Below are 132,848 nucleotides of genomic sequence, written 5' to 3'. Positions count from 1 at the left end.
TAGTCATCAGCAGGTTACAACAAAGAAAAAGTAAGAATTACAGAAAGGCAGAAAAGTGGGCGTACTTAGAAAATTAAAACAAAGTAAATGTAACTTGCGCTCCTGGTAGCAGAAAAGGCAAGCTATGCAAAAAAATAACTGAAATATCGAACATTTTTAGATGCATATTTGGAAATAAGTTACGTTCACCTGCAAAGGTGCATTTAAGTTTTTGAAATTAGCGCATGTCCCAAATTCATGAAATTCGTGATAGTAATATATAACACAACGGTGAAGTAATACATGGTGTAAAAACCTGAATGTTAGTTGACCGTTACAAATGTTGTGTGCCAGCCTTAGCACCACGTGAAATTCACCAAAGTTCTCGCTGCACAGGCTCCTGCAGAATTATTGTAGGAGTTGTTTAATTGCTTCGATGACCACTTGATGGCAGTAGCGCACTGAGAAGACTGCTTCTCTCTTTCTCTCTCTCTCTCTCGCCCCCCCCCTCCCCCACCTCCCTCCAACCCCGCCCAGTGCCTTGCGTGTGGAGGGTTATTGAGGTCGTGGTGCTCTGGCTTCTGATTGGCGTGTGTGGGAGGACAGTATTAAGCCTCCTCAAAAACTAAGACTATTGTAAAAAATATATATATATACATGTCAAAGTGAATTTGTTAGTGTGATATGTATGCAGCCCCCAGGACTCAAGCCGCTGCTTCACAACATGCCAAACCCAAGTGGGCAGAAAATGACTTTTCTAAACCCCCTGGGCACCCCCCCCCCCCCCCCACACACACACACACACACACACAAAGAATTGAAAATGATATTTTATTTATTGATTTAAATAAATGAAAAGAGCCAAATTAAAAAAATGTATCTTTGACCACCTGCTAGCCAGTAACAGCTAGTAAGCAGATTTCTGACATTTTGCGGCAGTTGTTTTGTCATCGATGCGGCCCCCTTCATCTGGGGGCCCTAGTTTCAGGGGCAGAGCTAGGGGTGGCCCTGGCTAGCAGAGAGTGAATGGCAGCTATGCCCTAATGTGTGGGCAATCAACATAGAAAAAAATTCTGCGCACATTACAAACAGACCCTTAGTTGACCATAGCCATTTAAGAGGCAAAATGTTTAATCGGGACCCCCACCCCAGCAAAATTTGGGATCACAGCCACAAAATTCTTGGCTCCGGCCCTGCCCGGGTTGCCTGCCGTTTTGCCGAGTCTCTGGTTACTTGGTCAGTATTTGAGGCTCAGCTCGTGGCCTACCATCATCAGACGTTAATTGATAAAACTCATTGAATCAATGATTTCAAATCACAGGATCCTCAGTGGTCTTTTGGTGTGAGGCGTTACCCTCTGGATGATTAATGGCGCTTTCATATTTGTCAGCATGTTACATGTTGTATTTCATCTTAAATCTTAATCACATTACAAGCGTCTTTGCAGCCATTCTGTTAACATAATCACATTTGGAAATTACATGCATGAAACATGATCACAAGAAAATTCTACATTTTCATCAACCAGCAACAAAGCTTGATGGCTTCGTCCCAGAATGTTAAATTATCTTTTTTTTTTTTAACATCGTTTTACGTTCATGGTACTGAAATATTTTTAATAGTGGTACACAGCAATTTTAAACATCCTTTACTATTTTTAAAATGGGAGGGAGACAACTTTAAGATTCCTATATATATGCTATATATCAATTTATGTAGGTTTTTAAAAAAGTTGGAATAATTTTTCCCTGCTCATGCATGATGTCCTCAATAGTAAGCCATCCCTCCGACAGATGTGAACTGCAAGTCTAAAGTTGACCCACCCCAGAGAAGAGTGTTCTTAACAAGCCTGCCAGATTTTAGTGATGAAAAAAAAATTGCTTAGCATATAATGAAGCTTCAAAATCTTGAGAAAAAATCCAAGCCATTCTCTCCTCTCTCGGGAATTGTGGACATATCTGTTGAATGCTTGTAACCATGCCCTGCTGAAAAAAAGGATGCTACTTTGTGTTGAAATTCTAACATCCCCACTCGTGTGAGTTGTGAAAATATAATTCTTAAAGGTCAAGTGTCATCCCTATAAACATTCTAAAATAGATATTGAAATGAAAAATACATATAACATTATTCAATGTTCAATGGTCAATGTTGACATGAAAAAATAAATATGAGTGGAGAGCGCGTCATCCATGCGCAAAGTTGCGGATGTGTCATTCGACATCAAAGTAGTCGCCATATTGGCTGCATCTTTTGTCGGTGACATCACTCTGGGACATTTGCCATTGAAAAGACGCTGTGGCCCCTACTATGGGACACGCCCCTTCAGACACGGAAGCACTTTTTGAAGAAGAGAACATCTCACAATCGAGTGTAGTGTCCGGGGCCATATTACACTATTGTTTCGAGACGTATTTAGATGATATGCGGATTACTTCTAACTAACAGCAGACTCCCAGAGTATGAGCCAGCCCGGCCAAAGCCGTGCTCGTCCGCGAGGCACAACGTGGAATCCTTCACCGGCGAGCTCGACGCGGAAGCCGTCCGATGCGCACATCAACACATTAAGCACCCGTCATACACACGCGGATCATTTGTTTATTATGTCAAAATCATATTTTCTGGTGAAAAAACAGGTAGGTCCATACCAGCTGCTGTTTTTTCATGGATAGCATACTAAAAATCATCCATTTCATGACACTGGACCTTTAAAGCCTCCAGTTGCCGGAATATATCTGACTGAGTCATTGTACAGCTTTCATGGCCACCAAAAAGCGGTGCTAGCCACTAGCTAGCTCATGAGCTAACAGGCTTCTCGGCCAGTGGCCTCAATACCTCGCTAAGGAATTTCATTTTCCACCATTTACATCTGTAAATTGAGTATAGGGTTAGCTAGCTAGTAATAATAACTAAGTAATTGCGCAGGATAACCACTGCTGCAAACAAAGACGGTCAAGTTCTTAAATAGTAGGGGTGGGGGGGCTCATGTGTGTCAGGCTGTTTTAGCCACACAACCACAAAAAAAATAAGAAAAAAATCACCAACCAATTTTAGCATAGTAAGAATAAATATCTTTTTTTTCCCTATTTATTTTTACAGTAAACAGACAGAACTGGGTCCACATCCTCCTTGGCCACCACAGAGAACCTTTTTGTCTCGGCTGGATCAATCACGCCATAGATGACGCCCACCCTGTCAGGCTCTCCGTGGGCAGCCCGTAGCCCAGCAGGCAGGCCAGTTGGGCCCCGCCTGCCATGGCGTGGCGTCCCTCTGGGCCCCCTCAGGCCCCCGCAGCCTGCTGGGTCAGCACAGTGGAAGCGCTGACGTTCAAATTAACCTGAGGAGAGAATCTACAGTGGTTATTAGTTACAGTCGGTAATTAGACCTTCAGTTTTGATTTGAATCTTTTTAGATGAAGCTGCAATAAACTTGATAAATTCATGAAAAATTACAGCTTTGTGGAGTGGTGAGAAGTACTGCGCTGAAGTAGATGTTCAGGCATCTGCACTTCATTTGGGTATTTCATTTTGACATTATTTTTTTTACTTTGACTCCGATCTATTCCGATGATCGGAAACAGATATCTGTACTTTCAAATCCTTAATGAAAAATAGATTGATGGACAAGTTCATGCATTCTAAATTAAGATGTTTTTTTTAATCAATCTTGTTCTACTGTCCATAGCTACCTTACACGGTGACTTTGTCAGTTACTCAAAGTATAATTCTCTAAAGTTTTAACACCAATCGATAAAGTTTAGCTCGGATGTTCCCTGCTGATTTTGTTTGATTATTGCATAAAGTTGTTCTTCTTGAATAAAACTTCTTATTGTTTATGAATTTTCCCTATACAAGTTAAGGAAATCCTGTTGTTTTGATTACATGTGTGTTGGATTGCCATGAAATTAGTGTACTGTACATGGCTGCATTAGCTCATTACAGATATTTTAATCAACATCCCTCACCTGTTACCTCAAAAATAGAAAAAAAGTATCCATAGCAAACTAGCCAACACTTGGGTTTTATTTACTACTTGCTATTTTATCAGACTTCTGGAGCATTTACAAGACTTCTAACGCAATTCAGCAAGGCCTTTACAGCTGCAGAGCCGATTAGCAGCACGAGCCAAGCAAGGACCAAGCGCAGCAAGAAGCTGACAAAGATTTGGAATTATTCATCACTTTTGGAAAATAGCATGAGAGACATTTATCCATATAAACCCATGGCAGCATGGAAACATGCTAAATTCTAATTTAAAGCATCTAAGTTTTTTGTCGTTAGAATGATTTCCCATGTTGACTTGCAAGCAATGATATGAGATACAAGTGCTGTGCGGTGGCAGTGAACTCAACTCTCTTCACAGCAAACATTTATTCAGAAGATTTTGAACAATCCTTTAAAAAAAAATAAACGTTTATTGGAGTTGAAGATTACTATCACACTAAACTAAAAAAAATAGAGACAACTCCACGTTGTGTGGTATAGTTAATATTACATTGTGGATATAGTTCTGTGAAAAAGTATTAATTGTGCGCAAGCAAGTAAGTCCCAGCACGACCTAGTTTATGTTCTTATTTTGACTTTATAAAGGCTGTGAGGGCTGGGCACAAACTCTGGATTGACCAGATGAAGCCCACGGGCTGTATTTTGGCCAGGTTTGGTGCTAATCTTTCAGTTCAGTTCATGAGCTTGGCTTCTTTGACACCGAGACCAAAATTGCAATGTGCAATCCTGAATACAACTACTGGTACTCGCGGGCAGATATACTTTAACAAGGGTTAGGCCTGCGGAATCTCCTCTGTCTCCATGCATGTTTGGATGCAGTTTTTGTGTGTCTGTATAGTATTGCCCCTTGGTTGGCAAGATCCACACACCAGGAGCAGCACAATGTCCATTGAACTGAAACAAAAATTATTGAATTTCTTTACATTTGACTCAATCATATCATTACCCTTTGATTTTTATGAAATACAATATTAGAAAGTGATATTTTTCATATGAGAAAAGACTACAAACGTTTTTTTAAGAGTCTGGAACAGATAAATGGTAATTTCATTCATTTCAGTGATACAGGATGATTTCAGAGCATTTTGATATACAAGCATCATCACAGAATGAATTCAAGTCATATCTCAAAGCAACACTGTATTTGAGAGTGAGAAAAAAAACATCTTGACTTCCAACTTGTGGCTGTATGTGGTGGAAGCGAGCTAAAGGCTGGAGCGGAGAAGAATTGTTGCGAACGAACTGTTGCTTCCATCGTGTTTGCGTTCGTGTGCGTGCACCATGTCAAGGTGCAGTGGGTACTCCCGCCTCCTCATGAGACGTGATCTGTAATTAAAAGTGTTTGTGCGACGACTGCGCTTCTTTGCATGAATGTCACTGAGTGCGCTCGCTGTACTGGTGGTGTTGCGAGGTGGGTGGGGCAGCATGTGGGTACTTGTGTGCCAGGAAGTTGCAGAGGTTTATTTCTAATTGAGTCAGGGACTTGTGCTGGCGAGGTGGGCGAGTGCGTGGGGAGGGGGGGGGGGGTCTAATCCCAAGATGCTGCCGCTGCTGCTGTTGTTGTTGCTGGCTGCACATCAAAAAGTTCACAGCAGTAATCATGTAAATGATGCTCATGCCCGCATTGTTTGAAAATAGGCGTTGTTCTGTCTTCATCATCTTAGTCTGATAGCTGGCGTGACTTTTATAAAGAGTAACAAACGTAGGGTTTACAAACTACGGCCTGGAGAGGGGGGGAGATTGCGGCCCGCCGTCTGTTTTTCTGGAACCCATGGCAGCATATACTAAAATTAACAATTGAAACACGTGTTGTTGGCCTAACTGTCTACTACTACCACTCGTAGTACTACTAATACGACTCCTATTCCTATAAATAGCTTGTCATTTGGGGACCAAAGGGAAGTTCAGTCATTGGGCCTTCCACATCCATGATTTTGAATATTCATGTTTATTATTGGCACATATGTGTGCGTTCATCTGAGATGACACGCTGTGGCGACCCCGAAAGGGACAAGCCGAAAGAATGTTTATTATTGGAGGCACGGTGGCTCAGCTGGTAAAGCGATGGCCTCACAGTTCTGAGGACCCGGGTTCGATCCCGGCCCTGCCTGTGTGGAGTTTGCATGTTCTCCCCGTACCTGTGTGGGTTTCCTCCGGGCACTGCGGTTTCCTCCCACAAAACATGCAACATTAATTGGACACTCTGAATTACCCCTAGGTGTGATTGTGACTGCAGCTGTTTGTTTCTATGTGCCCTACGATTGGGTAGCAACCTGTTCAGGGTGTACCCTGCCTCCTGCCCGTTGACAGATAGGATAGGCTCCAGCACACCCCGCGACCCACGTGAGGATAAGCGGTGAAGAAAATGGATGGATGTTTATTATCAACTAAAAGTGTCAATTATAGAAATTTCTGATGGATGATCTAATCGCTACCGACATATACCTATTTAGTCTTTTGCTTTGATTGCTAATGTCATGGCCGCAGTTTTTCGTGGGAGTGTCAACCATCTCTTCAGCCCTCGGCGACTGGCTGGGTGTGACTCATCTCCACGCCGTGGTCATTTGCACTTTCCACTTTGAGTCAAGGCGGATTTTCACACTGCAGACGCCTATTGAAAGTCACACACACACGCTGCCGCTTCTGTCTGCATGTCGTATAACCTCCGTCTGCACATGCTACGCCCACACACATCCTTGCCCAAAATGCCCGCGCATGCAGTTAATGTCCCCCAACACACACACACACGCATATCTACATCACTCCTATGTACACACACCCCGCCCACACAAGCACACTCGTGTTCAGTCAGACATAAGCTGCTCATGCATCCCACACTCAACAGACACAAAGTAGGAGCATTACGTGCACACATGCACACACGTACACACAAGAAATGGGTCTGATAAAAAAAAAAAATGCTGCTACTTTAAGACTAGATTTCTTTTCCTTTTTCCCAGCGGCATCCACGCCCGTCGACAAACTTGAGAAACCAAGTAGGCTCCAAATGAGGAGGGACGTTTGTGCCTCTCAGTTGTTGTGTCTTCTCCCTCCTCTCTTTACACCACCCCCCCCCCCTCCATGATTTCTCTCTCCTCCGTAGGGGGAAGTTGGATTAAAAGAGCTGCCGGAGTGCTGAGCTGGGGATGTGGGCTGTCTGGGAGCAGAGAAGGGGAGCAGCGTGGGTGCTCTGACAGGGCGAGGGGCTGACAGGCCCAGGCGTGGGCGTGTCATTGAAATGGCGTTCTCCTCCGGGGAGGGGGGAGGTGGGGGGTGCAAACAGAAGAAGAAGAAAAAGCCTAAGAAGTAGGGAGCGGCGAAAAGTGAGATATGACAAGGCTTCCTGCCAAATGAGGCACATGCCCTATCAGCAGGTGGGAGGGCGGACGCCAACAGACACAAAAAAATTAAAAGTCACACCTACGCTTCTGAAATGATTGACAGGACTTCAGGAGTGAGAAAACCTCGGTAGCGGGTATTTTTGTGCTTTGCAAATTCACATGATTTTCAATTTCCTTTCGTTCAAAGCAGCTCAGCGAAACGCTCACCTCCGAACCGAATGTCGACAGAACCATGTAGAAAAAAAACTGAATTTGAGAAAGGGAAAGCAAACCAAGCGCTAGCATCACTAGCCACCGCTGCTACTTTGGTAACAGCCAATGGTTTTGGTTTGAAGTTTTATTATTTGAAAATCACAGTCAATTAAAAATCAAAAATAGGTGATAAACCGACCTCGAGAGCAAAAATTCCCTGTCACTTCTGTATCCTTTTGGCTGTCTGTTGCCTCATCGCCTTTGGAAGGCGACTCCCATGATCACCATTGAGCCTTATTTAAAAAACAAAAAAATAATTTGGGGATAATGCCTTTTCTTGTGGGAGCACGGTGGAGCAACTAGTTAGAGCGTTGGCCTCACACTTCTGAGGAACTGGGTTCAAATCCACTTTTGTGGAGTTTTCATGTTCTCCTTGTGCCTGTACTCTGTTTTTCTTCTACGTCCCAAAAACATGTCTGTAAACATTTAAACATAGAACATAAATTGCCCCTAGTGTGATTGTAAGTGCGTCTGTTTTTCTGTGTCTATGTCTCCTGCAATTGGCTGGGAATCAGTTCAGGGTGTACCCCGCCTCCTGCCTGATGACAGCTGGGATTGGCTACGGCACTCCCGCAACCCTTGTGAGGATAAGTGACTCAGATAATGGTGGATGGATGGATCATTAGCTACGTTTTCTTTTCTTTTTTTTCGTCTTTTTAGGCCATTCACGGTGTTAGGCAAAGGTAGGGGGGCATGTTCAAACTGACAGGATTTATTCAATTCAAATTTGCTGTGTGCTCAGATTGGAAGCAGACATCCCGGTAACTTACCAAGATTGTCCATGAGACAGTTGATTTAGTCGGAAGAAGCTCCATACAAGACACCAGGATGTTTGGGAAACAAGGACTTGTGGGAACAGGCAGGCCCAATGTTGACCCACCTCGTTGCGTGGGTGTGTGGACATCTTATTTGCTGCTGGCACTCTAATTTGTTTCCTCTTAACTCTGTACTATTCTGTACTGCATGTGTGTGCTTGTGTGTGAGTGAGTGTGGGTGTGTGTGCGTGTGTATGTGTGTGTGTGTGTGAAGTGGGTAAAGAAGGAGGTCAAAACAAGTTGACACTCCTTTGTCGTCTCCTGTAGTATCGGATTTGATCCTGTCTGATGCACTCATCTACAGCAACACAATGTGGCAACGTCATATCAAGAGTAAGAATACACATGCATAAACGCATATACAGTACTGTAGGTGGAAGAATTCTGACAAGGATTTGGGGGAAAGGTGGGTGGGTAAAAATCCTACCTGCCTCACGTGTGCATTGTTAAAGTTGTCTTGTACATTTGCTGTTACCATAGATAGATAGATAGATAGATAGATAGATAGATAGATAGATAGATAGATAGATAGATAGATAGATAGATAGATAGATAGATAGATAGATAGATAGATAGATAGATAGATAGATAGATAGATAGATAGATAGATAGATAGATAGATAGATAGATAGATAGATAGATAGATAGATAGGCGGCCAGACAGACCGTTGGATTTAGCAGTGTGAGCGAAAAATTGAGTAGGCGAGTGTTTAAGCAGTGCACCTGAGAGCATTTCAGTAGTGTGTGTGACAGCTTTTCAGTTGTGTGTGAGAGAGAGTTTGAGCAAATAGTAGCGTGTGTGTGTGTGTGTGTGTGTGTGTGTGTGTGGTGTGTGTGTGTGTGTGTGTTTAGTCGCGTGTGAAAGCATGTCAGTAATGAATATCAGCGAAACCAAAATTTTGCACGGCAGATCATCATGTGTATGGGCGTGTTTCAATCGTGCCTATGAGCAAAATAAATATCAGTGGTATGTGTTGAGGTAATCCTGAATGATGTTTTTTCTGGACTCTTTTTGAACACTGGAGTTTGCTTCGACCTCGACCCGTTCACCTTTTTCTCTTCCTGAGCATCAATGATTCATGACTACCTTTGCACTTTTTCAAGCCGCGTTTAAAAGATGTGCCATTTAAATTAAAAAAAAAAAAGAGTGCAGCAGATATATGAACAAAGCCATCGAAATATGTTGAGACTAACTTTGTGCGTGTCGGCTTGCAAAAGTCCTTTTGTGTCCGTGGGCGTGTAACCTGCTCGTGTTTGGTATTCCGTGCAGAAAGCCTCCCACGCCCGGTGTGTCCACCCACGCGCGGATTTGCGTCACACGGGGAGCTGCGTGGGCGCGAGGCACACAGAAGACGTGAAGACGTGGAGAGAGAGAGAGAGAAAGAGAGAGAGAGAGAGAGAGAGAGAGAGAGAGAGAGAGAGAGAGAGACAGAGAGAGAGAGAGAGAGAGAGAGAGAGAGAGAGAGGGGCAACGGAATATCACAACAAGTCAAGCTGCTGAAAAACGAAAGAGGAAGTGCTGAGAAAAATAAAAGCTTTGCTTTACTCGCTGGGGTTGCCTTGTTTACATAGGGCAGAATTCAGTCGCATAGATCAGACATTTTTACAAAGAGCCCCTCATAATCCTAAAACCAATTTTCTCAGTCACTTTGGTACATTTCTCAGATCACGATGGAAATTCTCAAAAAAACTTCTTTAATATTCACACCATTGCGTCAGTTGTGCACATAAAGGAAAAACTGATTGTCATTTCTTTTAACAAGTTGCAAATGCTTTGATACTTAAGTGCAAATGATTATTTGCACTTTTTTATTGTTTCCTACATAACCACCCCCCTTGACCAACACCCCCCCCCCGCCGCCACACAAGAGCTATGCACTACTTCATTCCATTTAAAAGTTCATCATAATACAGTACGTCAAACTTGCTGCATTCATGCCCAATTTCATTAGACTTTGCATCAGACTTTTTTTCCCGAAGTGAATTTTGTTATGATCTTGCTATATGCGAGAAGTACTATAGCTCACTCTAAGAATAACGGGATGATACTTGCTCTTGAGTTTCACATGTGGGTTCTTTCTTTCTTCCCCACTCCAGCACAAGTGGACCTTCAAGATCAAAGTTCAAACGATAACCGTAGCCAAAACATTACAAATCTAAAAAAAAAAAAAAGAGAATTGTGTGACGCATGAAATCAACCACTGATGGAACAGTTTTCTGAACTAGCTCAAAGGTCCAGCTCATGAACCATCACTTGTCACTGGAGCACAGCACAATGTTGCAGTGTTTGACAATGGAAGAACAAAAATAGCGAGGTCACCAGCAAAAGAAAGGAACAAGAAAAGGAGCAGTTATGCTGCATGGCGAGGGAGAGGGGAGGGAAAACAGACAATAGAAGTAGAAGCAGACGAGGCCGAGGACAAATCCACGTTCCTGATGAAATGGTGTTGGCCCAGATTCAATCTCCTGCTCTCTGAACTGTGAGGCAGATGTGCTAACCAGATGGTTATTGTGCCACCACAGTTCAAACAATAAAGACTGACTTTAGCAGGTAATCCAAAGTGTTTTCGATTCAAGATACAGTTCTTACCAAGGTGATAGAGACAAATTATAACATAACCACCATGTGTACGGATAAAAGCCATAGGAATTAAAAAGTTGCTCACGCTATTTTTTTTTTAAAATGTTATGTCATATATTTTGGGAGTAAAAAATGCAATTTTTAGAGATTTTTTAAAAATTAAAGTCAGTATTAAATAACATCCATCCATTTTCCTAACCGCTTATCCTCACAAGGGTCGCGGGAGTGCTGGAGCCTATATTAAATAACAGTTCAAAAAATATTTCAACAACAATTCCATAAAATCATTGTTTTTAAATTTTACAATAAAACTAAATAAACTTTATTTTCCGGTGGTTTATATCCAATGTTGAAAAAATAGATCCTTCACTGTCAAAAAATCGGGTTCTAATCCTGTAATCATATCCTTTTTTTTATATATAGAAATTTTATGTAAAGATAAATGCAACCATATCAGAGTTTTTAGTGAGCACAGCGCTAAGGTAACGAACAATAATTGGTTATACGTGTTTGAGCCGACACAGTGGCACCAGCACTCCCGCAACCCTTGTCAGGATAAGTGGCTCAGAGATTGGATGTATGGATGTTTATCCTATTGATCACGAAATGCGTTATTTTACATAATATTTGGAATATTTTGTCAAATTTGAAAACCATTGACTTAATAAAGATCTTAAAATTTTCAGCTCTTATAGTATTGAATAATAATATCTATACTGTATACTCTAAATACATAAACACTTACCTGTAATTTGTTTTATATTGATATTATAATGATACACAATTATACAGTTGGTCACAGTTTGAGTCCACTGAGGTGGTTGCATCTCTAAATCAAATATATTTCTTGTATCCAACCAGTCTACCCACCTGTGGCTATTCATACACAACAGATGCAGTGAAATTCTTGCTTGGATGCTTCCCTTCACAAGAATAGTCAAGATAGTTAGAATGGGGTTTTAAAATAAAGAATACATAAAAGAGAGTATAGGAGACATCAGAATAAAAACAGTACGAAACTAAGTTAGGGTCCATGAATTCATATTACAACCAGCATATTACAACTCCCACCACCCCAAAAAATGTTGAAGGTTCATTGTTCTAGCTCCCCTAAACAAAAAAATGGTTTACCACATTCAACTCAATTATATAACTGCAGTGCATAATAAATATTAAACATAAAACATGAAGCTGCTGAAAAGCCCATGCACTTGTGAGAGTGTGGCATATATGCATAAATACAGCACAGAATATATTTTGTAAAGCAAAGCCGGGACAGGCCAGTTTGATTAAATAGAGAAACAATTTGTAGCTCTTTGCTTTTCAATGTGAACGGCAGCTACGAGCGCTGCTATTTTTTGCTTAGTTAAACGAGCACTATATCTAATAATAAGCTAAACTTTTATTTTCTTAAACAGGCGGAAATGCTCGTGTTTCAGTAAGTGCCATTTTGCTTTTTGTGCTCAAACTGTACTGGGAGTGGAGAGACCCGAGAGGTCTCAAACACTTCAACGCGCAACACACACACTCAGAGAAAAAGGACGCACGGAAGTCTTTGTTTTTAAAACTTATTTACTTACTTGTATATCTTTTCTCGATTAAAAAAAAAAGTTTACAGCGGAGTCTCATATACCCGATCTTGGCTCCTCCTGAACCAACAAATAAATCGCTTTCTGATTTATTTATTTTTTTTCCTCACTGCAAATTATCAATAGATTCTTTACATTGGCGTTTTTCCGCGGAGGTCTACGCTGCGGGGCCGCTTGTGTGCGCTTTCCTCCTGCAGACTGGCAGCCGGCCTGCGTGCTGAGGACGAGTGAGCGAGAAGAAGAGTGGAGCGCCACACGAACGCACTAAAGGGCCCCAAAACACAAGGTACGGCGCAACTCCTGTGCACGGGATCGCGTGCTGGACTTCTGTTTTGCGCACTGTACATTGTGCAAAACGGGACGTCGCAAACATACATGTTGTTGCACATGAGGCTGCAACGTCAAACTGAATCGACGATCATTATTTATGCGGTTGTCAGACTTTTAATGAATTAATGCAGCCTTTCTTCAGCATCTTTTGAGCCAGCGTGAGACAAATCTCAACACACAACACTAAACTAATAATGCATCCAAAATTATCGATAATCAAAGAATGACCTTGTCCCAATTTACTCACTTATGCTCACTTTGAAATTTGGGCTGTTGAACACAAAAGTTGGTATTTTGCTTTCTGAATGGCAACAGGTGGACGCACAGCTCGTTTCAACCTGTGGAAGAGCATATAATTGTTCTGCCCTGATGCATTTACAATTCATTGTTGGCGTAGATAGATACATACTTTGCAGTAAATGAAGAAGAATTATGAAAAATGTTACTAAAAACACCTCCTATCTAATCCCACACCAATGCGGCACCAGACAAATTGAGAATCCCTGAATGCACGTGTGGCAAATAGATCGCAAAGTGCTCCACAAAGTCTCCTTACCGTGCTTCTTGTTGTAGTGTAGTAAGATACTGCAAAATTGACAAATGTTTGTAGAAGCTTACAAAAACAAAAGACAAAAAATAAAACCACCAGTGTTAGCAGTCACCATGGCGATGAGATTGCCGGGAATTCCTCATGAATCAGTTGATTCAAAGTGTCTCGACATGTGCCAGCACTGAAAATAAAAGAGGAAACTTGTGAATCAGGAATGTCGTACACACATGCACTGCCACAAGAGTTCAGACATGTAGTGATGGCCTGTCACAGCTTATGTGTATTTGTAAGACGCTGATGATCTCATGACAACGTGTACATTTTCTTCTCTGCACGTGGTTTGAACACAAAAAAAAAACAAAAAAAAAAAACAAGATGAAAAGAATATCCATATTTGGTCTTGCCGAATACAAGATTTAATATTGTGCTCGTGAGTGTGGTGACCTAATATTGTTGTCTTTCAAAAACAGAAAAATAAAAACTGAGGACTTTTATTTGTCTCTTAAAAGCTAAAACCTCACTTCTCGCTCAGAAAGGAAGCGATGCAACATGCATATACAAGATTGTGAAGCAACCTAAAACAATAAAGACAGGCAAAAACATACAGGCATAAATTTACACAGCATCCTGATGAGTACTACCCTTCCATCTGAAACCCATAGGTCCTCACATCGATACGTAGAGCGGCTATGGGTGCAAACACCGATGCAACATATGATTCTAAGATCAACGTGGAGATGTGGTGCCTTGAGGTATTAGTTTTCCGTGTAGAGGATAAAGAATATATGCATGTCTACTGCTATATTTTCTATCAATGTGATGCTCCACATTTGATTAAAGGGTTGTAAAACCGCAATACCAATGCTATTCATTCACCCATCTATGGCGTTTTCCTATGTTTGTTAGTATTAATCAAAATAGTCTATCTAAAGCAAATCTATGTGGTTGTAAATACACAATGTGCAATTGTCGTTATTTTTGTCTATTTTTACAGTAGACTTCAGTGACAATAAACATCTTAAAGCCTTTTTAAATGAATTGCTCATTATCAGCTAAACTGCTGCTTGATGTGAAGTCCGTGGAGTTCACTGCTGACACACAGCGCTCATAACTCAAATGCTTGCGATCAAGTCAAAGCAAAAAAAAAAAAAAAAAAAATGATGGCTTGTATCTCAATAAACCCGTAACTCGGGTTGCTCGTGTGTCAAGACAAACGCTGTATCTAACGTTTGATGCGACAAATAGCCAAGTCTGGCACTGGGGGATACGTCTACGTAGCAGCTGGTCCTGGTCTCTTAGAACTGCTTCATGACCTCATCCTAGTACTAGTGTCTTGGTTCAGACAGCTTTTGTGTGTTTCCCACCCGGGGCCCCTGCTCGTGGCTATTCTCAGCGAGGCGAGCCCACCACCTACACATCCTGCAGGGGTGGAGAGAGGCATGTGGTCTTCCCAGCAATTGTGCCTAATGCCAATCTCTCCTCTGCTCAAATGACAAACAAGGTTTCCTCAGGATTGGACTATTCCTCAATGTAAGCGTGAACAATGTCAAGATCGGATGTAGTGTCACCTCTTTGCATGCCTCTGGCTTGTGCTAACAGGAAAACTTGACATGACCTGTGTTGTTTGCCTATATTGTAATACTTATTTTATGTCAGAGGTTGCAAACCTGTAAACCTGATTTTCTCTGAGCTACTTTTACAGGCTGAAAGTGCCTCAGAGCGACTCATGTTTAGTCACATTTATTAACATTGCTAATGTCCAGAGCACAAGGGAATAGGCTTGTTGTCCACATAATGTAGCATACAACAATAGGCAGAAACTGGTAAGCATGTTTGCCTCGCAGTTCTGAGGACGGGGGTTCAAATCCCGGCCTTGCATGTGTGGAGTTTGCATGTTGTCCAAATGCCTGTCTGGGTTTTCTCTGGGTACCTCGGTTTCCTCCCACAATCCGAAAACACGCACGTTAGGTTGACCGAAGACTCTAAATTGTGAACAGGTATGAATGTGATTGTGAATAGTTGTTTGTTTCTCTGCGATTGGCTGGTGACCAGTTTAGGGTGTACACCACTTCTCAAGCAAAGTCAGTTCGGATAGGTTCTTGTTTTGGTTCTGAATGTGAATGGGATGGAATGTTGCTGCTGAGGTGGGATACAGGGCTGCTTATCCTTATTTGTGAACGGCGTTAACAGCCTTTCCTCCCATCTCTTCAGTCATGGCGGCGGTGTTGCCGAGGACGCTGGGTGAGCTGCAGCTCTACCGGATCCTACAGCGAGCCAACCTCCTCTACTACTACGAAGCTTTCATCCAGCAGGGTGGTGATGACGTGCAGCAGCTGTGCGAGGCCGGTGAGGAGGAGTTCCTTGAGATCATGGCGCTGGTGGGCATGGCCAGCAAGCCGCTTCACGTGCGCCGTCTGCAGAAGGCGCTGCGCGACTGGGTCACCAACCCGGCCATCTTCAACCAGCCACTCACTTCACTGCCGGTCTGCAGTATTCCTGTGTACAAGCTTCCTGAAGGCTCACCCACATTGGTGGGTGCCCAGGACCGGGCCAACACATCCAGCGTCAAGCTGCCCAAGGCAATCGCCACCTGCTCTGATACGGGAAAACTGGATGTGATTCGGGACAAAGTATCTGTAGGATCGCCCCTTGCGGGCAATGCCGAAACGCGGTTCTGGTCGGGACACAGCAATGATAGCGAGCACAGCCTGTCGCCATCTGACGTGGGCTCCCCGTCCTCTCCCAGAGATGTGATGGAGTCCCTGGATGCGGCTGCCGTGCAGTCGGTCTTAGAGTGCGTGGACAGGATGACGCCGGGACTCACCAAAGCGGACCTCAGTGAGGTCAAAGAGCAGCTCAAAGGGAACAAGAAACTGGCAAAGATGATCGGACACATCTTTGAGCTCAGTGATGATGACCCACGGAGGGAGGAGGAGATTCGAAAGTACAGCGCCATTTATGGACGCTTCGACTCCAAAAGGAGAGACGGAAAGCATCTTACACTCCATGAGGTGGGATTGTAGTATTTTTCAAGTGTAGAAACACATGAAGTAATCCATTTTGGCCTCATGATTGTCATTTTGATCATGCAGTTGACAGTAAACGAGGCAGCGGCACAGCTCTGCATGAGGGACATGGCCCTGCTCACCCGCAGAGACGAGCTGTTTGGACTCGCCCGGCAGATCTCCAGAGAAGTCACGTACAAATACACCTACCGCACCAGCAAGTAGGTTTTGCCCTACGTCATCAAGTTCTGGCATCACAACAACACTTCTTAAGTTAGTTGTTTGTCCTCAGGTCTCGCTATGGGGACCGAGACGAGCCATCTCCCAAAAGAATTAAAACTGAGGTGAATTCTTCTCTTTGCTTGCCACCAATGAAACAGAGTAATTTAAAATAAAAATTAAAAAATAGAGATCTTCAGCAGCACCAGAAGCACAATATTTTGAAATGATGGAATGGAAGTGAAGGAGAAAGAAGTAAACAATCATATGAATTAGCCACAGAATCGAAGTCTGCTGATATGACCTGTGCAGATGCAAGGAAGTGCAGCGTTAGTGCTGGGTTTTGTCATAAATGATCTTGTGGGAGTCCTTCTTGCGATTGGTAAATAAATCAGTCCTTACTCATCCAACTGCTCCAAAAATTAATTGCTGAATACAACATATGTAGTTTCTGGCATTTATAAAATGTTCACAGGAGCAAAAAAGATCCATTCTTCTTGTTGCCTCCCATTTTGTTTACGCATCTATGTCACCATAGAAATCACAGTTGTGGTTACGCGATGCAATGCCGGTTTGCACGTGCCTTTCACACAGGCAAAAGCCATCCATCCATTTTCTGAGCCGCTTATCCTTACAAGGGCTACGGGAGTGCTACAGCTAATCCCAGCTATTCTGAACTGGTTGTTAGCCAATCGCAGGGCACATGGAGACAAACAGTCGAAGACACAGTCAGACTTAGGAGAAATTTAGAGTCTCCAATGAATGCATGTTTTTGGGATGTGGGAGGAAACCAGAGAAAACCCATGCACGCACACCGGAGAACATGCAAACTCCACACAGGTGGGGCCGGGATTTGAACCCCAACCTCAGAACTGTAAAGCCAAGGCTCTCAACCAGTTGCGCCACCCTCCACAACTGCGTGTCTATTTTTGTATGTGCAGCTCCAAAGTCTTGAAAGAATATGACAAGAAGAGCTGCACCTTCTTAATGACTTAATCTCTGTTTTGCTTCCTCAGGAGAACTTTTTTGACATCCAGGAGGCACTGCAGGCCATCCACATGAGGCAGGAAATGCTGAGGGAGCAGCTGGCCTGCGCCAAGTCCAAAGGAGACGAAAGCATCGGACGCAATCTGCAGGTATAATCACAAAGGTCACAAACCCCGCCCCAAAGTCTTTGATTTGGCTTCAGGCCCGGTTATTGATGTTCCAGCTGTGGCCTCGTTGACGTAGATGTCAGAAGGTGTTTGTGGTAACTCATGTTGGTTATTGATGAACTTGTTCCTCATCGCAGCACGATGTCCATTCATCGCTATGTGGAAAGATGTCTCTATTCGTGCGACTTCCTGTGTCAGTGTGTAATGTGCATGTCTGAGCTAATGCGATTTTCCAAAACGTTATTCAGTGAGGGAAGAGATTTCATGGCTCATTCTCATGACGATCCCTGCGGAGGACGGGACACCTTGACATTGTAATTTAAAGTGACAGTGACATGGTGAGCATTTCATTTCCAACGAGATGTTTGCGTTGATGGTCACTGATGGGCAGGGATAGCAAGTCACAAAATGCAAATACTTCGTTACTGTACTTAACTTGATTTTACAGGTATCTGCTATCAAAATTCTACTTTTCTTCTGTTTTTATACATAACATATTGTAGCTTGTGCAGTTTGTTGATTGACTGCATAAGGCGATAAACGACATAAACCACGCAAAACGCTTGGCTTAAAATTGCTGTCTTTGTGAAGTTATTTCGTCAATTAATGTTCAAGTATCTGGGTACCCACTTAGTGGTTGATACCCGCCCCCTCAACTCAGCTAAACAGCAACACATTATTTTTTTACAGTGGATCCTGAATTTAATGGATATCAGCAGTAATGGACCCTCCGGATAGTATATGTGTCCTAAAATCATTTCAACTCGTCACTTAAACCAGAATTGAAAGAATATCTTCATTCCAGAATTAGCCACTATTGCTTGCTGAGCATCGTTGCATATTATAGGCAGTGACTTTCACACACATAGTGTATTTCCGAGTCACAGATAATACAGTATGACTACAACCTAGCAACAGTGTCTAGTTAGTGGCTATGAACAATGTGGCGCGTTCAACATTACATTGATGCGGTGGGCATTATGGCAGGAGTTTTAGCTATTTTGCATGGAGTTCTGGGCGGAGATTAGTGATTGTGGTGGGTTTTTTTTCCTTTAAGATATGTTTGTTCCAGTTTGGAACATGCAATGTTTTTGTAGTGTAACTTTTTTTTTATTTTATTTTTTTTTGTCAAGCCATTTCTCTACGGGATCTAATTAAGGGATTCGGAACTTGGAAACACACTAACTTCTCGCAGCTCATGAAAAAGACTCACCTCGGCTTGTTACTTCTGACTAAAACAACGACCACACCAGCGTATCAAGTTTGGATAAAACAGAAAATGTATCAGACATATTCACATTTTTTTACATTCATTTACAATAACTTTGCACTGTACTTTGTGTTTTAGGCAATGAATACATTGCACTGTAGACCAATATGGGTACATATGGCCACAAAAAATTAATGGACAGTCACCTGTAATGAACATCCAACTCGCCTGGAAGTGTATTAAATCGAGGTTCCACTGTAGTAAACAATATTTCTAATTTACTTTACTTTTATTCGCTATTTTTTAAAACTTTAACGGAAGTGGGTCTTTACTTTCTCAACGTCCATTGATGCCGACATGGCAGAAGAAGGACGTAATGTACATTGAGAGAGGGGAAAGTCAAATGTTTTGAGGTCTTGGTTGAGATCTTGGAGAGTCTAATGTGACTGCCAGCGTGCAGGCAAGGGCTTCGCGCTGGCCTGGCTACTTTAGAGAGCCTCATTATCACGGCGTGGAAAAGCCAAACGATTACCCAGTAGGATAGACGGGATTTCACCCACCGTTGGCTTTAAGTGGATTTTTTCGTGGCTCAAACGTGTATTCATGTGTAGGTATAAGAAAGATGCTAGATGAAGAACCATCCCATTTTCCTAAGACTAAAAGTGGTGTTTGATTGATAGCTGAGCGGCCTCATTATATGTTTTTGATTTTTTTTTTTCAAGCATTTGGCAAGCTAGTTATCACCACTCTTCCCTGTGCTGTGCCAAATGTAGAAAATATTTATTTCACTTTACAAGGACTTAAAAAAAAGACAAGATGCCTTTTTGTCAGCGGTTATCATCAGCAAATGTACAATTTTTGCAGACTTAGCTAATTTCAGCCACTGTAAAAGTGACACCATTATAAAAAATATATATTAGTGTGGGATAACAGGGGTCATATTTGGATCCTCAGATGCAGTTGGAGCGTCTGTTGGCAAGACAGATGGAAATCCTCCAGGACGCCGCGGTCCAGGAGCGACTGCAGGCTCTGGACTGGAGGATCCCCCCCGCTGCCTTAAAGTACCTCACCCACGCCCAGAAATCCAATGGGGCTACCAGTGACTCCAGCAAGGAGAATCAAGGTAAACTGGTGTAGGGCTAATATTAAAAAGATCTTTTTGTTTGTTTATGTATTTTGGGGGGCATGTATACTCCTGACTTTGAATCAGTTTCTTCTTCTGTAAAATAAATTGTGAGGATTCCAGTTTTTTTTCTTCAGGGCTCATCTCCTCTTCCTACATCACCCACTCTGACAGCTTCTATTATCGCTCTTCCCACAAATCCCACAATGCACCTGTAATTAAGCCGCCTACGCATGTTTACCTCCAGCCAGTTGCCCACAGGGGGCGTCTCTCTCTCTCTCTCTCTCTCTCTCTCTCTCAGTGTGCGTGTGTCTCTCCCATTTTCTGTCTCTGTCTGTGTCTGTGTCTATCTTTGTCTCCTTCCCGGCGTAACAACATTGTTGGCATTGATGTTAAATGGTATCTTTGTGTGGCCTCTGGTTTAATGTTACCGCTAGAATGAGCTGCGCATCATTGTCTGTTCTCCAGATGAGCGACCCATAAACTTACGGGTCGTGAGCCAAACCATGCAGGAAGGTGACCTCCCGTTAGGCAAACAACTGGCCAATGAACTGAAACGTCACCACAACCACAACAGCAGCACGGATGAGACCAAAACACCAGCAACAGGTCGGTGCTTGGTGACTCGATTGACCGTTGTTCGTTTTTGGTTCTGTACGCTGACCCTGTCAATCAAAATGTTTATGTTCTCAGAAAATGGGATGTCGCTACGGGCAACAGGCAACATAGAAAAAAAGACCATCAAATCAGAACCCGAGGACTCCACATAGTGCCTCCCGCTTGGTCTCACTCATGGTAGTATGCAGTTATCAGCCGTCACTAGAAACTAAGCAAGCACAGCCACAGTAGAGCCTTAACAACCAATGTTGCCTCATGAAGAGCATTTATTTTCCTTGGTTTCATCTTTATGTCAGTGCCAAAGCATCAAGAGAGCATTAAAACATGCCCCTCCATGCTTGGTGGGTCTTTTCTGTCCTAGAAGTATGTTTGCTTTCTTACCTCTGAACAATTGTTTTTGTTGCTTCTGTTGGCGACATTTATGCTAGGCCTAAATCTGAACTCTGCCTCCCTCATTCTCCCAAATCAACGTTGGTGTTGGAATCAAACGGGTCATTGGTAACGTCAGGAGAGCGAGTTTGGGTCCAGTCCCAGCATCGGGTTCCTTTTCCTTATTTTTAAAATGACTCCACCGCTCCTCTCAGTTGTCACGTGTATATTCATGGGAGATCATTTGAGAAGAAGCATTTCCGAGCAACAGCAGGGGACCCGTGTGACAGTCAGGCTCGCCAAGTACAGTCATTCCATCATATTCACGCTGCTGGTTGAATCCAGAACCACACATCTGCAGACAGAATAGTCCAGGACTGAAGATGTGACATTGCACTGGGAGCTCCCTTTTAGGTGTGTGTCCTTGCAGAGTGTAAATAGTTCTGTGATAGCAAATTGTGTTAACCTAATCTCAACCAGGGTTCTGCCATGTCAAGTGTAACTTTGGTGTACTTGTTTGTGTCAATAGTGTTTGTGTGCATAAAAAAATATCTTTCAGTGTCACAAAGGAAAAAAAAATTCAAGTGTGGAAGTTTGGTGTACAAAACCGACTTTGCACAACATCGATGATGATGTTGACTAGGTATCTCTTCTTGCATATTTCTGTATGTCTGTTGCTGTCTAGCCGTAGAAACATTGCAAGATTCTGTACATCCTGACAAATTGGTCCAATCCCCCCCCTCTCCCCCTGCAGGTACTTCACTCAGTGGCAGACCAATGCAATATACAATATATGTGACTAACACGTAGGAATTGTTTTGTGACTGTATGTCTGTCCTCCAAAGCTGATAATGTTGTCTTAACGTGCGGCACACTGTATTTGTATTTAAAGACTTTTCACAGAAGCCATCGTTTCGTGTCAAGAAACTAGCGAGGACTCCCCGATGACATTGTGATTTTTTTTTTCCAGTGGAGCTCCTCAGCTTGAAGCCTTGTCAGCCTCTCCTCACTGTCTGCTCGTAATGGTATATTAGGCTCCACCACCCAGTTATGCACCCGTTTTTTTAAACACTAATATATTTTATTTGTTATACAGTACATAACATTAAACTTTTATTTTTTGAACCCTATTGTGATGGCTGCTCTTTGTCAGTGACTGCTCGCGTCAGTTCTCATATTCTAGAACAGGTCTGGCAAAAATCAGGTCCGTGGGTAAAAAACAGTACTGTAGGGGAGTAAATCCAGCCTGCACGGTGAATTTGAAAGTAAAAAAAAATACTGTAACAACCCGGCGGTTTTGTGGTTCTATTATTTAGGGAGTATATTTAGGCTTTAAGAATTATTACCATGCTTGGCGTAAAAATTATGTCTCGATGTGCGCTGCGATTGGCTGGCATCCAGTTCTGGGTTACTCCACCTCCTGCTCGTTGACAGCTCGGATAGGCTCCAGCATTCCCCGCGACACTTGTGAGGACAACCGGCTAAGAAAATGGATGGATGGATGGATGGATAGATGAATGGAGTAAAAATGATTCCTATGATGTCCGTAAATTGATTTCATTTTAAAGTGAAACACTGGTGACTCAAAGTTATGCACTTTTAAATCACTGATCAGTTCCAAGAGCGCGCAGTTGAACAACTAAAGCAAAATACATGTATTTCATGTGAAATCAGAGTTCTATAAGAATGTTTTGTTAAAGGTTCACAAAGTATTTTTTTCTTGATTTACTTCTACAACTTTGCATTACAAAATGGAAAAAAAAAATAAGGCTGCTCTTTGACACCAATTCTGTTCACAAGGTGTCGAGGGGGTCCGGTTTGGTGTCCTCAGTATTGCATCTCTGCTTTTTGCAGATGATGTGGTTCTGTTGGCTTCATCAAGCTGTGACCTCCAATTCTCACTGGAGCAGTTTCTTGGTGAGTGTGAGGCATTTGGGATGAAAATTAGGACCTCCAAAGATGAGGCCCTGAGTGGGGAAAGGTTGGTGTGGCTTCTCCAGATCACGTTTGTGATCCTGCCACAAGTGGAGGGGCTGAAATATCTCTGGGTCTTGTTCATGAGTGAGGGAAGAATGGAACAGGGACCAATAAGATCGTCTGCAGTGTTTTGGACTCTGTACTTGTCTGTTGCGGTTGAGAAGGAGCTAAATCAAAAGGTGGAGCTCTCGCTTTACCGGTTGATCTGTGTTCCTACCCTCACCTATGGTGAGGTGCTGCAGGTTGTGACCAAAAACACAAGATCCCAGATACAAGCGACTGGAATGAGTTTTCTCTGCAGGGTGTCCAGGCTCACCCTGAGAGATACGCTGAGAAGCTCGTTCATCCAGGAGGGGCTCAGAGTAGAACCGCTGCTCCTCTGCATTGAGAGGAGCCAGACGAGGTGGTTTGGGCATTGGGTTATCGTGGACACATTCCAGGTGAGGTATTCTGGGCAGATCCCACCAGGAGGAGACCCCTCGGATAACCGAGGACATGCTGGAAGGCTATGTCCCCCGGCCGGCCTGGAAATCCCTCAGGGTCCCCTCGGAAGCACCGGATGTAGTGGTTGGGGTGAGGGAAGTTTGGGATGTATTGCCGAAGCTGCAGCACCCAAAACCTGAACTCATTTAAGCGGAGGAAAACGGACGGCTGGAAAAACACTGACCTTGTGTTATTCATGTTATGCTGTGATAACAGCAGTCCAGGCCACTTGATGTCCAACTAGGGCATATGTGGTCCCTGAACTACAACGCATTTGACACCCCTGTTGAACCATGAATGTGCAGGGTCTGCAGAAGTCCATCCAGGTTACAATTCCACCTCTACCCCACTGAATATGAGGATTTTCGGTTGGTCATGGGTGAATGCCCGCATTGGCTATTTGCATCCACGTCACATCAAGACATTGTGAAACCAGTTGATGACTCACTCTGACGCAGGTTCTGTTCACATACTTCCTATCTTTTTCCTCACACGCACGCGTATACACTCTCGCGCATGCACACACGCACACACTCACAGACTTTCTCTGTAGAATCGCTCAGCTCATGAACTCCCACGCTCGCTGCTGTTCAGTGGCAGCCCTGTTCTGCACGGCCACCCCTCCCCTTCCTGTCCTCCTCCAGTTTAAGTCACTGATGATGATGAGGATGAGGAGAAGGAGGAGGACGATGATGGGTTGCCGTGGCAATGGTTGGAGGTGGGTGGCTCCACGGGCCTGGTGGTGGGCGGCAGCCAGCCACTAAGCAACGTGGGCGGGATCTGCAGAGCGCACCCATCACCCTCACTGTGAAAGCTTTGCAGAATGTGTGGGTGTAAAAATGATGTGATTTCATGGGAGGGAATTTTTTACACAATAACGGACTTTAGGGGGTGAGAAAAGTGGCACTTTTCTTGACAATTTTCACATGATACATTTCACATTCAGGGTAACAATATTAGCAACACCACTTGCAAGTTTTCTTTTAATTTAATGTCTATGAACAAATTTTTGGTAGGGATCTTGTTATCTGCCGAGAAACCTATTCCGTGTTTTAAAGCGGGAGGATAATAATAATTTTGAAGCAAGTCGACCAAATGTTGTGCAGAAGCAATATTACATGATTCAAGTTGTTGTGGGAACCCACGCTTGACAGAAACAATTTTAATTACCACTTCAAATGTGTCTGAATAATGTATTATCAGAGGGTGGTCCTGTGATCTGTGATACAATACTAAAGTAGGACCTTTCTGTGGAGCATCGACCATGTGCACTACCGGGGTAGGTCGCATGGTGTCGTAGCAACTCAATAATCTATGGCTACTGTGCACCATGGACCTCCATTTTTTTTTTTTTTTTTTTTAAAGGATGTAATTCTGCCTCCCAATCGCCGTGACCAGCATCTACACGAACTAACCTCATGAAATAACCCCACCCTAAATAGTCACCCTTTACTATCCATTCTTAGTTCGTTTGCGTATGTCCTTCTCTTCTCTTTTTTTTTAAATTAATTGAAAGATTGAAATATGTTGCCCAGCCTCAGAAAAACGGCTGTTATTTGGAGATTGACGGCTTTCTGACCAATCAGATTGAGGATGTAACATTTTTCGAGAACCAATCAAAATCCCCGCATTTGATGCTGCTACTGCTGCTGATCGTTGTCCATTCACCGGGGCTTGCCACTCAGTTTGTCCTTTACTTTTAATCCACCGAGAAACGTACTCCACTCGTGCCCGGGATCATCCAGTTTGTTGCTGGATTCTCTCCCCTTTCGCTTTACGCTCCGTCGACGGGATTGAAATGTTCCATTTAAGGCCAACGGCGCTGCTCAAGGAGATATTTCAGAGGCAGCTCAAGCGGCATTTGGCAGGCACAGTCCACGCGCCACCTGCAGCTGGCCCCTGGAGCCGCTCTCCGGCCTCGGGGACGGCTGAGCAGTACAACGCCAGACGCTTTTGTTCCAAAGCAGACGGACATAATGAGGCCACCAAAGATTCTTCAACGGAGAAGTGAGTAAAAGCTATCAGCGCCGCATGTTAGCGACCCATAGCCGAGTTCATCAAGGGGAAAGACGCGATTTCATGTAATTTTGCGATCCTTGAATCATGTATATGCAAAGGAGAGGGTTCGTTAGCTGACATATTTGTGTTGGACAATCAATAATATTTTAGTAGGTCCCCTTGAAATGTTGAAGAAGCTAGTAGTTGTTAGCTAGTAGTACAGTACAGTAGCTTGAGACTCTACTGCTAGAGAAGTGGTTGGAAAAAAAACAGGTATAAATACATTATTTTACTTGAGTCATTTTTGGGGGGTATTTCTGCTTTAGTTGAGTACAGTGGTGCCTCGAGAGAATCGTTTTTCTTCATTCTGCTACCACGCAAAACAGTTCAAATCATCTCTCCCTATTGCAATGAATGGAAATGCCATTAATCCATCCCAGCCTCGCCTCAAAACAACTCATCCAAAAATTTTGAAATGACTTTTTCAGTTAGAAAAAATATCACTCTGTAATATTATACCTACATGAACATACAGTAACAACCTGCAGTGCATTGGAACCTCAACTGAACAGAATAATTGCAAAGGAGTGATTTGTCAAAGCTGTTCATTTTGCTTTAAGCTCTTTTCTTTGTCAGAATAAGCTTTATTGGCCAAGTAACACACGAGGAATCTGTCTCTGGTATTTGGTGCTGTCCTAGTATGAAGAACAGTAGACAGTCACTTGACAAGGAACTTTTTTTTTTCTTATAAGAACTCACAGTTGTGCAGGGATGCAGCATTTACAACAGTTAGGGTGCCCATTAGAGTGATAGTGCCCTAAAAACACCCAGTACTGAAAAAAATTATTGTGAATACATGTTCAAAAAAAGCTTCAAAACTTTTGAAAAGTTCATCCCAACTTAGCTTTAAAAAATTTGTTGTGATGATGAAATACTGCTGTGAATGTGCGGTTGCAGATTGGTACCAGTACCTGTAAACAGCTTTCTCCAGGTCCCTACCTTAACGCACGTTCATGAGCTTAGGTTTATGCGCAACGTATCTTTGTTCAGGTCCACCCAAAAAACGAATAGTTGGATACAACATAAATATTGTGAAAATTGGTTGAGAAACGTTAGGACTTCATTTCAATATCAGTGTTTTGCCTTTGATGGGAACACAGACCTCCCCAACATGGCCGCCACATTGCCAGAGTTGATTAGCTTTGGTGCTGTAGCATGATAACAGTGGCTTTTCTGTGAATGGTAGGTTACTTGGAGACTCTTAATTGCCCATAAGTGTGAATGTGTGTGTGAATGGTTGTTTGTTTCTAAATGCCCTGTGATAGGCTGACACTCAGTTCAGGCTGTAGAACCCCCCCCCCCTCTCCCACTGGATATAGCTGGGATAGACTCCAGCAATTTCTTGATCCTTTCCTGATTCCTGTGAGGATAGGCGGCTCAGAAAATGGTTGGATATTTTTTTAGAGGGTGTGCGCTGTAAACTGATTAGCACGTCCTCCTTACTTCTCAGAGGTTGTGGGTTCAAATCTGGGCTTGCAGCCTTTCTGTATGGAGTTTTCTTGCGCTCTCCATGGTTGCATGGCTTTTTGCCAGATATGCTGGTTTCCGCCCACATTCTAAAAATATGCATGGTAGGTTAATTGTGTCTTACTATTGTGAAGATGAGCGTGAATGGTTGTTTGTCAATCTGTTCCCTTCGACTGGCTGGTGATTAGTTCAGGGTGTACGCTGCCTTTTGTCCAAAGTCAGGTAGGATTGATTACAGCAATCAATTTAATGGTTGGATGATGGGTAAACGTGTAAATGAGTCACAATATTTCTTATGTAATTTTTATTTTTTTTTTCATTTCCTGTAACAGTCAATGGCATTTTCAACGGGCAAAATGCATTTGGGAAAAAAAATTAGTAAATTGAGTTTGGTAACAAAACATACTGAACTCCTAAGGCATGGTATCACTACCCCAGAGGGTGGCAAATTCGCAAGTGGGCTTTAACCTCTGCTGGGCATCCTGGCAATTTCATACTGTGACCTCCATCAACTCAGTCTGTTTTCAGGAGTCACCAAATGCAACAATCAATTATCTGAACGCCAGTACGGTGTCTTTACTTGGATTTAGATTTGAGGTAACTGAGGTGTAAAACAGAGGCAAGCTCTATTGAATCTGACTGCTCCAGATTTTGCAGATGGTCTTTCTTTAACCTTATCACCAACCTCATTAAGGAAAGATGTTCTTTTTTGTCTTTTTGGACAGAAACAAACAGATGTTTTGTCCATGTTATGTTTGTATTTGTGTATTTTTAGGTACAAGACTACACATATCTTGTAAGTCTGGTGACAATAGATGAATGCAGCCCAAATACAGGATTGCACAAAGTCTTAAATACATCCCTTTTGCAATACTAGTAGTTTTAATGACTATTACTGGCATGTCTCTCAAGGAAGAGCATGGTAAACTGTTAAAAGACACACAAAAAAAGTTTATTTGCCCATTAGATCGTTAGTTTGCAGGCCAGTTTCCAGTTTGTTAGGGAAGACTGACAGACCTTTGGTGCTGTCTGGTGCCATAATGGAGAAAGATGATTTGATATACGGGTTTTTTCTGTTTCAAGGATTGTTAGGGAGCAATTTAAATTCATATGTCAAGACATTACTGTAAATGGATTGTTATATTTGCAGATTCTCACAAAATCAAAAGTCCCTGTTTTACTATACACACACACAGCACTCCTACAAAAATTTTGTATCAGTCTAAAGTCATTTTATTGTCAGTTGTTTTGTGACTGGTGTGAAAAAGATACTTTACAAGTAAGTAGATGGCCTAAAATATTCACACTCCTGTACACTGCATACATTTCTGTACCTGTTGTATGGTCCATTGTCACGAATTCATGAATATTTTCTCTGCACATTTTCTTCTGTCTGTTGATCTGCTTGCTTTGCTTTGTAAGTATCTCTCTCCTTTAATTTGACTTTTCGTGTGTTTTCCATCAGTAGAAGTAGCCTGCACCCTCACCTTGGCTTTCTTTTAAATAAAACAATATTCTTTCAGCAGCTGCTTTGCTCCGCCGCCTCGTCCACCTTAACCATCCACTCCTTTCAGTCTCCTATCCTCTCCATTCCCTTTTCATCATCTCCTGCCTTGAGAGAGGATAAATGTCTCAAAGTGTCAAAAGTCCGACCAGCTTTGGTTCTCCCAGCACGCTGGCCTGTCTCCCACATTGCACTCCAGCAGACAGCTTTGTGCAAATCCAATCAAATGTTGATTTTTTTTTTTTTTTTTTTTTTTTTCCCCCCCTTTTCCCCATAGCTGGGTGTCCCCCATATGCTCCTACCCTAACTTACTCTCTTTGATGCTCCGAGTACCACCCAGGTCCAGACCTCAGTGCGTTCTTTCATTTCACATTCACTCTGACATTCACTATTTTGTGTTGCTTCGATTTGATCTTCAAGTATCACCCCCCCAACTGCAACTGCTGCACTGATACAGATTGTACTTGCGCTTGATTGGAAAACTGTGTAACACGATGAGAATCACTGACACTCCCTGGCTGGTATTCTGTCAAGGACACATTAGTGCAAATTTAACAAGTTACCCAACTCAACTGAGCTTGTGATATACAGTATCAGCGCAGTGAGTTTAGGATGTTCTTATTACTGAAGTCTCATCTCACCCATGTGTCTCTTTGTCTCATCCAGGAGAAGGAAGGCAGGTATTCTACCCAGCCTGGAGGACCTGCTCTTCTACACCATAGCTGAAGGCCAAGAAAAGATCCCAGCACACAAATTCACCACAGTGAGTTCTTATTAGATTGCAAATTTCTGTGCATTTCCAGCGTTGGAAAGTATCAATGGCAATTCATGGAAATAAACTAGGAATTTACAAAATTGATGGGTGGCTCTTAGTAGGGAACCTAAATATAGTTGAGGGAACATTTAGCATTTGCTTGACTGAAACAAGCAGATTTCATGCAAGTACAGTGAAATGGAAGAAACCTATTACCTGAAGTTTAGGGAAAAAAATGCAGCTGCCTGGGCTTGAGAAGACTGAAGAATACTGATTTTTTTTTTTTTTTTTTAATCTATCTGCATGTTGAATGGAAGGAAAAGTGCTTTTGATTTTACATTCAGTGGATTTTAAAAAATATAATATACTTCAAACTTGGGCCGCCACAGTGGATTAGCTGGAAAGGGTTGGCCCCACAGTTCTGAGGTTCCGGGTTCAATTCCAGATTCACCTGTGTGGAGTTGGGGTGTTCTACCCGTGCCTGCGTGGGTTTTCTACGGGCACTTCGGCTTCCTCCCACATCCCCAAAAACATGCAACATTAATTGGACACTCGAAATTGCCTGTATGTGTGATTGTGTGTGCGCGATTGTTGTCTGTCTCTGTGTGCCCTGCAATTGGCTGGCAACCAGTTGAGGGTGTACCCCGCCTTCTGCCCAATGACAGCTGGGATTAAGTCCAGCACTCCTGCGACCCTTGTGAGGATAAGCGGCTAAGAAAATGGATGGATGGATGAACGAATGAATGAACAAACAAATGAATGAATGAAAGTTGGGGTCACTCAGCAGGTGTGAATGGGTGATTGAGTCACAAACTGTAATTTGTTTGCTATTGTCCAGTGCCCTCTAGTTTCGCCATATTGCTCGGTGAGACGTGAAAAACTCAATATTTTGGACTTCTTCAACAATAAGAGTGTACATTATGTATGTGATATTTGATTAAACTCTACTCAAAAAGAAATGCAGAAATTTACATGTAATGTTCCTTACCTCTAAAACCATAGTCCTTACTAAGAAACTTATTAATTAGTAAATATCCATGTAACCGTCATCTCCTCCCTCCTCAGGCTCTCAAAGCCACGGGGCTGCGCACAGGAGACCCCCGTCTGAAAGAATGTATGGAGATGTTGAAGGTGACTGTGAAAACGACATCAGACGGAGCCCTAGATAGACACCTCTTCAAGAAGTATGTGTTTGAATGAGAACAACTGCTTTCTACAGTCCTGTGTTTTCTTCATTTGAATATTATGGCTCTCCTTGTGGTTCACTGGAACCATAGTAAAGCTTACCAAATGTTTTTTAACCATTTCCAGACTGACAGATGTCGGCAATGATTCATCGGCTCTTAAATTTGGATTGTGCCATTTTTTGGTGGCATTTTTTTAGCAGCTTTTTGAGATCTTTTGGCTAACTTTATTTTGCCACAAGTTCTTTTCAAGTGATTTCTTGAACAAAAGCCGCTCTGGAGGCAATTGGGAGTGGATGTGGTCAGTGAAAACTAACCCCAAAAATGTATTAGCAAACAGTTAATTCATGATTTAAGAATGGCAGCTATTAGTTTTCCAGACAGACGCTGGTAGTTTAAAATAATCCTTTTTCCTAAATTGATAAAATCACCTTTTGAAAACAGCCCATTTCTGTTCACTAGGGTTATTTTTATTTATATATATTTATCTTTTATTTTTTAGTTTAATCTTAAAAAAATAAAATTGTGAACAATGTATTTGAGAAGTGGAAGAAATACTTTGTAACATCACCGCAAATCAGTCCCTCAATCAAGTTGAATATATTTACGAGGGGAATTAGAAATAAACTGATGTTATTGTTTCAAGTATGCATACCCTCTTATAACTAGCAACTAGGTGTTTTCACGATTAAGCTATAACATTGAAACTCTTGTTAAATGGGAGTCGGCATCAATCCTCTGATTAACCCTGAATAAAGTTCAGATGTTTTAGTATACTTTTCCTGACCTTTTTTTTTTTCTTTCCTTGAAGAACCCTGGCGGTTTTATCCTAACACTGACTGCTATTTGGAACTATTCATAATTCCCTCAAATTTGACTTAATCCCCGGTTTCATTTGAAGAAAAATCAAGATGATTCTGCCACCACCATGTTTCACTGTTGGTGTTTGTGTTTTTTTTTGGTGATGAGCAGTGTTGTTTGCATCAAACATAGCTTTTCTAAACTATGGCCAAAAGGTTAAACCTGGCATTCATTGGACCATATGAAAACCTCTCAAATGTGGGAAAATGTGAGATGAATAATCTGACACTGAAGATAGAAAGAAATTCAAACAGCTATTTCAGGACAGAAAATCCTTCTTTGTTATACAAATGTAAAAAATATCTCTTGGTGTGACTTCTTTGCTGTCGAGTTGTTCAAATTCCACCATGCACATAGACAAAGCAGTTTGGTACAAATTACGAGAATGATGCCCGGCAGACTATGTTGGGTTGTAAATACATGGCTAGTGCTGTATGATGGCTCGTGGCCCTGAACTACCGCGTCGTTTTCCGGGGCTTATTTATAGAGCTCAGCCTCATGCAGGAAGCACGTGAGCAGCGGGTTGAATGTAGCGTCTGTTTTCCCCACAGGGATCCCACGCTACCGGGATTACGGCTAGTAATGCCAGAGAGATAGCTGAGACAGAAACCTCTGTTAACCCACACACTTCCACACCATTACCTTGTTTGTAATGGCTGAAACAACTTGGAGCAGAGGAAAAATTCCAATTATTTGATTACTGTAGGCTCACAGTTTACGAAAGGGGATTTACATTTCAGACCCTCACAGAGGTGAAAAACGTAACAGAGAGACCATAGCAAAAATCAAAAATTGTAACTGTAAATTGGACAAATTTAACTTTGATCACCTTCTTGAGGAAAGCATGTCACAGATATGGTGTTCAGACACCTGGGAACTGGTGTGTGTGTGTGTGTGTGTGTGTGTGTGGTGTGTGTGTGTGTGTGTGTGGTGTGTGGTGTGTGTGTGTGTGTGTGTGTGTGTGTGTGTGGTGTGTGTGTGTGTGTGTGTGTGTGTGTAGGGGGGGGTAAGCACATTATGGCTCCTTTAATACAGTATGTTTTCTTTTGTGTTCAGATGCGTGCAGAGCAACATTGTGCTGCTCACTCAAGCCTTCCGAAAGAAATTCGTCATCCCCGACTTCCAACCGTTTTGCCGCCACATTGATGAGCTCTACGACAATGCAAAGAATATGTCCGGAGGGCAAGTGAGTGACAAAACAAAAACCGGACTGGCTAAGTTGACTGATCGTTGAATTTTTTACAAACACATTTTCCTACAGGTGGCTGACTACATTCCCCAGTTGGCTCGCTTCAGCCCAGACTTATGGGCCGTCTCCCTCTGCACTGTGGACGGTCAAAGGTATAAACTCACTTCGTAATGTACATCACAGTAATTCACAGCGAATGTTTGTAGGTGGGTGGTGACGGGAATGTAAATTTCAGACCCACCTGCGATCGGTGAAAAAAAAAAAATATATATATATATTTATTTATTTCCTTTTACCCATCCCATTCATTTGAAACACATTTGAATTATTATAAAGACACTTCGTAAAGTATTCCTTACCGCCTGTTCTCGCTCTCATAGTCAAGAAATAGGACATTATGTCAATTTATTTGGGGATAGGGGAAAGTGACTCCCAGTTGGAGGTTACAATACAAATTACATGAAATTCAAATTCCATATTTAAGCACCCAACCATGTCTACTTAACTAAGTAAGCACAAAGCAAATGCACAGCAAATTTCTTTATGTAGCGCATTTCATACACAAGCTAACTCAATGTGCCTTAAATGATCAGAATCATTTCACAAATAGAAAAAAATAAACAGCAGCTTAAAAACATTTAAAAAAAAAAAGAGAACTAATAAAATTCAAAATAAACAGTACATTGCAGGAAATGTTTAAAGTTGAAATGTAAAATGTGCTTCACCATGTTTGTTCCAGATTCGGTGCTTCATTATCTCATCTGAGTGGGAAGATTTCAGAGCCTTACTGGTCTTTTATATTATTTCATTAGGATGTCTTAGCATGTCTTGACCTAAACTATGAAGGGAGTTATAGACCCGGAACGTTGAAATCTATTCTAAAGGTGACTGGTAGCCAGTGTTGGGACTGGGAATTTGAGTAAAATGTTACAATCTCTTTGTCTGGTCAGAACCAGAGCTGTAGCATTGTGAATGTGCTGCAGCTGTTTAATACTTTTTTCAGGGAGTCCAATCTGAAGACAATTACAATAGTCCAACCTACTTGAATTAAAAGCATGGATGAGCTTCTCCTCTCCTTCTTTGGCACACGTAACCCTTCACTCTGGATATGTCATTCAGCTAGTAAAATGCTGTTTTAGTGATTGATTTGATGCAAATATTGAAAGTCATGGTGGAGTTTATCAACACACCAAGGTTGTGGGCTTTGTACCTAGTCTTTGAAAGAGTCCAGGTATTTTTTTTAATAGCAATCCTCTCTTCCTTACTGCCAAGAATAATGTTCTTGGTTTTGTTGTGATTTAATCAAAGTTGAATTTAATTGAATTACTAATATAATATGAATTACCAAATACATATTAATGCAGTGATTTTCAAACTAGGGGGCACGGCAGTATGACTGGTGGCCCACGGCTACCAAGAACATGTTTCAGTATTAAGTTACACCCACTCTCCATTTTAATTTTTCAGCTGTAAATGTGACCACTGCAGTGATTGATTATTGCAAGATAAGCCTATGCATATTTATAGAGAAACTATGTTGGGGAGGGCTGAAAATAACTTCATCCCCAAAAGCGGGGCGGGCGCAACAAAAAAAGTTTGGGAACCATTGACCTTTTGGAAATAAGCAACAAAGTTATGGTAATTACAAGCCTTAAAATAACTGATATTTTACATGGGGCAGTAAATCATAAAACAGAGCGTACAACAATACTCACTGCTATATATTGGCTCTGCTCAGTGGGATCGACTATTACTGGAATTTAGTTGGAGTCCTTTGCTGCCTTTTCTTCTTGCTCTTATTTATGCAGTCAGTCTTCTAGTAAAGCCCTGCATGTTATGGCACAATGTGCTACGAGAAGGAAGGTCCCCAACTCCAAAACCCACTTACCTGTATTATCGCTTAAAATCTGCAATAAAGGTGAATGGCAATACAGCATGGGTTCACTGTACAGTACCTGGTGTCAAAAACTGCTCATGACTGCGTGCCACCATTCATGTGCATCTTTGTTCCAGGCATACGGTAGGTGACACCAAGGTGCCCTTCTGTCTGCAGTCTTGCGTGAAGCCTCTGAAATACGCCATCGCTGTTCACGACCACGGCACAGAGTATGTGCACCGATTTATTGGCAAAGAACCCAGCGGTCTGCGCTTCAACAAGCTCTTCTTGAATGAGGATGGTGAGGAGGCACACTTACACGGTTCCGACTGCCATGGCTGTCCGAAAGAGGTTGCCGTGCCGGCGGGATGAATTATTGATGTCAGGTTGCATTGGGGGTGGGGGACGGCACAGTGGTTGAGTGGTTAGTAAATTCCCTTTAGAGTGCTCTTGAATCTGGGCTCTCGTCTTGTTCTCCCCTTGCTTCAAACGCTTTTCTCCGGGTAGTCTGGCTGTTAGTTTTATTGAGGACTCATAATTATAGATGTGAATATTTTTCTTTATATGTGCACTGCAATTGGTTGGCGAACCTTCCAGGGTGTACCCCCACCCCTGGCTTAGCTTGGATAAGCTCCAAAAAGCCAGAAGTGAATCTCTTTTTTTTTTGTCCTCACCCCTTCCCCATATTGACCTGGAGTTATTTTGCTTTGTAATTTTTGTTCGAGATGTGATCTCTCAGATGTGCTCTTGATCTATGTTGCAGACAAACCACACAACCCCATGGTGAACGCCGGCGCCATTGTCTGTACTTCTCTTATCAAGGTAATAGACAAGTCGAATCGTCTAGATTTACTCGCCCATTGTTGATTTAAATTGAGTTAGTTTGGGTAGTTTTCAGAAATGCCAGTTTAGTTCACTCGAGAGATTAAGGTTATAATCATGCTGAAAGGGGATTTGGTGGAAAGCAGCATAATTCTGACAGTGTGCATGTGTGCGGCTCAGTTGCCTGCACTCATAAAACATCAGGTCACCTTCAATTAGATTGACAAGAGCAGTAGTGCCCCCTGCAGTACTTTATGAAAGTGAGAGCATGAGAGAACAATCTAAGATTGTTGTGTCTTGTCTTAAATAAGATTGAAGTGATTGTAATTTATGAATGCGTTACAGCAAGGAGCCAGCAATGCTGAGAAGTTTGACTATGTGAGTAGCACCACCTACACAATGCATTTGCTTGACTGTTCAACAAATGGAAATAGAGTGATACCTTGACCTATCCCCTTTTTCCTGAGGACTAGTCACACTTATGGAGTTGGAAGGATTTACTTGCGCTTCCTTTCCCTTTGCATGGGTCATTCACAAGTGGTATGTTCTTCTTCTCACTACTCAACATGAATGTCGTACCAGGTCGGCACCGACTACCGGAGACAAATTCCTTGTGTGTTGTTATGTACATACTCGACCTCTAAATCTGATTCTGATGACAGATTTGTCATTGAACTGCTTTTCATGGTGACTGTTTTGTGGTCCATCTTGCATACAATGTTATTTTGAACGACATTAGTCTTGTTAAATTTAAAAATTTCCAAGCTAGTGAAGTGAACCCATGTTTTACTATTAAATCATCTGCTAAAACGGGACACTCGTGCATACTTCTTTCACAAGAAAGGCTTGCCACTGAGTTAAATTAAGGAATCCTGTCCACTGATTCAGTGAATGAGGACTTTGATGCACTTTCTTCTATCGTGTTCCTTTGCGGTCTATCCAGCCGTTTGGTTGTTTTCTTTTCGAGACAGTAAGAACACTCGAAAAAACAGAAATTCACATCGCTCAAGCAAAGTTCTTGATGACGTCATAGCCAATACATTTTGCCGACATCTACTTTGGATCGCAAAGAAAAACTAAATCAAGCAACTCAAAAAGCTTATAGTTTGGGGCTGTTTTAGGTCAAGGTACCACTGTACTGTCTGTACTACAATATCATGAGGACTTTAAATGATAACCCTGCAGGTGATGAACTTCATGAACAAACTGGCGGGAAACGAGTATGTCGGCTTCAGCAACGCCACGTGAGTTCAACACTGTGTCAATATATAACTGAGAATGAAACAAAGTGAATCCATGCTGGTTGTATCCCAGGTTCCAGTCTGAGCGTGAGTCTGGAGACAGAAACTTTGCCATCGGCTACTACCTGAAGGAAAAGAAGGTCAGCTCCTGTTTCTAGATAGGAGGACGGTCACACATGAATGCATACTTTCACCTCCATCTCCATCCATTGATCTCCCCTTACCATATTGCCAGATTTATGGGTCTTTTCCATTGTACCGGTTCTAACCCCGACCAGCCGAGTGCTAATTTCCCCATTATACTTTTTCGAGGCCCCCACCAGTGGCAATGGCACTGCTTTTCAGAACCTCCTATGACCTGGTTCTAAAATGCTTGCCAAGGAGGGCTGCGGTGCACGTAATTGTCATCTGATTGACAATCATTGCATCTAAATGTTGCCGCGCTGCAAGCAACACGGCGGAACCTGACTGAACTGTTCGCTCCCACTTTTATTCTCACCAGCACCGTCTCTCTTCAGTATCTCACCAATCTCCTACATATTAACAGACCCAAGAGGTCCTGGAAAATGGTGGCTAGCAAATATTTTCATATGCAGCTATTGTCCAGTTTATGTTAATGGAGTTGCAGAAAAATGCTTTTAAAACTGATCAAACCTCAAATGAAAAGTGTAAATCCATTTTGCAAGAAACATGGAATAGAGACACCATTTGGTTAGTGTGTTACATGAAATTGCATGGCGAGCTGCATCTGGGCTCCTGGCTTTTGACTTTGACACCCATGGAAGTAGAAGTTGTCCTTGAGTGACATGAAATTCCCTAAAAATTAAATTAATTGCTAGCTAGTAACATGAAGATTCTGTCAAAATGTGGCTTTTCATTCTTCTCACATCCTTCTGTCTCCAAAAAACAAGGTCAGTCATGTCAACTCTGTGTGTATGCTTCTAGTGTTTTCCAGAAGGAACTGACATGACATCCATCTTGGACTTCTACTTCCAGGTAAAAGATGATCAGGTCATCCATCGCCTTAAGAGAAGTGACTTCTAGACATAGTGACAATGTGATTGGTTTCCTTCCAGTTGTGCTCCATTGAGGTGACCTGTGAGAGTGCCAGTGTAATGGCGGCAACCCTCGCCAATGGTGGCTTCTGTCCCATCACAGGAGAGCGTGTACTGAGCCCGGAGGCAGTGCGCAACACTCTCAGCCTGATGCACTCATGTGGAATGTATGATTTCTCTGGACAGTTCGCCTTTCATGTAAGTATCTGTGTCCCGCTGGGGCAGGAATGTCAAGCTCATTTTCATCTCGGGCCACTGTTATGCCCCTCAAGGGGCTATTGTCTTTATTTAAATTTGAGAACAGATTTGCAAATAATAAGTATGAAACTAGTTATGGTGGGGGAACATTGCAAGTTCCATACAGATTTCCTCTCAAAACAAAAACTAAATATCAATTTAACAAAAATCAAGAAGATGACACACCTTATTTGCTTTCATGGCCACTTAAAATGATGTGGCGAGCTGGATCTAGACCACAGGCCTGAAGTTTGTCATCTGTGCCCTTGGTAAAAAGGCTTGTATTTACCAACACTAAAGAGGGAGGAAAAAGTAAGTGAACAGATATCCCAACTTGGCTCTCTCGGCAGCAATGACCACAACCGAACTTCCCTGTAGTTACGGATTAGATTTGCAAAATGATCAAGATGAATTTTGGACCATTCCACTTTACAACACTGCTAAAAGACCTCTTGAGGTCACGCCACAACTTCTCATTCAGTATTAACTCTGGATTTTGCCCAAGCCACTCCAGAACACATACTTTTCTTTTTGGAAGTCATTCTGCTGTTGATTCTTGTTGCATTGTCTTGTTCCAGCACTCATCCTCTTAAACTTCGAACTGTTGGACAAATGACTGGAAGTTGTACAAAATATAAACTTCCTGTAGCTCTCTTGCCTGGCGGCTTCACCCTCATCACCCTTTTAACAATACAGTATATTCACTATCCCTCTTATGGCCATGTCCAAGCCATTAAAGTCTGCTCTGTCTGCAAAATAGCTTGATAAACTTGTGAGTTCATTTTTTCATTGATGATAGCAAGCTGATCAAGCCTGAGGCAACAAAGCACACCCATACCATAATGTTCCCTCCGCCATGATTCACAGTTTGAATAAGCTTTGAATGTCTGTGTGCTGTTCCATTTTACCATCGTTCCACTGTGGTTTCCTCCTAGACTGTGCGACTTTGGTTTCATCTTTCCACAGAATAGATTTCCTGCAATGTTGTGGAACATCTGAGTGTCCTTAAGCAAATGTAAAATGTGCAGCATTGTTTTGTTTTTCCAAGATGGCCATGGCTTCCTCCATGGTGTTCTCCCATGAATCCAATTCATGTGTAATGTTTTACGTAGGGTAGAGTGATCAACAGAGAGCTTGGCAAATCTGGTGCTGATAGGTTTTTTTTCCAAGTTAATTGAGCCTTCTGTGCTTTTATAGCAGTCTTCTTTGCAGATCTCCTTTTATAGACAGTTTATCCAACCACGGACTGAGGAACATCATACATCATTAAGAAATACTTTTGTAACATTTACCCGCTATATACAGGCCAACAATTCTTAATCATAGTTCTTAGAGATTTTTTCCTCCGTGACTTGTGAATCTTTATATTATCTTCAATAAAAATAAAGAAAACATGATTGTTTTTGTGATTTTAGTTGAAGCAGCCCATTTGTTCTTGTGATTTAGGTAGACCATATTTTATGACCAGTGCATGCAGAAACTTGAAGTCCAAATGGTTCAAATAATTTTCCTCCCACTGTATGATGCTGTACAGCTTACACTTTCAAATTGGTTTCAGGTGGGTCTCCCAGCTAAATCTGGCGTTGCTGGCGGGATCCTGCTTGTTGTTCCAAACGTCATGGGCATCATGTGTTGGTCTCCTCCCCTCGACAAGCTGGGCAACAGTGTGCGAGGCATCCAATTCTGCACGGTAAACTTTCAGCGTTGATCATCGCGTCAACGTCTTCATAGCGGGAGAAAGACGGACACAGACAGATATTTTTGTCTGAATTTAACTTTATTGGGCATTTTTTCAGTTGCACATATACAAGATAATCTTTGTTGATAGATTGTCATACAAAAATAAGAATAACTTAATTGAACCATTACAAAAGTAAATCTGTTTGCTCTTCTTGTTACACCGCACAAATTTTGACAGAAAAAAATGACAAAGAGCAATATAGAAACAGACAGAAAGAAAATAAGGCTATAAGAGATTTTTACATCATCTTTCCTAGCTTTTAGAAACACAAAAGACGGACAGTAAATGGAGAGGGACAGTGATATAGAAAAAGAGAGAAACTATGAGAGAGCCAGGCAGAAAATGACAAAAAGACAGACTGACGGAGAAAGATGGCAATCGAAAGAGCGAGAGATAGAAGGAGACAAATACAAAGATGCAGACACAGTGACAGAGAAATCAAAAGAAAGTGCGGTGTGCTGTCAACCAACCCATTCATTATGTATGTGCAGTATTAGTGGGCCGCACTCTGTGACATTTTGGTGCATCCAATAGAAGAGACTATGGTGGACTGATTTCAGAGTGAAAATAGAGGTTTTGGTAGAGTTGTACAGTGACTAGAACAAGAGAAATCGGTAATTATTGTGGTGTCTCAGTGTCCGTAGCTCTGAGACATGTGACGCACCAGGACAAAGTGAAAAAGAAACTGCTCCGTGAATCAGCATGAACTTTACATCTTGAAGTAGTGTTTGTGGCGCTACAGCTAACGACCGAACCTAAACTCCCCATTAAAACCGTATGAACCCATAACCTTCTTTTAGCTACTGTTCTCTTCCTCCCTACTCCTCATCATCATCATAAGTAAAATCCAAGACTTTCTGTTTAAACTGTGAAAAATATATATTCATGATCCCTGGCCAAACCAGTGGGCACAGGCCCCAGGTAGCATCCTGTTCATTCCCTTTGTAACCAGTACTAAATAGGGGCATGCTTGCGCCCTTGTCCCTCTACCCTCGTGAGCCCTCCCCAATCAAGGTGTCCTGAAATTTAAGTTTAGTATGTTACCACCTTCGATGGCAAGAAAGTCCTAAATGTGGTGCGGTCATCTTGTTACAGGATCTGGTTTCCCTCTGCAACTTTCACAACTATGATAATTTGAGACACTTTGCAAAGAAACTGGATCCTCGCAGGGAGGGAGGTGACCAGAGAGTAAGTGTAGTCAACTTGTTTGACGTGCCGCATTGCCCAGTTTGCGCTCTGAGGGGCAACCTCGCTGAAAAGCTCCCAACTCATTCACTTTCTGATGAGTGGTTGCTGGATTTGGCTCCTTTCAGGTGAAGTCTGTGATCAATCTGTTGTTTGCTGCGTATACAGGGGATGTGTCAGCCCTGAGGAGGTAACAGCATCATGTCACGAACTTTCAACACAATACCGCTGGATTGTATTTGTGGTCTCGGTGTTCTCCACCTTGCTTCTCTCTCAGGCTGTTTTGTTTCTGCAGGTTTGCGTTGTCCTCCATGGACATGGAGCAGAGGGATTATGACTCCAGGACAGCTCTTCATGTGGCTGCAGCTGAAGGTCTAGATCTGAAAACATTTTGTCTGTAGAGCCTCGAGTTTATTGTGTCTTTGTTTGTGTCTCAGGTCACGCTGAAGTGGTTCGCTTTTTGCTTGAGGCCTGTAAGGTCAACCCGGTCCCCAAAGACAGGTAACTACTAGAGCAGGGATTCTCACAAGTGCGGTACAACAAAGTATGGGGTACTTTTAATCAGATGGCACTCCCATCACCTTGTAGGCAGTGTGCAGGGGCCCTCTTCTCACCCATGATTTTTTGGGGGGGGAAATCTTATTTATCCAGTACTTTTTTTACTTTTACTTTTTTTTTTTTTATACTTTTCATGTAAAATTTTCCGGTTCATTTCAGTTGTATTGAAGTAGACCTACAATACTGTGGTTTGTTTTAAAACATTTTTTAGTAAAAATTTACGACTTGTGCAATATATTTTAATTGAATCGTGATTTAAGGCATTTTTTCTTGGTATCCTGTTCCAGCGGCTCACAGTGATCAAATTTACAGCGCGGTGTCTTAAGATACAAGTTTAATTTGGTCTGTATTCGTATTCTGCTTAAGATTTAAGCTGGTTACCTCTTTTGCGCTCCAAAGCCTGTTATAAGTTCAGCACCACCCAACATCAATCCAATAGCACGTTTTCATTGGCTGGAATGATCCAAGCCGCCACTGGCTGATGCCAGGGGCAGCCCGGCGACTGACTCGGGACACTGACGGACACCTGGCCCATCAGCAACTGCTCAACGGCTCTAATGTGTCCTGACCAACGTCAACATATCGCACCATATTAATACATTTTTATGCATGCGCTGGAAGCGGCATTTTTGTTTGAAACATGCTGCATGGCGGTTTAGCAGCTTGTCTGAAAGTGCCGCTTTCAGAACCTGCAGTCATCTTGATGGTGCGATGGTGTTCCATGTGGAATAATTCTCTTCACATACTGAAAGTGGAAATGTAACATCATTTAATCATTTGTGTTGCAGGTGGGGAAATACACCGATGGATGAAGCAGTTCACTTCGGCCATCATGATGTAGTCACCATCCTGCGCGACTACCACAATCTGTACAGTTCTCAGGAGAACCCAGCAACAAAGGAGAACGCAGAGAAGAACCTGGATGGCATGTTGTAATATGTCTGGAAGGAACATCACAACTCCAATGTGTGTTGCACAGAACTTTATATATTTATATATATACTGTACTTATATATTGTTCTGATGACAGCAAATGTTCGCACCTATGAGAAATCTCAATCATGTTGTTTAGCTGGTGTTACTACTTTCTACTTATGTTGGAGTAGGTTTAGGTGTGAGTTTTGCTGTAATTTTCCATTAGCTTTACTTTTGTAGCCTCTTACAGGACGGTACCAGCCAAAAGCTGAATGCTGGCTTCATTTAGTGGCCGCTGGTACTTTTGCTTTAGGCAGTTGTAGTAAACAATACGGCTGTATTTTTAAACGTTACCATGTGGTGGAATGTAATGTCTCCAAACAATTTGTGTGTTTGTATTATTTATTTATTCATATATTTAAGATAAATGTTGAACGTGTGTTTATAAGTCTATTCATGTTCCATTGTGGTGGATTAAGCCATGACCGAGATGTCATTCCCAATATTATGACTGGAAAATGTTTTTGCTGTTTACATTTACTCAAGATGTTTTTATTTTACTTATTTGCTATTTATTATGGATAAACGTAGTGTACAAATGTAAAAAATGATCCAAAGTTTAGGTAGTTTCTGTTGACTGTACTATTTGGAGAGGAGCCTTTGATCGTTTCCTTGGTTGAAAATCTTTTTCTGATGAAGATGGATGTTTTTATTTTGGTTTAATGTTGTGACACAGCTTTTCCATACAGTATTTCTAGCACACATTATTACACGAAAATTGGGAAAAAAGGAGTTGGCCAAATTTCAAATGCTCCCTGCAAAACGTAATAAAAATGGTCAGGTGTGTGTTTGTGTTTTGGATGACAGACACAACGTCGAAGCACAACAACTGCGATATGTCTGACGCATTTAGCAGAGCAGAACGTCACATAGATTTGAGCTTATCTGTGTTATGTGCCTGTGCCTCTACCTGTGTTAGTCATTGCTACTGTTACTGGATGTATCGATTTCGGGAAACGTTCTCACAGATTAAATATATATTAAACAATTGGACATTTTGTTCTCTGCTTTGGGTTGTGGCTTTTGTTGAGGGAAAAAAATGCTGATATCAACTGTCATTTGTTTCAGCAAACGCAGCAGCTGCTTGGGGGACAAGGACTGACTTACAATCTTAATTAAAAAAAAAAAATCTAAAGTGAGAAGGAAAGCAAGCGGACATGTAGCAGAGAGGAGGACACTGAACAAATTGTCCTTTATTGACAATCCCACAGCATCCCCTGGCGAACAGCATCACTGACAGGCTGCTTTCACTGCTCTGCTCTGTTCAACTGACAGACTGAGGAAATCCTTCCTCACCCTTTTTTAAATTCCACTCCAGGACGGAAATGCAAATACAGTACAACACTCACTTAACCAGTGGTGATCCTAGACCTATATTATTGAGAAAATGTTGCTCCACACCCACTGTTAAGGATTGTTTTTTTGGGGTGGGGGAGGACAAAATGGGGACCACTCACGCATTCTTGCAATGCCCTAAGCATCTGACAGTTCCTGGCTGTGTTGGAGCAACCTGCCATTTTATCCAATCTGACCTCATGTGATTTTTTTTTCCTTTCCCAAGATCAAAAGGGTGATCAAGGGGACCCGTTTTGAAAGTGTGACTACGAAGCTGAAAACGATTGCAAGAGATTCCAAGATTGCATGAAAGCATGTTTAGAATGGAGGAGGATTCATTCCAATGGAAAATGCTTTGTACACTGGGTGGGAAGGTAAGAAAGGAAAAGAAAAAGAAAATCTCTGATTTCATTGTTCCCCACCTTGTTTTATTCAGGAACACACGCTTCAGAATCAGTGAAGAATCCCCCCTCCTGCTTATCCTCTTCAGGTTCACAGGTGTGGTGGAGCCTTACTCAGCTGAACTTTGGGCAAAAGGCAGAATAGGGACACCCTGGACTGAGCAGTCAAGCAGCCAACAATTCACACTCCAGTCACGTTGCTCAAAGAGTGGGAACAACCTGGTGAGCGTACTTCTACACCACTTGTGACATATTTTTCTTAAGAATAGTTATTACATTTAAATAATATGTAATGATGCATTGTTACATTCCATTAATTGCTACATAGGTTCAACAGTTTGGGTGATTTTTTTGGCTAGCTACTTTTATACACATTTTCTCTCGTTTGCACAAACGCTCCACTCTTTCGTATTTACACCTGGACCTCAAGAAAAAGTTCTTTGACTAGACAAATCGTGACAGAGCAGCTCAGTTTTGACCCTCGAAGTCTGCCGTCATCTGGGAGGCAAAAACAAAAAGATGATTTTATTTCGTCGGTCAAAAGCGTATTGGCTCCATCAGGTTGGTTTTGTCTCACCGCATTGAGGTCCGCGGGCCTCACCGACTGCTCCAAAAACCTGTAGACGTCCGGCGACATGGGCATCATTTTCTCTTGCAGCCGGGCCGGATGTCTGCAGCGTCATGATTGAGGTAATCAACTCAGAGGTCACTGACGGACTATTATACATCTGAAAGCGATGCTTACACTTCGGAGACGGATATGAGCTCAGTTTTCATGTAGCCACTCTTCTCTGTGTTCTCCACGTCCATGGGCTCTGGACCTGGACGGCGAATTGACATATTTTACAAAGATGTGCGCAAGTGTAATAATAGTGACAATAATAAATCTACAGTGGTACCTTGATTCAGTGTCCAAATTTGGAGCTTAATTTACTCGTGTGGTGGTGCCTTGAGATATGACAAGCTCGATCCACGACCACGCTCATATTTCATAACACTCGTCTCAAATGAATGGAAATGCAGTTACGTTACCTTCTTGGTGGTCATGGATGTGACATTCTGGACACGCCCGCCAATAGGTTAAATATGAGTACTGACCAACTATTAATTTGCAGCAGCAGTATATTGATGATTGACTTTTGTCTGTCTCCCTGTGCTCTGCGATTGGCTGGCAACCAGTTCAGGGTGGACCCTGCCTCCCGCCCGATGACAGGTGGGAATTGGCTCCAACACTCCCGCAACCCTCGTGAGGATAAGTGACTCAGAAAATGGAGGGATGAATTCATTTTTTCCATACTCCTTACACCTATCGATACTGCACACTGTCAACTTGTGATTATTTCTCAGGGGACAAAATGTGTGATATACGAAAGAAGTGATGGTAATTCAGTGCGGCATATCCTCCTTGCTCCTTTTAAGAGTATTAATTTCGTATTTGTGCATTTGACTTTTTGCAATGTTCAACGAACAGCAAAACGCGAATTAGCGATTGTTGCAATTTTGTTTTACCACACTAAAAGACAAAGCCAATTAGTTGACAAAGTGATGGCTTGTAACTGGAAAACGCCTCAGTTGGGCAATTCGTAAATCCAGGCACCATTATAGCTTGTTCATAAAGTATAGGAAAAGGAAATCTTACAATCTGAGTTTTTGTTGTAGTACTTCTTGAATGCTATGTCTTTTGGGATGTCAGGGTAGAGGAAGCGGAGTGGGTTATCAGGGATGTCGTCGGTCGCCATCACTTTGTAGGTGCGGATGATGTCGGGCAGTGAGACGGCACTCAGCTCTTTCTTTGTGTACGGCTCCACTGAGTGGAAGTTGGGCTTGTCTAGGGGGGGGAAACATGTGCAAATAAGCTGAGCAACCGATGCGACGAGGGGAATCTTGTGCTCACCGTGCATGTCATGTTCGACCCATGTGAACGTAATTGCTCCTTCCTTGCTGCTCTCACTGAACCTGAGCAAGAAGGTGCCTGGGCACTTGTCACTCAGCAGAGCCTTTTCGCGCTCTTTACTGATGAAGCCCATGATGAAGCTGCGCACACATGGAAAATGCAAGAGTCAAATCATTTTTATTTATCTTACAAGCAATTAAAAGGAGAAGTTATGCATTCCGGTTTTCTCCCACATCCCAGAAAATAATTGGAGACTCTAAAATGGCCCCTTGGTGTGATTGTGAGTGCGACTGTTGTCTGTCTCCACGTGCCCTGCGATTGGCTGGAAACCAGTTGAGGGTATACCCCGCCTCCTGCCCGATGACAGCTGGGATAGGTTCCAGCACTCCCCGCGACCCATGTGAGGATAAGCGACTCAGATAATAATGGATGGATAGTGTGTATGTGCCCTGCGATTGGCTGGCGACCAGTTCGGGCTATACCCTGTCTCCCGCCCGAACATAGCTGGCATAGGCTGTTTTAGAATATAATGGATTAAAATGGATGTCCCACTCCACTCTCTCTCCACCTAAACCCAACCAGTCACCCGCAGGGCCTGGGTCTTGTCAAGAGGTTTCTTCCCGAGGGGCCGTTTTTTTCCTTGCTTCTGTTGGTGTCAATTGCTTGCTCGCCTGGAATTAAGTTTTTGCTGTTGTTGTTTTTACAGTATCGATGCCAAAAATACACCACAACAACCAGGAAGAAGTTACCCGTCGTTCCAGAGGAAAAGCAGGTGTCTTCTGATCAAATCCAGGATGCCTTCAATCCATAACCAGAAGGGAAAAACCTTGTCACTGGCATTTTGTGTCTAAACAAATGCAATGTTTGTTTTAGTGAAGACACAAGAACCAGACCAAATGCGGGAATTTTAAAGAGCTGCGTGATTGCTTCTGTTTAGGTCACCTTGCAGAACCTGCTCCAAGGAATTAGCCCATCTGGGTTCCTCTGAGCTTTGGGACCTGGAGAGAGTTACAGATCCTTCTCAACAATCCATGACTATATACTTGAGGATTGTTTCATGTACAGTTTTATTTATGTTCTCATGGTTTTGTGCGAGATGCGAGTTATGGTTGTGGGTCTGACCCAGCAGCTTGTCAGCCAGCATGTTGAGCTGCTCCTGGCTCAGGCCTCGCTTGGTGACAGAGGAGAACTGCCAGCCGAGGACCTCGGAGAGCTGAGACCACTTGGCTGCCGGGGGTGACAGGAAGAACTGCAGATTCTGTGAAGCAAAATGTAAAGAATCATTCTTACACAAAACTAAAATGCACAGTAACATTTACGAAACGTGGAAACATCATTTGACTTTCCCCAAATCTTTGAATGCAAGTCTAAGACTCTTCAGTTGTTTTTGTACTTTTTATACATTTTTCTCTTCTCTTGACAAGGATATGAAGTGCAAAATTCACAACAGGTGTTTTATCTAAGAGCATTTCCACAGCCGACCATTCAGATGCCTTTTTTGCGGCTTTTGCAGTCTCCCTGTGTCTTTGTTGCAACTGGATGATGACACTGTGTGACACGCTAATAAAGTCACAAACAGACCAGTTCCTGTTTGAAGTCGTGTTGCTCTATAGAGCTCGTGCACCTACGTCATAACATCAAGTGACTTTTGTTTACGTCGCCATATTGCCGGTCTAAATAAGCATTGTTCAATGCAAAGTTGGTTGGAGACGACACGAAAATTCGTCTTATAGCACGACGCCCAGAGTTTTGTCCGATACCGTTAGTTATTTAGAAGGTGAAAATAAACTAAGGCACTTAGAGGACGCTTATTTAATGCAGAAGTCGATGTTTTTGCCGGTAAGAAATTGGACTGTTAATTCGCTTCCGCTTGTCTTGGACAACTGGATATACACATGGATCTGGTGACTAAGTCGTTGAGATTTACTCAGGACAGTTCAAAAGCGTATAAAAGTCTGGACGCATACAAATATTCCGTTGCAAGATCTGTTCTCATCAGGAATAAATCCCACATAGTGATGGTTTTGACGGCTTGTGAACGCGGAAGCGTGTTCGGCCACATGTTAACCTTTGCCGGTATCCATCTATCTTTTCAGCTAGTATTCAATAAAAATAACAATATTTAAATAAATGACCCCTGGTTTTACACAAACTCGCATTCATTAATTATGATTGGAAAAAAAGAGGACGGAGTCATCTCCACGGAACATACACAGAAGCAATTGCGGCTACACTTAATCTCCGTAAACTTCTACGACAGACAGTTTTTTTGTTTTTTTTTAACACGTATTGTTCAGAAATGAGCCAACTTGGCATGATAAGTACTTCTTGGTAATTTGAGATTGAGAAGAACAATTCCTACCTGAAATGGAGCGATCGCTACACAGGCGTGTGCGTATTTTGGTTGGGCACCATCCATCACGTTTAATTGCCGAAAACCATCGATATTTTCTGGTCTTTTCAGCTGGTATTCCATAGAATGACCTCTTTGAATATCTGTCTCGTCTGTTGTGCCAATCAACAGCACAACAGGTCTCGGGCATTGTAAACAATGGTTCAATGTCTCCCACAATGTCAAGCAGCTCTGTTTGACCGGCAATGTGGCGCCGTGAAAATGGTGACGTCACGGGCACGAGCTCTATAGTGGGTGTCACCGTGGTCTTAAGGTGTCAAAATACGAAGAGCATGATAAACAGGACTGTTTTAATACCCATTATTATTAAACCAGAACATGTATTGGTCCATTTGTAAATTGTGAATTTTGCAATTCAGCCGTTGCAATACACTAATTTGACAACAGTGGTTGCTGTTACTCAAAGATATCTCTGTTTATTAACGTCCAGGTTTGATGTCAGCTGTACTTTGTTATTTCTGTGCACTAGAATAAAGATCACTGTCAATATTAGATTAGCAATTTGTTCAAAAAGTCCGCAACATTAAACATTTTGATCAGCGACATCCCTGCCCCCCACCTTCATCGTCGATGAGTTGTTGGCAGTACAAAGTGTCCCGAAAATACTAAAAATTGCATTCAAAGTACTGTGCCTCTCCCGCTTCTAAAGTGGGTCCGCCACACCTGCCAGTAAATGTTATAATTAATTTGGGGTTAGTCATCAAAATCTGTACAATACTGTCCATGCGTCTGAAGGAGTGAAGTTTGCCAAGGAAGAATGTTCTGGTGTGGTCACCTTGGGTTCACTGGTCAGCATGTTGTACCACAGAATGGAGGCCCAGCCGCTGGGCAGCTGGCACACATTGGAAATCACCACCACTGGCAGAGACAGAGCCTGCCACAGACACAATCATCAATCATCTTACTTTGCCAGTCTCAGCCGTCCTCCAGATGTGCCGTAGCTCACCTCCAGCTTTATTTTAGTTCCAGACTGGCTGAGCTGCAGTTCTGACTCAAAGCTCAGCGAGTGAAGCTCCTTTGTGACGATCAGAGGACCCTACGTACACAACATCCTGTTGTCTATCGAGTTTCCAAGCGGTCTTTTGGTGGCATATTTTGCTACCAAGTGGGGGCAAAGAAGTAAACTCACCTCACTATTTCGGTTTCCTGTTAATTTCTGCTCTTTTAATTGCTGTGAGGAAAACACAACTCTTTTACTAGACATCCGCAGAGGTGTATTTACTTCCATTAGAGGTACAACAATTCATCAATCAATAAACTAATTCAATCATTCACTCATTTTCCACTCATTTTAAAGTGGAAAAAAGGACGGTTTCGAGTCGCAAACGGGATCAGGGACCGAATGAAATTCATAACCCGGGGTTCAACTCTACCCCTAACGTTTTGTGAGAAGTGTAGTTTATACCTTCTTATATTCAAAACCCACCAAATGAAATGATGAAAAAAAATACTTGCCAGATGTCTGAACTCTGCGGCCAAACTGCCATTAGACTCTTCCATGTTCATGACTTTGGTGTTCGTTCCCAAGATGTTGAACCTTCGGAATCTACGAAACACACACGGATCTCTCGCTGACACACATCTTGAAAAATGTATTTGACTTACTGTAAAGTTTAAAGATGTGCGCAGGGAGACATACCCTTTCTTGTCTGCCACATCCCTGAAAAGGGCAAGATGGCCTATTAATGAGGAGTTCTAACCATGTATTGCTTCACTGGCAGAGACGTCGCTCTGACTCAGGCAACTCTGGACTTGTTTGTACCCCCACCAGCGTGACATCTCAGAGGGAACAATTCGCCTGGAAGAGGATGTCTCTTCGATGTCTCCTCAGTCTCCAGCAGGTCTCGGAGACCTCACGCCTTGTGGGGACACGTCCCTAGTCAAGGTGAGAATTTCTCTGTGCGACATCTCTGAGATCTGTGCCTGCTGCGCAGTACTTGTTTTTCTTCATTTATAATCTTTTTAGAATTGTGATAAGCCAAAATTGAAATCCCCAGTTAAAATGTGATTAATTGACCATCCTGTACAATGAAAGGGTCAACTGTTTCTTCTGCATTGCAAGATATGTCTTCATTTATAAACTTCACGTAGAATGTCTCACTTTTTCTATGCAATTAATCAATAATGGCATTCAATCTCTATATTGTAAAAAAAAAAAAAACAATGTTTATCCTCAGAAAATGGATGAATGGATGGATGGATGGATACTGTATATAGACCTATATGAGCGACTTCCACATGTATTGTTTGTCACCTTTTCTGACGAGTCCTGGTAATTGCAAAAGCGGTATTTTGTTTTCCAGAGTGACCACAACTGATCAACGTCTCTGCCAGTGAGAGGGCTGTTAGTGTATATGTGACAGCATGAGGTCATACTTGTCAAACACCGCCTTGACTTTGAGCTGGTAGTTAAACTCGGGCAGCTTCACCAGGAACCTGAACGTACACACCAGATGGCAAGAAATTTGTGCAAGGCCTGTGTAGTAAATATGCCTTGTTTTTGTAGGATTTTGCTTGCTGCATGTCCAGCAGAGCTGCTTCTTACCGCAGTTTTACCGTGAACTGTATGGCTGTTTTCAGCACCAGTGGCCTCTGAGGGTGGGTGGGCATGCAGGGCTGCCTCTCCACAACCAAAGCGCTGGACACACATACACACACACACACACAAAAACCACTATTTATAATCACAGTGCATGAATAACTGACAAGGAGAAGATCAATATGTACTTGGAGAGAAGGTTCTTGAGCAGCTCCAAGGCCCGGGCCTCAAGGAAGTCTTTCTTTTGGGTGATGGGGTCGCTTTCATACGTGAACTTCTGCTCCAATTCGAGCAGCTTCTTCAGATGCTGCCGAAACTGTTGAAGAGTCTCTGCGACTGTGGTGAACCTGCAGCCGGATGAGGAGTCAATACCAAGAAATGTTTTCTAGCTGGAGTTGAGCTTTTCCAGTGTACAAGTTCACATTAGTTTAGTGGAAGAGTTCCGAGCCATCCTTTTCTTTTGTGTTGTGCTGCGAGCTAAATTTTGAGTCATGAGCAAGGTTTGGATACAGAGAAATCCTAGTTTCTGAAACCAGAAACCATAATAGCCGGGGGTCAGTCCAAAGTCCTGATGGTGTGACAAAAAAATTGCTTAGTATTGGGACACGTTAAAGGGGCTCTAATCAGATATACGACTTTTGTTTCTGAAAACATGAAATATGTTTAAAGATAATACATAATCTAGTTCTGGATTGTTGAGATAAAGCATCTTATTCATTTTAATTTTGCTGATTTTATGGGCGGGGTTAAAACACAGGGCTGGGGTGTATACTTTCTAGCACGAGTTACTATCAAAGGACAAAGTGCTGTGATTCTCTTTGACTACTCGGTTGCGTGTTAGCTGTGCTCAGCTTCAGAACAAGCCTCATTTCCCACACCATCTTGCAGTTAGCAATCTAATTATGGCTAACACCGAAAATGCATCTTCGCTGGATGCCTCAATTTACAGAAAAGCTCAGTGATGTTTTTTAAGCACCCTGAAAATTAGAAAATAAAAATGTAACGGATTGACCTAAAGACACAGAGTTCCAGGACGACTTGAATTTCAACGCAACCCTGCGCATTATATAGGTCATTTTGTAAACGTCCACCAGAGCTGCAACCATTCAACACACTGAGAGGTAGCCCTTATTTGTCGATTGTGAAACCTGATTTTATATACCGTAATGTCTTGAGTATAATGCGTCCTGAAGTATAATGCACACCCCCAAAGTTGACCTAAAAAAAAAAAAAAAAATCAGAAAAACCCTTTTAACCAATATACAATGCGGACCACCACTTTGCTGCTACCCATATGCTCAAAATATTGGGAATTATCTTTATTTATATTTTGTTGGGTTGGTACTTGTATTGTTTTAAAAAAAAAAACTGTACAAAAATCATTAATAATAATCATTGTGCATGTGCTGATGTAGCCGTAATATAATCTCGAGACAGACCACAGAATCCCTCAACCAGCTAAAATACATGCTCAATGATGACACAACATTTTAAAACTGTTGATAATACGTTACATTCTTAAATAATTATTTAACACGGTTTGACTTAAACAATTTTGCGTTCAATATTTGTGCATAAAACATTTGTGCGTAGTGCAGTTTATCCTCTACATTACACATCCTTGGCCAAGCCTTAAAAAGCAACATCTGGCTCATCTCCAATCTGAAAAATATCCATCGTAGCTACCTTTAGTGACTTGGTCCAGTTCTGGTGCCTCCTGAATTCATGAACAGTGATCCTATTTTGCTCCCACAGCATGTCATCCTCTGTGCCATCCATGGCGTTCGTGGAAAAACATTTTTTGAATCCCAAGAGTTTTGGTTCCACAGCGCAGCCTCTTGCCTAGCTTTCCCATGGCGTCGGGTGGGTATCAAAACAACGTGAGCTCAAACTACGTAGAGGGTAATGGGCACATTTTTTAAAAAAAAGCGACCATTTCAATTGTGTGTGCTCTCCCATTTATTTATTTATTTATTTATTTTAATTCCAATGAAGCTCGTATTACTTAGTATGAGCTATCGTTGTTTCGGTCTGCGGCGCTACTTCCGGGTTGTCGGGCTTATCGGCAGGAGTGATAACTAACCCTAACACATTTTTTTAAAAGCAGCTGCACGACTAGCCGTTGTCGTGGACATTTTTTGTCTTGGTTTAAGTTAAAACAAACTCACGGGCAGTCGTTTCTGCTCTTTGGTGCAGTAGCGACGTACATGATACGCTAACAATCGTAAAATGCAAGCTCCCTGAGGAGGTCTTAGAGCTCAGGTTTGGGGCGCATATTACTGTAATAAATATAAATGTGTAGCATAAAACATTGAATATCATATCGAAATGTATATGTATACTTTTTTTTTACTACTTTATGTACCTGTATGAAACTATACAATGTGATTGTATTCTTTATTTTTCATCCATACCTAAATATAATGCGCTCTATTAACTTTTTGAAAATATTTTGGGAAAATTGTGTGCATTATTTTCAAGAAATTACGGTACTTAGCAATATTAATCATTCAAATTTGGCAGGGCTATTAACATAACTGTTCTCTTTGCTGTGTCAAATTTACATGACATTTTTTATTTTTTTTTACCCTGATTAGTGCCACTTTAAACTGTGGCTAAAAACTTTGCATTTTGCTACAACCTTTGGGAGACTTTCAGCAATATTGCAAAAATTAAAAAAAGTCAATGACATTTTATTGGATAACTTTTACTAACTTACTGACCAATCGCGAAACAGTATTCCTGCAGTTATGTTCTGATTAACTCTTCAGAAGACTTCAGCTATTTTGCAAAATACAATAAAATACAAAAACTTCTTATTCTGAAAATTGGGGCTATCTTTAACGCCATTGTCCATTATAGAAAAAATAAACATTCTTGTTCTATGATGGAAATAGATTATGATATGACAGTGGGGTTGGCGATCTGGCAAAAAACGAAAAGGATCACAATTACTGTTTTTCATCATATTGTCTGCTCTCGGTTGATGTCACCATTGTTTTATATTGTTTTTCAACTTTTTTTTAAATGGCCAGTTTTAAAGCACCTGTACTGAAAACTAAAGAAGCAGGAGAGTTGTTCAACATTTTATAAATGTCTTTTAATAACAATTTTAACAATTAAAATCAAGAAAAAAATATTTTTTTAAAATTTACTTTTGGTAGTAAAAAACACAAACGTATGAATAAGTGTTTGACAACAAATTTATTTTCAAAGAATTCTTTTAGCTGATTGATGTGCTGAATCCAAACTTCAAATTGGCTTTGTTGAACCAGGTCCAATTTAATAACTTTGGCCACATGTTTTCTGTTCACATGAACAAGCATTTCCACTTTAAAAGTTCAAATAAGCGGAGGTTCATGCCCTGAACTTGGAACAATTACACAGGTACTTACTTTTATCAATGTGTTCCATTCACTTTATAGTAGGGGAAGTTTGTAAATTTTGACTTAATAACTTGGCATAAAAACCGGAAATACTGATGAAATGAATAATAACTGAATTTATTTCAATGGGAAAATCAATATGATATCCGATTAAAATGAGATCGGTCAGGGAAGAACTCTTAAGTGATACGTCAAACTCCCATTGCATGTGTATTCAGCATATTTGAGGTTGTCGTGGTACTCACCAGTTCTGCAGCTGATCCAGGCAGGCGTTGGGCGGCCCGCCAATACAGGCAATCTGTTGCCGCTGCTTCCACTCGGGCAGCTCCTCACCGATCAGGTCGGACACTAACGCTTGAGTGACATTCAGGAGGTCGGTCAGCTGGAGCACCACATCCTGATTACACAAAAGTGTTGCATGACTTTTGCTCCTTTGCCGTTAACTGGCAAATAGCCCACATGGAGTCTACAAGGTCTGAAACCTTGAAATGTTCTCCTTTAACAACCAAACAAAGAAAAACCACAGAAGACTTCAGAAATTCAGCATTGCCTACAGATGACATTGTTGTGTGGTATCAAATTTCTGCGTGCTTCATCCAAGGATGAACCAACCTGACGTTTTGTTTTCAGATCCAAGCACATCCTACTGATGATCATCTTCTCTCTCTCCAGTTCCTTTGGCATCATATCATTCAGTTCGTTCTCTACACAAACACACAAGACCCCCCCGCCCCCAACCCCATCCTATGTAAGCTACATAATGTCACATTTACACATCTTAGCCTTGCGGGAAAGTTTCACCTCTGTTCCTCAGTGTGTTGAACTTGAAGTCGTACTCATCCTGCTGATCTTCCAAGTTTTTGATGGTTTGATCTGCCACCTGAGAAACACATTTGCAAATATTTGAAACGTCACCACAGTTGAACCTGAACACAACAGAACAAAATAAATGTGTCACCAGAGCTCTGTCCCTCATCTCCTTCACTTTGCTGCCCAGCTTCTGTTTCTCCACCACCATCGCTGACAATGTTCCCTCAACTTCCTGCAAATTGACATGATCACTTTTACTCGATATTTAGAAGAGACCATCCACCCAATAATTTTGTTGAGACGATTCAACAATTGTCGTTTTACCATGGTGCTCTTTGCGCAAGCAAGGATCATACGCTCGTCCTTCAGGTTCTTCGAGATGATCATGGCCATGTGCAACGGGTCGTCCTGGAATCTATCCTGTGAGACAATCACGTTGGTGAATGGAATAGAATAGAATAGAATAGAATAGAATAGAATAGAATAGAAAAGAATATACGTTTCATTGCCAGTGTTACATGGCTAAAAAAAGTTATTAAAAATTTATTAACATTTGTGCAAAATGTTTGTGCATATTAAGTCTAAACTAAACATTGATAAACGAAAAATAGTACATGAAGAACACAACGAGACACATAATTATACATTCATCTTTTTAAAAATTAGCTCAAATCAAATTTGATGTATGGTGTACAGTGATTTTAAAGAGCACTGTAGCTTTAACTGCACTTGAAATGTGTGTGTGGATGATTAGAAATGTGTAAAATTATATATGGTATGCATAATAATGGAGAATATTTGTGGAGTTTTGATATATGAAGCTGTTTGATTGCCTTAAAGAAGAAGGATCTGGATGGTTTGGTAAAATGATCAACTGGTCGGGTAAGCACTGAGTTGAGTCAGTTCTTTATTACCTTTCGATAGTTTATCTTTCTTTTGTTTTATTCATTTGATTCACCTAATTAATTTTTTTTATCTTAGAATAATGTCTGAAGTAAAGTGAAATATATGCAAGATCAGCATGTGTAATTTTCAGAGCAGACAATGAGAAAATGATTACAGTGTCAAGCTAAGACTGCATTCGTTACAAATGTTAGTCGCATACGATTTCCCGGGCAGGAGAGTCTGACCTGCAGGTTCCGCTTGATCTTGCGGCAGTTGTGTTGCTGCAAGAAGTTGTTCTCCAGTGCAAAGCGGCTGTGCTGGTCATCCAGCTGGGCCAAGAGTTCGTGAAAGCGGACCACAGCTAACGATTCTTGGCCTGCTACCAAGTCCCTGAAGATGACGAGAAATGCAAAGATATGCTGGATCAGCGTTACCTTCTTCTTTTCCTTTCAGCTTGTCCCGTTAGGGGTCGCCACAGCGTGTCATCTTTTTCCATTTTAGCCTATCTCCTGCATCTTCCTCTCTAACCCCAACTGCCCTCATGTCTTCCTTCACCACATCCGTAAACCTTCTCTTTGGTCTTCCTCTCTCTCTTTTGCCTGGCAGCTCCATCCTCAGTACCCTTCCACCAATATACTCACTCTCTCGCCTCTGAACATGTCCAAACCATTGAAGTCTGCTCTCCCTAACCTTTTCTCCAAAACATCCAACTTTGGCTGTCCCTCTAATGAGGTCATTTCAAATCCTATCCAACCTGCTCACTCCGAGCGAAAACCTCAACATCTTCATTTCTGCTACCTCCAGTTCTGCTTCCTGTTGTATCTTCAGTGCCACCGTCTCTAATCCGTACATCATGGCCGGCCTCACCACTGTTTTGTAAACTTTGCCCTTCGTCCTAGCAGAGACTCTTCTGTCACATAACACACCAGACACCTTCCACTAGCTGTTTCAACCTGCTTGGACCCGTTTCTTCACTTCATTACCACACTCACCATTGCTCTGGTTTGTTGACCCTAAATATTTGAAGTCGTCCACCCTCGCTATCTCTTCTCCCTGTAGCCTCACTCTTCCCACTCCACTTTTCTCATTCACGCACATATATTCTGTTTTACTTCGGCTAATCTTCATTCCTGTCCTTTCCAGTGCGTGCATCCATCTTTCTAATTGTTCCTCTGCATGCTCCCTGCTTTCACTGCATATCACAATATCATCTGCGAACATCATGGTCCAAGGGGATTCCAGTCTAACCTCATCTGCCGGCCTATCCATTACCACTGCAAACAGGAAGGGGCTCAGAGCTGATCCCTGATGCAGTCCCACCTCCATCTTAAATTCTTCTGTCACACCTAAGGCACACCTCACCATTGTTCTGCTGCCATCATACATGTCCTGTACTATTTTAACATACTTCTCTGCCACACCAGACTTACGCATGCAGTACCACAGTTGCTCTCTTGGTACTCTGTCATAGGCTTTCTCTAGATCCACAAAGACACAATGTAGCTCCTTCTGACCTTCTCTGTACTTTTCCACTCACATCCTCAAGGCAAATAATGCATCTGTGGTACTCTTTCTAGGCATGAAACAATACTGTTGCTCGCAGATACTTACTCCTGTCCTGTCCTGAGCCTCCACTACTCTTTCCCATAACTTCATTGTGTGGCTCATCAGCTTTATTCCTCTAAAATTCCCATAGCTCTGAACATCGCCTTTGTTCTTAAAAATGGGAACTAGTACACTTTTCCTCCATTCTTCAGGCAGCTTTTTGCCCTCTAGTATTCTGTTGAATAAGTTGGTCAAAAACTCCACAGCCATATCTCCAAATTGTTTCCATACCTCCACCGGTATATCATCAGGACCAACTGCCTTTCCATTTTTCATCCTTTGTAGTGCCTTTCTGACTTCCCCTTTACTAATCATTGCCACTTCCTCGTCCTTCACACTTGCCTCTTCAACACTTCCTTCTCTCTCATTCTCTTCATTCATCAACTTCTCAAAGTATTCTTTCCATCCGCTTAGCGCACTACTGGCACTAGTCAACACATTTCCACCGCTATCCTTAATCACCTTTACTTGCTGTACATCCTTCCCATCTCTATCCCTCTGTCTGGACATGCAAAGTTGGTCAGAGAGAGAACTTTAGAGTAAAATTGGTCATGTACGTTCCGGCATCGCCATTAATTCTATTTTTTTCTCTTGACTGCACTGCTTGCAGTACATGTGGATGCTACATTTTCTGTCCAATCATATTTCAACCTTTATGTTTTCCTGTAGCAATCAGTGTTGCTGGCCCATCTAACTAAATTAGCATTGAGCAAAGCCAGTTAAGGTTTCAAAGTCATCCTCAAAGGGTCACATTGCTGGCCCTCCATAACGTCACCATTATCCCGATTGGTTGGTCCGAGCTACATGGACTAGCAAAACACGCCTTCAGTGACCTGTACAAATGAATACATTTAATAATGAGTGTCTATGTGTGCATGATGTATTATATTAATATGCTTAAAGGGGGAATCCAGTGCTTTGCATGAACAGTGTATCCAATAGGTCATGTAATATGTACCCTATATTTACAATGTGATGTTAAATCCCCTTTTATTTAATGTTTTTTTTTAGAAGATTTTTATCAACAATTACGAATTTTCAGGGGTGACGTGTACCGTGCCGCAACAAAGGCTCTATTACATGCGACACCATTTATGCCCAGCGCTGATTTCTCCTATTTATCCTCATCTGATAAAGAAATAGCAGTATCGGTTGATCGGGAAGACGGAGGAATACTTCCATACAGACTTGAACCTGTGGCTGTAAATGTTGAATATTCAGATGATTCTTTGGGCGGTATGACATGGAATATGACTACTTGGAGGCCTACGCGCGGGACATAAGTGCATAAACAAAGGCCCTCAGAGCTCCAGGCCGTCAACCGCGGATGGTTCTTCGGATGGGAATGACTCAGAGTCTGACGAACGAGCTCCGGCGGCGGGCCGCGAGCCAAGCTTCCAGGTGGCGGAGGCCGTTAACCCCGGACACCGAAGCTAGGCTAAAGGCCTCCGCTGCCACCGAATCCCGGCTAAAGGCCTCCGCCGAAGCTCGGCTAACGGCCTCCCCGGACGTCGAGCTCGGCTCGCGACCCACCACCAGAGCTCGCTGTCAGACTCCGCGTCATTCCCATCCGAAGAACCATCCGCGGCTGCCGGGCCGGAGGTCTCAGGGGCCTTTGTTTATGCACTTATGTCGCGCGTAGGCATCCGACTAGTCAGACTCAGTGTCATTCCGCCCAAAGAACCACTCGAATATTCAACATAGATTCCAGCCACAGGTTCAAATCTGTAAGGAAGTATTCCTCCGTCTTCCCGATCAACCGCGACTGCTATTTCTTCATCAGATGAGGATCAATATGAGATATCAACACTGGGAACAATGTAATCGAGCCTTTGTTGAGGCACGGTACACGTCACATCCGCGCACGTAGGTCATGTGACTCGCAAAAATGGCAGCACCCCTGAAAATTTGTAATTGTCGATAAAAATGTTCTCAAAAAAACATTAAATAAGAGAGGATTTAACATTAGTTTGTCAAAATAGGGTACATATTACATGACCTATTGGATACACTGTCCATGCAAAGCACTGGATTTCCCCTTTAACACACAATACACATTATTGTAACACACATCCTGAGCACCATGATCTGTTGTCAAAAGAGATTAGATGACATAAAACATTTCCCTGCGCGATTCATAGGACATCAAATGAAAGTTGTACAGCACTACCAAAGTCATCGTACAGCCATCTTTGCTAGCATGTATGCACAGTATGTATGATTTTTAGTCTGTCTTGGGGTACACCGTACATTAGCTACACGGTCTGCATCATCTCACCAGTCGATGCTTTCAATCCATTTGCTCAGGTAATCTCTGATGTCCATGGGGAATGAGTCATCGTACAGCTGGTCCACCTGCTCCAGGTACTTGGAGTCCAGCATCTGTAGCTGGTGCCACTGAGTCATCTCCAAGGCAACAAGTAAATTTAACATTCAAGCCTTGAAATATTTTACCATAATGTAAACCTGCTATTTAGTTTCAAATAATAAAAAAAATAAAATAAATAAATAACAACACTACTGCAGTTTGTTCCGTGCAACTCTTAATACTTGTCATGGTCTGTGCTACCTCAGGATCAGGTTTTCCCAAGTTTGGTTGAGTTTATCGTGTCACGTGTGAGCGTCAAAACAACAAAAGTCGGAATAATTTGACTCCTTCACTTGAGTAAACGTAAAACCTGTAATTACAAACGTCAACGAGTGCTGCGAGCAGCTATCTGAAGTATTTGTACTTCGTTACTTCCCACCACTGTCAACATGAGACTTGTGACGCAGCGTAGGTTATAATATATAATACCATATAACCATAATACCATATTTAATATCTGCACATGACATTATTTGATTGGTGGAATTACAGTAAAGCAACCGATTGCTATTATTATTACTCGACAGAGCAGCGACCTACGAAAACGCGTAAACGTACAACACTCCTACGACAGAGGGAATGAAATTCAGAAACTTACTGTTTGTAATTGTATCAAAATAATAAGGAAGAGAAGGTCTCCTGTATTTCTCTTTGGCTTGACTTGTTACTTGTTTCTTGTTCTGTCAACGATTCTGAAGCACAACTCGGCTGCCTGCGATACTGGAAGGAACCAATCGACGTCAAGGATGGACCAGCGTGGGCCGCCCTTGTCTCAGGACAGCCAATCAAATGGGCGAAGAACGGCTGTTCTGTCATATGGAAGGCACCCCGACAGCTTCAGGAGTACAGAATTGAGCTTTGACGTGTCAAATGTCTTACTAGATTACAAAATGCAAAAAAAATATGGGAGAGGGTGGATATTTTAGAAGTTTTTAGTGCGTGAATCTGGTATAATATTTATTATAATTGAAAATCTAAAAATAAAAGAAAGACTCGGCAGAGGGGTGAGACCACTGAAAAGAACAGCCAGGGTGAAGACCACGTGTTTTCAGAGAAAGCGAAAGGAAGGGCAAAGCTTCTCACATACTGAAACTTAGACGAATTGCCACATATGTCACGTCCAAGGGTATTGAGCAAATTCGGGAAAGCATAAGATTTAAGCGAAGCAACTAAATGTACATCAGATGAGACAATGTGATTTTATACGAAAACTCTTCGATTTAAAATGTTTGCAAATAAAAAAAAAACGTAACCAGTGAAAATCTATTCAATACACTGAAGTTGCTTTGAGTTGAGTCAATTCAATAAGACGATTGCTAACTTAAATTTCAGGCATTCATTCAGCATCTTAAATTATAGTTAACACAAAAAGTTAAGTTATAACATTTAAAGCCAACAGAGGTGAAGTTTCCTTTTCTGATAAATGTTTTGGCTATTGGGGCCTTTTCCATAGTGGGCCAAAAGTAATTAAAAAAAAATGGTTATCATGAAAATATTTTTCCCCTAGACTGCGGTCTTACTTCTAACATGAACACAAAATAAAGCCCACTATTTTGTTTTCCCTGTAGCGTGTGTGCATGTAGGTTTTGTCCATTTTCTGTTTAAAAGAGAACTACGCAGTATTTGGAATTTAACTATTAAGGAATGCAACTGCACCTTTATTATTAGTTAAACCAAGTTAATATAAATAAGCAGTTCTGAAAATGGATGGATAAACTGTATATTTCTATGCTGTATATAAGGTAGCACAGCAGTGCAGCTGTAGAGCATTGGCCTCGCAGGTTCTTTGGACTGGGGTTCAGATCCTGGTCCCGCCTGTGTGGATTTTGCATTCATTGGAGCCTCTAAATTGCCCATAGGTGTGATTGTGCAATTGACCCCTCCGTAGAAATTGCATCATCTGTGTCGCTGACCAATCAGAGGCCAGAGATCTGCATAAACCACGCCCCTTTTTGGCGCCCGCCGTTCCCTCAGACAACGTTGCATGGTCCAGTATAGCTTTTGTTAGCGTTTTATCGCATATATGGGTTCTTTAAAAATAGATATGGTTAAGAAGTGTAGTCACGGACTTTGTAATAGTGACGACAGGTATCCTGAAAGGCTAGTTGGTGGAGTTCAATTCGTACCCTTTCCAAAACCGAAGACCCAGTACGAAAAATCTCTTCAATGGATCAAACTTTGTGGAAGACCACATCATCAACTGAATGCATCTAAAATCAACCGGAACAGAAGACCGAGTACGAAAAATGTCTTTGATGGATAAAACTTTGAGGAAGACCGCATGATCAACTGAATCCATCAACCGGAACAGATATGTTTGCACGAAGGTAAGCCCTATATTAGATTTTCAATACATGTCTCATATAAATGAATTAGCAGTTCTTCGATTGCATAACATAGCGACGTGTGAATGATTGACACACTTGATCTGTGTTGAGCGATATTTTGCGATGATCTGACTGCACAAATGTGTCTCTGTTCGGCGGCTACCGAGCTAAGCTAAACCGGACTAGCGAGTCCTAAAAGCCTTCGACGTGCACCGAGACACCAAGACTAAAGGAAGGATGTTTGAGGACACTATAAAGTAGTGATTGTCGTACTCGGTCGGGACTTACGTAGGTTCGGCACTAATTCAAGAATAATTATTGAGGGGAGCGCGTGACGTTACACAAAGAAAACGAGAGAAACAACTTGTAAATCAAGCCTCGCCTTCTTTTCCTTCATACGGCGGTTCACAAACGGCTATACAGATACACATACAGATTCTGCACACAAGTGTGATATGTAACACGAAAATAAGAAACTGTCAATGACGAATTCGTCTTTGGCTTATAATATATTATGTGGCTTCTCGGTCTTCCTCTGACTCCGGAAAGATCTTGCGCTAATATCAATGGTTTCTCCGTCGATATGCATGTAAATACCATTGAAATACCCCTCGCTGAAATACTTGAACCCTGCTGTCTGCTTTTCAACGATATTTCACTGTTAGCTAAGAATGCGAGTGAGAAATCAGCTGGTAAATCGGACAGTTTCGCTCTAGTCTTTTCTTGCTGCGCCGCCATTTTTGCTAATTGTTTGTCTAAGGTTAGCACACGTGGGGTGACGTAACTTCAGGAGGCGTGGTTAAGTGCCCTGTACGGAGGGGTCAATTGGATGGTGACCAGTTCAGAGTGTTCCTTGCCTCCTGGTTGATGACAGTTGGGATAGGCTCCAGCACTCTCACGACCCTTCTGAGGATACGGGGCTCAGATATAGATATAATATAGCTATCTAGATATGTTTTTTTATATGTACTGCAGCTGTAATGAGTATTTATCACATCTCCATTTTTCTCACAAAATATATTTCCAAAGGTGCTATTGACGTGAAAATGTCACCAGATGTTAGGAACAACCCAATTAATCCATATATACAACGAAATTATAACATACAAGATTAAAAATTCATCTGTTTAACAATGTGAAATAACATGGGGGGGGGGGGTTACTGAACGCACCTTTTATTCAAACGTTTTTGCTTGCAATGGTTGAATATGCTCCAGTATGGAGAAACTAGTTGCATACAGAAACATTTTTTACCCATTTTGATTGTTGCAGTAGGTGGCAATAACACTGTATTAGTCACTACAGGTCACATTTTGCGGATATCTTGCACTTTGGTTAAACCGTGTAGATATGTATGTAACTGTGTGGGGGGGTGGGGGGGTATTTCCCAGCCCTCCCTTTTTGGAGTTTCTATGTGTGGCTGTTCGGGTCAATGTGCCCTGCGATTGGCTGGCAACCAGTTCAGGGTGTACCCCGGCTCCTGCCCGTTGACTGCTGGGATAGGCTCCAGCACTCCCCGTGACCCTTATGAGGATAAGCAGCTAAGAAATGGATGAAAAAATATATATATATATAGATAAACACACACACACACATTCCGTCTCTCACATAAAGTCATCAAAGATAGACGCCCGCACACCTGTGAGCCAGGTGAGGATAAGTAGTGTAGAAAAGTGATGGATGTATGAATATTTCCAGCTTATCGTGTTAAAAACCCCTAAATTGTTCCCAAAGGTTATCACACTGAAAAGTAACCAATTGCCAAGAATGACCCATTTCGTTATTGATTGTTAGTTAAGTGCAGTAAGTACTTATACTGTCGCTATTTTTGCTTCGGCTAAACATCACAGATTGTGAACTCAAGAGAGTCACATATATTCAGTTCTTCTTCATCTTCAAGTTCAGCAGCAAGGACATCTGCACTCAGCATGAAGTCAAGACAAAACTTCCCTTTGATATGTTTTTTTTTTCTCTCGTCCTTTTGGCCTGTGATTCTCAGCATGGGGTTTGCAAACATGCACAGGGGAGGAAGGGTATTCGATTCATTGTTTATCAAATAAAGGCACATACTCGACATCCTGCAGGCTTTCTTTTGACCAAAGCTCAAATCAGACAAAAAGGACAGGAACCAGCACGGAGCGATCTCACCCCAACAGATCTCGCATCCCTCTATCATACCAAATACAGTGGTACCTGGACTTGTGAGTTCAGACTTATACTCCATTACCATTACCATTACTCATAGTTTATATTATATGACACCACCCCCGTTAAAATGAATTGAAATGCTGTGCTCGCTCTGGTCGTGGCTAGCGCCTCCAGCTCAAGATTCGCAGCGAATCACCTGTGAAAAAACACGTCTTGGAGTCACTTGACTACAAACAACCACAGCCCTCGTGCGCCCTTGTTACACATCTGTTCAATGACTTGACTCATCCAACACTGTTGGCTTAAGGGGAGCCCCTGCCCCGTGCATAAATAAGTACTCATGCCGTTTCGCTAGATGCCACCAGAACTGGACTCAGTAGTTAAAGTAAATGGTACTGTATGTGCTCAGATAGTCAATAATAGACACCAGCGAACAGCATTTGGCGCTGAACTGCAGGTACAACTACAGGGGGAAACATTTTTCACTTAATTTGAACGTTATTGTATCTAAAGTTCACCTGTAAATGAAGTTATGACTCACGTTACAAAGCAAAACATCCATCAAGAGTCATAACTTGAAAAAAACTTGGGAATTGGTGCACTCGTAAGTCAAGGTATCACTGGACAACAATATGAAACTGTGCTGCTGTTTATATTACACTATTACTGTTTACATTGTTTTTAAAAGTGTAAAGGTGCTACAGATCCAGATGTTTATCTAATGGTTGTGTGAAATAATGTTTTCATGCAGGACTGTCGTGTGGATCAGGAGCAGCCGCAGTGGTCCACCACCATGGACGGGATCTTTCCGTAGATGATCTGCTCCTTACGGTTGAAGTAGAGCATGTTGATGGGAGACATCTTTGTGGGGGTGCAGCAGGGTCCTGCCGTGCCACGCGGATTGGCCTTGTTTACCAGGTGTGCATGCGGGTACTGCTGCAGATGCAAGAACTCGCACTCCCCTGAGCAGTAGTTGGCTCGATAGCGTTTGGGCGCAATGATCCAGTCCCAGCCGAACTCCTCAAAGTCCACCGTCAGAGGGTAACGGCAGCAGCGCGTTTCAGCTGACTCCTCATCGCAGTTTAGGCCTGAGTCACGACGAGATCTCTTTGGACTGTCTAGGATCTTAACTTCAATGAACGGTTGCTGGAAGGGAATCGGTGGTAGTATCACACATCTGCCTTACATTTCTATAGTTGGGGTTTGTCCATCCATCCATCCATCCATCCATCCATCCATCCATCCACGAGGGTCGCGGGGAGTACTGGAGCCTATCCCAGCTGTCAACGTACACCCTGAACTGGTTGCCAGGCAATCGCAGGGCACATTGAGACAAACATCCGCACTCACAATCACACCTAGGGGCAATTTAGAGTGTCCAATTAATGTTACATGTGTTTTGGGATGTGGGCACGGGGAGAACATCCAAACTCCACACAGGCGGGTCCGTTATTGAACCCGGGACCTCAGAACTGTGAGGCCAACGCTTTACCAGCTGATCCACCATGTAGCCCTAGTTGGGGTTTACAATCAGTATAGTTCCAGAATCCAAAAATGTTCAGTCACGTTATTTGATTTAATAGGTTTCACTATACAGTATTTAAGGTTAAGTCAGTGGTTTTCAAACTGGGGGGCGCGGGGCTACCATGAACACTTTTCAGCATTAAGTTACACTGAGCAGAAGGAGCAAAGTTTATTACCATGCACACAAGCCCACACCAGCCAGTGAAATGACATCAAATGCAATGATGAAAGACGTTACATTTCCCTGAAAAAAACTGTATATACTTTTGTTTATTTTTGGTGCTTTATAAACTCACCAGTATAATTTCTCATACAGTACATTAAATTGACTACTGCAGCAGTAATGATTTATTATTGCAAGATAAGCCCATTTGCATTTATAGAAAAACTGTCTGTGTGTGTGTCTGTCTGTCATCGCCATAATCTGCAAAAAAAAAAAAAAGTTTTAAAACCACTGGATTTAGTCATCAGAAGTTGACTGACACAACTAACCGCTAACACATCTGTTTCTCAAAGATTAAGCCATGCAAGTGTACCTGAACATGGCCCCTACTGTGATACCGCCAATGCTTCATTAAATCAACCATTAACACTTATGGGGGATTTGGAGTCTTCGACCGACGTAAGAGTCAGTTATGTTTTGGGAACGTGGGTGGAAAGTGTAACATATGGAGTAAACCAGTGCAAGCACATGAATGTGCACATTTGAACATATTATAAATGGAGATTTTATCAAAGATCTGCTGACTGTGTGAGTAATCAATATAAACCCTCATGCCTACATGGAATTTCATCTCATTAAAAAAAAAGTTTAGTTGGATAAGTACAAGGAGGCATGGTGGAGCAGCTGTAGAGCGTTGGCCTCACAGTTCTGAGGACTGGGGTTAAAATCCCGGCCCCGCGTGTGTGGAGTTTGCATGTTCTCCCCGTGCCTGCGTAGGTTCTTTCCTCCCACATCCCAAAAATTAATTGGACACTCTAAATTTGCCCTTAGATGTGACTGTAAGTGCAAATGTTAGTCTGTCTCCATGTCTCCTCCGATTGGCTGGCAACCAGTTCAGGGTGTACAGGGCCGATGACAGCTGGGATTGGCTCCAGCACTGCGGTGACCCTCGTGAGGAAAAGTGGCTCAGAAAATGGATTGATGCATAGATCAGTGATTTCCAACCTTTATAGAGCCAAGGCACACATTTTACAATCGAAAAATCCCACGGCACACCAACAAAATTAAATGTCACCAAAAATGGATCAATTATAATTACTGTATGTACTTCCTGCCATCTAATAGAAGAGGATTTTTTTTTTGTTCTGTCTGTCATTGTGCCCCACTGGCATAAATAGATGAATAAAGATACATTATTTCTTGGAATAAATGGTTTCTTTTAGCAATTACATAAAATTGGATAACTTCTCACGGCACACCTGAAGAGCGCTCACGGCCCACTAATGTACCCCGGCACGCTGTTTGGGAATCAGTGGCATAGATAAATACGATCCCTAAGAAAGAGGTCGGCTGAGTTGGTCCGAGTAAATCATGTAAGGTTCACTCACCAAGCCTTCCTCTCCAGGTTCTGCAGAGGTGACCGCCAGGTCTTCTCCTTGGGGGTCAAAAGCACTGATGTCAATACCATAGTTGCTGTCGGGCTGACGCAACCATGCCTGCAGCAGAGACTTTATGTCCATGCTCTGCCAAGAGCCAGCGCCAGCATCAGTGTCCACCTTCAAAGAGCGCACTCTAACCCAGGTGTTGTTTCCCTCCCTGTTGGGTTTGAGTCGGGAGATCTGCAAAAAGACTGTGGTGACCATGTGGACCGGCCGCAGGTGAACCCACAGCTGAGCGCTCAGGATGTTCTCAGTGTGGATCTTTGGACTGAGGCTGAACAGACAGTAGGACAACCTTCCATTGGCAATGGCACCTGCTGGAAAACATTATTCACAGCAAATGTTTAACGAAATCTCAACAATTTCCAAGATCACCATCCAGTATGATCAGGGTCCCAACGGGGATCCTGATCAAATAAATGTTACACTCTCCGGTCGACATGGGCATTTCCTATATCACAATGCTTCTCGAGGCTTTTACACCAAGTACGACTGCTCAAAAATGCCAGAAAAATTGAAGTGCAGTTGTATAGTAGGTCCAACTGTTATTCCCAAAAAAGTATAGTTAATATTATTGGATGCCACTCCTATTGTAATATTATGGAATTTGAACATTAACACTGCAGTTAAATCAATTAATAATCAATAATTTCCTAAAGATACATGAAAATTGATTTAAAAGTTAAATATAACTGAACTACATTGAAAAATGTACTGCAATGAAAACAATGGAAAAATCAAATAATAAATAATCCCTCAATTAAAAAAGTATCGCACATAACTTCAATTCTACTGAATTCATTATTTTTTTTTATAAACAAAGGTCTTAAAGATTAAATGTGAATGTGCTTACGTGGCTAATTTTGGACTGTGGGAGGAAGCCGGAGTACCTCTAAAAAAAAAAAAAACAAGCAAGCATAGGCGGGAACAGTCAAACGCCTCACCGGAAACCAGTGCCCAGAGTCGAACCCCCGACCTCAAGATTGTGAACCATACGAGCAACCCTCTCCTCGCCGTACCTCCGAGTGCCACATTATTGATAGAAAAATTCAAAGGGCAATTTAATTGAGCCCATGTTTGACAGTGCGAAGGTGCTACACTCTGATTTGTGCTCAGGTGCCCTGTCAATTTTTCTCATTAAAAAAGTTTACGAAATGGATGTATTGGGTTAGTTACATTTAGTTGCCATGGTGATGATGGTTTCTGTGGTGGCGTGGTCCTCATCTTCCACCCGTGGGTCGTACTGGTCCAGGAGCTGCGTAAGAGGTGGCGCTTTGGGGAGCAGCTGCTGGATCATGTCCCTGCTAATGTTGGGTGCCTGCTCTAGCCGCAGGATGCTGAGGATCTGGGACTTGATGCTGTAGAGCCGCAACAGCTTGCTGTGCTCACGGAATTCGCAGGCTAGGCACGGCTCCGTGCCGTCTGCCAGCAGGCCGGCGGTCTTGTTCAGGTCGCCGGAGAAGCCTGCAGAGAGGAGGGCAGCCACACCAAGCAAGAGGAGCATCTTGGACACAAGTGCTTGGTGGGGTGACGCTATCGAATCTGATTTTGGTCTCTGCCCTAAGGACTCTATGATTGGCTGCTTAGGAGACCTCCCTTGACGCTTGAGAGAGATTTAAAGAGGTAGCAATGTATGCTCTGTGATGTACTTGTTGAGGATAGAGCTCAGTGGTTGCTTCTACGGGACTTCCCTGAATAGTTCAAAATTGAAGTTTCCGACTCAAGATCAGAAAACAGTTCAATGTGCTAAATGACGGAATGAGTGACTGAATAAATGAGTGAATGAAGACAAAAATACAAGAAGAAGGGAGATTGCCAAGAGGCCAACAGGATTATTGAAGGAGCTGCAGAAACCTCTGGCATGTATTGGATGATTCCCGACTTAGGAAAGGGTGGTAAGATGGAAGCTTCATCTTTTAGATAAAAACATCCAAGCCCAGCTACATTTTGCATAACCATGTTTGAACTCTCTCAAACACGTGGGGAGAAATGTGCTTTTGTTTTGTTTAACATGGTTTAACCAAGGATGAAGTAATCCATCCATTGATGCATTTTCTTAGCCACTTGTCCTCACGCGGGTTGCAGGAGTGCTGGAGCCTATTTCAGCTGTCAATGGGAAGGAGGCAGGGTACACCCTGAACTGGTTGCCAGCCAATTGCAGGGCACATCAAGACAAATAGCCCCACAATCACACCTCAGGGCAATTTAGAGTGTCCAATTAATGTTGCATGTTGGGAGGAAACCGGAATGCCCGGAGGAATCCGATGTAGGCACGGGGAGAACATGCAAACGCCACACAGGCGGGTCCGGGATTGAAACCGGACCTCAGAACTGTGAGGCCAATGCTTTCAAGCTGATCAGCCGTGCTGCCCAGGTTGAACTAAAAACCGCCCATCATTAAAAGAAGACCATACCAAGAGTGAAGTAGCATTATGCTTTCAGGCCATTTTTCTTCAACTGGAACCTGGGCCTCAGTCATGGTGAAGAAGAATTTCCAAATGGAAGTCAGTGGTGACCACAAGGATGTGAAGAGGCCTTTACAATATTTGTGGCTCTGCTGTGACAGCAGAAGTTGGCAAAGTCCTCAAGGGAGGTCAGAGAGCAGCCAGTGATCTTCTGGGCACAGTTGACCACTCTTTGCTGAGCTGTCCGCTGTTCTGTGCATCCAGGATACCACACTGTGATGCAGTATGTGAGGATGCTCTCTACGGTGGTTCTGTAGAAGGCCTGCAGTAGCTTAGCGTCCTAGTTGTTCTTCCTGAGCATTCTCAGGAAGTGGAGTCGCTGCTGGGCCTTTTTCAACGCCGCGGTGGTATTTACAGTCCAGGTGAGTTTGTCCGAGATGTAGAATCCCAGAAATTTGAAGGAGTTGACCCTCTTTACACAAGGAGTGAACCATCTCCACACTACATCAGTTCTTTTAGGTCAGATTAATGGTAGAAAACTCTCATTTTTTTAACATTCCAAAAACCTGGATTTTGAACAGTGGTTTGTAAACTTTTTATATCAACTGTACCTGACCTGAGTGGCAGGAGATAAATGTTGCTGGTAATACAACATGGAGATACAATTGCATTAATACTGCAGCTAACGGCATTTAAAATTTAGAGCCACAAGGGGACGCCACCAAACCATTAACTGTCTCGATTTCAGATGTTCTTCTAGTTTGGTGTTTCCCGACCATTATTGTGGCAGATTGACAATTGGGGGGTTTAGAGTTCAGTTAGGGTTTAGGGTTGGTAGAAGTAAAACTATTGCTTCTACTTCTTGGTTGAAAGTGAAAAGTAAAAAAAATAAAAATAAAATAAAAAGAAAAAGAAAAGTAGTAGAAAAGTTAAAATAGCTACATTTCTTTTTCAGGATCACCTCAGGAAGGTGTTGAGGAGGGGGAAAACTTAGATGTGTATACATTCTGAATTTTGTACACACCAAGCAGATTATGATTGAGTATAACAGTTTTTGTTATTATAACATGCCCCAACAAGTTTGACTGGGCTTCTTGCCTTATCGCCACCCTGGACACCGTGCAGAGGAACGCATGTATCAGCGAGCTTGTTCTTTCGGTGATGACCAGCATTCCATGACCATAGGTGAAGGTAGGAATATCGATCGATTGGTAAATTCAAAGCGTTAGCTTGGCTCCTTCTTGAGCACAACATACCAATGCACAAATTGCAGAACAGCAGATTCTGCACCAACCCACGCGTTTCGTTCCCTCACTGATGGAGAAGTCTCCAAGACACTTGAACTCCTCCACTTGGGGTCAGCGATTTTCATCAGCCTGAAGAAGGCACTCCACCCTTTTCTGACTTCGGATAATAGCCTCAGATGTACTGTTGCTGAGATTCATCCTTCGTTACCCCTGCACTAAGCTATTCCATAGTAATATGTCTGTACCAAATTAAATCCATCATTTTTCCCAAATACTTATGTATTTCTGTACTGAACACAATTCACCAATGAGACCAAAACTACTAGTTTTTCTTCAAGATTGGCCTGAGATTGCTTTCACGTGATCCCTGAAAGAAAACCCGAAAGCTGATCGCGTCATCTTAAATCTTGTTGGTGCGCTTGCGTGATTATGAAGTGGCAACAATACAGGCTAATGCGGATGTCAGCAGCGGCTGCTGCTGAACACTGTCATTTATTTCCCCCTCCCCAGGAAAATACTACAGCAAAAATAGTGAACATCCAAAGTAATTTGGCATATGATCACCAGAACTTGTTGAAATTGCAGTTACCCAGTGATTTTGAGTTCATAATCTTGATGATTTTCCTTTGAAATACAAACAGCTGCATGCGCTCGAACCATTTCATTTTTTGGGTTAAAGTGATGAGAGCAAGCACATTTTCAGTTTTACACAGAATTATGACAGTAAATTCCATTCATATAATTTTCCATTGTATCCAAATCCTTTAAACATGTGATTTTCAATGCCAAAAACACTTTTTGCAGTCAAACTTGCGCTCTAAAAACCACCAGGAAGATTTTCATCTTTACATGTTTGGATGATGGAGTTGATGTCATACTGAGTTCAAATTGTTGGATGAAATTACCGCATGGGCCATTTCTAGCCCACGGGCTGAAATTTGGACACATCTGACCTTCAGTAGTACAAGGAATGGCTCCTTAATTTGTACATATACACTGTACTCATCTTATGCCAGTCCATACTCGTTTTGATAAATTGGCACAGTGAGGGGGGAAAAAGGTGTACAAAATAATGATTTACCTTTTCCATTAACTTTCATCGTGCTAGTCCTGAGAAGAAGGGGGGAAAAAAGATAGCGGCATTGCCATTTATGGTGTCAATGAGTGTACCCATACCTGAGCTAGTGTTGTGCAATCACCCCCCCCAAAAAAATAAATAAATTATGATAACTGAAAAAGTACTCATTACCAGTATACATTCATATAGATTAGACAGATACAGTGAAGAAAATAAGTATTTCAACACCCTGCTATATTGCAAGTTCTCCCACTTGGAATTCAAGGAGGTGTCTGAAATTTTCATCGTAGGTGCATCTCCACTGTGAGAGAGATAATCTAAAAAGAAAAATCCCATAATCACAATGCATAATTTTTTAACGATTTATTTGTGTGATACATCTGAAAATAAACATTTGAACACCTGAGAAAACCAATGTTAATATTTGGTATAGTAGCCTTTGTTTGCAATTACAGAGGTCAAACGTTTCCTATAGTTGTTCACCAGGTTTGCACACACTGCAGGAGGGATTTTTGCCCACTCCTCCACACAGATCTTTTCTAGATCAGACAGGTTTCTGGGCTGTCGCTGAGAAACACGGCATTTCAGCTCCCTCCTGTCATGATCCTGCCGCTCCAGCCCGGGCTGTGTGGGTGGCCAGTTCGTTCTGTCACGACCCATCGGAACGGGAGTAGGACCCTAATGCAGGACTCAGACGATGCAAGGTGGTTCGGCGAGAAACGTTTATTATTTCGTGGTCGGGGATCAGGCGGGCAGTCAGGTGCAGCAGCGCTAGTTGGGACGTCGGGCGAAGAGAGCAGGTGAGCGGGCAGGCAGGAGTCGGTACACAGGGGTTGTCGATCAGGGATACGGGAGTACTCGAATGGGACATGAAGCTCATCGAACTGGCCACCCACACAGCCCGGGCTGGAGCAGCAGGATCATGACACCTACCAAGATTTTCAATTGGGTTTACGTCTGGAAACTGGCTAGGCCACACCGGAACCTTGATATGCTTCTTATGGACCCACTCCTATGTTTTCCTGGCTGTGTGCTTCGGGTCATTGTCATGTTGAAAAACCCAGCCACGACCCATCTTCAATCCTCTGACTGAGGGAAAGACGTTGTTCCCCAAAATCTCACAATACATGGCCGCGGTCATCCTCTCCTTAATACAGTGCAGTCGTCCTGTCCCATGTGCAGAAAAACACCCCCAAAGCATGATGCTACCACCCCCATGCTTCACAGTAGGGATGGTGTTCTTGGGATGGAACTCATCATTCGTCTTTCTCCAAAAACAATTAATGGAATTATGACCAAAAAGTTCAATTTTGGCCTCATCTGACCACAAAACTCTGTATCATTGAAATGGTCACTGGCAAACTTAAGACGGTCCTTGTCATGTGCTGGTTTAAGCAGGGGAACCTTCCGTGCTATGCATGATTTCAAACCATGACGTCTTAGTGTATTACCAACAGTCACCTTGGAAACGGTGGTCCCACCTCTTTTCAGGTCATTGACCAAGTCCTGTGGTGTAGTTCTGGGCTGATTCCTCACCTTTCAAAGGATCATTGAGACCCCACGAGGTTATATCTTGGACTGGGCTCCACTCCGATTGAGATTGACCGTCATGTTTAGCGTCTTCCATTTTCTAATGATTGCTCCAACGGTGGAGCTTTTTCCACCAAGCTGCTTGGCAATTTCTTCGTAGTCCTTTCAGGCCGTGTGGAGTTTTACAATTTTATCTTTGGTGTCTTTGGACAGCTCTTTGGTCTTGACCATGTTACAAGTTTGACGGACAGCTGTCTTGTCTTTACACAACTAACGACCACACACAGGTGCATCTGATTCGGAATAATACATGGACTGGAGGTGGACACTTAAAGGTGGACTAACAGGTCTTTGAGGGTCAGAATTCTTTCTGATAGACAGGTGTTCAAATACTTTTTTGCAGCTGTACCACACAAATAAATCATTGAGAAAATCATGCATCGTGATTTCTGGATTTTTCTTTTTAGATTATCTCTCTCACAGTGGACATGCACCTACGATGAAAATTTCAGACCCCTCCATGATTTCTAAGTGGGAGATCTTGTAATATAGCAGGGTGTTCAAATACTTGTTTTCTTCACTGTATTTAAAAAGTTGTCAGCCTTGGAGTTTCACCACGAGTCCGTGGTCGTTAACAAGATGAAAGGCCACTGTCACACATACCGGTACAATGTTTTTTTTCCCAGTGACAGCGTTAGGAAAAGAACATTGACAGTGCAGATATTCTCATGTTACACGATTCAATTTTTAATCACATCTCTCAGGTTGTTCCCGGATGATGGGTTGGCACCAAGGTTGAAACCAGGACTTTCAGTATATAGTTGCCCCTCATCTTTATGAGCCGTTAATTTAATCAGTATGTGGTCAATGTCCCTAGATAAAGCAGGAAAACATTTTTCTTTGTGTTTCACGCTCGTGTACCCGGACATCAACCCGAGCGGGGCTGCTTAGCGCGGTGACGTTTGAATCCAATTATGATTCCCAAAGCCACTGGTTGGGCTTCAGCTTGTGTAGGTGGGTGGGGTGTTGGATTGGGTTGTGGCGGCACACAGATTGTGGGATCTATTTATCAGGATAGAGAAATATATTTGATGTAATAAACATAGTAAAGATAAGGCATCTTGCATGAAGAGCCAGACTCTGTAAAACGAGGTTTTAGAGTTGCCCCCGGGTGTGTGTGTGTAAGTCCAAGCATCCTCCCCTGCTGCAGGAGGATGGTACAGCCCACGTTGCCTAGGTGAGCTGCACTGCTTAGTGGGAGAGGCCATACCCACCCAGCTTATTGTGTTCACACAGAGTGGCTGCTTTTGCCCTATCTGGACTTGGTGGATTCCACTCATAGGTACTTCCTCTTTCCTTCCACCATTTTGAGCCTTTCTTTCCTCTAATGTGATATAATCATGTGCTTCAAAGAGATGAGGGATTAGACCAGATGGTAGTGTGTGACTAAGCGATAATAGCAGCTAGATAACATGTGAACTTTTATTATGAGTGTTTGGTGCGTTGTTGGATTGTGCTTAGAACTGAGAACACGCAATAGTTTCAGGTTTGGAAGATGTGTTTAGGACATGGTATTCCACTACTCTCATGCCTTATTTTTATTGCAACCAATGGCACCCAGATAAGTCCAGCCATGATGACTATGGCACTTTGCTTTGTGTTACTGCGTTTGTATGAGTGGTGCCCTTTCGGCCCCTTGGGCTGCATGTTTGGGCCCTGTTGTCAGCAGGCTGTTGAATCAGAAGGACTCACACGCTTAGGTGACTGAAGTTTAAACATCACTCATCAGGGAATCTTGTGTGATGGCAGATGGCAGGATGATGTGGCGACATTTTGTGTTTTTAACTGTGGAGAACTCGCATTTTCCTCCCCTGGTGGAGGACATTTACAGTGAAGGGAGCTCAGGGTGAAATTGTCTGCTATCTCCACAGGCAAACATTCCTGTTCGGCTGCTCCTGCCTGCCCACAAGGGCACAGAAGCAGATGAAAAACTGAAGAACTCTGGCCTGTAAAATACATTTGTACTGGACAACAGCTCTGTGAAGGTTCACAGGACATTTTGACATACATTTGTGTATGAAAATTGAATACAGTGTTATTACCTTTGATTGAGGGTTGAGCTACTTTCCAAAATCCTAGATTACAGCAAGGACACTGGTAGGCAATAACTCCTCCCCTTCTCTCAAATCCCCCTTTATAATCCCTGCAGAGATCTGCCAGCAGCATAAAGTGTGTTGTACTTGGTCGTAGGCTTACATGGCACAGATGCTTGTGTCACACTTGCGTGAAAGTTGAATTTCTTTCCAGGCGTAGCTGCGGGAAAGTGACATGAACGTGCACCTTAGCTGAGCCTTCAGAAAACCAAAACCACCCATGCATTAGGTAAGTTTTTTTCTTCACTGTTTGATAAATTGTACCATTTGAACACTTTGGAGACAGACACAAAAGTTGAGCACCTGGAGCTCTCTGCTTGAATAAGAACCACAAGGACTCTCGGTCAACTGGATGGACTGTGAATGTGTCATTTTGAAATGGTATCCTGAATCTACGATCAGTTTTTCTTGGGAATAAAAAAAAAAAAAAAACTGTCTACTCCAACGTGGGATATCTGAGACCCCCTGACGATGGACTAAAACACATATTTGCATTTTTATTGTGGACCAGTTTGTTGGGAGGCAACACAACTCGTGCTTTGTCCGTCATACTGACGTTTGACTGTAAAAGTAACAGCGTTTTTCAACCTGTGGTACAATCTTCTCTCTCAATTTTTCAATACCAACTCTTTGCTTTCTGCAAAATGGAGAAGAGCCAGATCGGTTCCAATCACGTATGCACACACATTATGATGTTTTTTTCCCCTCGACATTTCTTTCATGGTACCTTCTGGCTTGCACTCGTTAATGTACAGTATGAGCCTTGAATGTTTTAAAACCGGGATATTTTCCACATAAAGCCAGAGCATGCCAGGAAAGGAAAATACCTCCCTGCATTCCACAGTGGAAAGAATGTGCTTACATCTAGACTAGCAGTGTCAAACCTTAGGATAAGCCTGTTTAGCAATTATATAAAAACTTGGACAGGAACAACCAAAAATCTTGTCGTCATGCTGTACAATTGGTGAAAGGGAATCTTCACATTCCTGGAAAGGTAACTTATTTCTCTTATTCATCCTGACGGGCTGCAGTGGTTTCCAAGCAAACCCCTGTAAGCTTCATCCGGCCCACATGACCTTCCCTCTTTTAGTGAAAGTGTGGGCCTGTTCAGTGTCTTGACAAAAGACTTGATGGTGTTTGGGACTGACTTGCACTTATGTTGCTGCTTCAGGTAAAGGAGATAGGGACATGACCATGGTGTCAATTCATTTGCATTTGTCCTCAGATGCACACCCATAGGACTCAGTTGCTTGGTGTTGCACCGCTTTGTAAAAGCTATTGTATAAACAACTCTTGTGACCTTGTGAACGTCTTGGGATGTTCCGCAACTTGCACTCTGCTTCTACAGATGTTTATAACTGACATAGCCACTACCGCCACACTCCAGTTGCACTGCCGGCTCCACGACTCTTGTCCTGCTATTTTCCCATCCTATCACCATCTTGTCCTGTCCCATATAGCCCTGTACTTCGCTCACAGGGTGTTTGCAATACTCTCCTGTATAACACTGTAATCCAATGTGACATTTGGAGTACAATGATTCGGGGGGTTTTTTTTCTTACAGCTAGTGCTCTGTATTGTCTTTTTTATTTTTACCTCAGTCCTCTGCTTTTTTTCTTTTCTGTCATTCCCCTTTAAAACCTCATTCAGTCCAAGTGAAATTTTAAACAACTATCTGTCATAATGCAAACAAACACAATGGCAATATTAAAAAAAAAATCTCCTCTGTTGCTCTGAAAAACAATTCCATAAACAATGACCTAGCAGCCAAACATGACTGGTTTAGTCAAATAATAATAATAATAATAACTGAGATAGAGAGAGACAGACGGACATAAACAGGGGCACAACCAGGGGAATTTGTGACTGTGTCTATCGTAAACTCACACATACAATTCCTTTAGAATAGGAAATACTGTTGAGAAATCATTCTCTTTTCCCGTTTTTTCTTTCCTTGCTCATCAATATCAAGGCTAAAATGGTTGATGTTGTATCGCCACACACCATGCCATCGGAAAGCGAGGTTCTTGTGGCAAGGTGCTTTCTCACCAAGATTTTGCGAAGCTCTATGAGGTACATCTACGTTCAGTAGCTAGCCCCCACGGCTCCTGTAGCGCTCCTTCGTCCTGGTTGAGTTTTTATGTCTTCAGCCCATTACTCGCAAGTGAATTTGACATTTTAGTACTTTCATGCAAAAATGATAAACTGTCATGTCTTTCTTTTGCAACATGCAACCCAGGACGAATCGCTTCAAAGGGTATGTGAGAGCAAAATATATGGTGTTATACTTAGTGAAGTTAATCACTCCTATGTGTCATATTGTTATGGCCATATAGCCATGCTGATAATGAGGTGTATTCCTTATATTTTAGTGCTGTTCTGGAAATCAAACAAGACGTTCCCTAATTACAAGTTGTTGTAGTGGTGCATTCTTAAATGTGCCACAATTATGACAGCACATGCAAGAAGCTAAAGAGTTTCTTGACTTTTGGCTTCACAGTAAGAATGATCAGAGCTCACAACCTCATTCCTGGCACTCCTCCAAGCTGACAGAGGAGGAGTGTGAGCCCCTTGGGAGAGAAACCACCCCAGTGTCAGTCTGGCAACAAAAAGAAGCAAGGTGAGCCTCACTTGTTAGTATGTAAGAAATTCAGTTGCTTCTTTTAAAACTCAACAACCCAAATTAATTGTTATGGACTACTGTAGTGATGATAATGAAAGAGGTTATCATGGTACTGTAAACCTAAATGTTCATCTGACGTTATCAGACGCAAAGAGTCACGCTGTCCAAAAGACCACAATAACCTGCATCTGTTAAGCGACCATCTCATCTCAGTGAGTAACATGGAGAAACTGGGCCATCCTGCGCCTCCTTTCCCACCACATCGTGCTTCTCTAGCGAAACACACCAGCAGCAGCGAGCATCTCATTGGTACTGAAAGCAAAAGAGAGACATTTAGCTTTTTTTCCAGTGTCTCCAACACTGTGGTTCTAGATTCAAGCTCGCTTGGCATTAAGGGAACCAGTACGGAAAACATGTTTTTCAAGGGTCTTCGGGATGAAGGGCCCCTTATAGTGGAGCGCCCAGAGTACTTCCAGACTCCTTGCCAGGAGGGGCTATGGTTGGACGAGCAGAACTCCTCATGGATCTCAAGTAGATTCAAGGCCAGCGTTGGTTCAGTGTGGAAAGTACCAGATGAGAAAAAGGACAAGTCTCCTCCTCCACTTCCCTTATGGCGGAATGACAGTTGTGTTGTCACAAGAGTGTTTCCCTACTCTGAGCAATCTGAAAAAAATCGAAACACTCATTGCAGGTCAGTTGAAAAAAACACCAAATCCAGATATAGCGTCACCTCACTGTCAGACCGAGTAGGTGAACACAACGAACTACACCCAAACAAACATTTTTCATTGTCCAGCACTGATGTCAGACAATGCTACACCAAGAGACTTTACCATCAGAAACAGTACAGTGATGAAATCCCCCTTTACCCCCAGACAAGCCAAGCTCCTCACATTCAGAGTGTTGGAAGTTACTATCGCAGTTTACAGAATCTGCCAATGAAGGCCACCAGCAGTAAATTGGTCTGTTGCTCTTCAACCTCCACGGCTGCCACGAACCAAGAAAATGACACCTACTCTGGTCCTGTGAATAAAAATAAAAACCACCGGATGGACGGCACAGAAAATAAAGGCAGCAATGGATTTCTGAAAAATGTCCTTCTGCTTGACCCACAAAGCTCTGAAACCTCCCACTGCCGTGACCCACAGGACACCACAGAGAAAAGTGAAAGACACATTAACAATAAAGAAATCATTTTCACAGCTCATCAAAGTAGTAATCATAACATAGGTCTTTCAATGCCACAAGAACACCGCCGAATATCCCCCTTGGAAACGCCAATGCTTCATTCTCTGGCAAAGGAAATGAGAATTAAGATGGGAGTTAAACCAACAAGTATCGTGTCATCCCAGAATGTCTGCGACTCCATGGTCACCAGTAGTGGGAAATCGAGTCGGAGTGGTAACCGTTATGCCACGATACTACGGAATGAAGTGCACCAGAAACGAGCTCAGCTGCATAAAAGCTGTAGTGCTGCAACACTGACTTGCGATGTCCAGGATGAGGACCCTGCAGAGTGGAAATATGCAGAGCCTTCTTCATCATACAACATCTCCCCCACAAATACCTACAAAGACAATCTAAAAGAGGCACAGGCACGGGTCCTACAGGCTACCTCTTTTCAGAGACGGGATCTAGAACCCCTTGGAGCAGAGGCACCAGTGCTTAAAACCACTAATGAACGTGTTAGAGGACGTAAGCATTTTTCCTTGGCCAAACATATGCATTCTTTCTCAGAACCTGACATGATAGATCTGGTAGGAGTGGACAGAGAGCATCAAGATAGGGCTCTTGAACAAATGTCGTTCCTTGAGCCCAAGGCAACGTTTTCAAAACCTGTTATACTAGATTCAACATCCATTACAGATTTGAATCCACGTGCAGGTAAGGCAATTCAAACCGAAGTGAGAAGTATGTCAGGGGAGGCTCAGAAGACTCATTGGTCAGTAGAAAACAACTGCTTCAGCCCCCCAGCAGTGGAAGTCCTACTGGAGCAACAGAACCTCGGAACCTTTGCTGAGTACGAAGCCAAGTGGAACAAACAGATGAGGACACCTGAGCCCATGATCCAAGGCAAGTACTACTCAGCAGAAAACATCTTGGAAACTGAAGCTCAGGAGAAGACAGTGTCATTTCATGAGCGATCCAGATCTTCTCCCTCTGCAGATTTCTGTACTCAGGTGAGCCCAGCATGAAAATTCTTTCGTGTGAAAATTTTAATAAAGATTTAAAGTTTATGTTTTCCTTTTTCTTTTATTAGTTTGCTGAATAACACTAAAAATTAAATCTCTTTTGTAGAATATCCCAGCCCTGTGGATAGATCCTCTAAACAACCAGGGCATTGACCTTGCAAGGTAAAAGTAGGGATATTATTTTGTTTTGTGATGAAAAAGGCAGAAAATCATTGACTAAAACAGTTCAATAATAATTAAGGAAGTTTTGACACTTGGGGAGGGGCAATACTAACAAAAAAAAAATCAACATTTTTCCAAGAATCAAGCATTGACAGTTCTTAAAAGCATTAAATGTAAAATTTCTTGAAATGAAAAGGACAAAGGGCCCCAGTTTCTAGGCTGTGTGTCTCAATGCCTTTTTTTGCATTTGACTAGAAATAATCCTCCAGTCTCCATCTTTGCTGACCACCATACTCATCCAGATGCTGTTAACCAAACCTTTGCTGTCTCCTCTGGACCTTCTAGCCTAAACCCAGCCCTTGGCTTCCAGCTGCCACCCCAGCCATTACAAGCCAATGCTGTCTCACCATCCAGATCCAATTTAGGCCCAGAAACAACTTGCTTGTCCCAGGATTTCCTTTCAGCAGAACTTGCAGACCCAGTGATGCTTCATCCCCTGTCAAACTTGGACACCACCACCAAGGGCTCGACCCCTCCGGGTTCTCCTTACAGGATGCCTCAATCTGACAGAAGCACAGGAGGTGGAGAAAGCAAGGAGGAGCAGATACCATCTTTCTCCTCTTTATCTCATCTTGCAAAGAACCACCCTCACCCTCCCTCACCACACAGTCCCACTCTGAGGCTGACAGAACAGCTGCCTTTGTCCCTGCAGAAGGATTCACCTCTCTGGTAAGAGGCTTATTTGAAGTGCTTCAACTCTGCACGATCTACTTGGCTTTTTGTTACCTAATGGTTTGCTGTTCTCGCAATACCAACTTCAGTTGAATAATAACAGATTTCATTGCACACTACCAGATTACTCCACAACCTTTTTAAAAATTTTGGGATTGTGTTGCTTTTCAGGTCTGAAAATGATACGCTCTCAAAAACTATGTTTAACATTAACACTTCAGGGAAAAAAGGTCTTGGGCTGGTACCAACTAACCCATCTCAGAGCTGCAATATGTCTGGCATTATGAAACCAAGCTCCAAAATAATCTCGGTGGATGCCAGTGCGATGTGCCCCTCCTCAGAATTCAATGTTTGCAAACAGCAGGCTACTCAGGACCTGGGACATGAATTGCAACTGTTCAGAGTCAAAGGTACCATTTCAGAGTCAAATCTAAGAGTGCAAGGAGACATCCAGACAGAGCAGCTGGTCAGGGACATCATGCCCAAAGATAAATCACTGATGGAGATCTCATGTCAAAGTGGAAGGAAGAACACAGTGGACCTGATGGAGGGATTATTTCTACAAGAAAAACAGATGTTGGAGGGAGGCCAGCAATGCAGGAGAACCTCCAGTGGCTCCAACCTGTCCAGCACAAGCAGGTTTGTCTAATAGCCACCGGACATGGAGCAATGCGAGCGAACAAGCCTGAACTTCCTATGTAACTATGGCTAAAACACAAAGCGTGGAGCCTCTGTCTCTGAAAGGCACATGTAGTCAACTACATACATACTTACATATGAATGAAAGTTGGGGTCACTCAGCAGGTGTGAATGGGTGATTGAGTCACAAACTGTTATTTGTTTGCTATTGTCCAGTGCTCTCTAGTTTCGCCATATTGCTCAGTGAGACGTGAAAAACTCAATACGTTCGACTTCCACAAGAATAAGAGTGTACATTACATACACATATGTACATGTATGTATATATATAGATCTAAGACTTGTTATTCCTTTTAGGCACAAAACGTTTGCATCCCTGGTGCAGTTCCTCCTCCCTGGTGTCCGCCAGTCTGCCTCTGCCCGGCTGGTGATGCACATTTGAAGTTACGATTGGTCAAACTTAGATAAACCCCATATACGTGAAACACGCATAGAATACAGTCGATCAGTCAAACAGAAACAATCTGTCAATACCGTCGTAATATCACAATACAATACCGTCTTTGCTATCTGCATGTTGCACATGCCATCATCGTGATGATGATATATTTTCGATATAATGTGCAGCCTCACTTTCTTTTTCCTCTCAACTGTGTGTGTGTGTATGTTCTGCTAGGAGGGATGAGGACGATGTCTCTCTAGCAGATTTGCTGGTTCCCAGCTCCTCCTACTACAATACGTCAGCTCCAAAAGCTGAACTCCTCATAAAGATGAAGGACATGCAGGAACAATTGGTGGAACAAGACTCTGAGGATGAGGTGGACGTGGACTTGGCCAGTAAAAAGGTATCACATCCTTACAAACCATCATCTTAAAGCCCTTGTGATGTCCCTATAAACATTCTAAAATAGTATTAAAATAGTAATTGTAATAAAAAATACAAATAATATGAGTCACTTCAATGTCTATACGAAAAAATAAATATGAGCGGAGAGCGCGTCATCTATGCTCAAAGTTGCGGAAGTCTCACTCAACATCGAAGTGGTAGCCATATTGCCTGATATGTCATCAGCAGATGTCACACTGGGACATTCGCCATTGAAAACACGTAGTGGCACCTACTATGGGAGATTTTCAGATTTTTCCGACACCCCTTCTGACACAGAAGGTCTTTTTGAAGAAGAGAACATCTCACAATCAAGTGAAGCGACCAGGGCAATATTACCCTTTCGAGCCATATTTAGATGATAGGCGGCTCACTTCAAAATAACAACAGACTCCCTGACAGTATGACAATATGTAGCATACTCAGCCGTGAGCGACGATAACGCTGTGGCATGGGTGTGATGAGCACCGCACCCCAGCCGTGACGAGCCAATCACGGCTTCGGCTAGGGTGGCTCATAGTGGCGCCGAGCCGGGCCGCTTTACCGTGTTGTCGTTGCTCGTGGCTGAGTGCACCGTCGTTGGCGATGAATAAGGCCGACGGATGAAGAATGCCACCGACCATGGGACACTTAGCCACGAGCGACGACAACGCCATAAAGCGGCCCGGCTCAGCGCCGCAATGAGCCACCTCGGCACCGCGATGAGCCACCCAGCTCTGCGCTGCGATAAGCCACCCTGGCCAAAGCCGTGATCGCCGGACGCAGCGCCGAAACCGTGACCAGCGGATTCAACGCCAACGCGCACATCGACACATTTAGCACCCCTGACTTACGTACGTGGATCTTTTGTTACATTCTGAGAGGATTACGTCCCGCCCCCACAACTATTATTTTTTTGGGAGCTCTATACACACCTACCTGTCATTTGGAACCCACAAAGCTCTCGTCCTGTGGATCTGTGCAATCCATTTTTCACGACAAACTGGGTCATTTGGAAACATATAAAGAGTAAATCCATCCTCCCAAGTGTTCGAACAACATCCAGCAATACAATGAGCCAGCATTTTGGCGAACATGAAGGAACAAAGAATTACCTTCCCCCAAGTAAAACTAGGTAAAATTGAATTATTTCCCATTACACACTGGTAGAAAATCACTGCCTCAAAGAAATCATCTTTAAGCTAAATGAGTTCTTTCTGGATTCTCTCCAGCAGGAGCTGATCTCAAGCCTGGCCAAGAAGCTGGAGGTGCTACGGGGGGCACGACAAAGCCTACAGGAGGATGTAGAGGACAACGAGGCTTTGGGTAGCGAAGTGGAGACAACTGTGCAGCGCTTTTGCCTGCCCAGCCAGCTGGACAAGTTCCGAATGTTTGTGGGTGACTTGGATAAAGTCGTGAGTCTACTGCTGTCACTGTCGGGTCGTTTGGCGCGGGTGGAGAACGCTCTCAACTGTCTGGAAGATGGAGCGCCTTCAGAAGAGAAGGTAGCTACTTTTATTAAGTATAGTACCTGAAAGTAACTTACTTCTAAGAAAAAGCATGGGTATCTTAACAGGAAAAACTTTGGTGGACGTAGAATCTACCTTGTAGAATACCGTATGTATGTATGTATGTATGTGACAAATATGATCAAATGCCTACATATCAAAATAGTACCATTATTGAGCAAAACGATGACAAAATGTGATTTTGGTGGTCTCCACTAAATCCATGTGCCCAAAATTGGACAAAAAAAAAAAGAAACAAAAATGATGACCCTTTCGGGGGCTTTAGTAACATACTTAAACATCTGTGACACACACCAATTAAGTAACAAAAGTAATTTCCTGCTATCAGACGATCACATGGCTTCCGGTCCCCGAACTGGTGACAACTAATCGAGGAGGCTCTGACCTGCAAGACCGTACAATAAATAAATCCTGCTGAATTTGGACCGAATGTTGCGAATACTCGACCTGGGACGCCCCTGGTGAAGACTCCTGTGGACTAAAACCACCATCTGTGTAATGTTAGTACCCAAATTGGAGCCGTATTCGTTCGAGTTGAAACTCCACGACCTAGCCTAGCCTAACCTAACCTAGCTCGATAACATCAATGAACGTATGTAGTCAAATATTTGCTGAGGAGGTGTTCATCAAACGTTAGTACACCTATGTTTTGTTTTCAACGGGGAGCGTGAGTACATAGTAGAAAGTTGGGCAAGTAGAAATGTCTATTTAAACTTGCTTATAGGCCCAGACCACCTTAGCTTAGGTGGCTAACTAGAAGACGTGTTTGTGATCAAACCGTGCTGTTGAAGAAACATTGAACGTGAGTAACTTCATAACTTGTACAACGAGGGCCGTGAGGACATATAGGAAATTTAACAAGTCCTATCTTTCTTCATCTTGGTACCCAAATTGGTACCGTATTGTTCGCGTTGAAGCTGCCTGGCCTAAGTTAGCCTAGCTTAGCGCGCTAACAACATTACCTACGTAGAGTATACAACGAGGACCAAGCATCGAACTTGAACTCAACCTTCAACTACTAGAGTGCCCTCACCCATTGTGGTTTGAATCTCTCCAATCCACATATCCTTTAAATCACCATATCCTTTATATTTACACACAGGTAGTATGTGATTTGTGTACCCTATGTGCTGATTGTCTTTATGTGATTACTTTCATTTGACCTTAAATTTAACATAGATTAGGTAGTATGTGAAGTGTGTATCCTATGTGCTGACCTTGTTTATTTAATTGCTTCTTCTTTTTGATTATCTGCAGCTCGTTGGGCAGCACAATATATGTGCTACCTGTCAGCCGGTCCCAAGCCCAGATAAATGCAGAGGGTTGCGCCAGGAAGGGCATCCGGCGTACAACTGTGTAAAACATACATGAGGGTTCATCATACGAATCCCATAACGGTTAGGGTGGGGCCTTCCTACGCCCGCACCCGGAAATGTTAATATGTAAGGCATAGGTAGAAATTCAGATAATGTACGTCGAAGACAAAAAAGAGGAGGAAAGCGGCTTAGTCGGCAGAAGATGAAGAGGAATGCACAGACCATACAGCTGTGTGTCGGCACTTTCAATGAAATGGACTTTCCTATGACAGGAAAAGCTCAGGAGTTAGTTGACATGATGATTAGGAGAAAGGTTGATATATTGTGAATCCAAGAGAGCAAGTGGATAGGGAGTAAGGCTAGAAGTTTAGGTGCAGGGTTTAAATTATTTTATCATGGAGTAGGGCTTATTTTAAAAGAAGAGCTGGCTAAGAATGTCTTGGAAGTGAAAAGAGTATCAGATCGAGTGATGAGGCTCAAATTTGAAATTTAGGGTATTGTGTATAATGTGGTTAGTGGCTATACCCCACAGGTAGGATGTGACTTTGAGTTGAAAGAGAAATTCTGGAAGGATCTAGACAAAGTAGCCCTGACCATTCCAGAGAGAGAGAGAGAGAGAGAGAGAGAGAGAGAGTTGTGATTGGTGCAGATTTCAATGGACATGTTGGTGAAGGAAACAGGGGCGATGAAGAAATGATGGGTAGGTACAGCATTCAACAAAGGTACTTTGAGGGGCAGATGGTGGTGGACTTTGCAAAAATAATGGAATTGGCAGTGGTGAACACATATTTCCAGAAGAGACAGGAACAGAGTGACCTACAAGAGTCGATGTAAGAGCACGCAGGCAGATTATATTTTGTGCAGACGATGTAATCTGAAGGAGATTACTGACTGTAAAGTAGTGGTAGGGGAGAGTGTAGCTCGACAGCATAGGATGGTGGGGTGTAGGATGACTCTGGTAGCAGGTAGGAAGACTAAGAAGACAAAGGTAGAGCAGGGAATCAGGTGGTGGAAGTTGAGAAAGGAAGAATGTTGTGTGGCCTTTTGGAAACAGGTGAGACAGCCTATAGATGGTCAGCAAGTTCTCCCAGACGACTGGAATACTATTGCCAAGGTATTCAGAGAGGCAGGCAGGAGAGTACTTGGGGTGTCTTCTGGTAGGAAAGGGGAGAAGGAGACTTGGTGGTGGAACCCCAAAATACAGGAAGTCATCCAAGGAAAGAGATTCGCCAAGAAGAAGTGGGACACTGAGAGGACTAAGGAGAGGCGAAAGGAGCACATCGAGATGCGACGTAGGGAAAAGGTAGAGGTGGCAGAGGCTAAAAAAAAGCATATGAAGACATGTACACCAGGTTGGACACGAAAGAAGGAGAAAAGGATCTCTACAGGTTAGCCAGACAGAGGGATGGAGAGGGGAAGGATGTACAGCAAGTAAAGGTGATTAAGGATAGCGATGGAAATGTGTTGACTGGTGCCAGTAGTGTGCTAAGTGGATGGAAAGAATACTTTGAGAAGTTGATGAATGAAGAAAATGAGAGAGAAGGAAGAGTAGAAGAGGATGACTGTGAATGACCAGGAAGTGGCAATGATTAGTAAGGGGGAAGTTAGAAAGGCACTGAACTGAATGAAAAATAGAAAACAGTTGGCCATGATGACAGTGGAGGTATGGAAGCAATTTGGAGAGGTGGCTGTGGAGTTTTTGACCAACTTATTCAACAGAATACTAGCGGGAGAGAAGATGCCAGAAGAATGGAGGAAATGTGTGCTCGTCCCCATTTTTAAGAACAAAGGCGATATTCAGAACTGCAAAAACTGCAGAGGAATAAAGATGATGAGCCACACAATGAAGTTATGGGAGAGAGTAGTGGAGGCTAGACTCATGACAAAAGTAAGTATCTGCAAGCAACAGTAAGGTTTCATGCCTTGAAAGAGTACCACAGATGCATTATTTACCTTGGGATGCTTGTGGTAACGTACAGAGAAGGACAGAAGGAGCTACATTGTGTCTTTGTAGACCTAGAGAAAGCCTATGACAGAGTACCTAGAGAGGAACTGTGGTACTTCATGGACAATTCTGGTGTGGTGGAGAAATATGTTACAGTAGTACAGGACATGTATGAGGGCAGCAGAACAGCGGTGAGATGTGCCGTCGGTGTGTCAGAAGAATTTAAGATGGAGGTGGGACTGCATCAGGGATCCGCGCTGAGCCCCTTCCTGTTTGTTGTAGTAATGGATAGGCTGACAGACGAGGTTGGACTGGAATCGCCCTGGACAATGGTGTTCGCAGATGATATTGTGATCTGCAGTGAAAGCAGGGAGCAGGCGGAGGAACATTTAGAAAGATGGAGGTACTCACTGGAAAGGAGAGGAATGAATGGGGGGGGGGGGGGACACTGAAGCTCTAGGGAGATGAGATGGCAAGGGTGGATGACTTCAAATACATGAGGTCAACAATACAGAGGAATGGTGAGTGTGGTAAGGAAGTGAAGAAACGGGTACAAATGGGATGGAACATTTCGCGGGAGGTGTCTGGTGTTCTATGTGACAGAAGACTCTCCGCTAGGATGAAGGGCAAAGTTTATAAAACAGTGGTGAGGCCAGCCATGATGTACGGATTAGAGACAGTGGCTCTGAAGAAACAACCGGAAGCAGAACTGGAGGTAGCAGAAATGAAGATGCTGAGGTTCTTGCTCGGAGTGAGCAGGTTGGATAGGATTAGAAATGAGCTCATTAGAGGGACAGCCTAAGTTGGATGTTTTGGAGACAAGGTTAGAGAAAGCAGACATGTTCAGAGCCGAGAGAGTGAGTATATTGGTAGAAGGGTGCTGAGGATGGAGCTGCTTGGCAAAAGATCAAGAGGAAGACCAAAGAGAAGGTTGATGGATATTGAGAGGGAGGACATGAGTACAGTGGGTGTTAAGAAAGGAGGATGTACGAGATAGGCTTCAATGGAAAAAGATGACACGCTGTGGCGACCCCTAACGGGACAAGTAAAGTAAAAGTAAGAAAGTAAAAGAAGAAGATGCAATGTAGTATTTACATGCACTCATTTTAACTGTATTCTTGAACGTAATTTACTTAATGAGTCAGGGTCAGTAGTTAAACATCTGTGTTGCCGAATGAGCAAAATTTGATCGCACTGATTATCATGGCCATCACATTTCTAATTAAGCATGCCTATAACAAGATCATGATAACTAAAAGAATATTGATGTTTTGACTTCACCAGATTAATATCAGTTAATTTAACTTCAACTTTCTTCTTCAGGTTGTACAGGGAGGTTTCGAAACCAATATTTCTTTCACTAATGGTAGGCAGAAGGCTTCATCCACTTTACGAAAAGCATTCCTGCAAATACTCACCCGATACCCAACTAGCCACCAGCCAATCATACTGTCGCTGTTAAGGGGGCCTGGATTTTAAACATGTTGTCTTCGGAGTCTCTATAGCAGTGCCATTCTTTTGTCACTGATATATGGGCTAGCATCGGATATCTTTTGGGGTCCCCCCCGGTTCAGGGCCCAAGGTTACAGCCTGGGTTGCTGCCATTTTGAGACGTAGCTGAAGCGTGACGAAACTTGTCTCTGAATTGCCCTGTTAAGGTGACAAATGTCTCTTCCTTCCACTTATCAGCGCACCCTGACTGAGAAGCGCAAACTGCTCATGCGGCAGTATGAGGACGCCAAAGAGCTGAAGGATAACTTGGACCGACGGGAACGTCTGGTGTCCTCTGTTATGGAGGCTCACTTGGACCCTGAATGCCTGGACGACTATCGTCATTTTGTCAAGATGAAGTCCGCACTCATCATCGAGCAGCGCAAACTGGAGGACAAAATCAAGCTGGGTGAGGAGCAGCTCAAGTGCCTACTGGACAGTCTAGTCGGACTAGAGCAGAGGTCGCAGTTTTAATACCCCCGTCCTGGACCCTCACAGAGTGCAAGAAGAAGCTCTTTGCTGTGGTTACACTCTTTTCACTGGTTATGCTGTTACTGGTTGTGTATCCAATGAAGGATTTCTTTTGCACATGGTGTGTCATGCTGTTATGCACGTACTGTATGTGACAGCGCTAAACATTACAGAATCAATACACTTTCAGTCCTACATCTTTAATGGAATTATTGACTTAAATCTCTTTTGATGTTCATCTGTCAAGATTAAACACTGTACAGAAAATACTGTTCCACAAAATCATACTACGCTGTTTGATGGATGCCGATAGTAGAAAAATTCATGCTAAATGATAAATGATGCTTTGCATCTCCTAGAAACTTGACGCAAGTACCTACTTAAACCGTGCAGCCAAAATACACAGAATCCAAAACCAGGTTTAATCTCCAAAGTTCATGTCAGTACTGATATGCTTATCTACAAGTTGCAAAATCACTGGCTGGGTTTGTATTTAGTACCTTGTTCTCATTTGTTACATATTGTTTAAGGTTTCGATGAAGACACAAAAGACAGAACAAAAGAAGTTATTTGAGATTTTTTGTAATCCCTTGAAATGTATGATGTTTGTTGTTTTCTATTCAGTCGAAGATCTCAGACGTCTGGTTTCTGGTTTCTACTGACAAACAGGTGTTTTCTGAGTCGCGACACTGATTTAAAAGTCTCCCAATAGGAGAAAGTATCCCTCGTCCGGTGCTTTGCCAGGTATTGTACACAATATCTGTCCATTGCCACTGTGAAGCCACACCTCATGTGCACCCTTTCACTGGGGCAAATGCAATAAAAGATCAGGTCATCTCTTTTTGTTTCCTTTTCTCCAAATACATTGAGAAAGATGTATGTCACGGAAAAGACAAGAGTAGAGTGCTGTGTATGACTAATGCCAAGTTGGACAAAAGCGCAATAAAAGCAGGCCCTGTCAAACATTTACAGCCAGCGGTATTACGGGAAACCATCAGAGTTACCGAGATAAGGATGAGGAAGGGTGAAACACAAAGAAGGTTTCACTACGTCTGGAGACGTTCGACAGGGAGCAAAAAAACTGGTGCGTGACTCTGAAATAACTGACTGGATTAATGTGTGGTTACCTTCCAGGATTGACGATCCTCGTTCTTCTTTGTGTGTTCGTCATCTCAGCCAGGAGTCCAAGAGATGGAGCATAACCAAAGATTCTGGTGCAAGTGAAGTCAGTTGACTATCCTGATGTGGACTTGGGAATTTGTTCACTTACTATGATCTGCTTCCATTCCCAGCTCTGTGCCTTATGGCTGGGTTGTGTGGGCTGGATTCTAACCTGTGTAGCCCTGGGACTGGTCCAGTGGAGAGTTTGGTTGGTGTATGACAGCAAAGTAATCAGTTCAGGAGTAGCCTGGGTTGGTGTGTGGAGGGCATGCTTCAATAGCCACACTCTGGTAAGCCCCGGCTTAATGGTCAGGCACTGCGAATCCATCAGCCTGTCGGATTCGTCCACACCACCTGAGATCGTGGCGGCTCAAATCCTCATGCTCCTGTCCCTGCTAGCAGGCCTGGTGGGGAACGGTGGTGGTTTTTACACCTTGAGGAACGTCTACTTTGGCTTGGAGAAAAATATTACCAGGTGCTGCTTGATCACTGGAGCACTGTTCTTGTCAGCTTCTGGGATGTCACTCGTGCCCCTCGCATGGAATCTGAACTCAGTGATGGCTAATCAGACCATCACATTCCCCCCTGGCTTCAAGATGCCTCGAGCCCCTGATTCTCAGCACGTGGGGTGTGGGATCTCAGTGGGAATGGTGGGCATGCTCCTCATGGTATTGTCTGGGTTTATGTTCTGTCGATTTGGCTTATGCCTACCAGTGAAATTACCAGTGAGGTCACAATGTGACATGTCTGTTGAAAAAGATAACCCAGTGTTTAATTCTAATGAACTTTGTTATGAGACGAATGAGCATTAATTCTGAGGAAGTCAAATCTTGAACTGTTTCAAATTGATGTTTTTCATTCTAAAAGTTGATGTGGAATCAATGTAATGTTACTGTGACAGCATTGACCTTGGCCTGGTCCACTTTCCTAATCATTACCGCACGTGCCCGTATTTGAGTCTAATGAACTTTGTTGTGAGACTTAGGATCATTAGTTCTGAGGAAGTCAAATCTTTAGCTGTTTCGAATTGTCATCCTCATCCATTCTAAAAGTTGATGTGGAAACAATGTAATGCTACCATGGCAGAATTGACCCCAGCCTGATCTGCTTTCCTAATCATTACTGCATGTGTGAGTTCTGTCAGAAAATATCCAGAACAATGGTGACAAAAGATATATTTTAGACCAAGGCTAGTGGTTTTCCGCTTCAAATTCATTGCCCTTGAGTATATAACTGTGACTTCAGCACTTTGCATCTTTTGGACTTAAAAATAAACTGTAAAAATGAGATCGAGTCATATGGAAGGGGACCTTTAAAATCATAGGAACTTGAAAAAAAATCTATAATAACTTTCAAAAGGTTGTTATCGCCTGAAAGCTTACTTTGTAGAGAAACATATCAACAAATCCATCTTCTTCTTCTTCTTCTTTTCCTTTCGGCTTGTCCCGTTAGGGGTCGCCACAGCGTGTCATCTTTTGCCATCTTAGCCTATCTCCTGCATCTTCTAACCCCAACTGCCCTCATGTCTTCCCTCACCACATCCATAAACCTTCTCTTTGGTCTTCCTCTCGCTCTTTTGCCTGGGAGCTCCATCCTCAGCATCCTTCTACAACAAATCCATCCATCCATGCATTTTCTGAGACACTTATCCTCATGAGGGTCACGGGAGTGCTGGAGCCTATCCCTGCTGTCATCGGGCAGGGGACAGGCTACACCCTGAACTGGATTCCAGCCAATTGCAGAGCACACAAAAGCAACCAACTCTCACACCTAAGAGCAACTTTGAGTCTCCAATTAATGCATGTCCTTGGGATGTGGGAGGAAACCGGAGTGCCCGGAGAAAGCCCACCCAACCATGGGGAGAACATGCAAACTGCAGACAGGTGGGGCAAGTATTTGAACCCTGCTCCTCTGAACTGTGGGGCCAAACCTCTAGAGCTGTTCCACCGTGCCACCCATGCTAATCATATTTATTGCTTTTAATTAATTCCAAAGTGAAATTGGATGATGTGGCACACTGTACAAAAACAATTTAAGAGCAGGGAACAAACGCTCGAGGATATGTACATCACTAACAAAGATCTACGTCTTCCATTTCCATTCCTGAGCCAGTGCTGTCAACAGAATAAACGTGTGCTCCTACAAGTAGGGCTTCTACACAGACGCAACCAATGAGAGGAAATTGGCTCAGACAGATGTACTGTAGCTGACAGAAGGACAATTATGAGGATTTCCACAAAGTTTCTAGGCACGTCATGTCCTGCTCAGAGAGTTACATGCACCGCTGCATTATGATTGGCTGTTGTATCCCTGTAGAAAATGCCCTACTACTTCCAGATGCAAAAACTACAGTACAGAATGTGCCTTAAATGTGCTGGCCTAATTATGTTTCCCACTAATGTGAAACCACCCACATCCCTATCTTAACCCATAAATTAATTAATTCAACCTAAAACTCCAACCCTAACCCAAAGAATTTTTTGTTCCCTATTTTGTTCAACTGTGACATTTGGTATGGTCGTCATTATTACATCTACAGGGCATGCGTTTCCTGTGACGCAGGCACTAATCATCTTAGAGTGTATCATAGTATTTGCTGCCTAGAAACTATGTGGAATCCTAATAAAATGTCTGGGGGACCTTTTCCGGACACAAAACCAAGGTGTTCTTTTTTCCCCTGAAATAAAAATTACACTTTTTTACTAAGTCCATGTAAGAGTGTCACCATATGGAGGTCTAAGCAGACAAAACTGAGGGAACCGCTGAAATCTATTTTCTAAAAAAACAGTTTTAGAAGATTTGGGACACCCCTGGTACAGCTCCCCATCAAACGGTCAAAAGAAAAATACAAGATCTTACTTTGTCCTTTCATAAATATTTTATTTGGAAATTATCACAATCTCAAACCATCTGTATCAATGTTCCTCTGGGGAAATATCAGTGCTTGGAATCCAATAGATACTCGCAAGTGTCACAGCAGACAGCACTGAGAGACTGTGACCTTTCCCCTGGATCATCTTGGACATTCGAGATGAAGTGAAGCTGACGTTCAACTGTTCATACATGAGTGTCAAAACATGAACTTTCTCTAGGAACGTCACACTGTTGAATATAGGAGAGCACCAAGGAGAGGAGCTCCCGCCACAACAGCACAAAGCCAACCAAGTGTGTTCAAAGGGGTGCAGCAAGCATTTTATTTACACAATGACTCTTCCAATATGAGCAATAGACTACAAAGGACATGTTTTTATCACGCAACAACTAAAACCGACATCAACATGTACGAACACAGTTAACATTTAAAAAAAAAATCCATACCAAATACCAAATCATGGGAAACATTTGCAAATGTAGACAGTGGTCTCTTTGACAAATTATTGCATCATCACCCTCAAAGCAAACAGTAGGGCTTTCCAAATCTGTACAAGTGAAATGCAATGCTTAGAATTAAGTACATTAAAAAAATTGTATGTCACTTGTTTACATGCGGTAATGTTTACATCCTGACGCTGTTGGTGCAGAATGTTTGCGTATGTGACAGTACAGGAGATGGCTTCCTTGAGAGAGTTGAGAACTGAAAGACATCCATACAAATCCCTGTTGTGTCATGACATGACATAGATGGTGAGCTCATGAGCCCTCCTGCAACACTCCCCAGTCCTCATCCTCACCTTCCTCTCCCGCTGCATGGAAGCCCAGATTGTTTTGATCCAGATGGTTCAAAGTGAACAAAATAAATTCATTAAAAAAAAAAAAAAAAACAAGATACAAAGTACGAATACAAGCAGCTTAATCGTTCCAAAGTCCACCTGTCTGTTCTTGATATACCTCAATGACATCTTCATCCTCCATTCCGAGCTGTAAGGAGAAAAAAATGTATTTTATTAAGATGCCTAAAGTTGATAAGTACACCAGAGTTTTTATAATTTTTAATCGGAGGCACCTCTTTTGGAGTTTGATTATCTGCAATTCTCTGGCCTTCAAACAGAAACCTGAGTGTACTTGCTGGGACGCCCTGCAAAACATGCACACACTTAAAAGTCCAGTTTCTACAACCCAAGTAAATAAAGATAAAATGATCAACGTGACAAGAGACAACCATTTTAATGACATTTTTGAAGAAACTACCTGTTCACACGCCTCTAAAAACAAATTACGTAAGTCATCTATTCTACTCCCAACAATGTTCTTCTCATGAATATCTGCACAATCAAGTACGAAAAATCACGTGCGTAAAATTTATGAGTATAGATACATAGATATTGAAAGACGTCGCTTATTTTGTGTAGTCTTAACCAATGCAATTGCGCACTTGCCGCACACTCAGGCCACTTGAAAACTGATCCAGCGCAGTGTACCACAGCATGACTTTTTTTTTTTTTTTTAAACATGGAAACACAGTCTGCTGCTAGTTTACCTCACTCCGCCCACCTTTGGCTCTTAAAGGGGTACACTCATAATTAAAAACGCCATCAGTTAGCAACACAGTCTGGGCAACGTAGAGCAAAGAGTTAAATATGCTGCTTGTGTTTACTCTTGATAACAATGGTAAAAGTAAAAAAAAAAAAAAAAAAAAAGTGCTGCCGCTTTAAAGAATGTCGGGGTATGTGAATAATAGAAGAAAAAGTGGTGAAACTGGATGAGATTTTCTCTTTTTTGAGTAAAAAAAGGGTCTGGTCTGAAGCCAAAGTTGTACGTACAAGATGAGATTGTGTATAATGTTAAAATTTCACCTTGGTACAGCCTGATCGAGGATGAAAGCAGACAATACAGTGCACAAAAAGCAAATGTGCAAAAATTTCACAAAAATTTCAAATGTAATTAAATTAAACTAAATATGATTCAAAGTTTCAAAGACTTTAATTGAATACAATTACACAGTAAGTGGTTACTGGATAAAATTACTTTTTCAATCATAGAATCTGATTTGCTTTTAGGTTAAAGTTTTTGGTTGTCTTAATCTGTGATTAAAGTTTTGATACACTTTGTGAGTTCTGACCTGTCTCTGGCTGTAAGACTCCTTCAGCTTTTTCAGATGTGTTGTCATCTTCACTTTGAAGTGGATTTCACTACTGTCCTGTGGAGACAAGAGCTGTTATTAGGGACCGCCATTGCTGCTCGGGGTGCTGGCTGTCTGGTCTCTATAGAAGCGCTACATTTCCTATTGCGGCATCTGACGACACCTTTTGAATGCTTGGAGACCTGGCGCAATGCATTGCAGAGAACTTCAAGGCCATGTGCATTCCCGTTTGGAGGGAATGTGACGAAAATAAGGAGTTTTTGATGCGAAGTGAATGTTTGAAGATCGTTTTTTTTCAAGATATTCAGTGTGAAACACGCATATACGGTTAGTATTTGATGAATTATGATGTTATCTTTCATAATAACTAATTATCTTAGTAATCTTTTACGTATTCGGACCGTATGAGGTGAATAAATAATATCCTGCATGCAGCCCCATTGGTGCCGAAAAGGAACATGACTACTCGAGGTGGTCCTGAACGAAGATGAGCGATAAAAAGGAAATGTTATAAACTGCATCCAGGCTTTTTATTGGTTCATTCTACTTAAAATTTCTGCACATGGCCCTAAAAAAACATGCAAATTATATAGATTTCTGCATTAATTGTGACACAGTGATATGTCTTGACCTGTCACTGTCTGGACCTGATAAAATGCAACACCGTTGGGGGACAATTAGGGATGTTTATGTATGCTTCTTGTTGCCAGGTTGCTTTCAGATTTGTTGAATGCTGTTGGGTCAGTATGTTGAGTGTTTAAGGTGCAAGTACTGCTAAAGATCCACTGCAGCTGATCAAGAAGGTGTTACTGTAGCAGCTTAAGTTCGATGCTTAGTTTTTTTCTTTTTAACATCATGCATTTTCCCCAGACAATTCGTAATTGAGTTTTATGCATTGGATTGTGCATATTTTTAATGCATTTCACTGAATGCTTTGTCATTCATTGAGGCTTTTTTTTTTTCCATAAAATTTTTTGGTAAAATCTAGGTTAATGTAAATCCAATTAATTATTCAATAAACTAAAACTTGTAACCGTTTTGAAACATTAATGCAATGTATTTATGGAATAAATGTACATACTATTATGAACAAAGGAAATGAAATGACTTAGTATGACTTTTTTTTTTTTTTTTTTTTTTTTTTTTTTTTTTTTTTTAGGACACAGCTCCAGGACTAGCGAGCAGTTACCAGTGACGACTTAAGTCCGAGGATGGACTGGGATGTTTTATTATAGACTCGGGGGTGGGGGTCCAATTGACACAGCCTGTATACAGAGCGTGTAAAAGCCACTTTGAAATGACTGAGCAGTGACAGAACTGACATTTGGACAAACAATTGGTGACTTTCATCTAGTGGCCAACAGTCAGATGTGGACTTCTCTTGAAATTAAGGACTAAAGTAAGTTGTAGACTTTTCCCTTAGTTGAAGACATCTTTGGTGTCATTCTTTGTAGTCACAGGAACTTTAAAAGCTTAAGGAAGTCCACTTTTTCCTTAATTCTTAAAGGTGAACTTAAGTAAAATTACACATGTAACCCATTTCTTGTTGGATTTTGAATAATAGTTCATAAAACGATGGAATAAATGATTATCTGATGTTTTAATGTATGAACTGAATGACAAGTTAAAACGCAAAAAGTGACATAATACTCATTTTACAGCACTAAAGCTGGGACCATTTTTTTCATGTTTTTGAAAAAAAGCACACATTTTTCACATGTGGTTTTCTTGTTTTTTTTCTTTAGCAAGTAGGCCAATAATATTAATAGGTCATAGGGTTAGGTGTTATTTTCGCACTGCTCACAGTCCAAGGAATGATTTGGTACCTTAAATACATTATTTGAACCATCATTTAAAAATCCTTGGCGGTCCCTACTGTTATTAATTATTTTTTTTCCAGTCCATCTTGCCACGAAACCCATCAAATGTGGACCCAATATTGCAAGCACCAACGTTGCAATATTTTGAAGGTTTCAGAAATGCTCCTACCTGTCCGATCACCTTTAACTTGATGTACTCCCCATCCTTCTTATCACCACAGTCTTGGCCCGAGGGTTTGGTCTCCTACAAAAATAAAAATAACCACAGAACACACCGTTAATCGTGTAAGTATACAAAGGATCCCTTAAGCATGAACGGAGGAAAGTAAAGAGGTCAATGATAGTTATATTTCGAACCCAGTTGAACATTCACGTTGCAAAAACGGATTTGGGGGAGTTTGCGCTGTATTCTAAACTGGGGAATGTTTAGCGGAGTTTGGGGCCTCTAGCTAGTTACGTGGGCTAACAGTTAGCATACGAGAGCACTAGATCCAAAGTGAAAACTACGAGAAACTGTGGCATCTCACTTCGCGTTGGACGAGCGTGAAGAAGATCAACGTCTAGTAAAAAATTCCTCTCACCGTATCTGACATGTTTTCCTCTATGAGCTATGGGAAAATAGTAATAATAGAATGAGCGCAGGTTAGCTCATGAAAAACAGCTCAACTCAGAGGAGATGTTATTGTGACTCACAGGAAACGGAAATGACGCATTTCGACGCCTCGGCTTCAAAATAAAATATATGATGGCAGGCGTCACATCCTCGGGAATGAGCTCAAATTCACTTTCAAAATAAGGAATCAGGTCTGCTGAATAAAACGTGCTCTGAATATCGCGCTACGGATAAGTTCTGGAAAGAAGTATATCCATCCATTTTCTTCACCGCTTATCCTCACGAGGGAGGGACTCACTATCACACCTAGGCGCAATTTGGAGTGTCCAATTAATTTAGCATGTTTTCGGGATGTGAGAGGAAATTTATTTTCAAAAAATTATTTTTGAATTTATTTTTTCCTCAAGAAAGCAATACCCGAAAAATACTTTTTGAAGAACCTGCCATTTTTGGTAATGATCGTAGCAATATGTGTGAAAATATGCAGTGAGAGAAACTGTGCAGTTATTTGAAAACATTGAACATCAATTCATTTTGTCGATGTTCATTCTGTTGAAATAGAAAAACTTTTTCTCATTTTGTTGACTGCCACAGTTTCACATAATTTACGCTGCATCTAGTTTCTTAAATGATTCTCAAGCTTTAGTTGTATTTTGAACATTCTTCCAATTTGATGGAAGATTGTGACATGGCAAGTAAACCTTAGTTTTAAATAAAGACTCTTGTGTACGGCTATAAAATAAAAGCGTCACAATAATGTGACATTGTATTACACGTTTATCTTGTTAAAGTGTACCGACTTCCGGGACTCAGTAGCAACAATCCCGTACCTTGATGATGTTAAGGCTAAATCAAGCAAACGCTACCGCGGTCAGCCAGCACGGCGAAAAGTAGCTTAAAATCAAAATAAACTTCGTTTCCAAAAAAGCTGCAGAGAAGGGTCTCCACCGTTGGCTCAATGGCACGTGAGACCTTCGTATTCCGGGACAGACGGGGCTAAAGTGACAGCCCGAGGGCCTCGTCGTCGTGTCCCGAGCGAACTTGTCAGCTCGGTTCCAAACTTCGGCTCGCGGCGGCGGTTCTTCCGCGGGGCCCGGGGCGCCAAGCTCCGGCCCTGTGGATGACTGGGTGAATTCCCTTCCGTCCAGGTATGATAGCTGTAATAGGAGTTCAAAGTCGGAGTCTTCTTGCAATTATGTTACCCCACTGCAAAAGAGCGATTTGTCCGCAGTTAGCTTTAGCCTTGCTTGGCAACTTCCGTGGCCTGACAGCTAACATAACACCGAAGTGTCTCCTGTCTTTGGTCACCGAGATTCTCTTGTCAGTCCCAAGTTCGTCGTCGGGTGCCGTGAGAGGTCATGGCCGTCAATGGCTGGAGCAGCCTCGCTTGAAATCGCAAAATTAATGAGCGAAAGTTGACGTAAAGCGCCAGCTAGCCGCGCTCGTCGAAACCATTTAGGCTAATTCTCTGCAAAGCAGGCCGTAATCACGGCTGCAATATTTGTTGTCAAGTAATGCGCTTGTAGTGATTTTCAACTCTCATTTTAATCGGTGAGATTTCGAGGATTAATTCGTTGACACGAGAACATAATCAGAATGATCTTTTAATGAGTATTCCAGTGTTATCATTTTCCTGCGACAAATACTATAGATCTGGAAAACCGTACTGTTCCGAAGAACGAATCTTTTTTTTTTTTTTAGTAAACGAACTGAACAGAATCAGTTTATGAAATGATTCTTTCTTGGAGCTTGGCGGCGACCCGCCGCCTCACGCGACCGAGTCGGTTTGGAGCAAAAACGGAACTGTTGTAGCATTCTGTCACTCAATTCGGAGTCTTCGGCGAGTGACGAATAAGCAGCAAGCGTGCATGCGGGGGCGGGACTTCATTTTAGCTGTAAATTTTGATTCGCCAGCGTTGTCCTTCGCTTCAGCAAATGACCAATGAGCAGCCAGCCTCAGGCAGCGCCGTGCAGGCGGGGCAAGGACTCAAGTGAACTGAGTGATTCCTTCAGTGAACTGTTTCACTGAAAAACTGTTGAATGATTTGTTTGTTGAATTTATTGTTCACACCAATATGTCGTTCGTTGAGCTTTTTCGTTTGTAATCCATTAAGGAGCGATGTACTAGTATGAGACATGTGTTTGCGTTTGCAAGTGATTTGAATTGCTTGTTCTGACATCCTCGCAGGGATAGCTTTATTCACCACTTCAAGCTGTGATTAATTTTTAAGTCAGACATTTAAAAGTAATGCAAATTAATATTAAGTTTTTACATACACATACATGTAATTCCCTTAGTGTGTAGAATGCACTTATGTAAGCTTTTTATCTAATAATAATAATAACAATACATTAAACTCATACAGCACTTCTCAAGACACTCAAAGATGCTTTCCACTAAACACGACATTAACAGTAAAGAGAGTGAGCAGAAAACAGCTGTGTGGGCAGGTGTCAGCAATTTTGTCAATGTATTGGCTTTTATTGTCACCTTTTTAATGCCTTTGGTATTTGCATGTCTTAAGCATGTAGAGCTCGTGCACCTACGCCATTAAATCACGTAACATCTCCACATTAAAAAACCATTGTTGACAATTAATTCCGTTGAGACTAAATGAAAATGTCTTATAGCATGACATCCAGAATTTTGTCCAATACTGTCCTGCTTCTTCTGCAAAAACAAATCCCTTGAGAGGATTTTCATGGTGGGAGTGACAAAAAGCCATATATGTCAAAACCATGTTGTATGGTGAAAAAATGGATGGGTCCATTCTGGTTGCCTTTTTTTCATTAATAACGTACTAAAAATCATGCATTTCATGACAGTAGCTTTTTAACAATGACTGGAAAAAAAAATTTGCCTCCGTACGCGGAAGCGTATTGTGCCACACGCTTACCTCCGTAAACCTCTCTGTGACAGACTTTTTTTTTTTTTTTTTTTTTTTTTTTACATACGCATTGTTCTCAAATGAGTCAACTTGGCATTATAAATACTTGTAGGTTATTTGAGATTGAGAAGAATAATTCTTACCTGAAATGAAGTGATCGCTACACAGTCATGTGTATTTGGTTGGGCACCATCCATCACGTTTAATGGCCGAAATCCATCGATCTTTTCTGGTCTTTTCATCTGATATTCCATAAAATGATCTCTTTGAAGATCTGTCTCGTCTATTGTGAAAACCAACAGCACAACCAGTCTCAGGCATTGTGAATATTCTCCTCCAGTTTAGTGTCTCCCACAATGTCAAGCATCTCTATTTGACCGGCAATATGGCACAGTGAAAACAGTGAAATCACGTGCACGAGTGCTATTACAGAGGTACATAAAACCGATCATTCCGTTCTTCTTCTTTTCCTTTCGGCTTGTCCCGTTAGGGGTCGCCACAGCGTGTCATCTAAGATGAACGCACATTAGTTTGGTACAGTTTTACACCAGATGCCCTTCCTGATGCAGCCCCTCTGCATTTAGGCGGGGAGAGAAGCTTACAGCACCTGGTATTCCCAGGCGGTCTCCCATCCAAGTGCTAACCAGGGCCAAGCCCACTTAGCTTCTGAGATCTGACGAGATTGGGCGTTCTCAGGCTAGCATGGCCGTAAGCACCGATCCTTCTATTGAAGTTAATAAAACTTGCACTCATGTTCAATGTCATCAGTATAGGTGTGTTGAGGAAAGGTGGAAAAACAAGGGCAATGAAACATAAAACAGCAGTTCTTCCGCCACTTAAAATACATGAATAAGAGTGTGGTTAGTCAGGTATGGGTCTATCTACTGCTATCTAATTGAAGAGCATTTACTGTAATTGGTCTCCCTGTCACTATACATAGATGGTGTAGATGGATGATCAATGATACATTATTTGTAAATTAATAATTTTCTGGTGGCACGGTAGGGCGTCTGCCTCACAGTTCTGAGAATTGCGGTTGAAATCCCAGCACTGCCTGTGTGGATTTTGCATGTTCTCTCCGTGCCTGCATGGGTTTTCTCCTGGTGTTCCGGTTTACTCCCACATCCCAAAAACATGCATTAATTGGGGACTCTAAATTGCCCTTAGGTGTGATTGTGAGTGTGAATGGTTGTTTGTTTCTATGTGCCCTGTGATTGGCTAGCAACTAGTTCAGGGTTTACCCCGCCTCCTGCCTGAAGATAGCTGGCTCCCATGACCCCTGTGAGGATAAGTGTCTCAGAAAATGGATAAATGGATAATTTTCTGCATAGTAGGTGGAATAGCAAATTCCCACTGCACACCTCATGATCTGTCATGGCACATTGGTTGGGAGTCACTGCTGAGTTTTGATCTGTTTTTGTTGGACAATGTCATGTTTTTCTTTCAAAATAGTACAAGTAGTAACGGTTTTATAGTAATCCTTGTCATTTGTTACGGTGAGTGCGAATAGAGATTCAGGCAGCGAGTCTGAGCCCTATCTATAATCGTATTCCACATTATCGCACATTGAAAGAATAAGGTTATTTTTCTGTCTGATGGGGTCACAGTCGTATGAAACATACAATCACTGGAAACAGCGCACCTAATGATATCTTACGGCAGTCTGTCTTGGAATTCGAATTGGATTGTAATTGTCCAAAAAAAAAAAGTTCCATCATTGTCTGATTGCTAGCAGCCTTTATTGCTGTTGACCACAATGTCTTTAAATCTCAGTTGATTGTTGTCATCATGTATGTCGTACTAAAGTGGCGCCAAGTGTGTGTTTCTTTCAGCTTGTCCCTTTCGGGGTCGCCACAGCGTGTCATCTCAGATGAACGCATATATATGTTTGGCACAATTTTTACGCCGGATGCCCTTCCTGACGCAACCCTTCTCAGGTAGTGGAGGCCCCAGTGGGATACGAACCCACAACCTCTGGTTTACCAAACCAGTGCTCTAACCACTGAGCTACGGGGCCTCTAACTAAGGTGGCGCCAAGTACCGGAGACAAATTTTTGCACGTTTCTGACATACTTGGCGAAAAAGATGATTCTGATTCTTGTTACGATTCTGGTGTTACTAAAATATGTGTCAAGTCAATTTATGTACTACTGTAGTCTTGTTGACTGGTCCAGGAAAAAAAAAATACCTTTTTTAAAAATTCTGAGTGGAAAAGCATTTTTGTTGGACAGTCACAACATGAAGGTAAACATGATGCTGCATGAAGAAGAGATGTATGTCATTTGTGCTCATCTTCTTACCAAACTTCTGTCTTGCAGGAGGAAGGAATCTCTTTGATGAGAGAATCCTCTTTCCTCTTGGGTCAAACACTGGGCCATTAAGATGGGTATGTTGAAGTGGATTTTACATGACAACTTGACATGTTATTCAGGAGTTGCTATTCAACATTGACATTAAAGCAGATGGGAAGTAACCAAAAGTCAGAATTTCATCCACATTGGAACCTCTAACGTTGAATACCTCTGAGGTTGCATAATTTAAATCTGGTTAATTTTTTTGGGGAAACAGAGGCATATATCTTGTCATGCAAGACCTATATATCACAAAACCTTAGTATTATAGAGTTAGTGTCAAAAGAGGTCTGCTTTTTCCGTTGTCTCTTTGTTGGGCCACTTAGTATACATAATACATATATTAAGGCCCCCCGAAAAATGTTGTGGTTCCGATTTCCTACATTTCAGAACTAGGGTCGGTAGGTAGTTTGGTTTATCCCAAGACTGATTTATAACTGTGCATGTTGCGAGAACCCACAATTCATTGCACACTTAAGACGCCAGTAATACTGATTATCTATGCGTATATTTATTATATGCGTACATATTACGGCAACATCTCAAGACATCAACCAGGAAGCTAAAACTGTGGCACAAATGGGTCTTCCAAATGGACAATGACCCTAATCATACTGCCACAATAGTTAAAAGGTGGCTCGAGGATATCAAAGGCAACGTCTTGGAGGGGCCATCACAATCAGGTCCGAATCCCATTGAAAATTTGTGGGCGCATCTGAAAAGGCGTGTGCAAGCAAGGCACCCGACAAACCTGACTCAGTTACACCAGTACTGTCAGGAGAAATAGGCCAGGATTCCAGTAAAGTACTGTCAAAAGTATGCAGAGGGTTACCCAAAACGTTTGGGCCAAGTCAAGCAGTTCAAAGAAAATACTACTAAATACTGACGAAAGGTATGTAAATGTTTGACCCCGAAGAAAGTAATATAAAATTCTCTCATAAACTCTCTCTCTCTTTCTCTCTCTCTCACTCGTCTCTCTCGTTATTGCGGCATTTAACAAAATTATATAATTTTGGTGAGGCTGACTGACCTAAAAAGAAGATGTTTAGTCTGATTTGAACAGATGGTATTCTTTGTTGTAATGCATAATTCCAGCAGTAAGGGGCGCCATAAATCACAGACTATACAGACAGTCTTCGGTCGTACGACAAAGTTACGTTCTCGCAGTAGCGAACGTAACTCGAATTTTCAATTTAAATCGGTTTTCACTGTTAAAGTCAAAATTTACGATGACCGCTGGGCATTCCCGTGAGCCTCGTGAGGATAAGCGGCTCGGAAATGAATGGGTGCTGGTACTTCATATAAAAAAACTAAAATACATTAAAATAAAAAAGATAAGGTGTCACTTACCATTACTGCGAGAAGTGGATGACAAAGAATGAAGTGAATCTGCCCTAAACTCTTGCTAAAAAAGCAATTCACCTCCTAGCCGTTGCTCGTGTTAAATTCCTCCTCGGCGTCCTCTCCTTTCTGCTCTATAAACGTTCGGAAAATGCGCTGTGCCTTTTCCCTTAATGAGCATGAGGCTGATATTAAGCCTACGTTGATTTGGATCCTTGATCCATAACGTAAGTAATCTTTCCATCTCGGCAACGATCAAAGAAGGTTGCCTCTTTTTTTTTTCTTCACAAAAAAAGTTGCTCTGTGATCACTGTATCCCTCATTGGGGTGAAACCCTTAATGTGCTCTAAAATACCAACTTTGTCCTTAATAATAATCGCCACAGTCATCCGACTGAAGCCCAAGTCTAAATGTCCGTCATGTCCATCGATCTTAATCCTTTCTGTTTTTTTTCTTTTTCTTTTTTAATGATGACAACATTTCCACGGTCATTACTTTTCTTCGGCTAGACCAGCATTCCTAAAAAAAAAAAAAAACGAAAAAAAAAACAGCTTTCTTCTTTTGGGCCATAATGTCTAAAAAAAAATGGGCGAAAAGGGCAAGTAAACTCCCAGCGCAGAAACACAGATAAGCAATATGCATTAGCTAAGCCGAAATACTATGGTGCTGGGGCCATCATGGCGGACAAGACAGGGGTGTTGAAAAGTAGAAACAACTTAGATCGAGACCGTCTTAAACTGACAACTCCCTGTATCTTTAAATACTGTGAAAATTGTGTTGTTACATATTACTCCCAAAAAGACATTCCCTAGCAAACTAGATTTTAAGATTGACACGTGCCTTTCCTTTTTATTGAAGGGGGTTGGACGGACAGACAGATTGAAAGTTACACTCGGAAATTTGAAACTTTATTTTAAGACCATTTTTCTCAGCTCTTTTTTGGAGGTACAGTATGACCTCCCCCAAACCTTGGTCCAATTCCAAATAGTACAACTTTGGGGGCTTCCACTTTACAGTCAAAGTTTGGACTAGTAGGCAGACTAATTTTTAAGTACAGTTGGCCAGACATGAGTGTCATCATATGCTATTTGTTATCAAAGTTTTCATAGTTTTAATATTAGCAGGGATTAACTTCATTTTACACTTTTGTGACAATAAAATGTGTAGATGAGCAGGAGGCGCTGCAGTCAATCATGCAGGACCTGGCAGTACTCCACCGCTCTAGCCGTCCTGCCGGGTTCCTGTCGGATCTAGGCAAGCCCAAAGCTTCCTCACCCAAGAACCTGGTAAGCTCAGTGTCAGATTTTTAAAAATCCATTTTCAGCCCTTTCATCGTACAGTAATTTCCCACCAGTGTACCCCGAGAGTTCATCAGATGTGGGAAACCATCCAGTTTTGCTGAATTTGTCAGAAATGTATTTACAATAACTAACGCATCTTGTTCATCTTATCTATGACGTTTATGACGTATAGTAACGGAGAACAATAACATGTTTTTCCACTAGAGGCCAAAATGCAAATTTAACTAGTATACTACACAATAGCTTTTTGTTCAATTAAACCATCATAGATTTCACACTCTATACACTGAGTAAATTTGATTATACTCAATATACTTTTGTAGTATTTTTGTTTTTTGGCATGCTACAAGAATTTTCTCATTCATAATATGTCACTTGGGTCAATGAAGGTTGGCAAACATTGTGCTAGAGGTTATCTTAAAATTGCATGAAAGATAGCATGTCATTTTGCTGTCATGTGACTTTCTTTCACTGTATTTGGGACAGAACGACGTTCGAGTGAAGTTTGAGTTTAAAGGAGAGAAAAGGTAAACCTCAGACTGCTTTTTGTGGACTGTATTGTATATCTCTGTGACGGCACAACACTTCATCTTGTCTTCTTCTCCTTGTATATGTAGGATTTTGCAATTCTCCCGCCCCGTCAAGTTAGATGACCTGAGGGAAAAAGCAAAGGTGGCTTTCGGTCAGACCATGGACCTTCACTACAGCAACAATGAGGTAGACCCAGGACTATTATTCATCATGACACTGTGTGAGAGCCAATCGCACACTAATTCACAATACAGAAGACGAGACTCTGACAATGGATGGAATGATGTACACAAGTAATTGATGGGCAACTACTTTTGAAATCAGAAGTCATGCAAAATAGTTTAACTGTTGTTCAAGTGAATCGGGGGGGTTGGTTAAAAAATTGAACCCGGGACCTCAGAACTGTAAGGCCAATGCTTTCCAGCTGAGCCACCGTCCCGCCAAAGCTTGCAATATCTCAGCGTTATTATTTATTAGAATTAAATTTTGGTCCAGGTTTTATCCAAAATCGTGAAAGTTAACACATAGTTTGCTTTCACAGGCCACATGAAAAGTTGGGCCCAGCTGAAACTGGCCCCTGGCCATTGAGTTTGACACTTGTGCCATATTAAAAGTGGCTTTGAACAGTAGCAGTCCATGACTGATGTTATAGTACTTCGGGAGTATTGTCATTTAGAGTGCATGTTTATTAATATATTATTACTATGAAATCCAAAGCATTCCTAAAAGTTATTTGAGCTAGTCCATGAAATAAAAGCATTGTTCAGATGTCCAGAGTGTATGAAAGCAAAAATGGATGCGTCATAGTTGATCTGAGCTTCATAGTTTTGTTAAAAAAAAATACCAAAAATCAGATGGATTTAGTAAAACCAACTATATTCTACTTATGATTACCAAAGAATGGAAAAAGCGTAGAAACATTTTCTCTAGTGGAAGAAGGAAGTCTATTCTTTTATTTGGTAGACATGGTGTATACCATGGCTGTAATAGTTCTGTATCAAAACTGAAAATCGCCATCTTCAAATACACTCACCAGGGTCAAGTTTGAATGGTAGATGATGTCCTTTCAAATGTTTACCTCCAACCATATACACTCACGATGCTATCAAACTAAATAGTAGTAATATTGAAGTTAATGTCATTAAACACAAGCCTAGATTGAAGACATTTCTTCGTCAAAGCGTCCTCCAACATGGGATGGGATTACTTTTTTTGGTGAGCACAGTAAACATACCTGTGCCTACTGGCTAGGCTAATACTGCTAGTTCAATTACATGAGAAGAGAGGAGGGAAAAAAAGTTACTTGCAGAACCATACACAATGCAGGGCAGTCCGGTCGCGTTGCTCAGTGTCCGTTTGGCCAAACACAAACAATTAAGCCAGTGACCATCTTTTACTCATCAGCGCTTTTCTCACTCATTTTGCTCCTTGACTCCTGCAGCTGGTGATTCCGCTTACTGTTCAGGACGACTTGGACAAGGCCGTGGAGCTACTCGATCGAAGTGTTCACATGAAGAGTCTGAAGATCCTCTTGGTTTTGCAGATCTCGCAGGTCACTTGGGTTGAGTCTCACACCGACTTTACCCTCTCGGGGCTCCTATTTTTCAGATTTTTTTGTTTGCCCTTCTTTTTCCAGAACTCTTCCAGCAATATGGGCCTTCTGGCTTCATGTGAAGAGTTGGACAACACAGGTTTCAGAGTCACAGAGAAGAAGAACATGCTTGCGTCATTAGGTGAGAGAATGACAATGGCTGTGTTCAGAATCTTTCACCAATTTGCATCGATTTTAGAGACAACAACAACAAAAAATTATATATATATATATATATATATATATATATATCTCAATAATCAAATCCCCAGAGTTTCCCAACACAAGCCTTCAGGGTCACAAGTTTCACCTTTAATGAATCCAATGTTTTAGAATTATGATTTGATTTTCAGTAACTGTTATGGCCTCCTGGCTTAGGGTCTCATTCGACAGACCGTAGCTCTCCTCCACCCGGATACATTCCAGACGCACTCCAGCAAGTGGCAAGGAACGGCTCCTTCACAAGCATTAACAGTGAAGGAGAGTTCATTCCAGAGAGCATGGACCAGGTGGTACTTGTGTTTCGAAACCTCAAATTTCTCCACACAGAGAGGAAGTCTGAATGGTGGGGCTTTTTTCTTCTCAGATGCTGGATCCCCTGAGCATGAGCAGTCCAGAGAACTCTGCGTCTGGAAGTTGTCCTTCTTTAGACAGCCCGTTGGACAGGTGGAGACGCTCTGGTTTCATCATGATGGAGTGAATGGCCATGGTATCATACTTGACTGAGACCTTTTCTTTTTAACAGTGAATATCCCAAGTCAAGGATGCCAAGAGCACAAAGTTACCCTGACAACCATCAGGACTTTCCAGGTTCGCAGTAGAAAATGGGTGGATGGATGTATAGTTTTTTTTTTTTTTTTCCCCAAAACCAATGAAGTAGGGACAACTTCATTGGATTTCGGGTTTCTATGTACTATAGTGTTATCAGGTGCCGCAGTGGTCCAAACGCATTCACACAACCTTCTGATGTACCTAATGTTTCTCGCAGTGCATCTAATTGGTTCCCTCCTCCCCAGAGTACGACATCCCAGGTTTCGACAAGTCGGGAAAAGGAGGCACGTATCCTCGTCGATACGGCGTTCCCTTTGGCCTGCAAGATTACAGTGATGGTAGGCATTTGCCTTTGGTTTTTGTTGAAAAACTGGACAACTTAAGCAAGATAAACATTCTCCTCTTCCTCCTTTGTACATCAGGTAGGAAGACCTTCCCTCGCGCTCGGCGAACGCAGGCACACGGTCTACGCTCACCTGTCAGCTTCAGTCCCACCGAGCAATCTCCCAGCACCAGCAGCGGCAGCAGTGTGTTCACCCCTGACCTGGAAGACGGCGCCGGGCCAGCAAGGCGGCCGAGAAGGGGAAGTGATATTGAGGCCAACCAGTCGAGCACCCCAAGCCTGTCAGTCATGGACATAAGCCCACCCAGCCGTTGTGAGTTTTCACTCACTCATTGCAAATGTTGAGCTTCTTTTTTTCCCCGCCTTGATCACATGTAAAGATAGTAGCCAAGATTATACTCAATTAAGAAGACTTTACTTTAGAATATGAATAAAAGTCAAGATTATTTTACCATAAAATAAATATCGACGGCCTTTCACAAGGCCACTTCAAAATCTTCATTTAGTTTTTTTTTTTCATTCAGAATTTGACTTCCAGGTGTGTTTTGGATTGTTAGAGTGCTGCAGAACCCAAGAGGTCTTCAGCTAGAGGTCACAAACTGATCGCTGAATATTCCCCTTCAGGGATTTCTGTTAAAGAACAGAATTTATGGTTCCATCAATAACAGCAATTTGTCCACCATGTTTAAATGTTGGTATGATGTTCTTTTTCTGCTGTGGTACATTTATGGCAGATGTAACGAGGCACACACTTTCCAAAAAGCTTTGGCTTTCAGCTCGTCTGTCCATATAATATTACCCTTAAAGGTCTTCTTTTTTTTTTCTACAGGTAAAACGAGTTGTTTTCACCTTTGAACTACACCACGAATTCCATTTTTGCCTCGTCTCTTTCATATTGTAGTGTCATGAACACTGACCCTAAGTGAGGCAAGGTCGGCCTTCAGTTCTTGAGAAGTTGTCTAAGGTCCTTTGTGGCCTCCTGAATGAGTCATTTTTGTTCTCTTGACGGAATCTCCGTTGGCCGGCCTCCCCTGGGCAGTGTCACCATTATTCCATGTTTTCTCTATTGTTCACTTAAGTCCTAAAGTTTTACAAATGGGTTTTGTAACCCTTTCCAGACTGATACATGTCAGTTACTTGATTTCTTGACTGTTCTGGAATTTCTTTGGGTCGGATCATTTTGTTGCATCTTTTGTCTAACTCGATTCTGTCTGGACAGATTCTCCTCATTATTTCTTGATTGAACAGGCATAGAGGTAATCAGGCCTGCCTGTGATCACTGAAAATGAACCCAAATTTGTGCTTAGCCACAATTAATTCATTATTTAAGAAGGCTGGCAATTACTTTTTCACACATGACCAGCTTACACTGAATATATTGAATGAACACTGACCCTTGTGAGGGTAAGCAGCTCAGATAATGGACGGATATACTTGAGTAAACGTAATGTGTCACAATCCACCTTGATGACATAGTTTTGTGTGTTCAGCTCCACGAGCGCCGACCAACTGGCGTCTTGGGAAGCTACTCGGGCAAGGCGCCTTCGGACGGGTTTTCCTCTGCTACGACGCAGATACTGGACGGGAACTAGCCGTCAAACAGGTCCAGTTTGACCCCGAGAGTCCAGAGACGAGCAAGGTCAGAAATTTAGATTTAGACTTTTTGTCCTTGAATTGTGGCTGTCATGATTAAATTGTTCTTTGTTGCTGAGCAGGAGGTGAGTGCGTTGGAGTGTGAAATCCAGCTGTTAAAAAATCTTTGCCATGAGCGCATCGTCCAGTACTATGGTTGTCTGCGAGACTCCATGGAGCGAACTCTCTCCATCTTCATGGAGTACATGCCTGGAGTGAGTGGTTGCTTTCTGTAGAATCGGCATTTATTTGTGAATCCTCCACTGAGGGTGTCCTGTATCTCCAGGGCTCCATAAAAGACCAGGTGAAATCCTATGGTGCACTGACGGAGAATGTGACACGACGTTACACCAGGCAGATCCTTGAGGGAGTTTCCTACCTGCACAGCAACATGATTGTTCACAGGGATATCAAAGGTGTGGCATAACAGACAAATATAGTTTTAACCAGATGTTTACATACTCTATGTAAAAACAGCATCTAAACGTATCAGCATAGTTGGGATTTTGGAAAAAGCCTTTGATTCCGTTCAATGGAAGTTTTTGTTTAAATGCATAGAAAAGCTTGGATTTGATACATTTATTATTAAAACAAATCATTGACAGAGGGCAACAAACAACTTTGTCCAAGTGGAAGGGTTTACAAAAGAAATTGCATTTATTTTTTTAATGTCGTGCACCCCTAGTGTACAGTAAAGATTTATATATGTTATATTACACCCAATATATACACTGCATGAAATTATTGCTATCAGAAGTTTGTATATTTAATTATATTGTAAACATTGTGTACTGTAGTATGTATTTTAAAATTGATGTCGATTGTACATATCTGAGCAACACTTTTGCAGTTTTTCCAATATATCACAGTGGAGAGTTTAAGATGTTTTGTTTGCTTTTGCTGATGAAATCTGTGAAATAGAGTAGGAAGAAAGTTTAAAAGTTGCCTTTTTCAGGGGCCAACATCCTCCGAGACTCGGTAGGAAACGTCAAGCTGGGTGACTTCGGAGCCAGTCGGAGGCTGCAGACCATTTGTCTGTCGGGGACTGGAATCAAGTCTGTCACCGGCACACCCTACTGGATGAGCCCAGAAGTAATCAGTGGTGAGGGCTACGGAAGAAAGGCTGACATCTGGTAGGACCACACGTGACATGTTCCTGTGTTAACATCATACGTGGGGGAAGGGCTTAAGTTGCCATTTTTAAGACTTGGAATTTGCATGGCTAAAAAACTTCACGTCTACTTGGTATCCATAAGACTAATTTTGACTTTTCCTTGAAACATGAGTGGACGAGTCTTGTTCGCAGTTTTAAATTGTTTTTGAAAACAAAGTATTTTTCCCCAGAGATCTTGGCTGTTTTCTGTTTCTAGCAACACACACAGTCTAGAACTCTTAAGACCATTTCACAAAGCTGCAGGGTTGTTGAAATGCAGATGATGAAGTCGTAGTGTCATCAAGTTATTTTGTTACACCAGCTCATCACTTAAGAGAACACTCGCAGCTCATTAATTAACATTTGTGTGATGTAAAATTAGATTTGGATTTTTAACTTGGTCACTACAGCACATCAAACAAATCTTCAACAGTAAAGACAACCATTTGGTTTGCTATAAAACAAGTCAATGGTTCTAAATAAGTGATTGAATTGTAGTAGAGGATAAACGGGTAATGAAGAATTTGTTTACATTCTTCACTATAACTCTAAATGTAAGAGTAGCCACATTTTTTTTTTGTCATCGATAGTCTTTACCATTCAATTTAACTCTTTATTGTCACATATCCAATTATATTTGACCAACAGAAAACAAAGCAGTTTTGTCACAACATCCATCTTTTCTATCAATAATGCAATGAAAGAAATGTTTGCCCCCTTTTAAAATATTTTTTTGGGGCTGGGGAATATTATAAGATTCGATATGTGTTGTGACTCAGCAAGATTGTATGACGTGATTTACAACCGTCTTGATGAACGCCTTTAAAATTAGTTGTTACTCCAAATGACTTTTTTGTGATATTAAGTAAGGCTAGCTCAAAACTTTACAGTTGAGACTTGCGCGTGTGACATCCTCCCACCATTGCTTCAGATATTCATTGGTATCTATCTCTACTTGTGAAATTAATCCATTCTGGAAGTTGTTTCGTAATGTGAATTTTTCGTAAGTAGAAGGACATTTTACGTGTCAATAGCCTAACCTGTTCCTATTTTTTTACTTCCCTATCCTGAATTTCCTTCGTAACTAGAGACAACGTTTTCCGAGGAGGCGTTTCGTGACCTTCAGTTTCATTTTTTCATTTCATTCTTTTTTAAGTAGAGGTACCACTGTGCTCTAATGACATTTTGAATGAAAATAATATTTTGGATTGGTGTGAATGATGCTTATGACCAAGGGAGTTGAGCTGTTCCGTGTCGCTGTTCTCTCAGGAGTGTCGGCTGTACTGTTGTTGAAATGCTGACCCAGCGACCGCCGTGGGCGGAGTTTGAGGCCATGGCGGCCATCTTTAAGATCGCCACTCAGCCCACCAATCCCGTATTACCTGGCCACGTGTCAGACCACTGCCGAGAGTTCCTCAAGCGTATCTTTGTGGAGACCAAGCAGCGTCCATGTGCCGATGAGCTACTGAGGCACATCTTTGTACATTAACTTGCCGCCCTCCTACTAATTTGACAAAGGTGGGCTTCCTTGCTGTAACCATATTGGACCAGGAAGAAGGTTGGGTGCTTCCAGACCTTTCTATAAAACTGCAGAAGACACAAGTCTTCTATTTTTGCACCTTAACTTCTCAAGTGAGGATAAGTCAGTCCTCCCTTGTGATGAAATGAACTTGGTAAACATCTCCATTTTTTTAACGCTTTCTTTTCAAATGTATCCTGTTGTGCTGCGGGATGGTGTCTACGTTGCGAACCCGACCCCAGAATGTAGTTTCCCGCCTTTGATAGCCAAATCTTGCTGCTAAAAAACAAAACAAAACAAAAAAAAACCATGCAGACAACAACCTCCACTCACCTGCCTTCATCTCGTTCTTTGTCGCCATCACGCTTTGTGCCTTTTTCGTTTCTCAACATTGCCAGAATGACTTCGTCAGTCGTCTTATTATTACGTTTGGTCCTGGAGGAAACCAAATCTCGGTAGCTTATCAGCTAATCACTCATTGCTGCAAGCACAATCATATCATACGCGTTAAGAACGTATGAGTATAATACCTTGATTGAAACCCCCGGTTCAGCTGGACTTTTAGACGTTCCCTTCTCCAGTGAAACAGCACTGAGTGATGCAAGTTCTGTGGGAGTCAGCAGCACTCCTGATTGTGCCTCTTGATGCGGCTTAAGATGCCTTGAATAGTAGTTTCTGTCAACAAACGGGAGCCACCAGAGAGCCATATCTGCTTTTAAAGAGGCTTCAATTTATCACAGATTCACAATGAACTTGTAAAATCAGAAAATCAGAACCATTCCGTGCCCTAAATATATTTGTGATGTGAAGCTTGATGCTGCCGTTTGGCACCTGCAGATACCAGAAACCGCCACTGATTGTTCCCATAGTTAATCATACTGATGGTAAAGCTTGCAGTGAACCAACCAGATTTGTGGTTTTCTCCAGCAGCCACTAGATGGTACTAAAAGCCTCTTAGAGAACGTTTCCCTCCATTCCTTTAAAGGCACTTAACCACGTCTCCACATTCATTCACAGAGATTTTATGAAAACCAAACCAGGAACATATCCAGGATGCATTTTTAGTCACAAATGTTTAACTAATGTGTGTGTGGTGTGTGTGTGTGTGTGTGTGTGTGTGTGTGGTGTGTGTGTGTGTATATATATATTTACACACACACACACACACACAGAGTATACGTATATAAATGCAAATGTATGTCTATACATACATCCATATCCTTATCATTGTTCATTTGCACGTTAGTTTTGTTTCTTACACAAGTGTGTGGATTTTCAATGATTGTAAAGTGTCAGATGGCCTCATTCACCACGTTTCACTCGCAGTATTTGGTCCATAAGGTTGTAAGTGTATGTGTGCGAGCATCTAACTACTGTCTGTGGTCGGTTGGGGCCTCACAAATTGCCTGGAGCCAGTGTTCTCAGCATGGGTGGAGGACGCTGATCATGAAAATGTACAAATGTAAAAAGTGAAATGTACCTTTTTGTTTTTCTAAAGTCCGTTTGTGTATGTCTTGTAAAAGAAGCCATGTTTATAATTCTAATTGGTTTGTGACCAATACGTCTGTTTATATCAGATCTGTAATCAGTGGTATGTATAATTTTTTAATATATATATTTTTATTTCACATGGGATATTTTATGCATGGTTGCTCCAGACCGATGCAGCAGTGCCGTTAAATGTTTTTGGCCAAATTCTGCAGTAATGCGACAGCTGTGTTCACTAATATGACGGTGAAGAATAATAAAAGATATTTATTTCACTTGTTGGTACACGGTTGGTGTGTTCACACATGCACGCGTTTTAACAGTGACTCGATAATTCATGGAAGAAGTGATCCAAAGGTCTACAATCTGGGAGAAGTTGTTATTGAACTGATTTAATCCTCTATGGGGATATTAGAGTTTTGTTTCTAAATATCCTCTTGCCCCAATGTAAAGACAGCCACCCGGATTGTACTGAGAAAATAACGTTGCATAGGGTTTAAGGGTGGCGGGTTATGGGATAATGTAATCAGAATAAAAAGTAACTACTGTATTACATTGTCAGAAGAAAAATGTCATCAGATCACAAGCATGTTTTGTTAAAAGTTTGGATTAAAATAATGTGGGGAAAAGCCAAGCTGTTGATTTTGTTGAGCTGCTGTCTCCGAAAAGAACAGGTCTGCCCTCTAGTGGTAAGAGCTGAAAGTCGAGTCAAGTTTATTTGTATATCCCTTAATCAGAAAAGAGTTTCAAAGGGCCTATCATGGCGTCAGTTAGCAATGACTGACAACACAGAATACAACAGTTCCGTGAACCCTTTTTCCTTAAGAGATCCTCAATTGGGTTTAAGTCAAGGCTCTGGCTGGGCCATTCAAGAACTGTCAGCGACCATGATGTTGCCACCACCATAGTTTACTGTTGGGACAAATCCAGTCACAGTCCAGTTTCTTAGATCCAAATTTGGCAGATTACCATGACCTGGATGAATGAGAATCTATTTAAACATGGTGCTGAAACTGTCTAGAAAGGTCATCATCCTAAAGTTTTGGGATTTGAGCAGCATGGTGTTGTTCCTCTGGTTGCCACTAGATATCAACAAATAAATGTTCACGTTTGCGCTCCCAAATTGGCAAAAAAAAAAAAAAAAAAAACGTTTTCAGCTGTTGTGGCTACTGATTTAGGATTGTTTGGACAGCCATATATTTTGAATGCAGAATTACAACTGTGTAATAGAACACATTACAGTATTCATGTGGAGCTTACTACGTATTTGTCAGTCTTTGTAGGTTTTCAATGATTATCTCCAAATTATCTTGTATAATGTATTTCAAAACACACGTACAAATTAAATTTACAGGGTCTTTCATGCAAAGTCATGACCGAAGTATACAAAGTATACAATTATTTTTTATCATATTTGTATAACTTGGCACAATGGAAAAAGTGTAAAAAAAAATCTTCTTTTATTATCTTGGTGTTTGAATTTTTACATGTGATCTGCTCACTTGTTTTAAAGCAGAGAGTTCAACTTTAATGCTAACAAGGCCATGGATGGGGAATATCTCGCCTCTCCCTTTTTTTGTTGCTGTTGCCGGTTCACGTTTCTCCGTGTAATTGCTGTCCTCGTTACTCCACCCAAGAAGATCGCCGCTGCTCATTTTTTAACTGCTGTGTGTATTTTGAACACATTTCCCCCATTATGGCCTCATTGCGTTCGAAATGGTGAAATGCTCTTGTCAGTCCAAAACTATGAGACAAACCTGCCTCAGCACACTAGACAGGCTTTCTCCTCTTCTCTGTTAGTCAATTACTATTTAAAACTCTTCTCCTTGGCCTAAGACACCCAGTGAGATGTTAACTCATTTAGCATCATTTATTCATTATTTCCCGTCCTGATTGAATTTGACCTCTTATCATGGCATTTGTATATTTAAATTTTATTTTATTTTCACCCATGTCAACCTCTCCGTCCATGGTATTTAGCTTTTTGTAGAGCACTTTGCTGCACTGCACTTGATTTAAAAGTGCTTAGCGTACAAAGTTGGATGGGATTGGCTATTCGGAGCCAGTGTGCCTTCTGGTCTCCCTCCCTCTTGACTTCCCATCCTACTTTCTCTGCTCTCAGCAGCAGAAGCTGCAGCATTTGCATAGTTGCGCCTGCTTGTGTTCACATCCCGTGCGCCCACGTGAGCCCCGCCCAGCAAAAAAGTTTTCAGTCACACTGGAGTTGCGCAAAATACCAATGGATGGACTTTATTCACTCGTGGGCAAGGTGCCATCATGAAAAGTAAGTGACTTGCACGTATATCAGAAATGTTTAATTCCCTAGAATTAAAAATGAATTAAAAACAGCAAAAAAAAAAGAAATGTTACTTTCCACAGATACTGTATTCATTTGTTTTTTTAACATTGTATTTTTTTCGAATGTCAAGAGACTTTAGGCACCCCATAAATTGAGCTCATTCATAATTAATGTTGTTTAATCAGCTATTCCATCTTCATATGTTCAGCAGCGTTTGTATATACAGTACTACACCCACACGTTAACTATTACTTTACTAATTACTTTTAAGATGAGTTTAAAATCAAAAATTAAGTGTTGAAGATATTTAATGATATTCCATAGAGGCAACTCTTCAGGTAGCTGGTTTGTTTGCTTTTGTCTTCGAAATATAGATATTTATTCTTCATAGCAGTAAAATTTTACTACTACTGAACAATGCTTCTTGTAATGTAATACTAGAAGTAGATTTTTATCTAATTTTTTATTTTTGTATATTACACATTGAGCAAGAACATTCCAGGTGTGATCCATTCAATACCCTCAGAATTAAATGACATCTATGAATGAGCTTAGTCACAAGAACGTGGGTGGGTCCCTTTATCAGAAGAACCTTGGCTGAGGAATGAGAAGTGGCATCTCCTGAACACTAAACCTCAAAATTTTGATCTTCGTACTGTATTTGCTTTGCTTGGACGTGCAACCCTTTACTGGCGAGTCCTGAAATAGCAGCCTTTTCAGTTCTATGGGCGCCGATGTGTGTTCCGTTCTGCTATGCATTACAGTTCATCTTGTTTAGATTATTGCATTATTAACGTTTCAAAGTTAAGATCCATTTCACACTCAGTGCCAAGTCAAAACACCTGTCTTTCTATAAAGCTTCTATAGTCTCCTGAAAGATGATTTGGCGTCTGGACATGTGTCATGTTTAGTTTGGGCACACATATGTGTAAATAACCATTTCATGTCATATAGAGAAAGGGTTCTCAGACTCGGGCTGCCAGACCCCCGGGTCGGGGGCAAGCTTTATCTTAGGTGTCTGCAAAATAGTTTGTATATCGTTGAAAAAAAAAATGCATACCTACTTGCAGTATTGACTGGGACAATAAAACAAACATAACGCAATTACTCCTCCTTATAACAGCTTAGAGACAATTAAACTCCGATGATTGCAATACATCATCATATAAATACAGCCTAAGCAAATTTGATTGAGTTCCTTTGTATTAAACTGGATGAGTATTTTGGTTCAAATGCTTTAAAAAATAATTTTCATGGCATTTAGGTGTAACCATTGCAGTTGTGTTAAACTGGCATTGGGATTATGAGGGGGCCTCAGGGAGGAAAATAGGAAAATTTCTCCCCTCTCCCTAGAACCAAAAAACTTTTGAGCACCCTTGATATAGAAGGTGCAGTATTTACTGTATGATGCCTCTGTACTGACATGAATCCATCATCCTATCTAAATCAAAATGAGCTCGTCATTGTGGCTTGACGTTCTCCAGGTTCTTAGCCAGGTGACCCAGTCGCAGCAGGTGGACCGGACAGCTTCCGCGACAGCTCAGCGGAGGGCTTGCGTGATGGCTGGGAGAACCGTCCCCAGTGGACCTTTGCTGTGCAAGATGAATCTTGTGGACGTCAATGGTGGCCCAGAAACTCCACAGTCGCAACTTCACGGCGACACACCTCTGAGGCCGGGAGGTGCGAATGCAACAGAGGCTAACATCATCATCGTTATCATAACGATCATCATCATCACAAACATTGTCCTCTAACACAAGCTTCAAAGTTCCACTTGAGTCTCGTCTGTCGATGAGACCTCCTCCCCAGAGGTTTTGTGGCGTGTCAACATGTAGTTTAGCAAATTCAAGTCTTGGTTTTTGATGATTGACTGGATGGCTTCACAATGTAATGACATGCAATATAAATTGGCCAATCACTTAGTATTCGAAATTTCAGGATAGAAGGTCCTTTCAGGTCACAGCGAAACCGAAACCTATCCCGACAGACGTTGGGTGATAGGCGGGGTGCATCATCGACTAAGTGGCTTAGTCACAGGGGCACAAGGAACCATTCGCAATCACGCTTATGGGTAGGAACCTGTAGTACCTGAAAAATTCTACACAGTTACAGGAGCAAAGAACATGTGAAGGACATGTAACAAGTGCCACCATATAGCTTGATGAAAAATAAATAAATGTCCAGTAAAGCCGCCCTATTGGCAAGCCAACTACAAAAAAATGTGACTCCAATGAAAATCCTTACAAATGCCTATATTAACAGTTTCATCCATAAATGTATCACGAACTTTAGTCCCAAAGTTGTTGATATTATTTGAAATCTTTTTATCTTACTTCTTCTTTTCCTCTTGGCTTGTCCCGTTAGGGGTTGCCATAGCGTGTCATCTTTTTCCCACTAAGCCTATCTCGTGCATCATCCTCTCAAACACCCACTGTCCTCATGTCCTCCCTCACAACCTCCATCAACCTTTTCTTTGGTCTTCCTCTCGCTCTTTTGCCTGGCAGCTCCATCCTCGGCACCCTTCTACCAATATACTCACTCTCTCGCCTCTGAACATGTCCAAACCATCAAAGTCTGCTCTCTCGAACCTTGTCTTACTCTTAAACGAAAATGGCTTACATATGATTTGATGTGGAATGAAAGTGCAGATGCAGGAGATGCACAAAACATGCAGCAAGACTTTTTGTCATTCTCACCAACAACCCAGATTAAAATTAGGTCATCCTTGACATCCAAAAATTTCCATCACTCTGTTGAGAAGTGTCAGGTCAACAGTCACCTCCTTGACACCATTTAGTATTTTACTATCAGCCAGTGCTTTGGCACCATCTTGTGACAACTTGGGTCATCCCCGAAATGCGACACAGTTTATTTCTTTATGCAGTTGAGAAGGTTGAGTTTGAATCTCGTCTCAGCTATGGTACTGCATCTTTCTTTCACCTGCCCCAACGCTGAACTATCTCCGGGTGTGAACGTGATTGGTTATTTGGCTGTAGCTGCTCTGTGATCGTCTGGCGCTGAGTCGAGGGTGCACACCGCATTTCGCTTAGTGAACGCGCCACCTCATCTATGTCACAGGATGGGATAAGCAGTAGAAAATTGATGAATGAATATTTACATACTCTCTTTGTGATGCCCGGCAACTGAGTGACGATTAGTTGAGATTTTTTTTCTGCTATTTCCTCATTAGAAGGTCTGTAAAGGTGTACTTAAAGACTAATTTTTCAGTCTAACATATATGGTGACCTTTCAAACTAGGTGTGACGATCCCGGTCTACTGCGTTGTGGAATACGCGGACGCAGGCCTGGCCAGTGATGACGAGCGGCACGGTCACTGCCATGCTGACTTTGTGCTGATCCGGAAAGACATCCTGTTCACACAACTGGTAGAGACGGCGCTGATGTCCCTGGGGTACTCGCAAGGCTCGGCTGTACAGGCCCGAGGTGTGTGTATTGTGACTTCATTGACTTCATACGCAGCTTCAGGCGTGATGTGAAAAAAAATGAAAAATTAAAAAAAATTACTTGTGGCCACAATATCCTTCTTATGTATGCACAAGATGCTAAGTGGTAGCTACAAAATACTAAGTTGAACTTTTGTCATTTACAGGAGAAATACCTGGTACGTCACCTCAGGGAAACTCTTATCTAAAATGTTCCATCACTCCATATTTCAGCCTTTAGTTTGTTTGGTAATTCATGAGTCATGAATTATTAACAACAGCAATGAATAGATTGTAGCTGTTCTCCAGATGGATGGCGAGACCACATAAGTGCACTGCATGCCAGAATATTTAGACCATAAAGACAAATGATGTTATTGTTTTTTTTCAACGTCAAAGATGTCGTTTTCTGTACTAATATAAAAGCATTGTAGGGAAGGAAATTCCTGGTTGTATCCTAAACACAACCAAGTGGGAAACGCCCCATATGGGACCCTCCTCCACCCAAACTAAGCATTTTTTCTTTAAAAAAAACAACAACTACATATATATATATATATATAAATATATATATATATATATATATATGTCTGTGTGTGTGTGTGTGTGTATCTGGCATTGTCCCAACACAGCTCTGCAAGTGTGGTCTCAACCGAAATTATACAGTTTTTTTTTCCCCTTTTGATTCCATTTTGTTTGGCATAGCTTTTGCTCATTGAAGTATTTTTAAAGTGGGACAGGGGGTTCTTTGATTAAACTGAACTGTATGTTGTGGCTCAATCGTAAAAGTTGTTTGTTCTAAACATACAAGATGGCAGTGTGTCGGGTTAAATATAGGTCTTCAAGTGAGATAACGTATTTGAAGGCATAACATATTGAAGGTTCTTTCCAAATAGCTCACTTAACATTTTTCACAGCGAACGTTTGACTTTTTTTTTTTGTCTTCTCCTTTGAACATTAAGCCAGCCGCAGGAAGCAGAAAAGCTGTGAGTAATGCAAAGAGGCCTCTTTGCCGTCAGATCGGAGAAACATGACATCACGCGTTTGTTCAGCACCTCCACATCAAAACACTGCTCTGAGTATAAACGTCTCCTCGGCCCAATCGGGCTTGGGAAAAGGACGCTTTTGTCCTTACCTCCATCAGTATCAACCCCATGCCATGATGACACACACACACACGCACGGTCTGTGTTTGAGTTAGGGGATTTTAACATGATTGGAATCCTTACTTTGCTCTTTTGGTCACGGTAGACGAAGATCCTTTTTAGGAAGGTAACACTTTGCAGACTAACTCTTTTATTGTCGTGATTTTTTCTTCCCCCTCTGCTTTGATTCTATAACATGCAATGTGTGGGTCTTCTGCATGATTTATCCCAGGCATCATTAAAGTAGGCCAGTGGAAGCCAATGCCCATCCACAACCTGACAGATGCTCCAGAGGCCACTGTGGCTGATATGCTGCTGGACGTTTACCACATGGTGACCTTACGGATCCTGCTCCACAGGTCCTCCATTCTTGAGCGTGGGATATGCTCATAAAATTCAGATTTTTTTTTCTCAGCGATGTGTGTGTGTTAAAATCGCCTTTCCTTCAACGCAGTTTTGCCCGGCTGGAGGATCTGCCCTCCGAGCAGTGGACACATGCCACCGTGAGGAAGGCCCTCAAAGAGATGCTCAGAAGGACCAACCACAACAATTTGCCCAAGGAGTGTCCACTGTCTCAGGTCGGTAGGACAACCACACACATGTAACAAGTGTGGACCTCCTCTTTGTGTCAATATTAGTTGGATAATTCTTTTTTCAGCATTTTCCCAATAAGTCGATTTGTCATATATGATGGGAAACGATATTAATAAATAGGTATAGAACTGATCAGAATTTAGGTTTCCATCATTGACTGCTTATTTACTTGATTCTTTTTAGATTGTTATTGGGTGAAGAGATTAAATAAAACAAATGAATTTGTGTGCTTTACCTTTTCAATATCTTCAACTTTGGACGCAAGATAACAGATCCACCCCGCCTACCCCCACCCCCAAAATAAGTATTTGTTGTTGATGCAGAAGTTTTTCTTGCCTTACCCCCCTAACGATGATGTTCACACCCCAAAAATTAAATTTGGTTGCCAAAACACCACAAAGCTGAACAGAGTTTTTGCATACCTTACAAGATATTGAGGGTGCCTTGGGAAATTCTCCATTTTTTGTTCAAGAGAAAATTAAATACATGGTATTTGGAATCTGAATCATCCAAAAACTTTAAACATTAAGATTCAAAAGGAAAACCTTTAAACGCCATCATACTTGTAAAGACACCAACACTACTTTTAATGCACTGGTTATAATTTTTTGGGGTGTGTGTGTGGGTAAGTTTCCCGATATGACACTTAAAGTAATTCAGACATACAACCAAAAAATGTTCTGTTGGTACTAATAATAATAATAACTCAAGAAATAAATACTGTATTTGGTGTGTTTGAAAAAAATCTGCATGATTGTAGTTTTTCCAAAATGGCACCTCCAGATAGTTGGGGAGGGGGGGGGCCTTGCATTTTATCTTTTTTTTTTTTTTTTTCCCATGTCCAGACCATAGTGAGGTTTTTTAAGCGCCCGACCATCAGAACCATTTTATAAAATCCCATCTCTTCAACAATTAGAAAATGACCTCATAGCTCATTTCTTTTTGGATATGTTTTCATCACAACACACAGTCGTCATCACCAAGCAAAGCCAACCCTAAATTCTTAGAAACAAATGTAAATAAATAATGGAGTGTAATTGACATCATGGGAACTTCCCCATCGTCACATTTTCGCCACCTCTCCCCACAATCAGTGTTGTGTGTCTCTGTTCTCCCCAGAGTATGATCACTGCCATCCTCAACAGTTCCTGTTACGCCAATGTCTCCATCCCCAAATGCCAGGAGTTTGGACGCTGGTACAAACGTTACAAACGCATCCAAGGTGACGGCTCACATGCAAACGTTTGGCATTCATCTACTATTTCTCTCTTAAAGTGTGTCTATGTGTGTCGAGCTCATGTGGCAAACATCAGTGACGGCTCACGGTCAGAAGGAACCGTCACACGTGGTTCACATTAATGTCACCCTTAATACACACAACAGAACGAAGCCATTTTAAATCCTAATAAGAAACATCAGCAGCAACCCCGTTCTCCATACACACACATGCGCACAATGTGGTGGGTACAAATTTGATGCCCTGCCAAAATTCACTCCCATTTTTATTCTCCGTGAGCCATTGCCCATGTGACCCACAGCCCAGCACAAGTGTAACAAGAAACAGATTTAGTACAGTGAGGATGAGTCATTAACATCCACAAAACTGACAAGGACTTCCCGACAAAATGCTGTCAGATCGTAGATCAAACAACAAACAGAACTGAATTCTCATCTACAACTCAATAATACACACACTGACCAGAATGTTAAGTACACTACAACTTCAAAATCGAATGACATACAATAGTTTCAAGTATTCATTTAAACTTGTAGTTTTCAGTGGACTGAGTGAGCGCTTCAAATAATCTGCACCTCCTATGCAGATAAATAGCAGAAATAAGAACCAGTATATTTTAAAAATTATACAGTACCTCTATTATTTATGCCTCGGAGTGTTAACCAGTCTTGGGTAGACTACACCTCACCCAACAGTAAGCTGAGCTAGTTTTTAGCTCACTTGTGAAAATGAATGGATGAATGGTACATGATAAATATTTTTTTAGAAAATGATATGCTTTTAGGGCGGCATGGTGGAACGACTGGTTAGAGTATTAGACTCACAATTCTGAGGATTCAGGGTTCGAATCCCAGCCCTGCCTGTGTGGAGTTTGCATGTTCTCCCCGTGCCTGCGTGGGTTTTCTCCGGACACTCCCATTTCCTCCCACATCCCTAAAACATGCATTCAATGGAGACTCTAAATTACCCCTTGGTAGACAATTTGTGTGTTTCGATGTGTCCTGTGATTGGCTGGCAACCAGTTGAGGGTGTACTCCGTCTCCACCCTGAAGATAGCTTGGATAAGCTCTGGCACTCCCGTGACTCTCGTGAGGATAAGCGGCTCGGATAATGGATGGATGTACATTTATTGAATGGTGGACTTGTGTCAACCTGATCTGCTTCACTAGGAGGATATCCAGGTTCAAATTTCATTGGAACATTCCTGTGTGAAGATTGCATGTCCTCGGCCTCCTCCCACATCAAAAAAAACATGCGTGGTAGGTTAATTGAAAACTCAAAATTTTGAAATAAATCCATAAGCATCAATGTGAGTGTGAATGTTTGCCATATGTGCCCTTCGATTGATTAGCGACCAGTCCAGTGTGCACAGGTCTGCTTGCATAGGCTCGCATTAGCTGTGACCACAATGAGGACAAGCGCAATGACAAAACGGATTTTCGACATTTCCCGTAACCGCGACAGACAGAATGATCTGATTGAATGGTAACGTCTTGTTCAGGTGAACATGGGGAGAAGATGTGGCACTCCCAGGACAAATCTGATGTAAACGGTACATTTAATATATTCTTTACTGTCTTGGATTTGAAGATGAAAGCTAAATAAGAACTTTGCCACAACATGTATTTACACAGTGGAGAGAGATTGGGAGCCAAGTATCCTCAACAAGCATCTTCCTCCTCTGTTACCCTACCTGGGTGGCATCGGAACCATCAAAAGTCACCTAATGGACCATCAGAACTCCCCCCTGCTGCACTCCAGCAATTCTTCCCCCAGCCCTCCTTTGCACCCCCAGGCATCACCTCATCTGGGGCACGGCGCTCTCCTGCCCCCGCAGCTCGTGCGCCATCACCTCGCCGTGGCGCACCTCATCAACCAGCAACTGGCCGTCAACCGCCTTCTCTCCCATCAGTCGGCGCAGGGAGTCCCCCAACCTTACATCATCCACTCGCCCATTTCTCAGACTTGCCAGGTCCCTGCAGAGCCCGGGGCCACGTATGCAGGAGCTGAAGTGTCTTCTGACATCTACCATCGAGTTCGGTGTGAGCTCAAGAGAGCCAGTGTCTCCCAAGCTGTCTTCGCCCGGGTGGCTTTTAACCGCACACAGGTAAGATGACCAAATGTTCTTAAGCTCGCGAGACCAATAAAAGTCATCTCAAATAAAACGTCAGCTAAGGTTTCTTCCACATGGGCAGGGCTTGCTGTCAGAAATCCTGCGCAAGGAAGAAGATCCCCGCTCGGCTTCGCAGTCACTGCTTGTCAACCTGAAGGCCATGCAGGGTTTCCTCGGCCTATCGGAAGCAGAACGAGACCGCATCTACCAAGAAGAGCGAGAGAGGAATACTCAGACAAACTATCATCACATCGCCAATGGCAACGCTCACAGACACATGCAGGTACACACAGAAGTATTTGAAAGATGGAGCGGAGAATTGGTTTGTTCAACAACTGGGAAAACATTCATTTGATAAATAATTAGCATTTTTTAACTATGTGTTTGGATTTCAGAAATATACAGTATGGCTATCGCAATTATTCATTTAAAGTATAAAATATCATATTCCAATGTGGACAATTTGGGCCGAATATACTAAAATCCCAAAGAGTGGGCACTACATTTTGTTTTATTGGTGGTGATGTTGCATGTGATTTATTTTAGATTGTGATTGTTTACCAAGGGTGGCACAGTTCAGGTCAGGGTGTACCTCGCCTCCTGCCCTTTGACAGCTGGGATAGGCTCCAGCACTCCTCAGGACCCTTGTGAGGATAAGCGGCTAAGAAAATGGATGCAAGGATGGATTGTTTACCAAAATCCCAAACAGTTGGCACTAAGTTCCGTTTTCACTCACTCTCACAGTTTTGTAACAAGTTGGATGCGAAACTAAACAGTGGCTATGGTGAACTGAGACCGCACACACATTTGCCTCAGAGTTCTGAGGACCTGAGTGCAAATCCAGCCTCCTGTGTGTGGAGATTTCATGCCCCCCCGTGCCTGTGTGGTTATTCTCCATGTACTCCATTTTCCTCTGAAAACATTCATCCTAGGTTGATTGAAGACACAAATTGCACAGAAGAGTGAATGTGAGTGGGAATGGTTGTTTGATTATGTGCCCTGTGATTGTCTGGCAACCAGTTCTGCTGGGATAGCCATGGGGCATTCCTGTGAGGATAAGCAGTGTAGAAATGGATGGACGGACTGTTAGACCATTCTCTTGGTAGTTACCTTTCGTGCCAAGTTAGCCTTATGCTTACAGGTCTTTCTGACTCAAGACCTTAACGTTCTTGCATTCTGCTGGTAACTAGAGTATCAAGTATTAAATGTCATGGTACATTGATACATCCATTGCTTGAAGACAGAACAGTACCAGCATTGCTACTCTACACCAAAAACCTAAATGTAAACCATATAAGATCAAATTGTAAAAGACAAAAAAAAAATCAATACATTGAAAAGAACCTTTAGATTTAGTTCTTATGTGCAGAGTAAGTCCAATGTGGAGAGTCCCCTCAAGCTGGACTCGGTCGGCAACATCACTTCGAGGATCTATGAGGAGATCCAGCAGGAGATGAAGAGGGCCAAAGTCTCCCAGTGTCTGTTCGCCAAAGTCTCCGCCAACAAAAGCCAAGTGAGTTCTAGAAGAGTCTGTTAGCCGTAAATCGCTTTGTTTATCTCGCAGAGACAATAAGACGGAGGGATGATCACATTAGTGGTGTTAATTTGCAAATAAAGTAAAGCCTGGTGCAAAAATTTCCCCCAACCCCTCTACATACTGTTCTCCTTCAACGTTCTGTGCTCTATTTGGGCAAATGCTAAAATATTATCACATCTCTGCTAGGGTTGGCTGTGCGAGCTACTCAGATGGAAAGAAAAACCGAGCCAAGAGAACCGCACACTTTGGGAGAACCTGTGGACAATCCGCAGGTTCCTTTCCCTCCCTCAGGCCGAGCGCGATCGGGTTTACGAGGAGGAGACGAGGCAGCAGCACGCCGATAAGATCCCTGCTGTCTCGCACATCCCGGAGCAGCAGGTACATGCATGTAGAAATACAGACATGCAGACGATTATACAGTTACAGAATTTTTCAGAGGGCCAGGTGTAATGTTTAATCACCTTCAGCAGCTCCTCTTTGTCTTGTTTGTGTATTGTAAGTCATTGAAATAGAGATGGTGAATGAGCTGCCCGCACAGTTGCTGCTTAACATCCCCCTACCTACACCAACAAACCCCAGTCAGGCTTGACCTCGGAATTATTTCAAACGCAGCCTGTAATTTCTGAAGCGGAGAAATTGAAGGAATTTCCATTATCTCTATTTAGGTCCTCCCTATTTGATGGCCTGCAGATTTTTTATGCCGGGTTGGCGTGTTTGGCTGTACATTTTGCTCCACCCCAGTAATAGAGTCTTAAAACGTGGTTGGTAGGAATGTGCGAATTTAGTTGACCAATCGCACTTCTGCCGAGATGCATTTCTATTAAAATCATTGCAGATTTGGGGGAGTAAAATGTCTCATGAGGTGGAACTTAAAGGTCCATGACACATTGAACCTATTTTTGTTTTCCCTTTTTTTTTTTTTTTTTTTTTTTTTGTCAGGCACCACCCCTGCCACCTCTGAGGGCTCTCTCCCCTCTTCACGTGGACCCACAGCTCATCGCCTTACCCTTCCTGAGTGGCTCAGAAAACGGGCCTCAGCATGGGATGAGCCCCGGCCTTGGAGAACCAAAAAAGCCTCGATCGCGAACCCGAATTTCCTTGGAGGCGTTGGGCATCCTGCAGAGCTTCATTGGCGACGTCGGGCTCTACCCTGACCAGGAGGCCATCCACACCCTCTCAGCCCAGCTGGACCTGCCAAAGCACACCATCGTCAAGTTCTTCCAGAACCAGCGCTATAACTTTAAGCACCACAATTCCAGGGAGTCCGGCCCAGACGATGACGTCCGGGAGCGTCCCTCAGAGGAAGTACGAGAACAGGGGCAGCTTTCCGTGTCTGTGGACTTGAGTGAAGATGGGAGGGAGTCAGCAGACGCATTTGCAACTGAGAGAGAACCAGAAATGGACCGAGAGGAGCAAGATGATGAAAAAACCTCAGCACTAACAACATTATCCTTGTCTCCACGTAGCAGTCTGGACAGCCCCAATTCTGCAGGGCAGCAGAGATAACAACAGGACCAACAAAATAACAAAGCAAAACTCTAAAGCCCCCATGAGATTTTACAACCTATGCAATTGATATTGATGTATTATTCCCAAATTTAATGATATTATTTTTGGCCACTTGGGCACAACAACACCACCGCCACAAACTGGAGCCATGGTCACGTATTGTATACAATTATATTTAATTTATTGTCCTATTGTTGCTGTACCAACTGAATTTCTTGTGAAACTCCACAGCAATTAACATCAATATTTATTGAAATCTTTATATTTACTACAGCGAATAAAGATTTACAATCCTTCCTTCTGTTTGTAGATGTCACACAGAGAAAAGTTACATCTCCTTCAGCTTGCATTTCACTTTTTGGAACAGAAATCACACAGAGAGCATGAAACGTGTGTATACATAAGCGAGTTGTGTTTGGGTTTGAAGATTTGTGAAGGTTCATGTGAAAATTGTTCTCATATAACATTGCAACTGCATCACTGACTCCATTTGCTCTGTGCACACAGCTGGCTATTAGAGCCGTGTATGACAGACTGATAAAGGCCCATTAGACGCGCGCGCATGTGTGTACGTGTGTGTGCAGGCGTGTTGTGAGGTGAGGACGCAGGTGCTCTCTGGGCTGATATTACTCAGGATGCTGGGGGCGGAGGGGTTTTGGAGGAAGGAGGCTCTCTGTGGAGCCTGCAAACACACCTGTGATCCTCTGCTCACACGGTCTGTCTGTCTGTCTCTCTCTCTCTCTCACACACACACACACACACACACACACACACATGCGCGCCCTCCCCTGAGGTACAGCATGTTAATACACACTTTCATAAACAGGCTAATACGCAGAGCGACAGAACTTTATAAACTGATGAGTCCAACACAATGTAACCAACAGCCAAAGTCCGTGCGTGTATTTGAGGATGGACATTTTCACTTCAAACAATGCTACTCGCTCACGTGCTGATGCTGCATGATGAATGTTTGTCCGCAGAAATTGTAGAAATTGAATAGAATTTTTTTGGTACGATGGCTGTTTACTATGCAATGATATGTAAAGTTGGCTGCCTCGGAAAACAAGCTTAATAAAATACAATCGTAGTTACATTTTTGACGAACAATATCAACATTTCCTGTCACAGGGTTTGTAACACACTTATGCACACAAGTAGTGCCCAACACTAAGATCAAGTGAGTCACAAAGCAACGATCTCATTTGGGTACAAACGTTCCATTATGGCAGCCCTACTTTAGTTCCTTTCTTTGAATCAGATTTTCTATGTTACATGTTACAATGCATATCGGTTTAAATATTGTTGTGTTAAGTATTAAACTTGTTAATTACGATGGAATGCAAGAACACGTAGTCTGCCGTGGTGCTGTCATTCACTAAAAGACGAACGTGGTCGCATTACCAGGGATTTTGAATCGGACAGTGTCGTGTCCCTGAACTTTGACCTCACCTGATGCAGAGTGTGGTGTTGAGGCGCTCACTGATTATGTAAGCCAACGGGCTTCACGCTTGCTCAATAAGTGGGACTTATATATCACATCAGACCTTAGTGAAGAATTTAGTTTTTGATTGAATGAATCAGTCCATTCCAAGCCTTGGGCTCTGCCAGTGGAGCCGCAGCTGCCCAGGCGGTGATGCGCCTTCCGCACCAGCTGCATATTCTCTTGTAGAAAACACCACCAGGCGTCTGAGATTTCACACCACCTTCCCTCCTTCGCCGGTTTCCATACACAGCACGGCTGAAGCATTTGCACAGGGACGATTAACAGCGGCTGTTCCTCGGCGACATCAAAGACGGGAGGTCGGCCTGCCCTCAGCCACTCCATCTTAGCTAGCTACTAGTTCAACCTGGAAGAATGGTTAGCATGCACAAAGTTTGGGTTGGGTTCTAGATTCATGAAAGGTCTCATATTTTGGCTATTTAAACCTCCATAGAGTGTCTCTCTCGCCTGGATTTAATATAGATGTGCATTTCAAAAATCAACCTGGTTTTGTCATATGAGAAAAGGCCCCACTGGCAGCTACTTCTGTTTGACCCAGTTTTGTATCCGCTTTGTCCATATTTGTCCAAGAACACCCCCTTTTCTCTGAATGCTTGCCTCCACGTAGACAACACACTCGTGCAAGCGCGTTTGTTATGCTGACAGCACACAGATCTTCACTAGTGACGTAGATAAACTCGAGAATTTCAAACAATCTGATTTCAGGCCTCTTGTCAGCAAAACGTCTGGAACTCAGGAATGTGTGGGCCATTTTAAACCGCATTTCACATATTTACTGAAGTACCATAGAGACAATCTTGCATCTTGCTCCTTCAACAATGAGAGGGATGTCTAGTATGAATAATATAATATATTAAAGCCGCCGCAGTACGCGATGAACACTATTGAGACGAGGCTGAGTCAGACATTGTTGGCTGGGCGATGCGCACATTGACACATTTCATACACGGATCTTTTGTTATGTTATGAATGAGACCGATTACGTGCTCTGCCCCAAACTATTATTTTTTTTAGTAGCTGTATACACACCTACCTGTTATTTGGAACCCACGAAGCTCTCGTCCTCTGCAGCCGTGCAATCCATTTTTCACAACGAACAGGGTCTCTTTCAAATTTATGAAGGGTAATTCCATTCTCCCAAGTGTTCAAGCAATGTCCAGCAATGCAATGAGCCAGCATTTTGGCTAACACGAAGGAACAACGAGCTACCTTCCCAGAGGTAAAAATAATGGAAACAAACGAGTCCACTAGGGGGCGCGGCTGTCCTTTACGTCACTTCCTGCTTCTTCTCGAAAACAAATCCCTGACAGGATTTTCATTGCGGTGAAAAAACACATGGGACTATATTAGCTGTGGGCAAAAATCATCCATTTCATGACAGGCCCATTTTAATTTTCATGTTGGTTCATTGACTAGTCTAATGAATTAAATAAAAAACAACTTTCAATTTGAGATAAATTAACTGTGTAGAAGGAAAAAAAGCGTGGTGTTGTCTCCTCCTGAGAAATGGGGTCGGTCCAACAAGCAATTTTGGGAATTCTATCTCACAAGCCAGCTGTCATTTGGGTTTCTTTAGGGATGCGAGGATGCGTTCCATCAATTCTTTTTCTGTCTTGCTCGTGTGGGTGGTGGATGTCAGAGGTCCTGAAGAACCCCCTTTATGGAGATCGTGAACAGTTTCATCTGCTTCAAACTTATCGCTGATGGGAGCAATCGTACTTTGCCCTGGTGGATCCCTCTCCAATGGTCTTCTGAACTGTCTTTGTCCTTACATGATGTTTTTATACTTCCAGTGGCACTTTATGAAACATTTTCTTTCTTCAAAAGCTAACCGGTTAGCTGCACCCAAAATTAAAAAAAAAATGTAAATAACTAATGGGGATTCAAAGAGTGTGTACAATTTTTGTAAGACGCTGACATATTTCGATGGATGCAATCCCCTGATCTAAACCTCAACTGGGCAAGGAGAAACTCCAAACTGCAAACAAGAAGAAACCATGAGAAGGGACCGTGGGACTTGATATCC

At 42.3% G+C, this 132,848-nt stretch overlaps 9 protein-coding genes, 1 non-coding gene and 1 pseudogene across 16 annotated transcripts; 6 read left to right on the top strand and 5 right to left on the bottom strand.

The window, feature by feature from the left end:
- Positions 1 to 12,454: 12,454 nt before the first annotated feature.
- LOC133505816 (NGFI-A-binding protein 1-like) lies at positions 12,455 to 22,256 on the top strand. 2 transcript variants are annotated; one of them, XM_061829305.1, is made up of 9 exons: positions 12,455 to 12,844; positions 15,650 to 15,679; positions 15,751 to 16,449; positions 16,531 to 16,664; positions 16,736 to 16,787; positions 17,679 to 17,798; positions 19,981 to 20,149; positions 20,618 to 20,758; positions 20,843 to 22,256. In XM_061829305.1, exons 3-9 carry the CDS (start codon positions 15,808 to 15,810, stop codon positions 20,917 to 20,919), a joined length of 1,335 nt encoding a protein of 444 aa, XP_061685289.1. In that variant the 5' UTR covers positions 12,455 to 12,844; positions 15,650 to 15,679; positions 15,751 to 15,807; the 3' UTR covers positions 20,920 to 22,256. The 2 variants fall into 2 exon arrangements, with proteins under 2 accessions (XP_061685289.1, XP_061685279.1); XM_061829295.1 differs by having other exon boundaries at positions 15,650 to 16,449.
- Positions 22,257 to 24,956: 2,700 nt separating this feature from the next.
- LOC133505803 (glutaminase kidney isoform, mitochondrial-like) lies at positions 24,957 to 43,310 on the top strand. 2 transcript variants are annotated; one of them, XM_061829274.1, is made up of 18 exons: positions 24,957 to 25,603; positions 29,292 to 29,388; positions 30,445 to 30,563; positions 32,481 to 32,610; positions 32,686 to 32,765; positions 34,627 to 34,790; positions 35,253 to 35,311; positions 35,657 to 35,689; positions 36,497 to 36,555; positions 36,626 to 36,692; positions 37,498 to 37,548; positions 37,629 to 37,805; positions 39,403 to 39,534; positions 40,681 to 40,773; positions 40,899 to 40,960; positions 41,066 to 41,142; positions 41,208 to 41,271; positions 42,117 to 43,310. In XM_061829274.1, exons 1-18 carry the CDS (start codon positions 25,395 to 25,397, stop codon positions 42,262 to 42,264), a joined length of 1,821 nt encoding a protein of 606 aa, XP_061685258.1. In that variant the 5' UTR covers positions 24,957 to 25,394; the 3' UTR covers positions 42,265 to 43,310. The 2 variants fall into 2 exon arrangements, with proteins under 2 accessions (XP_061685258.1, XP_061685265.1); XM_061829281.1 differs by lacking the exon at positions 24,957 to 25,603 and adding an exon at positions 27,003 to 27,225.
- Positions 43,311 to 43,437: 127 nt separating this feature from the next.
- Positions 43,438 to 60,697, bottom strand: stat1a (signal transducer and activator of transcription 1a). Of its 2 annotated transcripts, XM_061829256.1 has the most exons (24): positions 60,538 to 60,697; positions 59,850 to 59,977; positions 56,212 to 56,356; positions 55,406 to 55,501; positions 55,230 to 55,313; positions 55,073 to 55,151; positions 54,884 to 54,975; positions 54,517 to 54,668; positions 51,074 to 51,232; positions 50,892 to 50,984; positions 50,723 to 50,782; positions 49,986 to 50,006; positions 49,802 to 49,892; positions 49,476 to 49,517; positions 49,293 to 49,382; positions 49,122 to 49,220; positions 47,056 to 47,191; positions 46,876 to 46,931; positions 46,683 to 46,780; positions 45,934 to 46,073; positions 45,679 to 45,867; positions 44,785 to 44,860; positions 44,617 to 44,710; positions 43,438 to 44,537 (listed from the first exon to the last, which is right to left on the bottom strand). In XM_061829256.1, the coding sequence occupies exons 2-24, from the start codon at positions 59,975 to 59,977 to the stop codon at positions 44,508 to 44,510; spliced, it is 2,250 nt and encodes a 749-aa protein (XP_061685240.1). In that variant the 5' UTR covers positions 60,538 to 60,697; the 3' UTR covers positions 43,438 to 44,507. The 2 variants fall into 2 exon arrangements, with proteins under 2 accessions (XP_061685240.1, XP_061685246.1); XM_061829262.1 differs by having other exon boundaries at positions 45,679 to 46,073; positions 60,538 to 60,552.
- A 4,321-nt stretch (positions 60,698 to 65,018) lies between these two features.
- On the bottom strand, positions 65,019 to 69,067 carry LOC133494099 (growth/differentiation factor 8-like). Of its 2 annotated transcripts, none has more exons than XM_061808035.1 (3): positions 68,717 to 69,067; positions 67,490 to 67,857; positions 65,019 to 65,560 (listed from the first exon to the last, which is right to left on the bottom strand). In XM_061808035.1, exons 1-3 carry the CDS (start codon positions 69,042 to 69,044, stop codon positions 65,180 to 65,182), a joined length of 1,077 nt encoding a protein of 358 aa, XP_061664019.1. In that variant the 5' UTR covers positions 69,045 to 69,067; the 3' UTR covers positions 65,019 to 65,179. The 2 variants fall into 2 exon arrangements, with proteins under 2 accessions (XP_061664019.1, XP_061664020.1); XM_061808036.1 differs by having other exon boundaries at positions 67,490 to 67,854.
- A 2,011-nt stretch (positions 69,068 to 71,078) lies between these two features.
- On the top strand, positions 71,079 to 90,900 carry LOC133494589 (protein Shroom2-like). Its single transcript, XM_061808569.1, has 10 exons — positions 71,079 to 71,136; positions 76,146 to 76,182; positions 78,454 to 78,573; positions 78,722 to 80,756; positions 80,875 to 80,930; positions 81,276 to 81,659; positions 81,834 to 82,301; positions 82,978 to 83,146; positions 84,402 to 84,671; positions 89,646 to 90,900. Exons 1-10 carry the CDS (start codon positions 71,079 to 71,081, stop codon positions 89,919 to 89,921), a joined length of 3,873 nt encoding a protein of 1,290 aa, XP_061664553.1. The 3' UTR covers positions 89,922 to 90,900.
- A 289-nt stretch (positions 90,901 to 91,189) lies between these two features.
- Positions 91,190 to 91,891, top strand: LOC133494584 (claudin-34-like). The gene has a single exon (XM_061808562.1). The coding sequence runs from the start codon at positions 91,190 to 91,192 to the stop codon at positions 91,889 to 91,891; it is 702 nt and encodes a 233-aa protein (XP_061664546.1).
- A 2,358-nt stretch (positions 91,892 to 94,249) lies between these two features.
- On the bottom strand, positions 94,250 to 98,649 carry sumo1 (small ubiquitin like modifier 1). Of its 2 annotated transcripts, XM_061829233.1 has the most exons (6): positions 98,501 to 98,649; positions 98,089 to 98,163; positions 96,079 to 96,156; positions 95,023 to 95,094; positions 94,908 to 94,937; positions 94,250 to 94,762 (listed from the first exon to the last, which is right to left on the bottom strand). In XM_061829233.1, the coding sequence occupies exons 1-6, from the start codon at positions 98,510 to 98,512 to the stop codon at positions 94,685 to 94,687; spliced, it is 345 nt and encodes a 114-aa protein (XP_061685217.1). In that variant the 5' UTR covers positions 98,513 to 98,649; the 3' UTR covers positions 94,250 to 94,684. The 2 variants fall into 2 exon arrangements, with proteins under 2 accessions (XP_061685217.1, XP_061685227.1); XM_061829243.1 differs by having other exon boundaries at positions 94,250 to 94,937.
- Positions 98,650 to 99,362: 713 nt separating this feature from the next.
- On the top strand, positions 99,363 to 115,040 carry map3k2 (mitogen-activated protein kinase kinase kinase 2). 2 transcript variants are annotated; one of them, XM_061829223.1, is made up of 17 exons: positions 99,363 to 99,680; positions 103,739 to 103,806; positions 106,280 to 106,398; positions 106,900 to 106,940; positions 107,031 to 107,130; positions 108,386 to 108,496; positions 108,581 to 108,677; positions 108,914 to 109,044; positions 109,122 to 109,201; positions 109,281 to 109,345; positions 109,552 to 109,644; positions 109,729 to 109,962; positions 111,140 to 111,288; positions 111,365 to 111,496; positions 111,568 to 111,697; positions 112,237 to 112,414; positions 113,704 to 115,040. In XM_061829223.1, the coding sequence occupies exons 2-17, from the start codon at positions 103,803 to 103,805 to the stop codon at positions 113,921 to 113,923; spliced, it is 1,884 nt and encodes a 627-aa protein (XP_061685207.1). In that variant the 5' UTR covers positions 99,363 to 99,680; positions 103,739 to 103,802; the 3' UTR covers positions 113,924 to 115,040. The 2 variants fall into 2 exon arrangements, with proteins under 2 accessions (XP_061685207.1, XP_061685199.1); XM_061829215.1 differs by having other exon boundaries at positions 108,386 to 108,677.
- On the bottom strand, positions 102,016 to 102,134 carry LOC133497351 (5S ribosomal RNA; annotated as a pseudogene).
- Positions 103,365 to 103,437, bottom strand: trnat-ggu (transfer RNA threonine (anticodon GGU)). Its single transcript has one exon. It is a non-coding gene; the product is annotated as a tRNA-Thr (tRNA).
- Positions 115,041 to 119,268: 4,228 nt separating the features above from the next.
- On the top strand, positions 119,269 to 129,315 carry LOC133494083 (DNA-binding protein SATB2-like). The gene is made up of 11 exons (XM_061808033.1): positions 119,269 to 119,420; positions 120,999 to 121,184; positions 122,561 to 122,687; positions 122,783 to 122,906; positions 124,042 to 124,144; positions 125,661 to 125,711; positions 125,794 to 126,266; positions 126,355 to 126,555; positions 127,642 to 127,785; positions 127,996 to 128,187; positions 128,749 to 129,315. Exons 1-11 carry the CDS (start codon positions 119,300 to 119,302, stop codon positions 129,313 to 129,315), a joined length of 2,289 nt encoding a protein of 762 aa, XP_061664017.1. The 5' UTR covers positions 119,269 to 119,299.
- Positions 129,316 to 132,848: the final 3,533 nt, after the last annotated feature.

This window comes from Syngnathoides biaculeatus, chromosome 2 (assembly GCF_019802595.1).
Source record: "Syngnathoides biaculeatus isolate LvHL_M chromosome 2, ASM1980259v1, whole genome shotgun sequence".
In the NCBI taxonomy this organism is placed as follows: domain Eukaryota; kingdom Metazoa; phylum Chordata; class Actinopteri; order Syngnathiformes; family Syngnathidae; genus Syngnathoides; species Syngnathoides biaculeatus.
This window is presented reverse-complemented; position numbering and strand designations above follow the sequence as displayed.

Bases quoted from the DNA above. Each gene is read 5' to 3' on its own strand.
- LOC133505816 (XM_061829295.1), top strand. From the start codon at position 15,652: ATGGCGGCGGTGTTGCCGAGGACGCTGGGTGAGCTGCAGCTCTACCGG. The intron at 16,450-16,530 runs GTGGGATTGTAG...TTGATCATGCAG, and splicing joins AGCATCTTACACTCCATGAG to TTGACAGTAAACGAGGCAGC. The intron at 17,799-19,980 runs GTATAATCACAA...TTGGATCCTCAG, and splicing joins GCATCGGACGCAATCTGCAG to ATGCAGTTGGAGCGTCTGTT.
- LOC133505803 (XM_061829274.1), top strand. From the start codon at position 25,395: ATGTTCCATTTAAGGCCAACGGCGCTGCTCAAGGAGATATTTCAGAGG. The intron at 25,604-29,291 runs GTGAGTAAAAGC...TGTCTCATCCAG, and splicing joins AAAGATTCTTCAACGGAGAA to GAGAAGGAAGGCAGGTATTC. The intron at 29,389-30,444 runs GTGAGTTCTTAT...CTCCCTCCTCAG, and splicing joins CAGCACACAAATTCACCACA to GCTCTCAAAGCCACGGGGCT.
- stat1a (XM_061829262.1), bottom strand. From the start codon at position 59,977: ATGACTCAGTGGCACCAGCTACAGATGCTGGACTCCAAGTACCTGGAG. The intron at 50,985-51,073 runs GTACATATTGAT...ATGTGTGTCCAG, and splicing joins CTCAAGAACCTTCTCTCCAA to CGCTTTGGTTGTGGAGAGGC. The intron at 44,538-44,616 runs GTGAGACAAAAC...TTTGCCTCCCAG, and splicing joins GGCCCGCGGACCTCAATGCG to ATGACGGCAGACTTCGAGGG.
- LOC133494099 (XM_061808035.1), bottom strand. From the start codon at position 69,044: ATGCTCCTCTTGCTTGGTGTGGCTGCCCTCCTCTCTGCAGGCTTCTCC. The intron at 67,858-68,716 runs GTAACTAACCCA...AATGTTTTCCAG, and splicing joins CATCACCATGGCAACTAAAT to CAGGTGCCATTGCCAATGGA. The intron at 65,561-67,489 runs GTGAGTGAACCT...ATTCCCTTCCAG, and splicing joins AACCTGGAGAGGAAGGCTTG to CAACCGTTCATTGAAGTTAA.
- LOC133494589 (XM_061808569.1), top strand. From the start codon at position 71,079: ATGTATCAGCGAGCTTGTTCTTTCGGTGATGACCAGCATTCCATGACC. The intron at 80,931-81,275 runs GTAAAAGTAGGG...TGGACCTTCTAG, and splicing joins CAGGGCATTGACCTTGCAAG to CCTAAACCCAGCCCTTGGCT. The intron at 84,672-89,645 runs GTAGCTACTTTT...TCCACTTATCAG, and splicing joins GAGCGCCTTCAGAAGAGAAG to CGCACCCTGACTGAGAAGCG.
- LOC133494584 (XM_061808562.1), top strand. From the start codon at position 91,190: ATGATCTGCTTCCATTCCCAGCTCTGTGCCTTATGGCTGGGTTGTGTG.
- sumo1 (XM_061829233.1), bottom strand. The intron at 94,938-95,022 runs GTGCCTCCGATT...TTCTCCTTACAG, and splicing joins ATAATCAAACTCCAAAAGAG to CTCGGAATGGAGGATGAAGA. The intron at 94,763-94,907 runs GTATATCAAGAA...GCTTCCATGCAG, and splicing joins AGGATGAAGATGTCATTGAG to CGGGAGAGGAAGGTGAGGAT.
- map3k2 (XM_061829215.1), top strand. The intron at 106,399-106,899 runs GTAAGCTCAGTG...TATTTGGGACAG, and splicing joins CTTCCTCACCCAAGAACCTG to AACGACGTTCGAGTGAAGTT. The intron at 107,131-108,385 runs GTAGACCCAGGA...TGACTCCTGCAG, and splicing joins TTCACTACAGCAACAATGAG to CTGGTGATTCCGCTTACTGT.
- LOC133494083 (XM_061808033.1), top strand. From the start codon at position 119,300: ATGGCTGGGAGAACCGTCCCCAGTGGACCTTTGCTGTGCAAGATGAAT. The intron at 122,688-122,782 runs GTCCTCCATTCT...CCTTCAACGCAG, and splicing joins TTACGGATCCTGCTCCACAG to TTTTGCCCGGCTGGAGGATC. The intron at 122,907-124,041 runs GTCGGTAGGACA...TGTTCTCCCCAG, and splicing joins AGGAGTGTCCACTGTCTCAG to AGTATGATCACTGCCATCCT.